We start from the raw sequence: 144,179 nt of genomic DNA, 5'->3' as shown, positions 1-144,179 counted from the left end.
CATCGTTCACCAGGTCCACGGTGGAGTAGGCCGACAGCATGTCCTTCCCGCGCTTATCTTTGTCTTCTGCGAGGGAGGAGCATTATAGAGAGGAAACAACATGGAGGCTCAACGTGTCGGGTGGAGTGCGACATACCAAAGCTGGGGGACGACTCAGCCCCCACTTGTGGCCTGGGCCCCATGACTGGATCTAGTGAAAGAAATCACCGTTTAGTCCGTTGCGTGCAACAGAATTCCTGGAACAGCAGACCGTCTGTAAGCAATTTTTGTTACTGTATCCAAAAAACGACAGCTGTAATTATCTGGCTCCGAGGGGGAAGGGGGGGGGGGGGGGTCGGAGGTCGGGTGGGGGAGGGGTATTGTGGGGGTAATCCAAACCATAAAGGAGGCGGGACGCTGACTGTGTGCAAGGGAATGCAAGGGTGTCATTTTTCCTGCCATGTTGCCTTGTAAGCAATTCAAAGACGACATTTTTCCGCTTTTGGAGATTTGATCCGAACTGTAAAAGAGGCACATCGTTGCTTGTGTGAGGGAATTTCTGATAGACAAGATAAGTGTTACTATCCTACAAGCTAACCAGGCAATTTTATGCCTTTGGAGGTAGCATCAAAGAGGCAAACTACTACTGGTGTGTATGAGAATGTCAGAAGTTTCTGAAACTTAGTTCCTTTGAAGGTTTTTTTTTTTTTTTTTTTTTAACCTCACATGAGCTTAAATAATCATGACAAATGCGTATTTTCTCCATTTTCTGATTACTTACGTCCAAAAATAAATTCATCATTTACGATTTTGTTTTGGATGAAAAGAAGTGATTCACAGATAGAAGTCGCACATGCCTCGGAGGGAATTGGACTGTTGACAAAAAAAGTTTCTCTATGAAGTGTTTGGCCACAATTCAAAAGTGCAGAGAATTGCAAACACAATTTCAAAAAGATCCTATTGCCTCCAATTAGGCCTTTTTTCCGGCCCTTACAAATCAAGCACAATCTGACAACATTTCCCCGCCGGTTCCGGTGAGACTCACCTGAGTGCGATAGCTTTATGAATGAATGTTGAAGTGAGTTATTTCCTGGGCTGCCGTGCCGTTCCCTGTTTTCTTATTACCAGCAGACCCGAGGGAGGTCACGCCACTTGCTGCCGGGTTCCGAAAGCCGAAAAGGGACGGGACGCTGCACCTGGGGCACCTGTTGCTACGGGTCGGCCGGCCCGGCATGCTGCTCTTATAGGTCTGCCACATGGTACACACACACACACACACACACACGCACACACACACAGACTGGGTGCAAAGGTCGGCTACACACGTATGCTCATCTCTCTCTCAGGCCCTCCCTCTCTTTCTATTACTCCCTCTCCGTCTTTTTCTGCTTCTCCCCCTCGCTCTCTCTCTCTCCCTCTCTCTCTCTTTCTGTTACTCCCGCCCACTCTTTCTCTCACTGTTCCCCCCTCTCTCTCACTCAGTCTCTTTTTCTTTTTTTCTCTCTCCCTCTTTCCGTTTCTCCCTCTCAGTCTTTCTCTCACTCTGTTACTCCCTCTCTTTTTTTCTCTCTCCCTCTTTCTTTCTGTTTCTCCCTTACTTTTTTCTCTCTCCCTCTTTCTTTCTGTTTCTCTCTCGCTTTTTTTCTCTCTCCCTCTTTCTTTCTGTTTCTCCCTCTCTTTTTTCTCTCTCCCTCTTTCTTTCTGTTGCTCCCTCTCAGTCTCGCTCACTCTGTTTCTCTCTCTTTCTGTTACTCCGTCTCTGCACCCCCACCCCCCCTTCTCTCCGTTTCTCCCCTTGGGTCTCTCTCTCTCTTTTTTTGTTTCTCTCTTTTTTTCTCTCTCCCTCTTTCTTTCTGTTTCTCCCTCTTTTTCTCTCTCTCCCTCTTTCTTTCTGTTTCTCCCTCTTTTTTTCTCTCTCCCTTTCTTTCTGTTGCTCCCTCTCAGTCTCGCTCCCCCTCGCTCACTCTCTCACTGTCTCTTTTTCTGTTTCTCTCTCTTTCTGTTACTCCGTCTCTGCACCCCCCCCCTTCTCTCCGTTTCTCCCCTTGGGCCTCTCTCTCTCTCTTTTTTTTTCTGTTACTCCCTCTCTGTTTCTGCCCCACCCCCATCTCTCCCACACTGCCTGCAGACAAGTCAGGCAAGTGAGCCACTACGTCATCAGCAACTTTGGTTAATTCAGCAACATTTATTAAATAAATTATAAAAAAAAATGCATTGAAAAATAAATAATAATGAGTAATAATGAATGAATAATAATAAATAAATAATGAGGTTTTTTTTCATCATCTACCTGGCCCATCTGTCAATTTAAAAAATCAAATGTGACCCCCTGAGCACAAATGTTTGAGATATGAGTGTTTTGAGTCACAAGCATAAATCATGACAATAATTAAACCGCTGTATTTCATATCCAAAATGATTACATTTCAGATGTTCACTTTCACACACACACAGCCATGGCCTTGCACATGCATTACTCATTAGAAGTGCATTTACGGGCCCTTGATAGGCACAGCAACAACATTGTCCGTTGCGACTGCCATAAATGGTGTGAAAAAGAGTTAATGTTTCACAGGGAGGTTAGCTTAGGTACTCTGTTAGGTTTAAAAAAAAAGAAAAGAAAAGAAGATGGCTCTAATCCTTCACTTATAAAAAATAAATTAATAAAAAAAAGCAGGGTTCAACGGGTTGATAATGTTATGACGTGTTTTACAACGTAGTGGTGGCAGTTTGGCTATGGAAAATGTGACAATTAATGTTCTTACTAGAACAACCTTTAGACCTGTAAAGTCCCGCTGCAACATGAGAAGAGAGGCAATACGTTGCATCATCCAAGAATTTGCATGTACCCGACCATTGGGCAGTGTCAACTCGGATCAACGCAAACCGGGACAATTGGGATCAATAAGAACAACAATTTCATATATATATTTGGGGTGAGAAAATTAGTACGTTAATTTTAAATTAATTTAAAGCTCCTTTAACACCACAATTTTTTTTAAACGCACGTTTAATGGCCGCGCTTACTTGGAAAGCATGTACTGGGGGAATTCCAGTCGCAAGGCAGCAGACACGTCCACGTCAAAATTTAGCAGTAATAAATGTAGAAATAATGCATATATTTGTGGAGACTGGGGTCAAGTTGTATATTACAATTTTAAAAATGTGCAGAATTTCACAAGTTATATGTTATAAAGATTAGACAGCTCTTTATACGAAAAAAAAAATGCTGTCAATGGCTTACAAATGCAATTATGCCATCTAGTGGCAGAAAAATGACCTCAACACAAATCACACTTGTTTTTTACAGTACAGTGCATCTTTTTAATTTTACTCAATGTTATGAATTATTATATCAATGACTAAAGATTTTTCCACTTTCATGATAAGACTATGAAAACTTTAAATATATATACACATACACTATATATATATATATATATATATATATATGTATATATATTAAGAGCGAGAGAAAATTAACCAAATAAATCAAATGCAGCTCATTGACTGAAATGTAATCGACTCGTGTTTCCAGATATGCCGCCTGTTCTTCTAGTGCCTTCGCCCGGCTGCGTTTGAGCGACTTTATTAACGGCATCATCATTTATCTGGCGGCGACACAGCCAATAAAATTGTGGTGGCCGTGTGGATTTTAATATCTATTTATCACCGCAGATGCTGATAGCCTGTGTGGAAAGAACAGCAGTGCTTTTTATTTTGTATATTTAATGAAACCTTGACCTTAGCCTGCAAAGTGTACCAGTAGGATGGCTGGGGGTGGGAGGGGGATGTGTGTGTTTTCCCTATCGTAGCCTCAGAGGAGGCTAACCTTTGACTTTTGGAACGCTGTCTCCATAAAGGGCTTGTAATTACACACACACAAGCGCACAATACTGCCATCACTCCCTATGCAAGAATCCACACTTATCACTCATCCCATCCTTTTTAATGAGCGATGTTGATTGGGTGAGGTTTGCCTTGTTGGCACAGTCCATTTGGGGGTCAAAACGGCGACGGCGGCCCCCATAAAATGCATACAAGTCAAATGGTAGAAGTGTGTTAGCATGGTGACATCCGCCTTAAGACCCTTGATAATTTGGTGAGAGGTCACTGACTCTCAAAGACGGATGTTTAGTGAGTGTGTGTGACACTGACGATTTAAAAATATAATAAAATAGGACATTAGGATAAATGAAGCGTCCTCCAATAGTTGGAGAACAGTCTGCTGCCATCTATTGGTTGAAATGTCATAACACACCTTTTTTTGTGTGTGTCCCTGTTAGTTATATATACATATTAATATACTAGTTTATTTCATTACATAAAACATGGAACATAATGTACCGTAATAATAAACAATAATAAATCACAATTCAATTAAAAATAAGTATAAAAAAAAGATTTCACACTAATTATAAATACAATGATAAAAGCTTTAGTTTTAGTCATTACTGTCAAGAAAGAAATGCAGCATTTTTTTTTTTAAATAAATGTGTGTATTTTCAAAAATAAATATTTATATAATATGTTTTTTATTTGCTTCAAACATTTTTGGGGAAGAAATTACATTTTCCCCCCAGAAATAAATGCATAAGCAGAAAGAAGAGGTTGTATTTTTTTCCAGAAAAAAATGTATAGTCATTCCAGAGTTTGTTTTTTATATAATGTATATTTAAAAAAAAAAAAAAAAAATTTGTATATTATCAAGGGAAAAAATGCGTATATTTTCCAGAGAGTAAAAAAAAAGATGTATTCCAAAAAATTATGTTACATATATTTTGGATTTAATAATAATAGTTCTTGCATGAAAATTCTAGTAAATGTGTATCCTATATCTTCAATTTGTCTGATATTTTTAATAAAAAAAATCATATTTTTTTTTGTTTGTTTTTGTTTTATTAGCATCAGCAAAACTGAGCTTCCGTTATCACGTTTCACATTACTAATGACAACAAAAGTCACATTTGTTGCTCGTCATGCTGTTAAATAAATAACAAATAATATATTATTAAATAAAAGCTATTCAATATTTGTCTTGTACCCGGTAGTACCTTCATTTACCCCAAAGGGAAAACAACCTTATATTTTTGTAATGAATGATGTTCTGTATTCAATGAAATACAAAAAAAATTGGGGGGGGGGGTGTTTTTGTCCTGGAAAAAAAAATTCTAGAAAAAAAGGTTTCCTAATTTCCATTTATGCATCTTCAGTAGCGCCGCATCACCTGAGGAGACATGATTCTTACTCAATTTCAACTTTTTTATTTATTTATTTAATTTACTTTCGGTCTTGGAATCACAGATGGTAGACTCACGAATCATCATCAGCAAACTTTGTGAGACTTCAGCTCAGTGGGCATCGAATGGATTAACTTAGTTTAAAAAAAAAAGTGTGACGATGAGAAAAATATTAAAATATATTTGAAATAATAACGTAATAATAAAAATGATTACATTAAATAACTAAAATTAGGAAATAAATACATGATAAACATAAATAATACATGGAAATAATGAATTAAATGCATAAAAAAAGATATATGAAGTGATCAAAAATAAAATTGGACTATTATTATTAATATAATTACTATTATTATGTGGATTAAATATTCCTACACGGGCCATAATTGTAACTGATGTAGTTCAAAGTTTAACCAGTAGGTGGTAGCAGACTCTTATTTGTGGTTTATCCTGTCCCCTCTCAATGGTGTCTGCAAAAGGGTGAGTCCTACTTTTTCTTAGTACTTTTCTTTTACAAGTAGTTTACATATTTTGGCACTTGTATGACAGTTACTAATTTTTAAATGTGTTTGTCTTCGTATTTCCTGACTCAGAAACTCATGTCTATGCTCACTGAGCTGATGTCTCATGAGCTTTGCTGACATTATATGATTGATTTTTGTTGTTGTTGTTGAAACTCCAAATTGTATCAGTGCTATATTTGTTCATAAGAAAAATGTTACAATTTGCAAATATGTCCTGGAGGTTGTGAATGCGTGTGCCGACTTACGTCGTTGAGCCATTGGGCAAAGGCGGAGGTTCGAGTGAAGACGGTTGGCTTCTTAGACTCGTTGCACACTCGTGATGACACAAAGCTGGTGACGCCTTGCACGTACCAGCGGCTGTCCTCGCCCTGACAGTTGAGAGGACCGCCGGAGTCGCCCTAACAAAAAATAAAAAATAAAATAAAAGACCGGAAGTGCTTACAGGTGGAAGGAAGTCACAATTCAGTCTCTCAAGTCTTCACCTTCAAGTTAAAAAAATAAAAAATAAAAAATAAAAATAAAAAATCAAACAAGTCGAGTCAAAGTTACTGTACATTAAATGATGTTAAAAATGATTTAGGTTCCAATGGTTTGCAAGATCTTGAACGTGTATAGACTGAGTCCTAATCAGTGATTGGATGGCAGAGCACTAGTCAGCCTGCTTGCAAGTCAGCGTTCTCAAGTCAAATTTAAATCATGATTTCCAAATCCAAGCCAAGTCGAGTCTTTCATCAGTTTTAGCCAAGCAAGTCCAAACCCTAAAATTGGCAGCTCAAGTCAGTCGTTGGCTTCCCCCCCGATTGTAACCGACGGCGTCCTTAACGTACATTACACCCCGACACAGCGTCTCCGCCGGCGCAGATCATGGTGGTCTTGACGTTGATGCCCCACCAGTCGCTCCGACTGCACACGCTGTACTGCACCACGGGCAGCAAAGCCTGTTGCAGTTTGGCCGGCATCGGACCGTGGCCTGAAAACAACAATTTAGTCTCATCAAAATGGCGAATTATCAAACTTCAAGCAATGACAAAAACTCAAATGACTAATTTTTGCGTCGCCCCTCTTTCGAAACAAAATGGCCGACTTCCTGAGTCTTTTTTGACATGGCTTTTTGAGACTTTTTGGGTGGATCATGATGGACATGCCCCTCAAATATCAGTTGCTCAACAAGCGTTGGTGACTGAAATGTAAAAATTGTGCAAAACCGAATTTCATGTTGTTAAGTCAAACTGCCTTTGCGGGCTGAATTTTCAAAACATTCTTACAAGTTTGTCTTTGAAAGACCCTTGGAAATTGCCAACATGAACATAAAATGGCAGCTTCAAAACAAAATGGCCGACTTCCTAAGTTTTTTTTGACATGGCTTCTTGAGACTTTTTGGTGGATCTCCTCATGATGATGGACATGTCTACTAAATTTCACGTATCTAAGTGAACGTGACGTCAGGAGCGGAATTATTCCAAAATGAGTCTTACTGTAAAGGTTGCCCCAGCCAGTGATGTAGCACGCAGCCCCGTGGGCGGGGATCTCGCCGGCCGGCGGGAGACAAGCCGGGCTTATGCTGTCAGTCATGATGGGACTCTTATCCAGCTTCAGCAGGGCCAGGTCATTGCTAATAAAATAAGACAGGTAAGCTTTTAACATTACTGTACCGAAAGGTCAAATTTGACCCATTTTGACAGCAATTAAAAAAAAAATTTTTTTTTAAATGTTAGGGCAAACTCACCCGTCGCCTACATGGTCGATGTCCCATTTCGGGTGGACGACGATACGCAGGATGTCGCGGATCTGCTCCGTACCTTCCTGTTGGCTCATGTCGTGTTCGCCGAGCACCACGCGGTAAATGTCCCCCGGCCTGAAAACACCAACTCAACTTAAGAGCACTTAAACATATAAAAATAAAGACAGTTAAACACTAAAACAATGCGGAGTCTCATGCTGAGTCGAAAGCCAAAGAAGGGAAAGTCATCTCCCCCATTTTTTTTTTTTACAATAATATGTTCTATCCAGCTCCACCAGTTTAAATACAGTGTTCTGGTTAATATTGCATTAGTGGAATATGAGTTAAGCAGTTTTTATCAATATCAGAAGGCAACCATTTTTGCCACTTTTGCTGTCTAGTGAAAATGACATCACAGTTGCTTAGGTCTCAGTGTTCTGTCCCCACTAGATGTGTGTCATTGTTCTATCCAGCTAAACAGGCCGTTAACAGACGAGATGTTATTTGTATTAACCAGAATACCATATTTAGACTAGTGAGCTCACATACAATATATTCTTGTCAAGAAATGTTTGAGGTTGACTTCCTTGTTAAGACGAGTTTTGTTTTTGGGCAGTGAAGGGGTCTTGCCTAACGTTTAATGAAAGGTCATTTCAAAGGGAAGGACTGTCATCTGCAAAGCAGTGAAAGGTGCTTTCTAAAGCTGAAACCCAGGGCTGGCAAATGCAATGAAAAGAACAGGGGCCCCAAGCCTGAGCTCTGAGGAACACCATACGACAGTGGGGCAAAGTCGGACTCAGAGCTGACAAAGAACGGACCGTCGGACACGACTAAAATTTTCAGCTACTGGAGGTACAATCAGAGCCGTAATGCAAGTAGGATGGTCAAACATTATATAATTTCAGCGATTTTTTTTTTTTTCAAAGAACACAGAGACCCCTGAATTTCTTTTTTCTTTTTTTAAATATGCTGCAAGTGGTCTGATGTCATACTTGACACGTCAAATGACGGGGTCGCTCACCAGATGCAGTGCCCGGCCGTCAGCACCCAGCGAGGCGCTATCAGAGTTCCTCCGCACGTGTGGTGGTAGCGGCTGCCGTGCTTCACCTGCAGGGAGATCTGAGAACAAAAAATTGCTTGCAGTGATTTATATCACTTCCGTTAGGTTTGAAAGACATTGCTTTTTTTTTTTTTTTTTTTTACCTGCCAGGGCCAGCTGTGAGGGCGAGCATCCTCTCCGTTTACCACCCGATCGGTGTTCGGCTGCACTCCTGGTGTACCACACCCAAGCGCTGACAGAATGAAGACAAGAGGACATCTTAGAACTTTGGTAAAACACACCAAAAAAAACAACAACACTTTTTAGTTGCTAATAAGTAGGCATGTACAGATTGAACAATAAGGGGTTTAAAGATTGACCCCTGGGGAACTCCACAGGTCATAGCCATTTAATCTGAGACATACAGAAATGACCAAATTGTAGTATGCCGTGTTGTGCTTCAGTGACTATGACTCACCCAAAGCTACTTGCAGGACGAGGAGACCCAGTATCGGCAGCATGATGATTTCTGTCTGTCGATCTCTTCTCAACTCGCGCTGCAGTCTTATTATACCTTTATCCACCACCCACCCCCACAAAACATGTGGCTATCAGGATCTGTCCACATGGGAAGAACTTCCTGTTTCACAGATGGTTGGATTAATTTTGGGGATTTGGATACAGCTGCTCCTATCGTATACAAACAACGTGCCATGTGAAGCCACACCATTAGGTACACCTGCGCAATTGAATGCAGCAGAAGAGCTGTGTCTGCAATTTCCTTTAAAAGCGTATTCTATTGCATTTATTGCATTTCTAAATTATGATGACTAAATTATGATGACTATGATTATATTATTGACAGTAAACATTGAGTTGAAGAAATTGTGGGGGGGTTTTGTTAACTGATCTCAAAGTATCCAAGAGCAATAACAACAACAAAAAAGCCAAACATGAATAAAGCATAAAAAGGAATCATAAATATTTTCCGCATCAGATAGGGGACATCTCCTTGCTCAGGTTTCGCTACTTTCCCCACTCACCACCATCTTGCCGCCTTGAAAGTGCAGGTCAAAGGTGGGCTCCACAAGTCCATGACAAGTGGGAAAAGTCCATCTGCTGCTGCAGGAAGCCGGTGAGGCTCTTCATGCATTTTCAATGTGAGCTCGTAAAATCTTCTTTTGCACTTTGCATGGTGGGGAAGCGCCAGCAAGACCTATCGGTGGGAGGTAAACACTCAAAATCATCATTTCATATCACTTTGTGACACTAAACTATCTCATTTATTTGATATTTTATAATCAATTCATTACCTGCAGCATTTTTTAAATCGTTATTTTACTTCTGTATTTATTGTTTCAATTATGTATTACGACGGCGTATTAGGGCCACGTATACAATTTGCGACTTTATGAAGTGGCAAATTTGCAAGAAAAGTACTCAGAAACTTACGAGAAATACACGTAGCGTAGCTAGAGTCCAATGTGAGGATTCGTTGGTGGTTAATGGCACACTGTTCATAAAATAAAAAGGCAGGATGGAGACTGATTCATTCTTAACTTTAACTTTACTCCTCACACACGGCAGCGTGAGCGACAACACTTCCTGATCCTCTATCAGCTGACTAACACTAACCAATCAGAAGCTAGCGAACGGAGAGCAGCAGATTCGACATTAATTTAACTACTTCTATAAATAAATAAAAATACCAGAATGTATGAATGTGTAAATAATAATTCTGGAAACATAAATGTACATTAAATATACATTTTAACAAATTAATTTAAATTCTTGATCGTCCGAGTGTGGACCTTCTCAAAGGGAGGCGTCTTTGTCGCTGGCAGTACCCAACGCTTCAAAGTGTGAATGCTTAACATGATATGGTTAATCTCTGCTAAAGCAATTACTATCTTCTTATTCATAAACTCGCAAATTTGCCACTTTAGAAAGTATATTACCCCACCTCTAAAAAAAAAAAAAAATACACACACCCACACACAGAGCATCCTTCTGCTGTGACCACCAAACTTAAAACCTGATGTATTTTTTTATTTTTTTATTTTAACGACTTTCCCTCCTTCAGTTACATTTGGAAGATCCAAGAAGAGGCCTGCTGTATGCACAATCTGGAGGCAATTGTTCACGCCTGGCCGAGATGTGCGTTTCTTCTTTCTTTCTTTTCTTTTTTTTTTTTTAATATGGCTCTCCGGGGAGGACGGTGAATGTGGATAAATTTCCTGGTTTTATGAGGCAAATCAAAGCAACGTTGCCTCCACCGACGACTTCTTGCCGGTGACCGCGTGTCTGCTTGAGGGACATTTAAGAAGCAGTCGTTTTTGCAACACTTCCACGGCTCAGCACTCAAGGATTCGAAGCTGCTTTTTGGCGTAAACAAAAAAGCTTGGTCATTTAGCGTTCAACATCTGTCTTGAATATCTACTTCCGATTTGGGAGAGTTCCATTTGAAGGGTTTCCCCCAAAATGGCCAACTTCCTGTTCCTGTTCAATTTTGGACATGACTTTTTTGTCCCTCCTGTTATGAGATACGTGTATACAAACTTAAATACTGTATGCTAAAACTGGTGTTTTTGTTTTCTTTTCCCCTTCTAACTTTCCATGGGGTTCTGCCAAGTACGAATTGGTTGAGCCACTCTAAAAAACAATTGGGTCAAAAATAATCCAATTTGCGTCCAAAATGGACCCATCATTGGGTCAATTTGATTTGCTTGCTTTGGACAAAACAACTGTTTTTGGAGTGTTAAAACCAATTTGGCTGACTTCTTGTTAAATTGGGTCCTAGAGACTTTAAAAAAATATATATATATTTTTTAAAATCTGTCCTGTGTGTACCAAATTTCATCCCGCGTGCTGAAACTCATGTTGGGGGATATGTTTTTTCTGATAATTTTTCATGGGGTTCGACCAAGTAAGAAACGGCAGAGTTACTCTAAAATCAGTTGGGTCAACAATACCACAATTTGGGTCAAAAACGGTTCAATCCAGTAGTAAGGTCAATTTGGCCCAACGTGCTAGGTCAAATTGGGTCATTTGGTGTATAACAACCCCCCAAAAAATTGGGTTTTTAGGTTGTTTTGTTAGGTCATGTAATGTCATGGTCCACTTTAAAACAAATTATTTTATGTTATTTTTTTCCTGTTTTTAGAGTCTTCAAACTAATATGGCTGACTTCCTGTTAAATATTTTCCATGGGTCCATGGGACTTTTTTTTGTGGGTCCTGTTATGAAACACGTCCACCAAATTTCATGGTGACTGATAAAACTGGTGATGGGGGCAGATTTTTTTATTTTATTATTATTTTCTTGTTGGTGGTCCAGAGTGAATTTTGACTTTGGACAAAAATACCAAGGAAAAAAAAAAAGATTGCATAATGAAGATGTTTAAATGTTGGCTGAAAGCAGACAGCTCGTACATCAATGCAGGACTTAAAAAGGTATCCTATTCCAAGACGTAACATTTTACGACTTTTATACATTTCAAACAGCTGGAAAAATGTGTAAAATCAAGTGAAGCCCTCATAAGCTCCCTGCACTCGATTGTACTTTATTCGCTGTAAAATAAAAAAATAAAAAAATAAAGAGTTTCCCATGGAGACGTTGCGGTGGTGGACAGTGTTAAATCATTCCTTCCGAAGAGGAATAGTGAAGCGGGATAAAAGATGGATGACGTGCCAGCAGCCTGTGCGGCGTTTAGGGCCAACGTTCTCCGCCGGTCGCTCGCAACGCTGCCAATTAGACCTTGGCAACATAAATCACACTTTAGGGCTGCGTGTCATCAAGCCGACCAAACGCAGACTTGCACTGCCACAAAAACACGCCGCATACGGTTAACCGGCACTATTTCGCAGTTCACCTTCAGCGTCCCGCTATATCGCCGATTTTTAACTGATCCTTTTTTTTTTGGTGTGGTTTTACAGCACTGTAATCAGTGAACCTCCATTTTATGGGGGTTCCATGAGTGCCAAAAATATGTCGTTGCGCCTATTTCTTATGTCTATGGGCGTATGGCGTGACATATGTCTGTGTTTATCGAACGCTGAACTGTCCTCGTGCCCACGCTAGGTGTATATGTACGTGCCTATGATGGTTGTATATGCTACGTGTATATGCTACGTGTCTATGCTAGGTGTATATGCTACATGCATATGCTACGTGTCTATGTGCGCGTTTATGCTAGGTGTATATGCTACATGCATATGCTACGTGTCTTTGTACATGTCTAAGCTAGGTGTATATGCTACATACATATGCTACGTGTCTATGTGCGTGTTTATGCTAGGTGTATATGCTACATGCATATGTTACGCGTAAATGCTACGTGCCTATGTACATGTCTACGCTCGTTGTACATGCTACGTGTAAAGGAGTCGAAGACGGCATGCTACGCCAGCTCCAATCGACAAAGTACGTTACGTCCCATTAACGTACTTTAACGTAACATACTTTGTCGATTGGAGCTGATGTAGCATGCCGTCCGCATATACACTTAGCATAGACACGTAGCATATACACGTAGCATATACACCCATCATAGGCACGTACATGTACACGGACACAAGGACAGTTCAAAGGTCGATAAACACTAGGGTGACCATATACCCATTTAAAAAATTGCAAAAAGAGGACACTTGCTAAGAAAAAAATGGTCTGTCCTTCCAAAAAGAGGACGTTTGGTAATAAACACAGACATATTTCACGTCACACGCCGATAGACATAAGACATAGGCACATTGGCGCATCGACATATTTTTGGCACTTATGGAATCAGATACCATTTTTCACTGGGGATGCATTTCCTTGTAAATGCCGTAATAACCATCCTGCTATTTTGTTTAATATCTGCATTTTTGAATTGGTTTTTGTGCTCATTTCTGCAAAAAAAAAAATCCGGTCTTGGGTCGTGCTACAAAAATAAAAAATAAAATTTACAAAAGCTTTCCCACAAAGCAATACAGTCTTAATCGTGTCCGATTTCAAATTGATTCCACGCAAGAATGTGGAGCAATTTTCTGTTGAGTTCAACATTAAGATGTCAATCGACTATTGGGTTGAGCTCATTTCACCCCGGGAGGGGGGAGACGGGACTGGGGCATGCCCCAAATGAAATGCAATATTTTAGCTTGTTAAGTTTTGGTTCAAGTCGAGTTGTTTCAATCCTCCAGAGTCTTGTTCTGGAGCAGGAATAATGGCGGGCTTCTTTTCAGCAGGCAGATCAAACGTGAATAAAAAAAAATTAAACGCCTTTTGAGGTTCCGAAAAGACGACACAGGCGTCCAAGCTGGTAATTGTCGCTGATAGATGAAGGAAACCCAATTCCAAAATAAGCGCGGCCCCCCACTGGGGCCGAGCAGGGGTACGCCGCCCCCGCCAACCTCATCTTTTATTACAGCTTCTCTGTTTAATGATAAAACGTCAACACCTCGGCCACCTGCTGGACACTTTACGTTTTACTGGTAATCCACTCCACTTCAGGCCGCTTGCCAGCCAGCCACCCTCCCCCGCCCGGCATACCGAGTCTGCCCTTCCTAATAGAAACCTCATTGTGGGAATTAAAAACAGTTTAAGGTTGCATCAGGAGCCCGTGATCAATAAAATATTCACGTGTAGACTGTTTCACCGCCACGTCACACGGACTTCCGGCTGGCAAAAGCTCAAGAATTCAAATAGTAAACAAACCCTTTTTTTGTCATTTGGGAAAAAAGGAGAAATAGCTTAAATAATGTTTTTGACCTTCTTTTCTACTGCCATAGTTGGAATGTGTCATTGGACAAGAAGATGTTACGTGAGGGGGGATTGCTTGCAAGTGAGACCCAAAGTTTGAAATGTGTATTTCAACAGAAGTTGGATAAAAAATACAGGCATACAGCACGCTTTTGCGATTAATCAGATCCAAAAAGGTCGAACAAAAGTAACTTGAACCAAAATCAAAGCGATATCTCCCATAGGAAATAATGGAAATCCAATTAATCGGTTCTAGACAGCCAAAAATATGAACAAAAGAAGCACTTTATAGAAAACAACTATAGTTCAAGATATAGAAAACAACCTGAAATATAAATGACAAGTGAAACGAATAAATTAGCATTAAACAACACGTTAAGCTTTTATTAAATGCAAAATTTATGAAAACATTTCAATGGAAAAGTCTTCCCAAACTAATAATAATGACACAAATATCCACTGAATGGGCTTCACTCAAATACCAAAGCCAGCGCCCAGGCGAGTAGTAAAGAAAAGATGATACAATTCGGCAAGTTCACAACACTTACAAGAAAACACACAAAGTTGCCAAGTCTGGAGTGGACCATTTCCGATGAATGAAAACAGAATTGGGACAAAATTCTCGAGCCAAGATTCCACTGCACATGATTATTTAGCGAAAAGCTAATTTACCGACGTTCCTGTTGCCCGGATTAATGGCACACTACTGACACTGAAATGGATCCACTGATCTGTATATATTACTGGATAGCTGATAGCCCGTACATGCCCGTGCAAGCTGTTGAAGCCACAGGGCGGCCATCTTACCACTCCCATCTCACGAGCATACCGTATTATCAACTATATGTTTTACGTGCAGATTAGACATAGGCTCTTAGAATAGGGCCGGGGGCGGGGGTGGGAGGATTTGTGGGCGGGGTGGTCACTATTTTTTAACAAGTCGACGGTATGTGCTGCTTTGAAGAGCCCCTTTTGCTATTATCGCTCAGTTCCATAGACCCCAGTATTAGATTTGGCAAAGGCATCTTCTGTTGAATTACAGTTATAATTCTTTAATAGAAAATACACAAGTTTCCTCCTGTAAACATCATTAAGCATATCATTTATACATGTATTTAAGGCAATGTCCGGTCCGCTTGTTTATGTTTAACAAATTCAAAACAAAATAAACCACGCTGTCTACTGTCTCAAGTGTTCTCCAATTCCGATCGGCCGTATGCCGAGAAACGTTTCTTGGCAGGAGCAATATGGCGGTCTCGCGGCTTCAAAAGGCCTATCAGCTATCCAGTTAAATACAGATCAGTGAATGGATCGCACGCTGTAGAGCGGACGTTAGCGAGCAGGCTAGCAAGCATGCTTACTGAATGCCAAGCCAACTCAACATTTTATGCATATCTGTGGCAAAATGTTTTCCACCAACCCAATGATGGCGGTTCAGTTTCCAGTGTGTTCTTTTAGAAGTGGCTACTACGCCCCATCAGGCAGTCTTATGATCTTCTCTGTACAACTATTCATGAAATCCACTCAATTTAACCTCCTCAGCCACAGGTTCCGCTGGATTAATTCCGCTTTTCCGAAGAAATCGGAGAAAAATACCTCAACATTTTGGCGGCGCAACAAGTTTTTTGTCATTGCTTTCAGTTGATGTTGAATTCTGCCACCTGCAATACGCCTGTTTTACGCCCCATGTTTACGTGACTGAAATGAACCAAGATTTGTGCTACCTTTACGCTCTGCATCCAATTGGCCGCCATATTTAAGACGTTGCGGCCGGGGGGACATCTGGCTAGCGTGAGATCAAATTGGAACGAACAGATCTACAATTTGGCGGCGTGCAACATCAAAAGCAAATGGACGTAATTTGGCCTAAACGGCGACTTTGTGATGGCTAATGGCCCCCAAAATGGCCTGTCGGCTCCCATTAGACGGCTCGCCGCCTAACACGAACCGAGCGGAGCGGAGCCGGGCTGAAACGTTTCCCGCCTTTCGGACGGCGAGCGAAACGGCAAAGAGACGAGCCGCCTTGTTAGACGGAACCCCACGTCGGCTAATGTTACGTCGCAGTGAGTGACGGCTAAAGATGAACCCCCCCCCCCCTTCCTTTCCGACCCCTCCCGATTGAATCCCTTCCATGTGTTGTCACTGAGCGTTTTGCAGAGATGAACTGGAAAGACCGCATGTCAACAAAGCAAACATCTAAGCTCCGTTTGCACTCCAACATATTGGTTCTGCTTTCGTTACACTTAAATCAGTTCCAGAACAGCGGAACAGCGGTTAGCATTGCTATGCGCCAACGAGAAGGTCCGGGATTTGAATAGCGTGTTTGCTCAGTAAACTTCCGTTCATTGAAGACTCAAAGGCTTGGCTTTACGAGGAGCCAAAATGGCAACTCCCAGTTGACGTTTACTCTAAAACTAAACATAAACGTGGAGATTTACACGTTGTGTGTTGAAAACAAACACATGACTAAGTATTTAGTCTGCTAGCTTAATGCTAACACATAATGGAAAACATAAAGCAACTGATATTAGAACACTTTCAATAAGAATAATATTATATAGACGAGCTGTTTATACCGTACAGACGTCCACGTGCACTATATCCGTCTGTCTTTCTTTTATTATGAATATTTAAATACACCATTACTGTGTGTTTTTACGAAGTACAACATGATAGAGTGCGTCTTTTTACAATTAACAAAACATACCAGCATTTTGTTTTAACAACACTGACATCCATTTCAATAGGGAAAGATGATTTGAGATACACGCGATTTGACTTGCGAGCATGCTCACGGAACAAATTGAACTCCTATCCCAAGGCACTACTGTATTTTAAAGAGACTTTGGCACTTAAGGTTGGGCTGACGGTTGCCATCATAGAAAATTTGGGAGAGCAGCGCAACAGCAAAATGAAGTTCAAGTGATGGAATTGGAAGTGTTAGTGGAAGAGGCAAACACACATTACAGTCAACCACTGCATACAATTGTGTAAATGTCAAAAAGTGACTTGCTAACAGTTGTGTAAAGTGCATGTGTGAGTTGTCACGTCAGTTTGCGCTAGCATGTTATTTAGGCTAGCACGCTAGCTAGTACGATTGATGAGCCCCGTATGAAGTTGGTTTTATTTATGTTTTATTTATGAATAATTAAACTACTGAATACAGTTTCCTATGTAACATGGGTTCCTGGTCCCTAGATGCATGGCGTTGATGCTTTATGATCCTCTCATTTTTAAGTGATTTGCCGCCATCTTGTAGTATCTCGTTTTGAGTGTGGTACTTGTGTGTTTTTGCCAACATTAAAATCAATTAGTGTGAAAATGAAGTTTGCTGTGTAAATTTTGAGCACCAACACGCGTGTATGCTTGTACGTGCGTGCGTGTGTGCATGTGTGTGTGTGTGTGTGTGTGTGAAGACAGAGGCCTCATTGTGTGGCTGCTTGACCTTGGGCAGCGGGCCCGCAGGCTCCAATTCGGTGTCGCAGACTTTGCCAACATATTTGTCGAAGGTTTGCATAAAATGATAAATAAACAGGTGTGTTTGCCTGTCAGGAGGGGGTCTGCAGGGGTTGGACGGGCGGCGTCCTGTGAGAGCGCCCACTGTGGCGTCGTCGTGATTTGTACGTGTTTGCCTAAAGCGTTAAGTTACGGGTCAAGTCGTCACGTTCATGAACCCATGGGGGGAGATGGGGGGGGGGGGGGGGGGGTTATGAGGGGGACTGCAAGATACTATGAAAATAGCTGTTTTTTTCCTCTGATTTTTAAATTACCCACAATAATAATAATAATAATAATAATACTTACAATAATAATTAGATCTATTTTTTAAATTAATCTTAGGAGACTAGTGTCACAAAAAAAAAAAGTTGTATAGTTATGAGAAGTAGTGTCAGAAGAAAAGTTGTTTTTCAAGAATAAAGTCGAATATTTTCACAAAAAAAAGGTTGAACATTTGACATTTTAAAGTTGTATTACAACAAGACATTTATTTTTGAGCAAAAAAAAGTCCAATATTTTCAGGTGTAATCTTACAATGTCGTTCATGGAATTTTGAATTGATTTTTTTTTCAAGAAAAAGTTTTCGGTTTCAAGAAAACAGTTTTGGAGAAAAATACATTTTCAATTTAAGAAAAGGTTCTAATCTCACACGAATACTCTGATTTTTCATCAAATTTAGATTAGATTTTCTAGCAACACAATTCATTTAAAAGTCTGTTGTGGCTCAGTGGGTATTGCAGCGGAGCTTTCACCATTAAACAGGAGGTGAGGGTTCGAAACAAGAACACATATATTGAGAAGAGGTTGTGAAAGTTGTTTTGTGAGTGTACCGGTGATTTATGACCTCCTGGGCGCTCAGCATATTAAAGGCCAGAGTGGCCGGTCAATTTGCAGGTGTCAAACGCGAGTGCGACTTGAAGTCACGCTGCTCAATGGCCCCATTATGAACCCAACGCCTCCAGACGAGGGCGGGGGGGAAAATATCGTGTGCATAAGTGGAAGTGACACCCTTTAAATGCTTAACTTGTGACTTGGATGTAATGTATGCCCGCCATACGCCACATTGTCATCTGTCTGTTGGACGTGAGGAGGTCATTTTAAAGGGATCATTATGTTTGAGAAAGAAGTGCTTTGCAAAAAAAGTCTTTTTTGTTGTTGATTTTTTTTTAAATATTATTACGCTTTTCCTCCCCCCCAACTTTTTCATGTCTCCGCTGACAAGTTGATGCAACAATTTTCCAATTTTCTCTTTCTTCTTGTAATTTAAAAATTTCTCATATATATATATATATATATATATATATATATATATATATATATATATATATATATTATGTTGGAAAATGGACTCCCCCCAACTTAATACAAAAAAAAGAATGCTAAAAAAAGATTTTTTTATGTTGCACGCACGCCGGCAATTTTTTTTTAACCATCAAAAAAAAAATCTCATATATACAAATTGAAAAATTTCCATCATAATATAGAACCTTTTATTTTTCAAGCATTTGAATCCCCCCCCCCAAAAAAATATATTTTGAAATGTAGTAAAAAAAATATATACTTTTTTGCTAAAAAAAAAAATCTTAAAAAATTACTGTATAACAATGAACCCCCCAAAAAGTGACTTTTTACATCCAAAATCAAAAAAAAATTCCCCCACAAAAATAATTTTTCTTTTCGTTTTTTTATTATATGCATTTTTTATTATATGCATTTATGGGGGGGGATATTTTACTTTCCCCCCCCTAAAAAATATCAGCTTGATTTGCACCAACACAGGATGGTGGTTGTTGAGGGCGTCCCAACATTTTTCCACATAGGCGTAAAATATAATTGATGCCTTTCCTCGCTGATGTCATCATCACCCGTAGCCAAATCATTGCGGTAGGGGGTTGATGACGACACACATTTTTTCAATTAAATCCAGCGTGTAACAAAGCCATTGCGAACACGCATCCCTTAAACATTGGTTGGGCTTCACATGTCCTCGATACGTGTGTGTGTGCGCGCGCGCGTGTGATTGTTTCCAGGAGAGGGGAATAAGAGACAGATGACGTCACGCTAATAAAGGCGGACAGACAAACGAGGGCTCGCTTGGTGACAAGTGACGGGCGCCCGTCGCATTAGCCGCCTATCAGACAATTAGCATCCGAGGCTAAAAGTCACATGTCAACAATGGGGGGTGGGGGGCGGCACAGTGCTTCATGGAAGCCATTAAAGGGGGGGGGGGCAGGGGGCTCTGACCCTGACCCTTATGGACACGGAAGATCAGGGTTCACGCAGGACCATTAGTGACCATGCAACAGAAGAAGAACGAGACGCCGTGCTTATGTGTGTGTGTGCCTGTTGGGGCAGGTAGAACAGTGCCCCACCGCCTCCAACAGAGGGCGCTAGCGGTTCACTGTTGGAACCGAAGCGCTGTAGTACGCTAGAGTCTCCCGTTACATATTATTCAATCTTTTTTTTTTTTTTTACTGAAGCATTCATACACTGAAATGTTCTCACAAATACTACTGAAACGCTCTCATGTGTTCATACTACTAAAACGGTCTCAAACACACTACAGAAAAAACTCTTATAGAACTCTCTCACGCACACACACTATTTAAACACCCTTCTAAAATGTTCTTTCACTTCATTGAAATGCTCTCATGCAACTACTAATGAAACGCAATCACAGACCCTACTGAAATACTCTCATACATACTACTAAAATACTCATCTACTAAAATGCTCTCTCACCACTATTTAAACACTCTTCACACCACCCAAAATGCTCTTTCTGCAACTGCAACTTTCACAGTAACTACTGAAATGCTCTTTCACACCACAAAAATACTCCTAGACACACTACTGAAATGCTCTCACACACTACTGTAACAGTCATCTACTAAAATGCTCTTTCACACCACTGAAGTGCTCTCATGCATACTACTGAAACAGTCATCCACTAAAATGCTCTTTCACTCCACTGAAATGCTCTCATGCACATTACTGAAACACTCTCATAGGAACTACTGAAATGCTCTCACATTCACTAATGAAATATTCATTTACCAAAATGCTCTTTCACACCACTGAAATGCTCTCATACACACTACAGAAACACTCACAGGAACTACTGCAATGTTCTCACATAAATTATGAAACCATTATCTACTTAAATGGTCTTTCACACGACAAAAATACTCTTAGACACAGTACCGGAATGCTCTCATACACTACTGAAACACTCATTTACTAAAATGCACTCACACATACTACTGAAATGATCTCGTTCACCCTGAAGCACTCACATACACAATACTGAAACACTCTCAATCAACACTACTGAAACACAAACACACTAACAACTCATTTATTCTACTCTCATATACTGTAACAATTTATTTGAGTATATTATATGAACAGATTTCAGTAGATTTTGAGCATTGTTCTCTCACGTTGTTACACTTACTACTGAATGTTTTTGCCCTCATAAGCATCTGAAATGGTCTTAGATGTACCACTAAAATATATTTTCCAGTATATTCACACACACACACAAGCAAAATACTGTTATACAAAAAAATGTAAAGCTCTCACTCATACTCTCACATACTGAGTGCATTCCTATGGTGTGCGTGAGAGGTAATCCTAAATGGTGTGCTAATCCATGCATAAGTGGTGTCTGTTCATCTGTTTGCTCAATCTGATAAAACTTCATTTATTGAGCATGTTTAAAACAACACAACACTCTTTCGAGACTACAAGCTTGGGTTACTTTTATTAGCCGCAGTCGTGAGATTTCAACGCATGCACACACACACACACACATACGTTGAAGCACACAAAAGCGGTTGACTGGTTGGTGTGTGTGTGTGTGTGTGTGTGTGCGTGTGTGTGTGTGTGTGCAATGAGGCGACCTCTGGGGCCACGTTTAATTGTTTAGTCATCATCTCCGTGCTCAGTTTGTCACAGTCAATAAAGCCACATTAGAACAGGCCATTTTGGGAGGTGGGGGGCTATAAGGGGGCGGGAAGTTTCCTCGCGCTTCGCATGGGGACCAATATAAAGCGTCCCGACTGAGACTTTTGTGGCTAATTTTAAGGACCGGCATAGGGACGGAAGATACCACATTTTTTTAAGCTCAGTTCATCTTGCGAAATGTCACATGACTTCAAACTCAGAAAACAAACGAGCCGTGATTGGTTGTTAACTGAGCAACTGTGAGGTCATTTCCAGTCGACAGCAAGTATCAGGACAAGGTAAAATGGCCGCCCACTGAGATGGATTTCTGCTTAATTCATATTCCACAAACATAAATATGAATCAAAATATCTTTACTTGTACTTTAGTACTACAGCCCTTCTAAATAACTTGACGTAACTCATCAATCAAAAACCAAAAAGTGTTGCTAGCTTATCTTTTAAGCTCAAATGCTAACGCAAACAAACAGCAAAAAATGTCATTAGACTCACATAAATCATCAAAGCGCTTTTTACACGCACGAGCGCAGCAGCTTATTGGCTGTAACGTTTTGTCCGAAGCGCCTGTCACTGATAACCGTGACTGACCGCCGCGGCTGGCGTGAGCGTAGCCATAACATGTCACCGAGCGCACGATGGCCGCGTAGATAAGATGCGCGCGCCCCCTTCCTCTTCCTCCTCCGGGCCTCGACCCCGAGCCGCGCGCCCTCACTCGGCATCTGCAGACCACCGAGCAAGAGTCCGTTTGACCTCACGCTGACCTGCCCCACCTCACTGTCATGAACTCTGACACGCACACACACACAGATAGTGGAATAGGGTCATCTTTTTAAATGACCGGTAATTGAAAAAAAATAGGAGTAAATCTAAATAGCAGTAACATCAATAATATACATAAAAAGACAAAGTGCAATTTTTGCTGAAATTGGGTGGGAATGCTCAAAAGTGCTAAGATTTGAATGCATGCGCTCAATTTAAATAGTTCATTAAAAGCGGACACTTTATTAGGTACATGCATGAAAACAATGACCACATTTAAGTGTAACAAAATTTGGGCACAAGTGAAAGATGGCTAAAAAATCCAACCTTGGTTTTCTCTACTGTAAAAAAGTTGACGCCTGGCTGGTCAAACCTGTTTAATAGCGACACTTTCTGAAAATATGGCGTGAAATGAGGGTAAGTGTGGTAATATAACACGCGTTGTTTTACGGCACCGTCGGGGTGGGGGGGGGGGGGGGCGCTCGGAGACCTTCGGTGTCCAAGACAACACGCGGTGGAACGCTGACCTTGTTCCGTGCGTGATGGGGAGGGGACATTTGCGGTCCACTCGAGGATCGTAAATTGGCTCCGATTTATAACAACGGTCAGTCAGTGAGTCGTGCGAGAAATGTTTTCTGGACGCTTGAAGCAGAGTCGAGACAAACAAAAAGGAGAGAATGCAATTTCCAGAGAAATGCTGTGTGAATGTTGAAAAGCTGAAACGGAAATGAACTTTGTTCTTTAATTACTGTGCTTGTGAACTTTTTAGTTAGCTAATTAACTTAGTAATTTGTTATTTTGGTAACTTTGTTGGTTTTGTTATTTCATTTACTTCCCTTATTGGTTAGTTACTTTCTTCATGTGCTCCTTTTTCATTTGAACTATGAACCATTTGTTAGTTACTTCAGTTTGTTGGTTACTTTGCCCGTAACCAATTAGTTACTTTGTTCATGTGTTAGTTAGTTAGTTAGTTAGTTACAGCACTAGCTTGTCACTCGGTTTACTTAGTAAGCTACTTAGTTGAATTGTTTGCATGATCATTCTTCTTTTGAACTGTAAGCCATTTGTGAGTTACTGCAGTTAGTTGGTTACTTCAATTAGTTGATTCTCTTTAGTAATTTTTTTTTGTTAGTTCCTTGGTTCATGAGTTACTTTTTTTAAATACTTTATTTGAACTGTAAACAGTTTTTTTTTTAATCTCTTACCTATGTCAATGAGGTATGAAGTTACTTAGTCATTTCATTTAGTAATTTTGTTATCTCGGTTATTAGTTAGTTCGAGGTGTTTCGGCACTTAACTCGTACATTCGTTACTTTGTTCTGTACTTTGCAAACTGGACAGCGGTGCATTCAAGGACCTTTCCATCATTCTCTAAAAACTGAACATAAAGCATCCGCAGCGACACATGACGACATAAAAAAAAGAGAGACTACATAAAAAAGAAAAACTTGATGAATCGCTCGTGACCTGCAGACCACCTCAGTAGTGATTTGAATAAACCCTTAATATCGAGGAAATTAACGCGCACGAGTTTAAAACCTCTTTTGTACAGATGAAATATTCTAATCTCTCCCAAGTATGGAGAAGACGGACGCGTTAAGCTCAATATTAGCTCAAATAATGACAATGGCTCTTTGGTGAGATTTGATCTGGAAGCAGGTCTGGAGAACCTGCTCACTTTCGGCGAGGTTTATTGCTGCAGAGAACTTCCCGACTTTTCAAAAATATAAAAATCATTTCTTTGTTGTACTTTGTTCGCTAGTTACTTCGTTCACAACTTACTCTGTGTCTTTGCGTCAACTTGATAATCTAGCCACTTTACTTAGTAAGTTACATCAGGTAGTTCTTTCATAGTATTTCAGTTAGCTAGTAAGATACTTCAGTTTTCCTTGTTAAGCCATTAGTTAACTACATTAGTTAGTAAGTAGTTACTTAAGTTAGTGAGTTATGTTGTTACTTTAATGACATTGTAAATTACATCAATTAGGTAGTTAAATTGTTTGTGCATTTGTTAATTACGTTGTTGGAGCCAAAGGTAGTTAGTTACTTCGGTTAATTTGTCAATAAGTTCCTTCACTTAAAGTTTTCTACATTCCTTACTTTGTTGGTAGCTTACTGCTGGTTAGCTAGTATGTTACTTTAGTTAGCTAATTTGTTACTTCAGTTAGTTGATTCTTTCCCATTACGTCGTTGGTTAGTTAATTCGTTCATGGATTACTTAGTTAGCTAAATTCATCTTTAAATTAGCTAGTAAGTCACATCAGAAAAATACTTTAGTTAGTTAGTTAGTTGCTTCAGTCAGTTGTTAGGTAATTCATTTATGGATTACGTTTTTCTTACTGCATTCATACCGTGAAAAGTTTGTTTGCTAATCTGTTAGCCACCTCAGTTAAACTAGCAAGCTACTTGAGATAATGAGTTACTTTGTGCATGCGCTACTGTGTACCGGGTCAAGTTTGCGTCTAGTTTGCGTTCTGACCGAGCATAAGATACACAGCCACTCGAGCGAAGTCAAAACAAAATACCGTAGTACCACTGCAAAAAGAACATCTAAAAAAATATTTGAAAAAATTCTAGAAAATATACAGCATTTCTCTCACTCGCAAGTAGCTGCTGAAGGCCACAACTCACACCCAGAATCTCACACGCAGACGAGCACAAATCCATCTCCTGACATCACTGGCTGGGCCGAACGTTCCCAAGAGAAGCTACCTCACTTGAACGGGAAATTTGTCAATTTGGGAAATGTAACATTGAGTTCCCGGGAGGTGGGAGGGCGTCACCGAAAGGGGTCAAAGGTTTTTTTGTGCGCGGCAGTGAATGGAGGCGCAATGAAGACAGAGCTGCATTTAAGGGGCCCACAAAGCCCGACGCCTGGAAATAAACAGCCTCGCGTCCCGTCTCCTTTCGGGGGCCGATGGAGTCCATCAAAGAAGATGGTAATGTCGCCACTCAATGCGAGCAGACTGAAAGAATGTCACATAATAAACACGGACCAGGAAAAAAACACATAAATTGAGCTTTAAATATTTCCCTCCCCGGTTACAGCCTTCAATCATGAGTGGCGTTGCCATGCGGGGCCCTCCCGCTTTGTGTCATTATTTGCGGGGTGGGGGGGGGGGGGGGCGTGTGGGTTAATAAGCAGTGTAGTAAAAGCATGAATCAATAACGGCGTCTGCGGCGCAGTGGGAAGCGCGCCGGAGCGTGAAGTCGTGGCTGCCTCTACTTCCTGGATTATCAGCTGCCAGAGCCACGCCCTGAACCCGCACTTAAATATGCACAGGAGAAACAGCACATTTATAAAGAGTTTTTTTTTTCCCTCAGAATATTGCCCTCAACCTTTTAAATAATATATATTTGTAAGTGGGCCTTATACGCCGTCGCATTTATCGCACTCATTGGACTTTTGTTTTGTGTTGTCGATGACTGACCGGAACCTTTGAAGGTCAGATGTCGCAAGATCCAGTGCGGGTATTTTTAGGTTTTGTTGGTTAAATAGGTTGTTTCGTAAAGTAATCAGTCAGCCAGACAGTTAGCTAGTCAGTTAATAAGTCAGTTGTTGTTGTTTTTTTTACTCCGCGACTTAGTTTTCGAGTGAGTGAATCAATCCGTCGGTCAATCAGTGCCTTTGAGCAGTTATTCAGTTAACTAACCAGTTCATCTTCAAGAAAAATGTGAATAATAAATTTAATTCATTTATTTATTCATTTACACATCAATGGGGCACCGCAAGACATACGTCACCACCACACTTAACTCATTCACTGCCATTGACGGCTATAGACTATTTCTATTCGTTTCACATTTTTTCCCACTTTTGTTAAAAAGAGTATGAAAACCTATATACTTTTAGAACAGATATAAAATTTGAACAATTGAAGTCATGCGATTAATTACAATTAAAAATTGTAATCGTCCGACGCCCCAAATTTTTAATAATCTTTTCTTTTTTTTAATTAGGGGCATCAGGCAATTACATTTTTCTAATTGTTATTAATTACATGACTTCAATAGTTAACTCACGATTAATCACAAATTTTACATCTGTTCTAAATGTACAATAAAAAAAAATACTCTTGTTAACAAAAGTGGAAAAAAAAGCGAAACTAATAGAAATTGTTCAAATTAATTTTTGACGTCTAAAGCCATCAATGGCCGTCAGGCGTCAAAGAACATACAAATGTTCAATTAAGGAGATGGCCTGAGTGTTCGAACTAACAAAACTCGCTAAACCTCAATTCTTTCAATTATAATATCCTTCCCGCTTATAAACCCGTTTCCTCAATTCAGAAAAGACACTACAGATAAACGTTCATACATGTCACAGCTGCACGAAAGGCAAACAAATAAAAAATCAGGCGGTAAGCAAGACAGGTCCGAACAACAGTGGCAACGCCATTTTAACATTTTTCCTCGGCATTCATTATTGTCGTCCGGCAGTTGGGCTAGTGCCAAACGGCAAACAATCAAATAAAGACAATTGTTTACCTGTTGGGGACGACGGTGACGGGCAAGAGCAGGATTGTCATCGCAGGAGCACCTCGCTGGCGTTAAACTGCCCTTTTGGACGTCCGCACAAGTTGATCCCCGTTCACATTCTTAAGTTTTGGAATACATCTTTCATATGAGGACGGTCATAATGTCTGGAGTCGTTTTTTTTGCAAGTTCCATAACAGCAGTGTTGACTAGCCGGCTTCATTTTTGACCTCAAGCTACTGAAGTCACGTGACCTTGACTTGAACAGCATGTGTATATCCATCCAGTTTGGTATTGATCTCATTTGGCCTTGGTGGAGGTCTTTGCTCCATTGTTGTCCCTGCGGGGACAAACACGGACACGTCATACATGTCCGTGTCGACAGTAAATGAGCACAATGCACAACAACTTGTATCCTGTTTCTGAGCAGCTGTCCAACATGAGACAAATATTGACTCTGTTTTCAGTCTCCTGGGGAAATAAACAAACGTGCCCCCCCCCCCACACACACACACACACATGGAAAATGTTGTTTACGACACTGTGCGATGTTGGGAAGACAGGTGTTCCCTGCCTGCCTCCCCTTTTTTTTCTTTTTCTTTTTTTCTGTACAAGTGGGCAACTGGATCTGTTTGTGTTTTTGGATTCTCTTCGTAGACCCAAGCCACTGCTGAAAAATGATGATGATGATGATGATGATGATGATGATGATGATGATGATGATAATGACGCATGCCGTGTTTGGTTTCTCCAAATTGCTTTCCTTCTCACTTGATTTTGTCTATCCAATGACAGATTAGCATTGTATAAATCAAAGTTTAGTCCCCCCCCCCCCCAATGTATTGTATTTTTTTTTTTCCACCAGTACAATCTATAATGAGGATGTGTATCTCTTTTCGGGGGGGGGGGGGGGGGCAGCAGCCCAAACCCACCATGGAATCCACACCGAGTTCCACAGTTGTGGAACGTCTCATTGGGCGCCCCTCGAGCCTTCCCGACAGGTCGCAATTCTGTGTTGTTAGTGGTTTACCGCATCCAAATGTGACACATGTGCAGCAAAGTAGACGGCAAAAACCGGAGAGATCTTATCTGGAATGCGGCACTGGGGATTTTTTGTTGATTTTATTTCTCATAAAAAGCAATTAGCAAGTGAGGAGGAGGTAAAGAGTTTTCATTAGAAAACGGCGATACCGAAATGACAGTCGGGGGGGGGGGGGGGTGGGGGGGGGGAAAGAAAGCAATGAATGTGAATTATTATCTACTAATGGATCGCCCTCATTGCAAATAATACAAGTCGACATAATCTATCGCCATCGGAGACTCTCTGTTAACTGCACAGGCTGCATCTTGTTATTCGTATTTTTGGCGTACCTTCATTACCGTTGTGTTTGGTGAGTATGCGATTTCGTAGGATGTTCTTCGGGAAAAAACATTGAAAAATAATAAAAATAAAGTGAAAAAATAATTATATATATATATATATATATATATATATATATATAATAAAAATAAACAAAAAATAGAATTTAAATGTCGGCTTGAGAATAGATGATAACGTGGAAATTGAAAGGAAATGGAGGAAAAGAAAAGGGAATCTGTTGAAAAGATAGTTTACGTTCACAAGTGAAACCATTTTGCGAGCTCGCCGTTGGAGGTCGTTGACCTTTGTGCTCCCTTCCAGACGTTTTGGGCTCATGTCAACTTGTTCCTTCCACAGGTCTCTCCGCTGCACTGCACTCATCCATCACTAACCCAAAGCAGCGGTGCCCCGCTCAACACGATTACGTGTGTGTGGTGCGGGCGGGGGAGTCGTTTGATGTGGAAGGGTCAAAGGGGCACCTTTTTTGCTTTGTTTGTAAGGGTACGAACAATGAAGAATGGAGGTTTTCCTAATATTTTGGTTAGGTTTTTTTTGGGGGGGGGTAACATGAAAGAGTTAATATATTAACTCTCACACAGTGTCAATCAATCAATGCAGTTATTGTAGTCCACATGTTTTCATTTTTTTTATTTTTTTATTTGTTAACATTCATTTTTATGCAAACAGTTTCTCTATTAATTTCGTTTTTAATACTGTAATTCATGGAAAAAAATATTGGAGCATTTCATTTCATTTATAAAGAATCGCATACATTTCTTTAATTTTTTTTTTCTAATTTAAGACGTTTTAAAGAATTTTGTCTCAATAATTCAGTTGTTTTCAATTATTTATAAACATTGATATTAATGAACTTGACATTAGTAAGATTATATATACTAACAAAAATAATAATAATAATAATACAATTTAAATAAACAATATTTCAATATCTACTAAGCCATCCAGTGATGTTTGTGAGCTGGACGGCGCGGCGTGTAATCGGCACCATCAGGCGGCGCGGCGCGCCCGTCACCTCCGCCTCAACATCAATTCGCGGGCCAATTCGCTGCTGGATATTTTTGGCCTCACCTCTTCACCCTGCGCTTCATTTGTCTACGCCCCCTGTGGGACGGGAGGCGGAATCATTCATCCTACCAGCGAGGGGAAAAAAAAAAAACCTTAACTGGATTTAGTTGTCCTGCGTGACTTCCCGACATGTTTGAGGGCCGCGGTCGGGGAGGTACGGGATGGCGTTGTCAGCCCGGGCGGCCGCCTTTTTGTCTCCCTCGTGTTTTCTTTGCTGTCAGGAGGGAAGTGTGATAAAGTTGCCGATTGTTTTACTCCCGGGGGTTGCGGGAAGGTCAGATCCGAAATCAATGAGGAAACAGCTCGGCTCTCCACTCTCTCTCTCTCTCTGCCTATGAGGGCGAGCCGGCCTGCGATATCGGGAACGGGGCGTGATCATTAATGGGACAGACGGAGGAAGGATGAGAGGCGTGTGAAATGTGAAACACAAAAAGCTTGGAATAGAAACACTGTGGCAGTGATAAGCACAATTCTATCCGCCATTGGAAGCGATATGGAATGAAACACTGGCAATGGGCATATAGTCTTGATCCTCTGCGAAGAAAGACTCATGTTACTGCTTACTGAGTCAATTTTTACACACCAAAAAAAAAAGGAGATGCATTTGAATTCAGAGGTCAACGCTAATGTGCGGCTAAGAAATGTGTCTTAATAAATATCTCATCTGAATCCTACTTAAGATAGTAACTGAAATATTCACTTGTTCAGAAAATGTTGCTCAAATATGTACAGTACTTTAAGTCCTGGTTACACAGCTTACTAATAAACAAATGAGGTCACCTAGAGAGCGGCGCTATATTTTCTCGCCCGCTGCCACTAAACACTTTCTCTCTACGTGTCCCAGAAGTGTAAATGTATTTATTGCCATGTCCCAGGGTGACGTTTGAACCTCCCCATGCTGTTGCTTTCGGAGGCGTTTAATGATCTCCTGGAGGGCCATGAAGTTGGACCTGACCCGGCTCAACTGTGCTCGTAAATGCCACTCTGCGTCTACGTCGACCTGCGCTCGCCCCGAAGGGAAAAAAAAAAGGGGGGGTGGGGTGGTGGGCTGATCACAAAGTCATCATGAGGTTAGTACATTGCGTTCAGTAAGTAGTGGCCCGGGAAACTTTGCTTTATGTACTCCACTGCTTAGACGATGTTTATTGAGGGAGGGACTCAAAGTTACTACTCTGTTTTTTTTCATGAAGAAAAAGGTTGGCTTCTAATTGAGGGAGGTGTTTATTTTTATTAAATAGACAGACTCACCTGTTGACCAATTAGGTTATTTATTTGAGTGAAGAACCAACAATCCAGCAGTTTTTTTTTTCATGATATTTGAGCGAGGCGTTTATGTCTCCAGTAAGTCCCGTAGCCGTCGACTAATTAGGCCATGGTGTCTAATGAAGGGCCAGCGTCTTATTTGAAGGATGTGTTTATCGACAGAGGGACTCAAAAATAACAAATTTTTTTCATGAGGAAAAAGGCAGGCGTCAAATTAAGGGAGGTGTTTATTTTTAATTAAGTAGACAGACTCACCTGTTGACTAATTAGGCCATCTATTTATGATGTTTATTTGAGTGAAGAACAAACAGTCAAGCTGTTTTTTTTTTATGATATTTGAGGGAGGCATTTATTATTTTTGGAGTAAATGGACAGATCTGGTGAAAAATTGTGTCGCGGCATCTTTTAGGGGGGGGGCAGTGTCTATTTGAGGGAAGGAATTACAGTTACTCGTAATTTGTTTCCTGATGGGCACAAGGCAAGCCGTCTATTTGAGTCAGGCTTTTATTCATCTTTAATTGATGATGGACCCAGCGACTAAGAGAGGCAAAGCGTAGAATCTATTTAAAAAAAAGGCATTCAATTGACTGAGGAACTTAACTGAGAGTTTCTACCCATTTTATTCATGATGGAAAAGTCAGGTATGTATTTGAGCGAGGCATTTATTTAAGGGAGAGGACACCTGGTCATCATTTGGGGCATGGTGTCTAGTTGAGGGAGGGAATCATCTTCCAGATTGTTGACGACCGCATTTAGATAGACAAATGTCCGTTTGTGGGAAGTGTTTATTTAGGGTAGGGCGGTTAGCGTTCGGAATGAGGTATTTCCAAATTCTAGAGGGAGGCATTTATTTGACTCGAGTAGATGATGCACTGGGAGTCTGTATTCGTGGTAAGCTCCAAATTGCGAGACAACGTACTGCATTCAATTGTTGGGGTTTATTTGAGGGAGGGGTTTAACAGAAGGGATTTTTTTTTTGTCTGTTTGGGGATTTGTTTATTGCTTTTAAGTACATGATTGTAGATTTTTTTTTTTTTTTTTTTTTTGCACTCTGCAAATTAACTTTTGGGCATCCAAGTGTTTGAAGTCGCAACTGGCTTGCGGCGAGAGCTGGCAAGCGATTGGCAAAACATCAATTACGGCAGATTGTTGTCGGGGGGCCTCCTTTGGTTTTTTGGCTGTCGGAGGAGCGAGTGAGCGAGTCCAGCCTGATGTGTTTAGTGCGCTCTGACACGGTCCAGATCTCCGCAGATCCCTCTATTTCGATCTTTAGGGAGTCGGGAGATTGACGCCGCTCTCAATGAACTCGGGGATATCCGTGTCCTTGGCGGGGCATCCTTTTTGGGGGGTGGTGGTGGTGGGGGGGGGGGTAATCGCTTCCCTCCTCGGCTTGTTAAACAAAAGCATTAAATGACATGATGTGCTGGCCTGCGGGACGCCGTTTTGCGTGTCATTGCTTGCATCTGTTGCAGGGCGTGTCTTGTTCTCGTTCTCGTTGATTCCCAACGAGCGGGCGAAGCCTGTGAACGCGAGCGAAGAGGATGTTTTTGTGGTGTGAAACATGTTCAAAGCAGCTTGTCCACACTGAGACGCGACGGGGACCACACAGGTCTCGATGCAACAAAGAAGCGCATTTCATTTTCGGTGATATAGTAGCTGGAGTCCAAAAGTCAAAATCGGCACATGTTCCATATGTCAAGCGAGCTCTCAGCTCGGTTCGAATGTTTATCTGCCGCAAGGTAAACTCGTGCCAGCCTGAAAACCAAAAAATATGTTTTGCACATTCTTACATGGTGTCAAAGCTTTCTTCTTGAAAAAGTTATACAGCAAAGGCTTTTTTTTGCTTACAAATCTAATTGTGTCTTATTTGAGAGAGGCGTTTATTTGTGGCAGTTACAGTGGATGAGGCAATAATTAGGACATGGCTTCTATTTGACGCTGGCATTTATTCGTCGGAAGTGGATCCGGCAACTAATTGGGGCATCTCTATTTAAGCGAGGTGTTTATTCATCTCAAATAATTAGAGCATGGCATCTATTTGAGGGAGGAATGATTTTTTTCTTGAAAGGATAATTCAGCCCACTAAATATTTGCAGCATGGCATTTATTTGTGCGAGGTCTGTATTCCTCTTAAGTGGATGATTTACTAGGCAAGTAATTGGGGGCATGGTATTTCTTTGAAGGAGGCATTTATTTGTCTTGATTAAAGGTGCGTGGCATCTGTTAGAATGACGCTTTTGAGGGAGTTGCTTATCCTAAGGAATGACATAATTGGAAAATAATTAGGACATCTGGTAGACTGGCATCATGTATTTGAGGGAGGCTTGTATTTTTTTTTTAACTGGGGTATGGTGTATATTTTCCGGTCATGATGGCCTTTTCAATGGATCCTTCATAGACAAACTTGCCCCCCCCCCCCTCTCCCAATCATTACCAAATTTAAATCGCATACTGTAGACAGATACACAAATTAAAAAAAAATCATACATGTTTGTTAAGCGTGTGGACGAAGCAAGGCATGAAAGTTTGATGACTCGCCATAATAGACGCAACAGAACTTGATGAGGACAACGTCGTGAATTCCGTCGATGATAAAGTATCTCCCTCAAAATGGCTGAAGTCTCAACCCAAATCCGTGAAAACATTCCATCCAGATTAGCATACATTTCAGGGATTATTTCCATTTTTGTCTTCACTTGTCTAGAATTTCGAGTAATATCTGTTAAAAGTTCAAAGTTGTTTTAATACGTTTTTTCTAAGCTATCAACGGGTCAAAAGTTGGTTTCTCGAAGGCAAACCATCCCCAAAACAACAGGATGGGACCTCTTTGAAAGTGTACAGTGGTTTTAATTTTTACATCAACTCGGGTACGGAGCCCGAGTACCACCGACTGCACTTGTACACACTCCAGCGCTCCTGAGGAATCCGTGAGCGTCCGTGCTGTTTGGGATGTTCTTCGGAGTTACCGGCCGGCGGGCCTCGTTCCCAGAAGTAACAACCTTCCTGGAAGATGGCAAGAACGGCACCAGATGCGAGAGGCAGCGAGACCGTTGCCAGATCACACTCTCCTCGTGGATTTTCAGACTGTATCACTCCCGTGGCAGCGGATGGACTCTTATTAGGTCAGCTGGAAATGAGCACAATCCCCCCCCCCCCCCCCCCCCCCCGGGCTGGGATTTATCCCACATCTCTTCCAATTAGCTTCTGCTAGAGCTCCGGGAGATAATTGCGGCAGCGGCGGTGCCGAGACAACCCCGGCAACCGCTACATTCCCATCTCATTCCGCACTCCACGACGGGATCAACATCCCCATCGCTCCCGCTTAATCCAGCTCGGAGCCCCCCCCCCCCACCCCCTCCCACAAAAAAAAAACCCCCATCACATCTCGTGAGCCCGCTTCCGCTAAGTACTTACATACGCTAAGCAAGTTTGGAGAAGTTTTGCATGTGTTGTCATTTCATCATCTTTAATGACGGGGCGGGGAGGGATTAGCGACGTTGCCTTTTTGATCCGATAATCCTCCGCTCCACTTGAAATCCCAAACTTTTTTTTTAGCGCCTTTCTCCGCCGGACTGCTCAGCCACAGACGGAAAATTGACCCTCGGAAACGAGGCGGGGTTCAGGCAGTGGCGGGGACGAGCGTTTTGGTACCTTGGTCTTAATCGCGGCGCTGTCCCGTCACAGTTATACAAACCGTCAACGCTACACAAAAAATGCAAGAAAACAGCTCACAACGAATGAAATGCCTTTTTAAAGGGGCGGTGTTTAAAAGTTCACCACTAGATGTCGCTATATAATAGAATGCAGCCAAAGCAGTGGCTCCGAGAGACCACACTTGGCAAGCCTAGCAGCAATTCTTATTTCAGCTGGTGAGAACCGCCGAAAGTTAGCCAGAGCAGCTAACAAAGAGCGGCTAGCGGGAGAAGCTAGTAATAATTTTTTTTTTTTAAAGATAGTAAAAGCTTGCGAGAGCAAAAGACGACAAGTGGCGGGACAAAGCGACAACGACCTGCAGCTGTGGAAGGTAAGCGCCGGTCAACCAGTTGGGCCCAACACGAGCTACAAGCACCACCAGGGGCTAACTGGCTAATAAGTAGCAGAAAGATGGCCTCCTGTAAGGACCTCCTCCACCTATGCAATATAATTAGTGTTTACTAGACCTACGATTACATACAAAAAAAAAAAAAAAAAAAATGTATGATGATGTGATAGAACACATTTTATTTGCATATTATTGAAATTAATAGTGAGTCACCAGTGAGGTCACCACTAGATGGTGCTAAGTATTACACACTGTCGCTTTCATCAATTCCTTGCGGATTCATTCTATCTCAGATTTTTATTTGGGTCCATTTATGCTGCAATTGTTGTCCCTTTTTTGTAATATTTGAGTAAATAAATATAGCTTTTGTTTTCATAAATTTCCAAATTTGGAAAAGTATGAAAAATTATTCATGTTTCCAAGACTGTTCCAACAGCAATTTGACTGATTTGTTTTTATTTAGTTTTTTTTTAAACGTGCTCGCAAGAAGAACGACCTAAAGATACCAATCTGCATCATACTCACCAGAGATGCTTATTTTTAAATGTATTCACGGGTGCCCGTCACGACAAACCAGTTTTGCTTGTACAATTGTTTTTTTTTTTATCTGACCAAGAAACGAGAGTTCGAAAAAAATGCTAACATTATTGTGGGCCCTGTGAGGCAAATTTAAAAATCCGAATGGTTCAAGAAACAGCCTCATAAGTCAAAGTGGCACGGACCGACATTACTAATTGTGAAGACCCTGGGTGGATTACAATGACATGGCAACACAGCATCTTAAATCTGATTGGATAAAAAAATAAATAAGTAATAATAATAATCGAATGATAAGACAATACAGCCAAGAAAAAATAAAAGTTGAATGACGTGAACTGAACCTTACCGCGAGTAATTTAATCATTTAGATGGTAGCAAATCACTACTTACGTCTAAATGAAACTCCCCAACTCAGTTCAACACAAAACCGCGAATATGCGCGACGTCACCGTCTACTGTTAAGAATCAATTTCATGGAACGAACGTGTGAATGTAGGTCAGCGCTTCTGAAAAGTGTTTAAGGTGCCGCCACTCCAATCAGGTGACGGGTGAGGGCGGTAATTCACCGGCCCGACGAGAGAGATGAGCCCCGACCGGCCCGTCGCCGAGGAGATTAAACGACTTCTATTTTGCCTGGAGATAGATCACGGGGCGGCATTAATCAGCAGACGGGTCGTCCCCAGGTGCCGTAATTGCATCCGTTGATGAAACCGAGACGACTTTATCTGTCCAACACGCACGCGCACGCGCGCGCACGCACACACACTGTAGCATACATCATGTCTGGGAAATTCGGCGTGTGATCGATGAGCGCATCCTTCACCCGACTTCACAGCATGCAGAGAAAAAAATATTTACTGTGTCACTGTCGATGAAACATTTCCTACAGGAAGTCTCCAAAATTTGCCCTTGAACAAGAATTGGATTGGGGTAGATGATATTTTGTTCTTAATAGTGTGGACCTCCACCAGGGCTGGACTGGCCATCTGACATACAAGGCAGATGCCCGGCGGGCCGGCGTCTTTCAGGCCCATGCAGTGCTTTTTATTATTATTATATACATTTTACCCCGAGAGACTGGCCCACAATTTAAAGGGACCATTCGGTTAATCCATTTTGGAAATAGATAGCAAACTGAAACATCGTCAATAAACATGAGTGGCAGAACTACATCCTAAGTAAAAAAAAAAAAAAAAAAGTAAGTAAGTCCAGTCCTGGCCTCCACACTAATAAACGCCATACCTCAATTAGATGATCACACTCTCTCACAGCTGTAGCATCGTAATTTGGTAATTTACAATTGCATTCTTTTACCCATTGAAGTGGGAAAAAAAATGGTGTTGCATTATCAAATAAATGATCCGGTTTTCAAAAATGCTCTCCAATTCTGTATTGACTTGGCAATCTTTGCAAAGCCAGACAATTTGGATCAGTTCTCATTCTCATTGTGTACCTAATGAAGTGGCTGTGGAGTGGAGGCTTCATTGTCCGGCTGTCCCACTTTTTCCCGTGTGCGACCCCCCCCTCCCTCCCTCGTCCGTCCGTCCATCCCACCAGCAGCGCTCGCGCGGGGCTCGTGGTCGCACACTGGAACTAATTAACTAAACCCGGGCCCGCGTTTTATGTCGACAACGTCTGAGAGTGGCGAGCGACAGGAACTTAATTACATGCTGCCGGAGCCCGGAATAGCCACTGAAGGTTTCGACTGTAAAGCGTGTGTGCGTGCGTGTGTGTGTGTGTGTGTGCGTGTGCCGTTTGGAAGCCGCGAGGGGGGATATTAGAGTCAAGTGTTGCATTGTGGGGCTTTGCAAAGACTTGAGTGTCATGAGGCGCATACACGAGATTTATGTCCTCCTTTTTTTTTTTTTGCATCTACAAGGACTTTTCTTGCTTTACAAGGCCGAGGCTGAAGTTTTGCTTCGAGGACCTTTCGGCAGTGTCAGAACACAATCGGAAGTTATTTGTCCCTAACTTGGATTCCTAATTTGAGACCCTTACACCAATCTGATCGGCTGTATCGGGATCAGACGACATTTTGCATTTTATACATAATCGGCGTTTTACATTTTAATGTCTTTTATTTGCCCAATCGATCAATGACGTCGTTAATCGGCTCCGCTAAATAAGCAAGCTTGGGGCGTAACGGAATACATGTACCGCCGTTACGTAATCAGATTACAAAAAAAAAAAAAAAGTAACTGGAGTCCGTTACAGTTACAGGAAAAAACATGTAATCAGATTACAGGTACATTTATTAAAAATGGGAGATACTTCGAGGATTACAATTTCTACGATGAGAGAGGGCGAGAGAGAGCGCGCGTGTACGTTCGAGCGAGTGGGACTGTTGCTACATGTGGAGGTGGAGACGAACGAACCGTGTCCTCCACACGCGGGCAGTTTGAAAAATCTTCACGGACGGGAGGAGGAAATGGCGACCGGTGTTCACCGGAACGTACTCGAAGCGAAAGTTTGAGCTGAGAGTCCAGCGGCATGCTACGCGCTGTAGCTTCTTGCTAGCTAGCCCGCTAGCCTACAAGCATAATGTGAGTTCCACCTGCCACCAATTCACCATTTAAACATCATACACAACATATACGCGGCTAAACTTGTGACTTGTGGGATAAAATGATTCCTAAACTTGAACATTTGAAACCCCAATTTCAAATCCCAACTTGACAATGAGACTAATCATGCCGAGTTCATCCATCAAAGTGGGCCTCGCTGATGTGAGCCGCCGCCACCATCCAGCGAGCGGCAAAACAGCGGAATTCCCCCGAGCGCGGCTAAACGGCGGCCGGGCACTCACCGGCTCCCGTTTGTCGTTTCCCCGCTAAATGACAACATGCATATTTTTGTCAAGCGGCAAGTCTGCTAATTACACATGAATCAATCAAGTGGGTGTGGCCCAGCCCCGCCCCCACAATCCACAGCGCGGGTTTGTCGGGCGATCCCGCAAACCTCACTTATCCACTGTCGCGCACCGCTACTCTTCCGAACGTCCCCCGCTTCCCCCGCCCCCATGCTGTGTTCTGGCGGTGGAGCAAATTGAAGGTTTAGGATTCGCCTTTTGATGGACGGGAACAAAAAACAGGACGACGCAGCTGCGTAATCTGCACTTTGACAGATGTGTTTACGCACTACAAAGCCCCGCCGATGCACGGCGTCCCTTCCCACGGTATGTTTCCCAAAAAAAAAAAAGGCCCTCACTTTTACACAAGTGGTAGGTCCGGTACGGTTCTATTTGGTTTGTACAGGACAGCATAAAAAGCCTTGTTTGTTGTTGCGGTCTTACAAGAACCAAGACAAGGGGAAGCAAAAACCTCTTGGACCCTCCACACCCGGGTCACCACCTCTTCCCACACTCTGTCCTACTATTATTGTAGCAACCCTTTTCAAGACGTATCTGGGGTCGGTGTTTTGTTCAAATCCATCAGCTGCAACAACACTGTGTAAACAGCAAGAGAGAGTTTTGCGCTATTAAAAGCTGCGTCTGTGTCATCCTTGTCTCAAACCCGCTATTAAAAAAAAAGAAAAAAAAAAGGGAGAGAAACAGGAGTTGTGGTCAAATTGAGAGCCAAATTTGTACAGGAACTGATGGTGGAGGAGCCATTAGCAAGCAGAAGAGTCAGCTAAATCCACCTCGTCGGGAGTAGATGCGTCTGCTGCAGCACAACGGGGCGCTCAGACAAAAAGGAACCACAGTCACTTCCGGGTTCACGAGCACCTTAACCAGCAGCGAGATCAAAATAATAGACGCTCCCATTAATGGGACTCATTCTGGCCTGGTACATGTATAGGGATTTTTTTTTAATCTTGAGATTTTTTTATTTTATTTTATGTTACAGACCTCTAAGAGAGAAATAATTTCCAAAATATGAAAAAGAACGTGAACGAGTTGAAGAGGAGACACGAGAGGAGGGAATGATGGTGGTTTTGGGATTCTGGAGGTTTTACCTAAAAGTCCCAAACTAAAACGAAAGAAAAAACTACGGGAAAAATCCCGGAGACAGCGTGAAAAGAATGTCGGTCCCGACCTGTTTTAGAATTTAGAAAATAATCACATAGAACAGAATAATATGGAATTTGTTGTCCGTGGTAGCAACAGGGCAAAACTGGAACAAAAACAGGCCTGTCAAGATTTCCTGTTTGAAGACCCTGTAAAGTCAATCTAGATATTCGTTTCTTAAAGGGACATTCGGTGATCCCCAGCGCCATCTAGTGGTCAAAGAATAGCATTAGAAGCACGCAGGAGAGCGACGGCGACTTGGCAGCTGTTGTGAAGCCCGCCGAGCGACGCCAGAATTAGCCGGAGCGGCTAGCGGGATTAGTCGCAGCCCTATGCTTAAGTGGCTAGCACGAGCGGCTAGCAGGAGGAGCTAGTAAAAAAAATAAATAAAAAATTGATAAAAACTTGAGAGAGCAAAGCAGAAGGACACAAGCGACGGAAGCTTCGAGCTGCGGAAGGTAAGCTGCGGAAGGTAAGCTGCGGTCGACCCGTTGGGTCCGACACTCGATGCAATACCACCCGGGCTAGTTTTCCTTTGGGCACCCATAGCAGGAAGATGGCGGCGAAACATGGCAGCGAAACATGGCAGCTCTAGTAAGGTGAGACTACAGCCATGTAATATAATTACTGATTACTAGAGTTCCGATAATGTAAATTAAAAAATATGTATTTATGCGATACATGTTTTTTGCATACTATTTACATAAAGTCTTCTTTTTTTTTTAAATAAATGATTTGCTAGTTTCACCACTAGATAGCACTAGGGGTCCATTTAATACATTCTACATCTTTAATTGTTGAAATGTTCAAAGACAGAGTACTATGTAGTATATAGTGTTAAACAGTTTTTCACCATTTTCCCAGATTTTTTTTTTTTTTAAAGGGACCAGCATTAGTCCACTGGTGGGGTTACTTTTGAGCACCTTGTCCACTGCGTGCACACACGAGCAGGAGAAAATGAGAAAAAAAAAGTTGTTTTTTTTAAGTCCGATGTGACAGCCGTGCTGGCTTGGCCGCTTTAGAGCGCCTCGTCGTCACAGCGTGGTAAAAGGCACGCGACGACCCAGTGGGGAAATATTCCGCTCAGTGGAGGCTTGAAGTACGTTTGTAGTTCAAAGATGTGCAGGCATAAGGAAGATGTTAGAAGAGGTAGCATCCATTTTTCCAGGTCACAGACGTGGTGTTTGATTGACAGTTTACAGATGAGCCGAGTGTGGTTTCACCACATTCGGCGGACACGTCCACAGCGTATGAGACCAAAGAGAATGGTTTAATTTTTCACAATTTCAAAGCCTCATTTTAGATACTTGCTGATATTTTTTTTTATATTTCTTTATTTAGCAGAGTGGTTGACCAAATGTGTGCTTGTGGTGTGTCAAATTTGGAAAACATTTGCGTTTTACTCCGACTTCAAAATCCCGCTTGTGTAAAAACATGGCAGGATGTTTTTGCGCGGATTTCCTTGCGGCTTCCCCATCCAGCCTTTTTATTTTTTCTTTCTTTTCAACTTGACTTCACCAAAGACATTGCGCTAATTAAAACCAACCGGCACATCCCTCCATTAGCCTCACAGCTGCTTACGTTTAATCCCGCGCAATAAAAGCGTCCCCCCCGTTCTTTGGCTACCAAAGTTATTTGTCACCACAAAAGCAACATTGAATTAGCAGATTAGCAATTATCAGACATCTTTAAAAAAAAAAAAAAAAAAAAAGTAGAAGCCTGACTTGTAAATGAACGTCTGGAGTGTGACGCGGGCGGGACCGCATCAAGAAAGCGCCACAAGCATCCCTTTTAGGAACTTCGGAACCGAAAACAACTCACATTTCTGAAGTTGACACTTACGGAAAACATACAAGTCAAGTGTTACCCGATATTCGGCACCCCCGTGTCATAGGTTCCTCCAGATGGGATTTTTTTTTTTTTTTTTACTGAAACCTCCGCGACCTTTCGAAGTGATCCCGCAAACGCCCGCCGACCACAAAAGTTGTTTTTGTTGCCGGACGGCTTTTCCTGCTGTTTTGACTGGAACTGTGAGATCATTCCTGGACATAAATGAAGTCCATCAGTAAAGCATATTAAGCCACACGCACACAAGTGTGTTATTCAAGAGGGACCTCGCGTCGTGATTGGTGTAAGCAACACGTGATGGATGGCAGCTGCTCGGTGAAACAACACCTTTTTTGTCCAGTCGTGAAGATTGCTGCTCTATTTTTGTCCCGTTCAACATGTCATGCGCTGTACGCGTTGAGGCGCGCGTTTAAGACTTAAAACAATCAATAACATGAAATGTTCCGGCATCTGAACACGTCGGGAATTCGGGGTTCTATTTCACAAGATGAGAATAATTTGATTCAGGTTGGAGGACTTTACGGTTAGCCTTGGCTACAGAAGAAGAGCCGCCTGAAAGATGCTAGCATGGAAAATGTTCTTTATCATCAAAAGGGAGTGTAGAGTGGTGCGATATTGAACAAGTTTCCAAAAAAAAGAGGCTTCAAGTTGTGGTATACTTTCAAACTAAACATAAACAATTGCCCAATGTGTCTTTAACTCATTCACTGCCATTGACGGCTATAGACGTCAAAAATTCATGAGAACTATTTCTATTAGTTTTTTTTCTCCACTTTTGTTAACAAGAGTATTAAAACTTAGGGAAAAAATGTATTGTACATTTAGAACAGATATAAAATTTGTGATTAATCTTGAGTTTAAATAATTAAGTAATTAAACAAAAAAGAAAATATTATTAAAAAATTTGAGGCGTCAGATGATTTTTTTTTAAATTGTAATTAATTCATGACTAATCACAATATATATAAATATGTTCTGTTTTTTATTCTAGGTTTTCGTACTCTTAATAAAAGTGGGAACAAATGTGAAACTAATAGAAATAATTCAAATTAATTTTGACGTCTATATAGTTAAAAACTAGCACATTTAGCTTGAAGCTAAAAAGAAAAAAGAAAAAAAACATTCCATTTTGTGTCATCACTTTATGTTTTCATAAATTACAATACTATTCAATTAGATTCTATTCAGTTTATTCCAGACTCAGGGTCCACTCTTAAAAACAAACAAAAAAACAAAACAAAAAAAAACAAAAAAAACATACAAAGATTAAAAAATAAATAAATAAATAGAGTTACACATTAAGAAGAAAGGCATACCAGTGTCTCCATATGTTTGACTGGTGGCAAATTGCACTCCATCCAATATTTGTGAGTGACACCAAAATTTCATTTGGAGACTTTTCCAGTCTACCAATAAAACTACACATGAAAGTTCTTAGTATAGCTTGCAAACAAACAAATGATTACACAGGGTCTCTACTAACAAAAAATACAATCATAAGGATACGTTTCACCCGAACAACCCACAAACTCTATCAAAATGACAGACAAATGAAATGGACCTTAAAATAGAAACACTTTCAACTGATTGTGTTGAAGAAAACCAAAACAGTCTTGACCCTCTTCCTCTCGTTATATACCTTCAGTCTGATTGGCAGCAGGTGTAGGAGATGAAGCCAGGTGCACCCAACACCTCGTCATGAGGTGTGTGTGAAGCTAGCAAAAGTCTTTTTGACCGCACAAAAAAAAAAAAAAAACGTATACTTAGCTTGTCTCACATTCAAAATGGATGAAATTAAACCATAATGTTTTCATAGAAAATGTATATGTTATTTCTTTTTCGATAAAACATATCTAATACTCTTATGTTTAGTACGCATGATCGTTTACTCTTTTACTATTTTGAGATACCGTCATGAACCTCCGAAAACCAACAGATTAGCATTTCTGCGTTGACCTTGTGCAAACGTGGCGGGAACATAGACAGTTCTCGAGGCGGTTTCAAGCTCTCTCTTGAACATTCAACCGCTGTCCCATAAAAATACACATTTATGGCATATATATATCGTTTACAAGGTTATTATAGCTCACAAGAGTAAATGAAATAATAAGAATCATAATAAATGAAATAACTCAAATAACATTTTGCATTGACAAAAGTAACTGACACAATTGTAGCTAAATTGTCTTTTGTTTTGGTCTTGGTTAATTAATGAGCTTTCAGGGTTGACTTTTTATTTCGGCTCGGCTCGGCTCTGTCTGACTGTATCCATATTTCTATGCATCGACCTGTCTATCATTTCATCCACCTATTTATGCCTTCCACACAAAGAAATACCACATATTTGAAAAAGTAAAACGAATACCAAAACTAATCAAAATAAAAACTACCATCATCCCAAACATCCCATTTGACGGTTTTAGTTTAGATTTGACTTGATCTAACGCAAAATCCACCCGGGTGAATTTGACTCGGGATTGCCTCGTTATACACGGACTTGTACAAAAGAATTAAGATGACGATTTTTAATGATGTATTTAGGATAACTGAACCAAAATGTATCCAAATTGTCACAACGAAAGAGTGCAGTTTCAATCGAACAAAACCAAATCATTGTTGCTATCGTTTACACTGACTTGAGTGTTACTCTTGTTACATCAGCCGGCAGCGCTGGAACTCGGACCGCCGGCCTGACCCGTGTCCCGGATACAAGAGGGGCCGAGCGTATCAACTTCAATCGGGTGCAGCGGTTAAACTATTCCCAAGTAATAATGAGCCATTAGAGGACGAGACGGATGACTGCCACCAAGTCATTCCGCTTGAAATCAGGACACCAACGCACACACACTCGCTGATGAGTGGCCGATGACATGAATGTGCACCAGGGCCGCTTTAGTGCTCAACCAGCGGATCACGTGCACGCTCGGCGACGCCATCCTAACACGCAGCGAAGACGCCGTCTTAGACTTGGATTTGGATCACTGTCGCATTATGTCAACGCGCTCATCCCTCACTCGCAATGAGGCCATTAGGCTCCAGACCAAACACACCAAGCGCAAGGCTATTTTCCATCGTTCCAGAGTGAGGGAAAAAAAAAAAAAAAGAGTATTTATACAACATGGCATTTTTATGGTAGGTTAGGAAAGTCTGTTAGTCAATTCTTTGTAAGTTAGTTAGTTCACTTGTTTATTCAATAATTTGTTCATCAGTTTACCAGTCAGCCATTCGGTAAGTTATTTTGGTACAGGCAGAAAAAAGTGCGTACAGCGCCTACTCAAGCTTTGCTATTCTGGAGTTTGCATAATCAACTGTTCGTGGAAGAATCATCGTTGACACTGTAGCATGACATCCGACTGGGACATCGTATTTAACGTTGCAGTATGAAACAGTGGCGAGACATCGTAGCCGGACGGCGTAAAGTGGCTTCATAGCTCTAGGAATGTCATAGCGCGACATTTTGTTGTAGCGTTATCGTAGCACAATATTGTAGCATAGCCTCATAAAATAACAAAGTAGCGTCAACTAGTGTAACATCGTAACATAACGTCCTAGCATTTCATCGTAAAATAACAAAGTAGCGTAACATCACAGTGTAACATCGTAGCATAAAACCATAACATAACAACCGTAGCATATCTCCATAGCATAGCATTGTAACATAACGTAAAATAAAATCATAGTGTCACGTTGTAGCAAAACATCATAGCATAACATTTAAAATTAACTAAGTAGCGTTAACATCATAGCATAAAACCTTACCAAAACACCGTAGCATAACATTGTAGCATAACAACACAGAGTAACATCATAGTGTAATGTCATAGCGTAACACTGTAGCATAACATTGTAGATTAGCATTTTAGCATATACCATTAGCATAAAACCGTAGCACAGCCGTTACATGTCAAAATTTTTAATGAACTGTTGAATTCTGCATCTTTAGCTGCGCGACCACCTGTAAAAAAGTTTTACACAACATTAACGCTGGTATGATTCACCTCTCAAAAGTTACTCTTAAAAAAAAAAAACTTGACAAAAAACAAAGCAGTAAGCTGCCAAACACGTGCAAAGGCCCATAAAGCTGAGTCGGGACCCCAGTCAGGTGGTTTTGTCACTACAGGCGAGAAGTTCGAAGAAGAAGTCATTTGATCCGTGGCTAATATAAAACATACTGACATTAGCAGCTTTAAACTGGATCCTCTTAAGAAGCACGCTGTGGTCGTACCGTCACGCTGGCTGCCGCTCACGCCTAAAAGCACCTTAACACACTTTCCCCTCTCGCGTGTGCGCGCGCGCACGCGTGTTAAACGAGCGAGCGCTACCTTCGGAATGTGAGCGTGCGGTGAGTCGGGTCGATCCGCCCTGGCGGCTCTTTCCGTGTCGCGGCGTGTTTTAGAGATTATGGTGACTTTTGCTCTTAATGACATAATTTGAATCACATTTCTTCCACTGAAATTCATTTGCGACACACATTTTCCCTCTCAGAACTCGTCAGTGCCCAAAACGCGTCTTGAAGGGATACGCCCAAATGTATCTGCGACCCGACCGGCCATTTTATTGATTCTCAGTAGAGCAAGGACCTCGTACCATGGCCAAACAATCTTACAGACTTTTAGGGGGGCGTACTAAAATAGTCTGCCGAGACTTTTCATTGGAGCTGGTTGGTTGGTTGGCTGGTTAGTACCTTAACTAAAACTTACCCGAATCCTCAGGGAACTAGAAGTCATTTGTTCTACGTCTCCATTGACCAGCAGGAAAACCCTACAGACTCGGATGATTTTCTCATCTGACTCGAGTTAGGGGACTCACCAGAAACACTGTGCCTGTCTTAGCTAGGACCTTTACTGAAAACGAGGATTCAGGTGGTTTTGGGTTGGTCTTGGATCACTGACTACAGTAAGATGACTCAAGGGTTAGGGTTAGTCGAACCCACAGAAACAAAACGGATTCAAAGGATTTAGATAAATACGTTTTATATCAGTTCCAGAGGTGAGCACTTCCGTCAGTCGAAGCCTCACAAAAATACACGGGATGAGAAGGACCGTCTGTGATCACCTTAATGTGCTATTTATTTGCTAGTATTGCATCAAAGACTCGCCAAAAAAACACAGCAGACTTGTCGATCCTGATATTTGAAGACTCAAATTAACGGATGAACCAGAAACGCCGCAGAGTCAGGTGATCGGTTTGTATAAATTTGCCGACCAGTTCACTAGAAACGACGAGGGTTCAAGTGGTTTTGTTGGTATTGGATCCCTGAATCGAGTAAGCAGACTCAACGGAACAACAGCATATTCGCAGGTTCGTTCATTTTCGAGTTGGCGGAGTGATCAGAAACACAAGAGAATCCCGATAATCTGGATTGCATCAATTCACTGACTTAAGTTTGTGGATTCACCAAAAACACTGTGGACACAGACTGTTTGGTTCCTTTTTGGTTCCCTGACTTGAGTTAAGGGAGTCGCCAGAAACATTGTGGACACAGACGATTAGACTTGTAATCAGTTGACTGACTTGGGCGAGCGAAATCACCAGAAACTCAGGAGATTCAGATCGTTTCAATTTCATCATTTCATCTGTAGACTCAGACAACTCGGTTTGGAGTCAGGACTCCGACTCAAGTTGACGGATTTAGTGGAACCGCAGCGGACTCAAGATGTCTGCTTGTATCAGTTGACTGATTCGGTTTCGTGGTGGTACCTACGAACTCCACTGAATCTATTCATGTGACGTGATGTCAATCAAACCAGGATGAGGTCGCTGATAATGAAATGTTTTGTTTGATTGTTAACATTATTTAACCTCAACTCTGCGTGATCCTTCGCTCCTTGCTGTCCCCCCCCCCCCCCCCCCCTTTTGAACGCACACAAAAGGTGAGCTTACATGTAAGGGCCGACCCCTAAAAGTTCTCTAAAGAGCCAGCGGGTGGCCTGGGAGGAGGAGTGGGGGTTCCCTACTTCTGGTCACTCATGAATACGGTCCTAATTGAATTCACGGGAGACAAACGAGTGTTAATTGGCAGGATAACGATGACGGCATCCTACTATTCACAGGCCAGTCTTAAGAAAGAGGGGGGGGGCCTCTTGCCCACCGCAGGGCTGTTCTTCACAGCAGGGGAGCCAGAGGGCGGGGGGATCCCCCTGGGGGGGGCTTTTCTACAGTTCTTTGTGCTCTTTCACTTTGGCAGGAAGCAATAAAGCAATAAAAAAAAAAAAAAAAAAGTCCTAGTAGATGAGTGTTGCTCCAGTCCGACACTACCGGTTTTGGCCTCGTTGCGAAGGAGGGCGCTATGGGACTGACTGTGGTTGTCCCTCAGCTCACTGCACAGGCCAGACGGCTGCTTCCGTTTTCTTTTCATTTTTGCAGATTGCTATTATCAGACGACCACACTATGTACAAAATGAACAAATAAACTTAACGGACTCTAACGTAACCATTAAACTTAACCCTGAACACTTAGTTGTTGTTTTTTTCGTGGCCTTGATTATTTCTTGTTGACTCATTAGATTTTAGTCTCCAGCTGTTTCTTACCGCGTCGGTCCACACGACGGCGCGGTTTCGGAGCTTGAAACCGATCACTTTTGAAACCGGGCTCCCGAGTGGAAAGATTTCAATACGCGGCCCGTACGCCTCCAGCGATGACGTAATGGTCGCAGCTCAATGACGACAGATTGTGTGCTCCAATCCTTGCGTGACCGCCAGTCTTGTCAACAACAATGGCGGATAACCGCGTCGCAGTCGTTTTGCTTGCTTATGCTTTTTGCAGCAAAAATGTTTTGCTTCTTCATCGCCCACGTTCAACAAGCGTTGTTGTACTTGAATCGCCCGCCATTGTCACTTCTCCAGTGTTTGTCTTCTTCGCTGATTCTTCTTCTACGTTTTACGCTAACTCCCCTGTGGTTGCGCTACAGCGCCCGCTCCAGACTTGGCGTATACATTACAGCCGTTAAACGTCGTCAGCGTCTTCTTTTGGACACACCGAAGTCTTGTAACAATTCTGCGTGTACGAGGTTTGTTTGAGGAACGAAGACGGCTTTTGTTTCCGTCTGTAAGGGGCCTCAATCAGTCAGCTCGGCTCTTGTCTTCTCCAGGTGTGTCTCGTTGTCTCATCAATTTGTTTGTATTTAGTTGCCAGGTTTGTTCCATCCTGTTTGGTTCATTGTTATCAATTGTCTTTGTCATGTTGCTTGTTTCCTGTCAGGTTTCTTAGTATTTGTATGTTCTTATACTTGTATTTCCCTATTTTGGGGCTAACAAATGTTAGCTAATTTGGTCTTACTTTTTGTCTTGCTTTGACTCAACCCAATATCGACATTTGCTTTATATACTGACATTAGCCACTGAATGACGGCATAAACTTGACTGGGTTACTCAATGCAGTTTTGCTAAAAAAACACATCATAGTCCAAACAAATGGAAAATCCAATTTAATCAAAATGGTAACTAGAGTGCACTAACTGTAAAGTTTTTAATCCTGATCATATGTTTACAAAGCTATGTTGTTCAAACGCATCAGAGTTTAGCCAACGCAGCTTATCAACTCACTCAAAGGTTAACCTTTTTTAATTTAATGGCAGAACAAAGGATGTATTTTATCATGGGTCCCATTTTAAAATCCATCTATGTTGCTACTAGCCTCATCCTATAGCTACCGCTAAGCTAGTTCGCCTCTCAGGTCCGGCGTCCAAAGTTTGCAAACTCCCTTTTGTTTGTTGCTAGCACGACGTTAGCCAAGCCAACAGCAAGGGTGTTAGCAATGACGTGTTCTGACTTGAATGAGAAAATTCTGATTCGGCATTTGTTTTCAACAACCAATTTGCTGCTCAATTCGAGTCACCAGCGATACGTGCACAATCCTAGTTACAAGTAACTTTGAATAATCGTGCATACTAAACGTATGAACATAAAATATGGTCCGTGTGGACAGAAAATGAGCAATTTTGAGGCTTCAAGGATGCTGACGCGACCGCTAAAGTTGGCCTTGAAGGGCGCTGGCCAGTTGATATCGCCGCCGCTCTTTTTCTTTTATTACCTTCCCTCCGCCGACCCTGTCGCTCCTGCCGCAGCCGCTTCATATAGCGTTATAAATTCTTTATGAGGTAATATGATAGCAAATGCTAAAACGCTGAAAAGGGACACGCGGGGGAAAACAACTGCTGAGGTTGCGAATGCTGATAAAGGGAATGAGAGGAGGAGTAACTTGAACTTTAGCCGCTAGCAGGGTGGTGGTTAAGGGGGGGGGGGGGGGGGCGGCAAATCGCTACATGTGCATTCATGCCAGATCATTGTGCTCATATGCAATAAAAAAAATGTTTTTAATAGAAATATAGCAAGTGATTTTATACTCTGTTGCTAAATGAAACGGACATTCCTGTTGTGCTAGCTAGACAATTTTGGCTAGTGCTAAATACTTTCAGTACGGGAATCCCTAGGAATGTATTTGGCTTTCCGAAGAGACGACGCATGAAAAGTTGAGCTGTCGGGCTTTGGCTGTCCTTTAGGAAAGCAGCGGCACTTTATCAGCCACAGCATGACCCTGCATCACCCAAACAAATGCGTCCGCTCACCTCCGCCTCCCGCCGCCTTCCTCGCTGGCATTCTTTCCCAACTTATATATCACAGGTGAGCGCTAACCATAAAGAGGATTTAACCTTGCGCCGAGCCTTTTTTGCAGTTGACTAATGGACACCCCCGGTGCCCTTTCTAATCGCTTGGATTCTGGAACTTTTACTGCTTTTTACACTCTTAACCCTTACATGCAGCTCAGGTCAAATTTGACCTGTTTTCACATTTTACATCAATAAAATGGCCCTTTTACTCTGAAATTGGATGACTTTTCCTCAAGTGACCCAAAATACACCCAAAATATTTATGAACGTCATTTTTTTTATACAGGTGCGAGAATGTTTGTGCACACTGAGGTTGAAGAAAACAGATTTGTGGTGGAAATCTGGCCACAAAGTCCAAGACATCAGTTTTGAGTCACTCCCAGTTGATGTCAAAATCCAACAATGTGTTGTATGTTTAAAACAATCATATAGCTTTGTCTTTATAAATTCAGTTTCGCTAAATGCTAACGAACAATGCAAAAATACTATAAACAGGCTAACAAACAGCTTTGGAGTTGGAGCATATTATTTGGACACAAACTATGAAGCCACACATATTGACAGATAATATAACAATACTCACAGGCACGTTTTCTTTATCCTCTGCAAGGAATGGCTAATATTACTGCAGTTTACTGAGGAGTTTTGATTAGCACCATGTCAATCCGTATGCATGTCGTCAACGTACTCACATGATATAGAGCAAAAATGGATTGAAGCAAAAAAAAAATAAAATTACATTTTATTTTAGTATGACCTTATGATAAGTTTTAATAGAGTACAATATTACAGTGTTATTAATTTAGTTTTTGTTATTTTTAATTAGAAAATATGACACTTTTTTTTTTTTTTTACAGGGAACAGGAACAGATTACTGTAATAACATTTCACAATAATAATAATGTATTTGTTGGGTGCTACACCTGTCATACAAAGCCAGGTTAAGTATTAATGATCAATATTGAATATTAAGTAGGGTATACATTTTGAAATCGGATATAGAAAATTCTAATGATGATATTCTTCGAAATGATTTGTTTGGGCCAAGCAGGAGAGTTTTCCAGTGCCCGTGTGCGGAGGTTAACTTTAAGACCAGCTAACGCTTGACTGGGTTTGCGGTGCTAAAAGCACATTTCACTGGACCTCCCCCAAAAACACGGGAATGATTTTCGCGGCTGACTTACGCACAATCATTGCATAAAGGGGGACTAAAATGGTTCTTCAGTCTTCTCAATGCGCTGTAAAACTGTCCTCGATTGGGATTTGGTTGTTCACTTGCTGAATGAGTCATCACTGTCTTTTTATTTATGGAGCCAGGGCACTTTTTCTTTATTTCTATTTGTCTTTTTTTCATTCAATTGAATGAGAACATAAATTGTGAAAGTTGAAAAAACAGCAACACTGGGAAAAAAAAAATCTAATCTGGGAAAAAGATGAGCATCCAAAGACAAAAAAAAAAATCTCAATGTTTTTTCCAGTTAACTGATTAACTGCTGTGGGCGTGTAAATCCATCAACTGGAATCCAACCGATTATTGGGTTAAGTTTTTACAAATTTTCTCAGTTTCTCTGCTTTTTGGTCAGAAATGGATGTTTTTGGTAGTCCACATCTACTACTGATTACGACCAATCGGAACAACCTGGAATTAGGTAGAAGGCTACTGGGAACTTTACTTTGGCGTTTGAACCCGTAACCCCCCGAAAAGCAGCTCAAAAAAACAGCGCCAAAGCCACGTTGACGCTGACGTTTGAGGTTTTCCACTTTTTCCCTCCGACTGATTTGCTACGATTCAAACAAGCCCGTCTGACGACTCCCCCGAGTCAAATTTGTGTAAACATGTCAGAAAGTATTGGGCAGAGCCGGCGGCCAATCAGTGGCTGGCGCGGGGTCAGGTGACGTGCGAGGCGGCGTCGTCACGGAGTTTCACGCGTCTGTGTGCGCCGTTGCGGGCATGGAAAAAGCAAACCAGTAACCTCACAAAAAGCATACTGGGTACTTTGTGTGATTTGTGGTGCCCGGGGGGGTTGGGGGGGGGGGGGGGGGGCTCAAGTGAATTTTGCGTAGCCGTCAATGTGGAGAGGCGGAAATTGTGAAAGTGAAACGCTCCCCTCAAGGAGCTCTTGATTATGTGTTGGAAGTTGGAAAGTTCCAGAAAAACGTTCTACCCAATCATCACGTCTTTGGTCAAGCTTGATATGGACGCTTAAGTTTCTTGTTGCTCTCTGATGAAGCGGCCTTGTGGCATGTCCGCATTCTAGAAAACTGGCAAGCAGCAAATGATGTTGCACTGAAAGAGAACCCCCAAATTATTGATGCTGCATTTTCTTCAAAAGATGAAAACCTACAGTACTAATGTTGGACTTTCCCGGAAAGACACCAGCTATTGAGGTTGCACTTTCCAAAAAAGAAAACAAACTATTGTTGTTGCACTGTCCTAAAAAAGAGCACAAATGAGTCATACTGGACTTTCTTACAACGAAAACAAAATATCCATGTTGAACGTTCCCAGAAAAAGAGGCAAACTGTTGAGGTTGCACTTTCCTAATAAGAAGAAATGATTGATGTTGGACTGTTGTAAAAAAAAAACGTTCATTTCACAAAAAAATTGCACTTTCTCAGAAAAAGAGACAAACAACTCATCTAAAAAAAAAAATACAAACTTCTAATGTTGCAATTCCTCTGGAAAAGAGACACCAACTATTAAGGTTGCCCTTTCCTAAAAAGAAAAACGACTGATGTTGCACTTTCCCAAAAAGAAGACAATCAATTGATGTTGCACTTTCCTAAAAAGAAAAGATAAATATTACACAAAAGAAAAAGCAGTTTCATGTTTTACTCAACCCAAGTGTGAGCAGAATCACACAAAACCAATATATGTGCCCTTTTTTTTTTTTTTGGATGCCTCAAACATCCCTCTAATTGTCTGACCTTGAGGGGGTGGGGGTAAACATTTCCCAATTGCTTCTAGAACCCTCCGTGGCCTTGCTAAGACACTTAACGTTGGTTTGCGTCTTCCTGCGCCGCAAATCACCGGCAAATATCTCCAACAGAAGCCCTCATTAAAAACTCTGCAACTTCTGGAAAAATGCTTCTGGAACGTTCCACCTTCAAATGCCTACGAGCTGGTGGGGGTAGAGGGAGGGGGGGGTGGTGGTGGGGGAATTCCCATCTTGCCAGAAAAGTGCGGCGATGTATCCCGGGAGCTGCGTCGCCTACTGTGTAATTACCAGACGGGTGAAGCGCTTTTAGACCTCACACACGCACACATGCACAAACACACACACACACACGCACACACACACGCTCACAGTATCAATGTCAATAGACGGACGCGAACACGAGCTCCTCTCGGCCGATGACAAATGGCGTGAAGAAAACAGATGCTTCCCCCGCAGGCCGATGAATCACATTGCATGTTAGATTCATTAATGTGTCAATCTTACCATGAATTTTCATTCCGGGCTCGTAAATATCATCAGGCAATAAATTATGCTTGAAATGAACTGGTGTAAGACAAATACAGGCGAGACACCGTCCACCCCCCCCCCCCCCCCCCGCCCGCCTCCCAAAAAATGAAACATGTTGTCAAACATATCCGCCGTTAAATGTCCTTGGGGATTTTGGGAGCGATTAATGTGTGTGCATGTTTTTTTCCCGCTGCAAAGACCATCCCATTTGGAAATATTAAGAAAGTAGCACTTGGCCGTTTGGTTTTGATTTGATTGTGATTTATGTAAGATAAGACTGTTTTGTTGTTCCAGTACCACAAGTGGCCACTGTTCTTTTTTTTTCCCTTTTTTTTTTGATGGGAGTCCAGAACCCTTATCTGCGCTCTGATTAAATACAGTGTGAATACGTGTGCCACCTCTTCACACATTTTCAAATGCAGGGAGTAAAAGTTTTTAAAAAATCTACTCGAGTCCAGTAACTGAGTATTTGTACTCGGTTACTGGCATTTCTTCAGCGCTGGCATTCGCCAGCGTCCAGATGTTGCGCGCCTGGGATATACAATCCCGCCGCTTATTAAAGTGAGCTTATGTGTAATTAAGCCTCCCGATGGCTTTTCGCCGGCGGCTCATTTTTAAGCCCTCTCGCTCCGGCTGTCGCCCTCCTGGTGACGAGTGAGGCGTAAAAGCTTTTATCGGGTGGCGGCGGAAAAAAATGACAGGCTGTTGAAAAGCGAGCGACGGCGGCGGCGGCGGCCATGTGGAGGACGTGCCCCCCGACACGACCTGCTTATTCCCCAATTGTCCTCAATTTACCCTGGAAGAAGTGGAAAATGAATAGAGCAATGAAGGTACTGTCATGCCCTCGCATGTGGGCAAGGAGAGCCCCAGTCGTGGATGCACTTTCATCCAGAAATCTGCTGTAGGCCACAACTCACGCCCAGATGTTTACATGCAGACAAGATGGCCAAGCGGATTCCAGATTCTGATGTCACTCACTGGGCCACGCCCCTTAAAGGCACACATCCAACACACAAATACTACTGTATTAACAGTAATTGCATTTCATATTTGTCCCTCGCCATATTGCGGTTCAATTTCACTGTATCGCCGATCTTTAAATCGTACATACACCATTTTATTTTGCTGATTTTATTCTCACCACTTTTTTGGCATGATACTACTTCCATATTTTTCTACCAATCCTCACCATTCCACTTTCTACATATTCCAAAAATTCACATCAGGTGTGCTATTTTTTTTCTCATTGCAAAAATTCAGTTTCCTAAATTGCCACATTTTTCACCCCCAAAAAATGGCCATGAATTCTCACAATCAGTGATGCAGATTCACATCATTCCAAATGTTCAATTTTAAAATTTTCAATTCATTTTGGGAACGATTTTCAACATGGCCCAAATTTGCCACATCCCACAAAAAAAAAAAAATCCCATTCATTTCAACAACACTTTCAGCTAAACAGATTTACGTTTTTCTCGTTCCAATGATATATATATATATATATATATATATATATATATATATATTTATTATTTTATTTTTTTTAATGATTCAAATCATTCCAATTGGAAATTCTACATATATATCATTCAATTCACATCAGAGACAAAATTATTCAACATTCATACATTTTCTACTCAAATATTTCACCAAAAATATCCCCATTCGTTCCCAATGTCTCGTCAATATAATTCAGTACCTTTCAACATCATTCAATGTCATTCAATTTTATTTTCATTCAGCATTTCAACCTTCACGCACTTTCTGTAGAAAATGCATTCTCTAGCGTTACTGAGAATTCACTTGGGTGCTGTTTTAAACTGTGTAGTAAATTGCATAATGTGTCTCCCTGAACGTCCTTTACGTCATAAAACCAACTTGCAGTAATTTTGGTTCCCATGAACTCAACAAGCTGCTCTGCACCTGCCACAACTAACTTTTTTTCTTGGTCTTTTTTTTTTTCTTCCGCCCTTTCATCAGCGCAACGCCACGATTGGCCTGATAAGTGCGGCTTTTTTCTGACTTTCTGTTTACAATCAAGCACCGCCGCTCCAGGGAGATGAGAGCAACTGTGAACAATTTGATGACTGTATATACACGCAAAAGCATTTTTTTTCCCAGTAGCTTCCGTGAGAGCATTTCCTATTTCAGCAGTGTGTGAGAGCATTTCAGAAGTGTATGAGTGTTTGAGTAGTATTTTTGACACTGTTTCAGTAGTGTGTGAGTGTGTTTCTAAAGTGTGTTGGAGATTTTTAGAAGTGTATGAGAGCATTTCACTGTGTGAGAGCATTTCAATATTGTGTGAGTGTTGTAGTAGCGTTGATCAGAGTATTTTTTCAGTAATGTATATTAGAGTTTTTATACAAACAATGCATCACAAGAAAGCATTTGCTCTCACATAATAACTCAGTAGTGTGTGAGAGCATTACGATATGTGTGAGATTGTTTCACAAGTGCGCATGGAAACATTTTAGTAGAGTATATGAGTTCACTTGAGAATGATAAGCGGGCAAAAAAAATCAGCAGTTTGTGTGAGAAGCAATATTTACTAATGTTCCTGATGTCCTCTCATGGACAGGCCACCTGACCATGTACCTGCGCCTCTCTCGCAGCCCACATCCACCATGTGGCCTCCACTTTGGTCCCAAAGTTGCCCTGTGCTACGTTCCCGTGCCACGCTCCAAACACACGCTCCAAACACACACAAAACAAAAACATGAAACGCAAGAAACTGAGCAGGCTCTAATCCAGCCACTTTTTTTTTTTTTCCACCATGCCGTTTATTTTTACAATCTCCAGCTGGACTTGGGTTGCAAGTGTGTGGAAGCAATCAGCAAACACACAAAAGGGGTGCTGTGGGGGGGGGGGGGGGGGGGTTAGCGGGTGGGGGTTCAGGGAGGGTGCGAGAGCTAATGTTCACAGATTCGTATGTCACTATAAGCCTGCGGGATAAAGTGCAGAAATACATCACGACTCAATTTGATAGCAGCTCGCGTGTGACAACCGCATCCGCAAGGGAAGTCACATTTTGTCCTTGGCTTCGGCCACTCAGCTTTTGAAAAGATTCCCTCTTGAAGATAGGAACTTTTCCCATGACGATTTTCAGGAAGAAAAAAACACACTTCATTAACAAAAAGACATCGCTGTAACGTTACCGTGGCAACCAAACTTGCCAAACGAGGTGTCGTTCAGCATTTGTTGTTGTTGTTGTTGTGTTTGTATTGCTTTGACTAGCAAGAGAAAAAAATGGCATGCGTTGCTACAGTAAAAATGTGCAGCTGTTTGGCCGATCATGCAACATGCTACATATGCACAGTATACGTATCATGCCCACATGAGACACTTCAAGTCTAAGTTGGGTGTTCCACAGGGTTCCCATACAAGTACACTGAAGAAAGAGGACAAAAAGATACTTTGGACCAACTTAAAAACGAATTACTCTACAAAGGTGCCTTAAGATGCAAGTGACTTTGCCAACAATTTCTGAAGATATGAGCTGTTATTTGGCTTATTTTTTTTAATATTTTGAGATATGAGAACTTTTTGGTGGCAATTCTTCCAAATAGAAGTTTCAAGCAATGCCATTCACAGTTGAAGTTTATTGTCAAAGTAAATATTAGACAAGGAGAATTACAAGTTTATGTTTTAGATTAATGCTAACACATAAACAACATGTTAGCTTAATGCTAACACATAATCAGAATTGCTATAGACATGCTAACAAATGGAATAATGGACATTTGAACACAAATGGTTATCCTCTACAAAAAAAAAAACTTGTATAACTGCAGCTTAACTGAATCACTTGCAGTAGTTGTGAAACTCTTGATTTGTTTCTGCCATGAATGTATTATACTGCCCCCGGTGGCAAAAAGGAGCAACAATGAATTGGTTTAAACTGTTTAATTTGTCGGGGTTGATTATGTTATGGAAATACATTTTTATAAAGTACAATAGTATCAAGCGTTATTTTCCTTAAAAAAAAAAAATCAAATGAATTAAATTGTTTGAAGACAAGTAACGCAACATTGATGCTAATTCTGTGTTTATGTCTAAAATGTTGACTTCCTTTTTGTCGGGTGTGCTTCCCAGTGAAGTTGCGTAGCTTGTGCGAGAGCGCTTCAGACGTCTTCATTTGAGCTGAGATGAGGATGAAGCTTGCCGGGAGCTACGAGAGCTCTTTTGAAAAATGCCAAAGTATGTCACAGAGAGCTGTTTTAGCCACGCCCCCCTCCCCCAAAATATCAGGAGAACTGAAACGGTAAAGAGATGTTTTACACTAAACCCCAACTTGCTAGTACATAATTCCCAGTCGGTTCGATTGACTTTACAGGGTCTTTGAAGGACATCGAATAAACGCAATTCACCGCACCACCATGACTCCGCCCATGTCTCCGCCTCCTCCTGATCTGATGGATGTGCGCCGTCTGCCACCAGTGGCCTCGCGCTTTCATCATCGGCCGAGACGGAACATGGCGGGGCCTCCGAGTGCCATCGGAGATAGAGAGAGAGAGAGAGAAAAAATTGCGTTCGCGCTTCTTCACAGCTCGTACATCAGCATTAGCGCGTCTGACGGCAGGAAGCAGCAAAGCATGCTGGGAAGATGACACCATTTTGACGGATGGGGTGCACGCGTTATCCCGGGGATAATACTTCATGCGATGTCTCACGCTGATGAAGTCGTGATAGAAATGTAATGTGCAGCCGGTGGTGGGCCTTCATGTATGACAGAATTGCGGTGCAACGGATCATCATTGATCCGCGGTCGGTTCGAATCAGGCCCGATCCGCGGATTGGTTGGTGGGGGGGGGGGAACAAGAAAAACAAAACCAATGTGCGCATTCACAGTCGACTCGATACCATTCAAGGAAGCTGAAACATACTCAACGTAACACGCTAAGGCTAACTTCAAAATAAAGCTCACCAAATACAGTTAATACCATTGACGGCAATGCAAATAGCATTAGGCCACTTTTACTTTGAAGTTCGCCCACGTGGTGGCGTGACGGCTCGCTTGACTTCCCTTTTCGACGTTTCTTTGACTTACATTGTAGTTGCGACCAACATCAACACAACGCTATCCCGAATTCGTGGCCGTCGAGGTCGGGTGGCGTCGTTTATATACACAAAGCTCCCGCCCGAGTGCCGGGCCAGCTCTAACGAGCGGCGTTTGAAATGAGGCTATTAAAACCAATGGCCTTCATTAAAGCGGTATTAAGGGACAGATGCCTTCACCGGTGGGGGTCAGCCATCATGGGCAAGTGCGGAGGGGGCGAAGGGAGTGTTCTCTTGTATAAACAGCTTTCTATCTGAGAGTGAAGCCGGGATTACAAACACCTGGACGGCGCAAACATTCTTAATCATGGATGAAATTCATTTATATGTTGCGATAATTGGCCTTAATTGTCACTTTGAAGGGCCTTATGCATCTGGCTGGCATGTGCTCCAAGTCCATGTTTGGGGGATTCCGCAGGGTTCCTATGCGAGTACACTGAAAATAAAACATCATTTGGATCAGCTTCTTCTTTTTTTTTATCACTGTACAGCGGTGCCTTGAGATACAAGTAACCAGACTTACGAGTTTTTGAGATAGCGTTATATAAATAAAGATGACGACTTGATTTTCCTTCATCTCTTTCTCCCTTTCTCACCAACCATCTTGTCCTCAAATTATTCGATTCTTTTTTTTGCCGATAATTCCAAATATCAGATTTTTTACCAAGAAATACAGTGTCTGTAAAAAGTATGTTGTGGATTTGTGAGCTTTCAAATGTGTAGGCACCCTGCAGCTTTCCTGCACGTGTCCCCCAGCCTGCCTGCTCTGAGGTGTTCCGAGCCGGATGTGCGATTCTTTTTAGGAATTCAAGCCGGCTACGTTTAATCCAGCTGGGCTTCCACTTTTTTTTTTTTTTGGGCGGGGGCCGGCGGCCAGTTCGGTTCCATATGGCCCGCAGACGCACCACAAAAAAAAACACACTTGAGCACGCACTTTGGCCAGACGCGCACCATCACACGCTCGGAATCCTGGGAATTAGATTCATTACGCACAATTTAGTCGCTGTGCGCTGCCAGTGCAGGAAATGTGTGTACGTGCGTGTGTGTGTGCGTAACGACTATTTCAATGTGGTGCACAGGTGTATCCTAATTTTACTTATCACACTGGTACCTTAATATTAATGCCTCCAACTTTCACATTTTTCAAGTCCTAAGCGGTCATTGTTGTTTTTCGGGGAGGGGGGGCTTTTTTTCAGATCCACCATTGCTCAGTGAACCCTTTTTTGGATAAATTAAATGGCTATTTTATTGATGTCAGATGAATGTACATATATATATAAAGCCCCATCAAATGCTGATCAATTTCCAATATACAATTTCCAGGAAGAACAGGGGTTTGCTCACCCCTCCCCCAAAAGCCCTCAGAACAAAACAAGACAAAAATTACAATTACTGTAAAAAAAAATATTGAAAAATTAATTCTGTGATTTGAGTATGCAAGGAGTCCATTTTAGTAGAGAAAACATGTCTCCAATCCTCCCTCAAAAAACTTGAACCCAATTCCAAATTTTTATTATTATTATTATTTTTAAATGAATCAAGGGCCAACTCTAAACGTTGTACACTCGCTAAAAGCAAAATTGGATTCGATTTTTGTGGATATTTTTTTTCTCCAAATTTCCGCTACGTCCAAACGTCTCAACCGTCCACAACGTCTCTTTTGTCGCAACGATCTTCATCTGCAGCCTCAAAGACAAGTTCCCATTGAAGTGATGATTATTTTCCCCGTCACTCCCTGAGTGATGTACTCATTTACACGGAGAGCCCGTCACTCAGCAAGTGACCCCGAACCCGCCCCTTTCCCATCTCATCCACAGTGAGTGTCAGCGACGCTGACAACGTCCCATCTGGAAGCTCTTCCCTGAGATGTTTCGGCGCTCTGGCGCTCCCGGGAGGCCTCCTAAGCCCAACGCTCACCTCTAATGATGGGGGGGGGGGGGGGGGGATATTTGCAGACATGAGCAAATCCCTCTCCCGGATCACTTTCCCCTCACATCAAAACGGGAGCAATTTGCCGAGGGATCCGGCATTTTGGCGCGGCGCCGTTCTTTCACACCTCCTTGGCCCGCCGTGCGAAAAAAAGGTCAGAGGAGCGAAAGCCACGGCAAACGGCGCCATTCGAGTGCTTCCTCTATGGAAAATGTCTGCGGATTGTAAGATGGAGGAAGAGCGACGTCGCTTCACAAAAGCGCCTGTTGCAACCGGAATGGTAAACCTGGGAGTATAAAAAGTCATAACCAAAGACCATCATCGAACCTGTTGGGCGGTTTTGCGGTAATCAACAGAGCACAAAACACTTTCGATGAAGATCTCAGGCCGATCTGCTTCCATTTACCTTGCACCAGAATTCCCGTCGGCCGGCTACAAAGACACGGATCGGATTTCCGGAGGTGCTTTTAATACAACTCAAACCGAAACATGCTTTTCGATTGGAGAACAAAGGTGCGGGACGCGGAGTCGTTGCCAAAGGTGACCGGCGCTTCAGAAGGTCCGCCTTTCCAAAAACAAGGCCCCGTGCAAAGTCTCCAGTTTCCAGCCTGACAAATTTGGCTCAGCGGTCTGGTTTTTGTGCCGTCTAGAGTTTCATCTTGTTTGGAAACATTTGGGATAAACAAGAACTTGGGTTTCCTCAGAACTGCGGAGATGAAGAGGAAGTGGAACGGAAGGTACTTGGGCCAAACGGTCAGTCCGGACACCATTTTAGGAGTGTTGAAGAAATATAGCTAGGAACGTGGATTTCATTATTCGGATGGTTCCCCATTCAGAACTAAATAGGTACCGGGTATGGAGGACCAAAACTGGCAAAAAAAAATTAATTAGGACCGCTGCCTCATTTGAATAACATTTTGTCCTGACAGTCTGCAGCATAAAATAAATGAATGTTGATTGATATTTTATTTTTATATTTATTATTTATTTATTTAATTTTTTAATTATTTTTTATTATTATTTATTTTAATCTTGTTTTTTAGTTTTGTATTTATTTTTTCTTATTTATTTTTTCTTATTTATTTTATTCATTTATTTATTTATAATTTGGGCAGTTGTGGTCCTCCATAACTGGGTAGTTTGGTACACATTAGTTGCCGCTGCCAGACACGAACGTCCCGTGGAGCAGCGAAATGTCCGACCAACGAGGCCACACAAACTTAGTTTTGTTTGAGAATACGCAAACAAGCTGGTTGTAGATGAGAAAAGCAGTTAGCCTGGCTAGCTGTGGCTATTCCAATCGCCGCTAATCCTAAAACACTTTAACGCTTAGCGGCGCTAGGAATAGCATGCTACATTCGTACCTCCTTTTTCCAATGTTTACAGTTATGTTCACTACTCTTAAGGAACACACATTTATAAAACATATCCTGCATTAAATATCAGTTGATTACTGTGTCATTTGCTCACTCCCACGACGCTAACTGCTAGTTAGCCTCGAGGCTAATGTCGAGGCTTTTTTTTTCTAATTCCGACTCCTTGAGTTGAAAGTCTCGGTTTCATTTCAGCATATAAGTTAAGCGGTGAAAGATCGCATCCAAAGTTTTATGATACTCTGTTAACGTTTTAGCTATCGTCTTAGCACATCTAAAGAAATTGGAAAATGTATAAATATAAACTTAATAGAGTGATACAGACAAACAAAAATGAACATGACCGTTTCAAGCGTATCTTGTCCTCCTGATCCCGACCTCCATCATGGCGGACAAACAAATGCCGATCCTGTGATGGACAACTACCTATAGCGGGGGGGGTCACCGTATTACTACCTTTAATCTGTTGGGAATGTCAACTTCATGAACAAGGACTCCAGTGCAGGTAGGAGTTACAGTGTCTGGAGTCCGGAGCCAGAAAAATAACTCCTGAGATATTCTGGCCTCAGCAGCTTTCCGGCTTTATTTCTAACAAGCGTGTAATTTACGAGCACGTGAAGGTCCCGACTGGTGCGGGATGCTCATCCTTCAGTCTGACTTATGGGATCAAGGCCGGCGCGCGGCACAGTATCTTCTAACTTCCTGATTTGATCAGCCCCGCGGAGGACCGCTGAACGGGCGCAATAAATCTGTCGCCGGAGCGCTCGGCATTCCTCATCCGTGTGAAGCACCTGGACGCCATTTGCCTTCTTTTTGCTACCATTTCTGTCAATACTTCCTGTTGCGTAATGAGGCCGTTTCAAATGTTTGTAAACAATAGTTGTCGGGAGATTTCTGGGTGGTTGGCTACACTGTAGGTTTATTTTTTGGGGGGGGGGGGGGGGGGGGGGGACTTTTCCTTCCAAAAATTCCTAATGAATCCAGTCGAATTTGTGACAGAAGGATAAATCAAAAGGATGTTAGCATGAAGCTAGCATATTTACGTCAATTCTGTCCGTTTCCTGAAATATCGCCTTAAGTACAGTATCCAAGTACTTTGTTACTTATCGCCGCAGCGACCGACGACCTTGACTTTGCCGCTCTTCTGCTTCTGTGTGAGCGGGCACACAGGATGCGCGTTTGTCAGTGCGTTCGTGCGCGTGCGTGCGGTCAGACGGAGTCACGGTCAACAAGACGAGAACAACAGTCGTTTCGTTTGTTTGACTTCCTGAGTACGTTTATTTGTTTGGCCTCAGCAGCTGCTCGCCATCGCAACGCAGCGCACTTACGTACACACGCTCCTTTTCAAAGTAGGGTTTCAAGCATGGGTTTGGAAGACCGATTTAGACTTTCAAATTAGGGTTACGGGCTCAGGTGAATGTTTTAAACAATGGTAAGAGTTTTGAACAACAAATTAGGGGTTTCAATCTGGGTTAGGGTTTTAAAGTAGGGTTGCATTTTTAGATGAGGTTTTTGTGGCTCAGGTTAGGGTTTTGAACAACGGTTAGGGATTCATACAGGGCTTTTAGGCCTGAGTTAGGGTTTTAAAGTAGGGTTTTAGGGTTTTTGTTTTTGTTTAAATGACCAGGTAAGGGTTTTAAACAATGGTAATGGTGATTTCTGTCCATGGTCACTTGGTCAGGGTTTCAGATTGGGGTTTTAAATGTGGGTTTGGGTTACAAAACAGGGGTAAATTTCAAATGAGGGTTCAGTTTAGGGTTTAGGGGAACAGTAACGGTTCAAGATTAGGGTATTGAGTCTCGGTTTTTAACTCGGGTTTCATGAAAGGATTAAGGTTTTAAATGTGGGTTTAAATCCAGTTTAGGGTTTTGAAAAATGTTCAAGACAGGGTTATAGAGAACGCAGGTTAGGGTTTCAAAGTAGGGTTTTAAGCCCAGGTTAGGGTTTTAAACAAAGTTTTGGGTTTTAAACAAAGTTTTGGGTTTAAATGTAGGATTTTGTAGCTCGAAGTCTGTGTTAGGGTCTTAAGCATTTGTGTGTGTGTGGCCTGGGTTCAGTGGTTAATTCACAAACCCCAGATGCAAAACCTCGTCCAAGGGACAAAGTGAGTGGGGGAGTTGGCGAGTAGGGGGGGAGGGGGGGTGGGGGGGGGCTCTCGCCGCAAAAGTTAGCACCCCACGAGAGTGCACGCACGTGTGTGTGTATGTGCGTGTGTGTGTCACGGTTCAGTTGAGCGTAACACGAATCAGCACATGAAAAAAGTGGGTGGGTGCGTACTGCGTGCCCCCCTGACAGGAAACAGGCCCGGTTGGCGGCGACGACCGTGTTGTGTTGCGACCGCAAACGGGCAAATTCAAAACATGAGCGAGGACAAAATTATGTCAGACGGCGATCACGCCACAACACACGAAGACGCAGACATCCACCGTCAAACCTGCTTCTTCTTCTTGAGCTTTTCACAAAATTCATTGTTTGGGTTTCAAGGGTTAGAGGTTCAAAGTGTTTCAAGAGAGGGTTTGAGTTTTGAATTAAAGATGAGTTGTTTTAAGGTATGTACGATTTCAAGCCAGGATTGTCGTTTCAAAAAGGGGTCGGGTTTCAAAATCGGTTGTGTTGTAAAAAGGGTTATGGTTTAAAAGTTAGCTGGTGTTAGGGTTTTAAAAATAGGTTAAGGATTGAAAGGTAGGGTTTTAAGACAGGGTTGCAGTCGGGATTAAAACCAGGTTTTCAAATTAGGATTTTAAACGGGGTTAGCAAATTTGAGCACAAACCTTGCAGCGTCGTCGTCGAACCTTGAGCCCAAACTGACGCGTTTGCTGTCTGTTGCTATGACGACATGCTTTTCACGCACAAACTGCATATTAACCTATCCACGAAGCTCACATAATATTTGACCTCTGCACATAATAAATGACCTTTGAACCCCCTTGGCCTCGGGTGCATTTACCCGTTGCCACAGCACCACCTGCTGCTGCTGTTTGTGTGGCGTCTGTTGTGCGTGCCGGCGCTTGGCTGTAAATTGGCGTAATGACAATCTGTGGAAAGTGGATGGGGCGCACGCGAGGGCTGGGGGGCGGGAAAAGTGAGCTTTCCCCTCAAAACGTGCAATTAAAGGCACGCACACGCACGCATGCACGATGCAAAAGGTTTGAGTGAAGCGGAGGACGAGACGAGCGAGGCAAGCGGACGACGTCGCCACCGGCTGGGAAAGTCCCAAGAGAAAATCACACGTTGCCAAAGACAGACGCAAAAGTGGGAACGGTAACAGTGGGCATAACAATAACTTACACTCGTATGCTTACTGTACTACTTTACACCAAAAAATGCTATTTCTCTCGAAATTGTGTGTGAAAGCAAAATTCCAGAAGCATGTCGAACGATGTGGAATGCTTTGGAATATAATGGAATGATATTGATATGAAATGATACTGAACAATGTGGAATAGTGTGGAGAGATATTAAAGGACATGGAATTATATGGAACAGGATTAAACTATATGTAAAATCATATGGAATGATGTGGAATCCTCTGTAATTATCAGAGGTGGGTAATTTACAAAATGTTGCTGGTACATCATTTTCTCAAGCCAAACCAAACTGTAATCATCAGTCCGTCATTTTATATTAACCACAACTGATGGACCGTCCGTCATTCATCAACAAAACGGGCGTCCGTTAGTGACAGATTGAGAGGTCCGTCGGTACTTGACCTGGTTCGTGGCAATTACACTGACAGACAAAAACCAAAATGTTGGCTTTCATTTTGAATGGTGACAATTGTTAAAAAAAAAATATTACAAAAGTTTTGGAAATTTAAGGTAACAACAAAAATGTATTTCAAAATTTTGAAAAAGAAAATTGTAGTAATGAACTGAACAGTTGGAATGGTTTGAATCGGTCAAAACGTGTGGCAATAGAAGAAGAAAGCAAATATAAATAAATGTTAGCTTTTATTTTGAAAATTTTGAAAAGCAAAATTATGGTAGGGATGAGTTGAACAGTTTAAAATTGGAACTGTGAGAATCGGCCAAAAAAAAAAAAGGGAAATTATAGCTAATACAAAAGAAACTTACATTTTGGCTTTTATTTTGAAATTTTGAAAAAAAATGTAAGGGTGGGCTTTACAGTTTAAAGTTGGAACTGTGAGAATAGTTTAAAAAATGGGGAAATTATAATTAATACCAAAAAAACTAAATTTTGGCTTTTATTCAGAAATTTTGGGGGGACATTTTTTTCAAACTTGAGCTGAAAAGTTTGAAGTTGGAATGTTTGAATCGGTCCAAAACTGTAAATTAAGCCTGTATCCCAGTGAGCGGCAAAATTTTTTCGTCAGGGTTGGTTCAAGGTCACAAATTCGCCAACAGTTTCAATGCTCACTAACAGTTTTTCTTGTCGCAAGGAAATGGTGACGTTCGAAACTACTATTTATTTACTGCACTACACTGTACTCTACTATACAAAAGTATACTTTGGTACACTTTACTGCACTACTTTTTTTCTTCCTGCTCTGTATTATATAGTCATGCTATTACACTGTCCAACTTGAACGCCAGCATATTCAAACTCCACCACATTGCACTCCACTCTATTGACCTTGTCCCCCCCCATCCGAACACTTTTTTGTGGGAAGACTTTTTACAACTTGTTGGCGTGCGTGGGAATGTTTTTTCTTTCCACTGGAGTCCCAAACAAGCAAACACATACGACATTGTGCTCGCAGCAGCTGGGGCTCAGAACAAGACGGCGGGATGAAGGTCGGACCCGGCCGCATCTTCCATCATCCCCCGGTGACGCAGACGCGGCCGTGTGCCGTAAGCAGAACACGGCGCGCGACAAATCCTCCCGCCGCAATTTATTGACAAAGAGGGCATCTTCTCACACAGCTAAATGCGGCGCGAGTGCGCACGGGCTGCTGGGAAGCGCAGATGACAGAGGCACCTTAGCGTGACGCCGCTCGGCCCCAATGAAAGGCCTCAATTAGCCCGGCCCGGAATAGAAGGCAGATTAACGACAAGACGCAAACACTTTTAATCAGCGTCTCGCTAACATGCCATTACATGAACTCATCAGAATGGCGGGAGGAGAAACATCAAACGGGACTTCAAGTGGAAAATGCATCCAAGTTTACCCGAGCAAACGGCTGCCACACAAACACAAAGGAGGCTCAGTGTCACGTAATTACCTGGAAGCTTTGTTGTTATAATGATAAATATTTCTTGTTTATAATGCGAATTTAACACGGCATGTCATGATATGTTTTCACGTTGTAATTAGAATTTTTTGACATTAATATGTTATATGTAACCTCATTAATCATTTGTGGAATATGAGTTATTAAAACAAAATGCAGCCAATTTTATCCATCTGAGGGGCGGCCATTTTGACCAATTGCTTTTACGTGAAAATGACATAAATGTTGCGCAGGTCGCAGGTAAACAACCAATCACAGCTCAGCTTCAGAAAACAGGTGAGCTGTGATTAGTCGTTGCCTGAGCCATGAGCAACTGTGATGTCATCTTCAGTCGGCAGCAAAGGGGCAAAATGGCCGCCCCCTGAGATGGATGAAAACGGCTGGATTTTGCTTCATAACTCATATTCCACAAATGTAATATTCATCAGAATGTCATGTTTACACTAGTGAGGTCACATATAACATGTTATTGTCAAGAAATGTTTAGGGTTTAATCAAGATACAATGTTTTCACTCCATAGCGTGAAATATTTTCAAGATATGTTTTGTGAAGTTCTTCACGTTATTTGAATATATATATATAAAATTAGCACATTATTTCAAATTAAGTAATGAGAATATAGCACAATATTTCAAGTTATATTTTAATGTTTTGTGAATTTTTTTGTTGTGATTGGCTGGCAACCATTTCAGGGTGTACCCGGCCTACTTGCCCGAAAGAGCTGGGATAGGCTCCAGCACGCCCGGGGACCCCCTCGCGAGGGTAAGCGGTTCAGATAATGGATGGATGGACGTTTTAATGCTATAATGTGACATCATCACGTTATATCACCGTCAAATTCAGCGCATGAGAGGCGCACGTCTACACGGCGGTATCAGAAACGGATCCGCTCAAGTCCACGCAGGAAACATCAAACATGAAAACATCACATGAAATACAAGTTCGCATTGCAACATGAAAGATATCTTGAAAATGATGAACTTTTCACGTACCGTTAATTACATGATACTAAGTCTCTTTTTTTTTTTTTTCGTTTAGCAGCGATTCGCTTGTGTGCACATTTGAACAAATATAAATAAAATATGACTAATACATACGGACAACAAAAACAAGGCACCGAGGTCCACTTTGGAAAAGTTGTGCGGTACCATTTTGCACGTAGCTGCACTTTACAGAGAAAACAATCGACCATTCCATAATGTTTGTAAACAATCGGCGTCAGGATATTTCTGGGTGGCAGAAAAGTGAATGACTTCAGTTGACCTGAACTCGCATGGGCTAACTCCATTTTTGTCATTTTAAGTTAAGTGCAGAAATAAATACTGAAAAGGAAAATCATTCAGATGAATCCATGTCGGTGGCAATCTTTTGTTGCACTTTTCCTGATTCCTCAGTGCAACATTGAGCCAACTCATCCCATCGAAGCAGATTCAGAGAACGTGCATCTGCATGTTACAGTATTTCTCATCTTTTATGAACTATTAACTCATTCACTGCCATTGACGGCTATAGACGTAAAAAATTCATTTGAACTACTTCTGGTTTTTGTCAACAAAAGTATAAAAACCTAGAATTTTGTTTTGTATTAAAACAGATATAAAATTTGTGATTAATCGTGAGTTAACTAGTGAAGTCATGCGATTAATTACGTTTAAAAATTGTAATCGCCCTAATTTGTAATATTTTTTTCTTAAAAAAAAAACATGATTAAAAATATATATTTTTGAAGAAAAGGTTATTAAAAATTAGGGGCATCAGGCGATTAAAATTTGTAATTAATCGCATGACTTCACTAGTTAAATCACGATTAATCACAGATTTTACATTAAAAAAATCTAGGTTTTCATACTCTTGTTAACAAAAATGGAAAAAAAATGTTACACTAAAAAAAAAATAGTTAAAATGAATTTTTGACGTCCATATTCATCAGTCCCTCGATGAGAATGTTAACTATGTCTGAATTTCCCCCACGTGTATTTTTGAACTTACAGCCGGCGTTCCCGCCCAATTTAGCTCACTTGGCATCATCTTTTCAACTAACACTTCACACGCTCTCTTCATTCAATTTGCTATTTTGCCGAAAGGTCCGACAGTAGAAGCGTGTGAAAGGTTTGTCTCCTGCCACCCGGAAGTATGTGTGACATGATGGTGCAAAAGGTCTACACACGAGACCCTGATGCTAAGGAAGTTAGCATTGTCGGCCATTTTGTTGATACATTACAAGCTACAGATGTCGCTCCACGATCCAGTCGATTTAGATCACTGTCATTCCACGGAGCAATAAGCGCCACTGCAGATACAGTAAACAGAATAATGATAAATAACAAAAACAAACGTCATCTATTTGCATGGTGTACCAAAAACAAGCAAAAAAGCAAACACTGTACTTTAAACGGGTGCTCGGTTTTTCACTGAGAAAAACGTATTGAAAACATCTTTAGTATACAATTTTGGATCTGTATAAAAGGTGCCTATTCAGCAATTCATGTTCAAAACATTACGTCCGTCTATCCGTCCGTCTCTCCGTGGACGTTCTCCATGTGCACTTTGAGGTAGTCGTTGCGCGTGAACTTCTTGTGGCACAGCTGGCACTCGGCCATGGGCCGGTTGGGGTTGTGCGTCAACTTGTGGCGACTCAGCATCTTTTTCAGGCTGAAGGACAGGTCGCACACCTGCGGGGACAAAATGGAAATCGTAAAGATGCTAACAGATAGCGTGCTAACAACCTGTGTGGATCCTTCCATGGTAATCTGTGAACATCGCAATGGACAGGTGCTAAAGTGTTATTCAGATTGCAAGGATAGATGCTAATATGATTGAAAAAAATATATATATGCTTTTATTTTGGAAGATCTCAAATACTACGTTATCCACCATATGCTTGTCACTTGTGTTCCATGTGCTCTGTTTTAAGAAAAGTGTGTGTTCGGGCGATTTGGCGGGGGGGTTGTAATTCCTCCCTGTGATCATGTCAGTGTGTTTACTGGAGATCAGGCCCTGGCGAGATCGCTATCACTTGTGGCTCCGCCCCACATCTGGACTCGCTCCAGAACATCTCTCTTACACACACAAACACATGAACACGCACACTCGCAGATGACCCATCCATGCTAACAATCTAAAGTACTCTCCATAAGTAGAATTACTAACATTTGCCATGCTAACAATTAGCATGCTAACAACCCGCGTGAGCCTAACGACTACATTTACTAAAAGTCTCAACCCTACCAAAATAGATGTGCTCAGAGTTCCTATCTAACAGTTAGCATGCTAACAAGTGAATGCTAACATGCTAACACTTAGCCTGCTAACAAGCTGCATAGACCATCCACTCTTTTGGTCAACATAGGACTTTGGTTTGGTTCCTAGGAGACTTCTTTGATACAGTTAAGACTACTTTTGCTGGTTTTATTTTGGTAGGTTTCTACTTCCTGTTATTGTCAAACAAGCATCGTTTAACAACGTGTAGCGTGGAGGTGAGGGATACTCACGTCACACTGGAAAGGCTTTTCTCCCGTGTGCGTCCTCATGTGTTCATCCAGGCCTCTTTTCTGACTGAAGGCCTTGTTGCACTCGCTGCATTTGTATGGTTTCTCCTGCAACGCACATACACACACACAACATTACATCATGCTAACATGGCACCGGTACTACTAGTAAGTTCTACTAGTGTGCTGAATTGTCTTACTAGCGAGGACAAAAAACATACTATTACAGGGATATAAAAAATATGGAGAAAAAAAATACTCAACCTGAACCACAACGCAATCACAGTAAGAGATTTGAACGCGTATCAGCTCGCCTGTACTAAGATGGCTTCTTCACCTTTGTCAAGGCGTGGCTCAAATCTGAAGGCCCACCCAAGCCCTGATTGGACGCCGCTGTTTGTCGTCCCGGGCGCCCTCAGTCGCTGTGGGTGCGATAGCAAGAGCTTTGGGCATGTTTAGAGCCCAGTTGTCAAGGCAACGGGGGTGAATGCAGGAAGTTGAGGTCCTGGGAAAAAGCGCTATCAGGTGGGCGGGGCACGGCTGACACAGGATACAAAAGGCAGTGTGTGTGTGTGTGTGTGTGTGTCCGTGTGCATCTAATTCAAGGGTGCCCAAACTTTTTCATCCAAAGGAAAAAAGTTGAAGGACTTTTATTTATTTCACAAAAACAACTCTATTACTGTACGTAAAGATATGATATCATTATAATATTATTACTATCATTCTATATTATACAGAGTCTTGACTTTTGAATTTTTTTATTCACAAGCCGTCAATTGGTCGTTTTTTTCTCTCTCCTCATTTTGGCAAAAGTTTGGAATTTCTAACGAAATTAAGTTAATGGAAGATGAATAAACAACAAAAATCGATGTTCAGAATTTTCCCGCCATTTTTAACCGTGTGCCACCATTTTGAAATTTTTGAAAATTTTGAAATTTCTATAAAATGTATTTCACTTGTACTATTTGCATGTTAGTTGTTTCTAGATAGTTCTTTGGACCAAATGGATGTTTAGGGGCTGTTATTCTTATTAAAAAAAATCTCTGAATTTGCCCACAAGGAAAATTGGCAGTAAATGCAAAAATATTTTGAGAGAGTACAGCAGGAGTGCTCAAGTTGGGTGCTCGAGAGCCCCTATTCAGCCTGTTTTCTATGTTTCCCTCCTGCAGCACAGCTGAATCTAATAATCGGCTAATCAGCAAGCTTTGCAGAAGCCTGATAACAATCCTGATCATGAATCAGGTGTGTTAGTGGAGATAAACATGGAAAACAGGCTGGATAGAGGCTCTCGAGGACCCAACTTGAGCACCCCTGGTGTACAGGAAAGCGAAATACAACAGGCAAGGCTTCATTAGAGCCGGGAAACGTAAATAAAAGAAATGTTTTATGTGGTGGTATCTTTCGAAAAAATTTCGCAATTTTCAAGAAATTCAAAATGGTGGCACAGTGAAAAATGGCGGGAAAATTCTTTAAATTGATGTATGTTATTTTCATTTACAATATTCGATTAAAATGACAAATGGGCTCATAAGAAAAGAGAAAAAGTTATACATTCTCCATCACCATCCCTGCCTCCCAACTGAATTATCTTTATTCATCAGGGTGTTATGAATAGAAATGTTGATGATATTTTAGTTGCAAATATTTCCTTTGCGATTTTGCAAATCTACAATCAATGCATTAATATTACCAAAAGACGTGTGATTGTCTTCTCCTCAGACAGCATGCCGCAAAAGGTCGCTTTGAAACACGCATTTGAACGCATTGATCACATGGAATTTATTTTAGCCAAGAAAAGAAGAAGGTTAAAGTTCAAGGGTCAGGAAGCACATGGACGTGGGGCTTTTAGAGTACCCACAATGCATCGTGACCCCGCTAACACGCAACATTTGTACCTGTTGACCTTCACTCTGAGCCAGCTGTTCATCCAGGTGACCTTTGACCCAATGGAAAAGGCAAAGCTTTTTAGGGTCTTTGTTTGTTTACAGGGACAAAAAGCTCACTTCCTCGCGTGGCGTCCTCGTTTGTAAAGCCACGTGCGAACAGGAAGTGGCCAATCGATAATTGAAGAGGCACATAAAGATTTTTTATTTTTATTTTTTTTTACTACACGTAGCTCCTTTTAAGTGGTTTATTGGGCACACATTTGAATGGATCATCTTGAAACTTTTCAATTTTGTTTGGGCTGGTGGCTTGTTGTTATTGCGCACAAGCTTGCGGCCGCGCAGCTTCTCATTACATACGGAAGTTTCCTTTCATGGCCGTTTTAAACACACATGGCAGCATGTGCTTGTCTTTAATTGAGGTTGACGCAGGTCACTGTTGAAATCAAACAAAAACATTTTCGCTGGATGATTCCCCCGTTGACCCGCCGAGGCACCTTTTAATATAAACGTCTACTGGCTGCGCCGCCGAGCTGCCAAAGCCACGCGACCGGTTTAAAAAAAAAAAACGACTTTATTAAAAAGCTCCTCGTAATCATGGTTGTCCAAATGTGTTTCATTCTGACTCGCCGCTGATGTGGTTTTGTGTCCAAATACACAGGACAAAGCGTAACCCTGAGCCATGCGTGCTCATGTTGATAGCTGAAGGAGCTTGCCAAATATAGTTGAACCTCCGTTTATCGCAGGGATGCGTGAAAATCCTGTTTACATGAGAAGATGGAGAAGCTGCTAAAGATGTTGAAAACGTGGCCCAAATGAAGTAAAAAAAAAAAGAAAAGAAGCAGTTAGGAAGTGTATTTTTTCACATTCTGTTTTTATATGTTTTCATGCAGTACAATACTGTACAGTGTTAAATTTGCTTCACTATTAACTCATTCACTGCTAGCCATTTTCACTGAAGCCACCCTCTTCACTCCCGGCTGTTTTACTAGATTTTGACAGATTTTGGAAAGGCCCACAGTTCTATTGCTATAAAAACATGGAGCCTACCAATAAAAGGATTAGAGTCTCTTCTTTCCTCAGGAAAAAAAGTATATTTGTATCTGTTTCCATTTTGCAACATTAGAATATAGCTAAGTTTCATCATTATTCACAGACCTGTTTAAAACACTGGAGAAAAAAGTTTTTTGCAACATGGCCCTAGCTGATCTCTTATACTCTGCTGCCACCTGTTGGACATTTTTTGTAATAACTACCATTGCTTTAAGCCACCCCTTCATGTCATAAGCTGCATCAAAGCCTTCTGTATGGTCTTGCATTAAAAAACGTTTTGGGGAGTGAAGGGCATAGCATTAAAACATATTTACACGTTTTTGGGTTTGAATGAATTAAAAAACGCATTCAACAGCAAAATAATCTTGTTTTTTGGGGTTGTATTTATTAAAATGATTACTGAAATAACATTATTTTTTACGAGGTTTACATTTCAGTGTTCAGAAATGCATCATCAAATAACAGGCAGCGTGCTCGTAGGTGTGGCTCCATTTTTGGCTAAATAGCGCTTGTCAGCTTTTGCGCTTGAAGTCGTCATTAGATTTGCTCAAACCAATCATCGGTCTGCGCTGTTGAACCGCTCCGGAGAATATTTCAGCGTGAGCAAAGACAGAGCGGGCGGCCGGGAGTAGGGGAACGTTTACAAGCTAATCAGCGGTGCGCTCGATAATGACACCTGTGTGATCTGGACAGCGTTAAAAAGCAAACAAATGTGCCGAGTGAACGGTCATTAATGGATAACTATGACGTGACACCAAAGAACACCATTGTTGGTTTTTTTATATGGGGAAAAAAAGCAGTGTTGAGTATTTTAATGTTAAAAAAAAGAAAGTAATCACAGAATTAAATGGAGTGTAAAGAATTAAACAGTTTTACCTTCACATTCACTAAATGTAATTTTCATGACCGTATTACACAAACCTGAAAGTCTAAGAGAGATACCCAGAAATGGCTAAAATGACCCTAAAATGGCTGCTTCGAACCAAAATGGCAGATTTCTTGTGTGTTTTCAAGCACTGGTCTTTGATAGAGGTGGCAAATCCAGGTCCAGAAAGTAAAAACCCTGCCACAGTTTGGCTTTAGCCCCAGGTGCTATCTAGCTAGCGCCCTAGCAAGTAAATGCGCACCCCAAGACCTAGCTAGGGAGGTCGCTAGCTATCACCTGGGGCTAAAAGCCAAACTGTGGCAGGGTTTTTACTTTCTGGACTTGCATTTGCCACCTCTGGCCTTTGAAATGTTTTTGAGAGCCTGCTCAACTACTTTGTAAAATGCAAATACTGTAACTTTAACTTAGTCAAAACAGCTTTGGGGGTTGAATTTTTAAAGAATTCCAGGGGAAACTAAATATACTTTGTACGGGAAAGCCTCCAAAATGCATTGAAAAATAGTGCACATGCCAAACGCCGGAACAAAATGACGGCGGAATTTTCCTTCCTGCTCCTCAGCGACTTGACTTTACATTCACACGCTTGTATGAAAAGTTCACAGTCGCCTTGTTGAGTCGACTGTTTACAAAAAGAGTAAACACTGGCTACTTTTGAGCACGTCAACGTACCGCTCAATGCAGAGACGGCGAGTCTGGCTACTTTCCCAAGTTTGTATATCCTGCCGGTGTGTATATATATATAATGGTGAGGTTTTTGTCACCGAGGACGTGCCTCAATATGGATAAAAGCTAAACACGTACAGTATAAGCGACTTCCCACATGTATTTATCCACATGCTACTTTTTGCGGTTCAGAGGAAGCTTTATTGGGGTAAATGTGTGGTGAGTCAGTTAGCGTGAATCACGACGAGTGGCGGGACGGCGGGTCACGGAGAGGCCACAGGACAACCATAGTTGGGAGAAACAGACTTCCTGGAAAACTCTTCATTCATGATTAGGATCAGCCAAAAAAAACAAAAACAATAGGCCTACACAAACATTTTAAAAGTTTCAATAGGTTTAAAGTTGTTGAAGGATAAACGGAGGAAACATTTTAGATGGTGTCATACGTGTACATGTTTTACTTTTCAAAGAGCTCAGTACATTTCTAAACAGTTCAGTTGGATTTATCTTGCAAGTAAAATTCATTTGCTAAAATAGTCATTTCCTAAAGTTGTGTACATGACCAGGTTTATACATTTTTCTTTTATTGAAATATATTAACCTATTATTGTATCAATAATGAAATAAGGGGTAGGACTAGATACGTTTTCAACTTCTTCCTACTCCCTTTTTGAACATGTAAACCGTGAATAATGATGAGAGTATAAGGGGGTTTTTTTTCTTCTTTTAAATCTTTATTTTTCTGCTACTTGTATTTATATTTATATGTTGTTTAATAAACAAATCACAAAATCACAAATAAATAGTCGACATAAATGAAAGTCAACAATATTTCCAAGACATCAACTGTAGAAGTGTGATATAAATGTTTTGGGGCAAGCCTCCCAATAATAATAAAATAATAATAATAATAATAATAATAATAATAATAATAATAATAATAATAATAATAATAATAATAATAATAATAATAATAATAATATTTTTTTAATTAAAAAATCAAACCTTGCACTGTTCCAAATTGAGAATCACTGATTTCGTAAATTTCGTTGAACTTGTATTGTCGATTTTCCAGCTCCATGGATTTCTGCCATCCAAACTAAATTGCTCACATAGTTAAAGTCAAAAGTTTGGGCATATGTTCCGCGCTTAATCCTACCAACACGTCGGTAATGAGTATGCCGGTGAGACGATCCAGATGTTCGACGTTGCATTGAAGTTGCGCATCTGGGAAGACAATAGCGGCAGCTGGCCAAAGGAGAAGAAGAAGGGCTGCAAGACTTACTCGAGTGTGCGTACGGATGTGCATCTTCAGGCCGTCGTTCTTGCTGAAGGCTTTGTCGCAGTAGGGGCACTGGTAGGGACGTTCACCTGCGGGATCAGATTGATATGTTGAAAGCAACATTTGCTCACTAGAATCCTCAGCAATGGACCAAAATGTTGTGTACCCGTGTCTTTTTTGTTCAGTCTGTGTCTTTGGTCCGTCTGTGTCTTGCATTTGTGTCTACCACAGCGCTCCAGACTCTTAAAAACGGGGTCCACACTTTGGATTTTAGCTTTCACACTTGAACAAATTACAGAAATTAAATCCGAGTTGATTTGAACCAAACCAGTGTGAGAACAGAGCCTTGCCGTAGGTCTTTGGTCCATGTCTTTGGTATCGGCCCAAGGCCAAATTGAGTTTGGGGGCCGATTGATCATAGACAAATGCGCATGTTGAGGGGGCCATCAAATTGAAGAAAGCACACCTGTTGACCGATTAATTTTCGGCGCCATCGTTGCACACTACTGCTGTCATGATATGTTTTTGTTGACGTTGTTTTGATGAGGTTTACTTTTTTATTTTTGTTTGTTTTTGTCTTCCCCTGTTCTCATCAGTCTTGTTTCCTTGCGTCTACCGATTATCTCCCTCCAGTTACTTTTGTCATGCCCAGCTGTGCCTCGTTGTCTCATCAGTTGGATTCTATTTAGTTCCCTGGTTTCTTTCAGTCGGTGTCAGCTTTTTGTTGTAGTGAGACACATCGTCTTTGTCATGCCATGTTGCTCATAGTTTGCAGTGGTGAGAGTTTTGTTTCCTTGTGTTTTTTTTTTTTTTTGTTACTTTGATTCTGTTCTTGTTAATTTAGTGTTTAAATCCTGATTTGTTCCTTGTTTGTCTTTCGTATGTAAATACATTTTTTTAGACTACTCTTGTACCGCTTGGTGGAAAACAAGCTAAAACAAACAAGTTGCATAACCGCCACAGCGGCAGGTAGAGGACCACGCGTCTTCAATCAGGTCATCCTGAAACAGCTGCTTGGACTGTGCGTCTGCTTTATCTCTGTGTGATCTCCAAAGCCGACTTGACCCGGCTACCGGCGGACGCGCAAGCGTTTGCAAACTCTCCGCTTTTGTCTTGGCCAGCAAAAAAAACGTCCTGGCTCGCCGTCCTTACGCTTCAGGGAGCACTTCAGAGGCGGTCGGAGTGAAAAGCGACTCCGGCAAAAAAAAAAAATATATATTTTAATACCCCCCTCCCCCCCCCCCCCCCCGAATGATCCCCATCTGAGCGCACCCCTGAAAGATGACAAAGGAGAAGTGACAGGCTGTCAGTCAAAAGCCGCACAGACACATGGATCTATTTTAGCGTGTGCTTGATCCGCTTGCACCGCACTTGATTGCTGATCTTTTAAAAAAAAAAAAAAAGAAGAAGCATGAGGTCACGATTTATGAGCCATGAAAACTTTTTGACAGGATCCACGCACAACGATCCTGGATTCACATTTTATAGCATTGGGAAGATTGTACGTAGTGAAGCGAGTCAACCATATGTGACATTAATGTATCAGATATACCTTATAAATTCAATACATGTCAGCACTGTGTACTTTAAGGCAGTCTTTAAAATCAGATAAAGCTCATTTGCGAATTGAGGTTACTGGCGGTCGAGTTGAGATCAGCGCAGCTTTTGCGTAGAAGATAAACATTAGAATCATCTCACATTGATGATGGGGTTGAGAAATGCCAACACGGAAGCCATACAACGAGTTTAGGCACCTGACACGCCAGCAGAAGAATGTACAGTATATGTATGTAAAGGAATAATAATAATAATAAATTGTATTTGTAATTGCAATGTCACAAATTTCCACCTATAGCAAATGAGTGTGGAACGTAACATCTCCCGTCGCCAGCTAATTTTTGCAAAGGCAAGCAAGTGCTTTATTTGAGGTTAATTAGCTGCATTAGCTCGGGGATGTGCCATGCGAACGCGCCCAATAAATCCAAAGGTGTCCTGGGGAAAACAATATATAATGGGTTCTTCGCTTTCTCACAGCTAAGCAGACAAGACGCCATGAACATGATGACAATGTCGTTAAATAACGTTTTTATTGTTTCATTAAAATCCAATTATGAAGTTGTTCTCGTGGCACAAGTGTGTTGACTTGGAATTGCTGCATTTATTTTCAACAGAAACACTAAACAAAACAATTTTACGCAATTCCGTTTTATTCAGATTGTGGCTACCGGGCATGCAATTAATCAGCCATTTTCCAAAATATATAACATGGACTCGAGTCGCACAATTAATCGAATTGTCATTTTACACTGAAAACTGGAGTGCAACGAGCTAATGAAATAGTGAATAATTGTGAGTAATACTAAAAAGCCGTTTCAAGTTTAGCATTTAGTTAGCTAGCAAGTAGAAGCTCGCTGGCATAGGTTTGGCGGGTGCGCGGCTGCGCGGCAGTCGGGCGTGGCCGTCTGCACCCCACATTAGCGGACAATAGCCAGCTCCTGCGAGGGCCGCCTTCCAAAGCCACAGCATACACTAGCACACTCTGCTGCGCCGCTATTAGCACGCTAATGCCTTCCCCAGGACTCAACCCGATACCACACACGCTACACAAGGCATCGGGTTTACTCGCTTTCAAAACACATCTGGCCTTCACATTTTGCTGTTTGTCAACAACAAAAAAAGACAGACGGGCTGAAAATGCAGCAGGCGGAAAGGGGATTTCGGGACATGTTGCGGTGTGTCATCGGGCAGCGTAAGTTGACGTTTGCACGCCAACCTGAGGTTACGCGTTTTTACGTCATCGTGTCACTGCGCGCCTCTTCTGAAGACCTCTCGCGGGGAATTTTCGGACCTGCGAGCTTTTGTGGCGTTTGAGTGCAAAGACAGGCCTCGTGGGATGTTTGAAAATAGACCACAGTGAAAATCTGATATACACTGCGGTGTTTAATCTATTTATAATATAAAGTATTTACACAATAGCTGGGTGGGCCATTCACTTAGGACTTCCTGCCCCCTCAAACAACAACAATTTTGTATTTATGTATTTTGATTTTAAAAAATTGTAGTTATTTTTTTATAACTTTTTAATCCAGCAACGCTGTATGTGAAGTTTGCCCGGAACTCCAAATTTGGCTCACAGCAGTGAGTAAAATCGAAAATTGTGCCACTTGTAATCAATAACTGTCTACCATGGTAATCAATTGCCTCAGTTCATAGATGCTACTGTTCACGCAATGACATTACACACAAGAGATCCATGTTGCTAACCAGAACAGCAGCACCTATTTCAGTCATTCAGATATACAGCGACTTAATGCTTTTTATAAACAAGTTCTGCACACAGTACTATGTTATTAGGATTTAGGAAACAGGAAATTACGTGGACAAACAAAAAAACTTCCCCCAAATGTACCAATTATCTTAGTTTTGACACGTTGCTGTTCAAACATGGACATGAAAAAAAAAATTGTTGCGAGGGGGAGAAAATGTTACAAAAAGACAATATTGAGCCCTGATTTTGCTCATTATTGTTATGCTGAGTAAACTGCACATTTTAGAAACTACTGAACATAATGCACAAATTACAAATACATATGTTGTTATTTATGCATTCATTTGCATGGTCCAGTGTTTTTTGGTCTCTTAATTTTCTTCGGGCGAGTAATTGAATTCATCATTATAATTTCCATAAATGTATTTTAAAATGTATTTATGTTATTTCATTCATTAAAAAAACACACACACAAACAACAGGATAGATATCCCACCCAAAAAATAAATATGCAAATGTGCAAATGCCAAACCACAAACTTCAATGTACTGGAAATTGTCATCTATCAAAACCGGCTTCTTCCTTTGGCTCAGTTTCTTGAACTTTTTGCGGAGGGAAGGCATTGGATATTTCCAAGCGGAAGTAACAACTGCACCACGGAGCTGCGGCCACTCTCTGTAACCGTGTTGCTTTTCACCAGCGAGGTTGAGTGACCGTAACGGGAAACCTGCACTTATTCTCCAGATTGAACCAGATTGCTCGGGGATTACGAGGAGGCGGTGGAGGCTTTACGAGTGCCGTGACGCTAACTGATTTAGCATGTGCTGAAACGGAACACCGTCTCTTTGACCCCCCGGGCATCTAGACGCAACAAACCTTGCGCCTTCTTCTGATAATCGATCCGTTTTGTGTCCCACCCTTGATGGGAAAAGTACTTGTACTCTCTAATTTACTGTAAGTAGAAGTACAGACTACTTGTGTAAAAATAATGTTTTTATGCTAATACAAGTGCGCTAGCACGTTCATACTTGCTTACAAATTCTATTTTGACAAAGAAGTAGAAAGTACATGTGTATTTCAGGGTTATTATAGTTTGGGAATTTAAATTTTTAATTGTTAGTTTTTATTTGTTTTGAGTTTAGTTTTTTACATTTAGTTAGTTTTAATTAGTTTTCAAAGTGGTTCTGTTAGTTGTGGGAATGCTTTATTTTGCCATGCGGTAACTCCCACATCAAATTTCTGATTTACACCGTACAAATTTCCACTTGCTTCAAAAATTCACGCCTCCAGCAATGTGCTTTTGTCAAAACACCCCAAAGATTAAAACGTATTCCTCACTTTTCACCCTCTTCAGTAACGAAGTATTTGTAATTTGTTACTTCCCACCGCTGTCGGCGGGTCTGTTTAGCAGATGGCCAGGCCTTGCCGTGGTCTGCTGTTACGGAGAACGCTTTTGGAACTCCGGAGCCTGAAAGACATTAGCGCTGTCTGTCACGATTAATCCCCCGGCTTCCTCCACTTGAGCCACAGTCCACTCAGTGCACTGTCCTTCTCGCATGCCAACAGGGGGCTGCGGAGTAATACGATATCGTGGATAAGAGATTGCCTTTGATCCGCCCCAAGGAATGCCTGACAACTTTTTCAACTTGACCTTAGTGCTACAACAAGCACCTCCACTTCCGCAAACCCTTTTTGCACCCCGGCACGTGTGACATATCCATATCAGACATTTGAGATATCCGTGCATATGTTTTCAAATGCTTATTCATGGCGGAGCTGGACTTCATCCCAGATGATTTTTGGCTAGAGAAGCCTGGATAGTAAGCCAACGCTTCGCAATCACCAGGTTAGCAGTGAATGGACAATTCGCCTTCAGTGAAAAGTTTTCCAGTTATTTCGGACAGAAAACTGTAAGTGTCGACTGCTGGGGAAAAAAAATGCATGGTGAGCAGGGAGAGTTTTACGCATTAACATGAACCAGTGAATTTGTCTGCCACCCGCACTCCTCGAGCAGATAATATCCAAACTGGACGCGAGAAGGAACCGAAGAGCCTGAGAATGGAACCCAGATCTTTGGACTGCGAGGCAAAATACGCTATTCGCATTTCACAGACTAATAACACATTCCGAGCTGTCACCATGACAACAGCGGCGACCAAACAAACCGTGTTCCCGATTAAATCGTCTTTCCGTACTTTTCAAGTCTGGCCTGCGCACAATTAGCGTAACAAATGACAGCGAGATGGAGTCCATTATATGAACAAGTGACTTCAGAAATCAGGACCAAGAAACAAAGTGAACTGCATATCAGCTTGTTTATTGGAAGTTGTCTCCCCTGTGAAGGGAACGTTTTTGCACTGGCCCACTCTCTGATGCCTTGCCAGCGCCAGCTCAGCACACACAGCAGACATTTGTAGGACATTAGACTCAATGACAAGCTTGTTTGTGTAATTACAGCAATGCTTCATAATTTTAAGTGGCAGCGCTTTCCTTTTTGGGGAAGGGGGGGGGGGGGGGGAGTGGGTAGTCTGGAACGGCCTGTTGAGCTTGATTTGGAAACTGGCTATTATGCTGTGATTACACTCCAGTTGACAATGGTGCAACGGTTTGAATAGTGATGGCCCAGTTGATAATTTGGGGTTGTTGATGTCATTAGGATTAGGATGTCAATTGCTGTTAGTATCAAAACTTGAGTGGGGAATGACTAATTACTGGGTCAGATAAACCACTGTGTTGCATTGCATCCAAGGAAGAAATATGCTTCCTGTCCCACCACGGACCGCTTCCAAGTTTTTGATTGGCTCTTTTACGTACTCAGGTTTCGTTGTACCCCGGTTTTATTATGGCCAACTCGGTTTCTCATTTGCACTGGGATTGTCGTGGCAAAATATTTTACAATTGAAAAATCTGGCCCGGCATCCACGGCAATCACATCCTGTCACATTTACGTATCCCTATCCGTGATTGCCATATACACCGGGAACATAATATAAATGCAGCATTAAATTGGAGTTTACACTGTAGTTCGCAAGTTTAAGTCTGGCGCTTTTTCAGCAATCATCTTTACAAATATATAATCTGTTTCGAAACTAATCTGAATTCACTTTGCAGCCATAGGTTTTTTTTATGCAATAATCCCTCGGGAAAAAAACACTGGACAGCCCCGGTGTCGATTGTAGCTCCTCCAAAGATGACTTGAGCCTCCGGCTTTTTTTCATGAATATGTACAGCCACTTTTTTTAAGGTTGGGAAGAATGAAAGCCTGATTTGTTCAAACGCGGTTCCCCGGGTTAAACTCCAAACTGCACCTGACTTTTCCAATGATGTCAGAGTGACACTTGAGTTACGGCCTCATTCTCCACCGTCCCACTTTTGGTTGTTGGCCATGTTCTCCGTGTACACACACACGCACGCATGCTGGGAAAATCCACCCTCACCGCGTTTTGATGTAGCGACGGAGCCATTTTTGCGCCAGTCTGAGGGCCAAGAGAATAAATTAGCAAAAGAAGAGAAAGATCCATCATGACTACCGAGTTCCACAAGGTCGCGGCCGCGCTCCGTCCAGCGTTTTTTTGACAGCTGGCATTTTATGGCTTGTTGGTGATCTCATAGCGGGGCAGCTCAGCCAGGCCGCGCCAGCCGCTGCGGGACGACGACTAATTTGTTTGACTTCAGCGTGATCAAACACCATTAAAGGGAAACTAAATCCAAACTAAATATACAGCCACGACGACGAGATTTACGGCTCCGCGTTTTTCCTGTTATCCGTTTCTCGGCTTGACCCTCTTCTCTCATCAGTGGTGGGACTTTGCAAAGTACAAATACTTAGTTACTAAACTAAACTATTCACTGCAAAAAGGACAGTAGAAACTATATAGTAAAATAAGAAAACTACTTCAAATAAGCAAAATTATCTGCCAACAGAACAAGAAAATTTTACTTAAATTTAGCTGTAAGATTTTTAAAAATAAGAAAATAATACTAGGCCCATATCAACCACAGCAGTCTTGAAAATAGTATTTTTAGATTAAAAATAAGTAATATTGACTTTTTTCAAGCTGTGATATATTTTATTAAAATACATTCAAATTTGATCTGTTTGGACCTTTTGACCACAATAAAAACACCTAGAATTGTGTTTTTGCACCCTGAAATTTGATGACTTTTTATGAAATGACCCAAATACACATTTCAACATTCCAAATATTTCAAAATGTTCTTTTGTAGAGTCTACAAAGTGTATGTACACTGAGACCATTCCAAGTCAGATGTGACCCGTGTCTACCAAAATGGATTTTAGATTCACCACTGTGTAAAACCATCCACGCCACAAATGTTGTCATTAAAGTGTTTTCCTGCAGAATCTTGATTTTGAAGGCTTGTGGGGGAATTTCAAAACATCATGAGAATGATCCTACATTGGCAATATCAGTGGTTGCGACATTGTTTGGTGCAAATTGTGATTAAGGATAAAGTTGTTGCTTTAACACTTGTTGGCCACGCCTTTTTGGACATCATAATGGAGTCCTTCTGAAACCAGCCCCAGAACAGTTGGACCACAGGGAAAAACCGAAAGGAAAAGAAGAAGTACTATTTACTGTATATAGATAAGAAAAAAGGGGATTTTTTTTTTTTTTTACTTTTACTAAATTTCAGAGAGTACTTTTACTTGAGTACAGAGTGTGAGTACTTTTGCCAACTCTGTCTCTCATCGCACCATCCACTGTTCAGTGGTATTGAGATGAGGGAGAGGAAAGCTCCTGGGAATCCCTTACAAAGTCGTCTGTGTGTAGCGGATAAATAATCAACGGCGAAAGGTTCCTGTGCAGCAGGAAGACAAACAAGATGAGCCCAGCGTTGTCCGTTGATGAGGTTTTTAGCTCGGCTGGAGGCCGTCTTTCGCACATTGCTGACAGCCAGGGCCGCAGCGGCCGGTTGCCGGAGTCCCGGAGTGAGTCAAAAAATGTGCAGATATGATCAAAAATATGTTTTCATTGTAAATGTTTCCAAAAGACATTGGAATGGTAAAAAAATGGAAATAAAACAATCACCACAGGTTTAGTTGATGTGATCAGTGATGCTCCAGTAATTCTGATTATTTTTGCTCCATTTTGTATTTGAACTGTATATTTTCATATGGACAGCATGGTGGGGTAATAGTTAGCGTGTCTGCCTGACAGTCGAGAGGTTACGGGTTTGAATCTTGCTTTTATGAAAAACATGTCCATAAGTGAGAATGCCTGTTTGTCTACAAGTGTCTTGCGATTGTCTGGCAACTAGTCCAGGGTTGTACCCCATCTCTTGCCCAAAAGTCAGCCGAAAAGGGCTCCAGTTCACATGCCCTGGGTCAATTTGACCCAGGAACATTTCTTAAATAAGGAAGTGAGTTTAAGTTCCTTCTTACTATATGAACGGTGAATGTTCTAAATATGCTTGGGTCAATTTTAAACGGGACGGGTGAACTACAGGCTACATTAACTATGCATGATGTAAATATGCGGGTCAATTTGACCCAGAATCCTTTCATATAAACAAAATTGGAGGGTTTAAGTTTGTTCTTACTACACGAACTGTCTTGAGGTAACACACTCCACAGTTTCGAGAAAACACATACAAAGTCCTTCTCGTTTCTGAGAATGTCCGGGTCAAATTGACCCAGTGGTTTTTTTGCTGTTCCTGACATGAGGGATAAAGTTGTTTCTTACTACATTAACGCTGTTGATTTCACACTTATCACAGCTCCGATACAACATTTATACAAGTCCGGAGTCTTTCTTCTTCTGTCTGAGAACAACGTGACCTTGTCGGGATCGCCGCTCCGGGAACGACTCACGCCTTTCACCGAAGCTTCGCACACGAACACACACACACACACACACACACAACAAACACACGCACACAAAAATCTCCACCTATAGAAGGAGGGGACAGATTTACAGCCAGTCAGGGTCACGGGTCGTCCGGCTGGATGCTTTCTTGGAGTGCTCTTTTCTCCCTTTACTTCATTCTTTCTTTGAGGTGTCCCTTCGGCTCCCACCCCTCCCCCAGCATTCCTCGCTTTTGTTTATTCTACATAAATACAATCAGACCGGGCCACGGCTTTACATTCTCTCCTGCCTTACACACATGCACACAAACACACACATATACAAAGGAAGCTGTTGACAAAGATGGAGACCACACTGAGCGCAGCAACACCTGAAGGCAACCAATGAAACGGAAGATCCGGCAATGACATTTCTACGCAGCTATTGCCACAACAGCATCCCACAGATCAGAACATTTTCACCTGGTCTAAAAGTTCCGAGTTCCGCAGTGAAGCTCTTGGTGTAAAGTGAGTATCGAGTGTTGAACTTCACACACCTGTCCTTGCGCTCGTCTGTTTTACGCAGAGATCCTGAGATATTGCCGTGACTGTGTGCGCTTTTCTACAGCAACGCAGCATCCAGATGAAGGCATGGATTACCGTTTTGAAGTTCTGCTGTGTAAGAAAAGGCTTTGGAAAAAGCTATTCAAATGACTAGGGCTGGGTTTAAAAAAAATAAAAATTAAAATAAAATAATAATCAAATAATCGATATCGAATTGATTTTCCTTTTCGAGTATGATATGGATTCATAAAACCATGAATCTCTTTTTCCCATCAATTAACAAGAAAATTGAAATTAAAAAAATGCCTTTTTTAATTTACTGTTCACATGAATTTAAAAAGATTTTCTTACATTTATGAAAGACCTGACTTTTCAATTCAGAATCTTTTTTTATTTATATTTAAAATGATTGAATTAGAATTATGAAAACATTTTCACCTCATCCATGCTGATGTCAATGTTTGTTGTTTGTGTAACACTTAAGTGATTATAACGTGTTATTTTCATTAAGAAATAAACAATTTAACCAGTTACTGCCTCTGCAAAAAAAAAGGTGAATTTAATGTTTGTGGAGTTTTTTTATCATGTCCTTGTTATTTAAAAATACTTGATGTTCCATAATTAATCAATATCGGATTGAAATGAACTGCATCGAATTGGGGGAAAAAAATTGAAATCGAATCGAACTGAACCCTTGTGAATCGAAATCGAATTGATTGAGGAAATTTGAATTGATACCCAGCCCTACCAATAACACGTGTTGTAGACCACGTCCCCCAAAAGGTCCCTGGACCTATCAAAAGTACTACCCCACAAGCAGCCTTCTTTTTGATCCACACAAATTACCCTGGAACCATAGTAAATTTTCTCCAACTATTTTTTAGGGTCCAGAAATACAAAGGTCCTCCAAAGGTTCCTGGTGCAAAATGAGTGCCACACCACTGTAATGGCTCGAAGCCTCTTTCACACAGATAAAGTATTCCACAAAACTAGCATGTCGAAGCCGCAAAAGAAGATCCAGAATTCCTAAAACTTCCTGCAACCCTGTACATTGGCGACGGCTTTAGATGTTCTTGAACATAAGCTCCAGCATTTTCACACCGAAACCACCAACATTTTGCAAAAAAAAATTACGAAATTTAAGGATAAACCTAGAACTCTATAGCTTTTACAGGTGAACTTTATTTGACTTTATTGAATGCACATGTCCAACTGTTGTCCAAATGTTTCTGTACTTTTTGCACAACGTGTTTTCTAACAAGGTGCTGAACAGCAAAATTTACAACAGGTGTTTGAGCTGTATCCAAGGACGTCAACTCCTTTGCCTTTTATGTCAGTTCAAGTCTTGATGTCTGATGACAATTTGGACATTCTTAGGTCAGTGGCCGCTTCCTGTTTGAAACGTCGTACTGCGTTGATCAATGCTTTGCTGTCGTCTTGGCCTCATGATGTCAAAATATGAACATCACGATGAAGAAGACAGTTTAAATACCAATTTGAATTGAACCAGGAAATTGGTTGATAAAATTTAGAATTTCACCCGAAAGCCGAATATCCGTAACTTTTTGTGAGTACTGTATAGAACATACATACATATGCATATTTCTGGCGTCTTTCTATTTTTGTTATGTCTGATACTACCTCAAAAGCAATTCTTTTTTTTATTGGTTAGTTTTCTTTTTGTTTTACAAGCAGCGAAGAAGGGGCTTTTCTCTCCTCAAGTCATAAAGTTAATTGGAGGGGCTAGGTAAAGTCAATAGTGGAAAGTTTGTAATGAATGTTTGCGTTTCCCTTTCCTAAAAGGGTAACTGTGCGATAAAGCAAAAGGAGGCGTGAAATCTCCCCAGAAGGCAGACTTATACGGAAAAACCATATCACAATACACTTTTGCATAACGTTTGCAAACAGAAGGTTCCAAGGGTACTGCTGACTGGAAAAAAAAATTGATAAAGGGACAGACTGGGAACTAAACTAAATTTTCTCACACATTTGTATAAAATGTTTGATCGGGTTGTATGTTGTTTTCACCGTATGTAATTTGCATAACTCCGTCTGCTGACAGGAACAAACTGACATCATTTGTCCCATCATGGCAGGAGAGAACACCGCGGAGAATAAAGATGGGGGGAGAGAGTAGGGAAGCCAAGTGTGTGTGTGTGTGTGTGTGCGTGTGTGCGTGCGTGTGTGTATGTGTGTGGTCATGCCAGGTCTCGGCAGCAGTCAGTTGGTAAGGAGATGCGCAGGAATGCGTAGCTTTCCAGTTTAAGGCCCTTTAATGAACATCCAAGCGCTCCATTCTGTCTGGTAGCCGTGTGTGCAGCGCATTTCCAGATCATGTTTGGGGGGGGAAATCAACATAAAAATGTACCAATAGCAAATGTATCGAATGACTGGATGACTTTTTGGTTGTGGTTGCCTTTAATACATTTTCTTCTCTAAAAAAGGGGCTAATTTAATTAAGCAAGAAATGCAGTGAAAAGGTGTTCTATAGTTGTTGATTTTGGGGCTATGTCAATGAAAATGTGTCAGATATGTTATTAATAAGACAGCTGGGAAATGTTTCTGAAATGCACTGAGTATCTTTTTCAATTTTGTTCTAGTTTGGCCTTTCAAGTTTACTAAGCCACACCCCCACCTAAAATACAGACCAGCCAATCACAGCATGGCACATAAAAGTACTCCACGGCTTGAGTGTAAGTGTTGTTGTAAGCTCATTTATCAAAGGGCTAACATTATGCTACTAGCGTGACATTTTAGCCAGCTAAGCTAACGAGGCTAGCATGAGATGACTGACCTGTGTGACTGCGGATGTGGACCCTCAGTGTGCCGTTGCTGGCGAACTTTTGTCCGCAGTATGGGCAGATCTTCTCCTTCTCGCCCGTGTGCGTCTGAAACAAAGTCATTTTTGCGTAAATACAGTTTTTGTCACATTTGTTTGTTCAAGCAGGTGACAGTTTTGCTCTGTAAACACCTACCTGCTCCCCTCTGGTATTAAAACATATTTGAAGGTAAAATAAGATGTCACTTGATCAACTTTTTCGCATCGTTTCGCCAGCCAAAAAAACTCAAGTATTTTCTAATCGAACATTATTAGTTTTTGGGTTTATTGGTATGTTTGGATCCCTATTAGCCCTTGCAAAATGCAGAAGCTAATCTTTTTTACTTTGGCGCTATCTTATGGTATCTTGGTACCAAGAAACTATGTTGAAGTGAACTGAGGAGCTTAAGGTAGTGCTTTGTCAATATCTTGTGGCATTTTAGAGCCAAGAAACTATGTTAAAGTGGGTTGCTCTTATTATGTTTTTACAAATTAAAAGTGTTATTTTTTTCTTTATTAAAAAGACGTAATAAAAAAAAAATGTTATTTGGGGGTCTTAAACAAATTGAATGGCATTTCAATTCATTGCAATTGGGAAAATTATTTGTTATACAATTAAATTGTGTTACAAACTTGTGAAGGAACTACATGTAATTGAATTGAAGGTATCACTGTATAGCAAATATTGCCCTGACACAAGGTTGTAACGTTTAGGCGCTGAAGGTCATGGTGCACATGTGCCCTCATATCCTTTTTCCTTTTTCTTCATCTCCCGTCACCTCCCAACACCCCCTCTCGACCCCCATCGCACACACACCAAACCTTCCCGCAAAAACCTCCACCGATTTGAACGTGCGCAATTCCCCACATGCTTCTATCGAGCAAATATTGTCGGTGTTGCCGCTTCGTAAACGCACAGCCGTGGGGGAAATGCTCGACTGGGGAATGTGGGGAATTTACTGCAAACATATTTTATAGCCCGGGATGAATGTGACTGCTTACCCAGCGAGCCTGTCATTTGCACTTTTGACAGAGATGAGATAATCCGCTGCAAAACGTACAACGCTTGCATGTGCTTGTTTGCACCCAGATGGGAAAGTACCAGCTGTAATGCCAGATATATAAAAAACATAAAACAAAAATGTGTTGTTTTGATGAAAAAAAAAACACTATAAAATTTTTATTTATTCAAATATATCATAATGACAGAATTTAATTCAATTTAAAGAATTAAACAGTTTTGCCACATTTTTATGTCAGAGATAGAACTGCTATTGGTTTGGAAGGAATCCCGAGCCCTTGGCAGTGTCAACACAACGTCCTCTGACACTCGGCTTATTGATTACAATTGTTTCTGCTGAGAATATCCACCACTAGCCCCGTTCCAGCGTTTTTAAACCAGCTCCAGATCGACAGCGGCCGAGTGAACTTTTGAAGACATTTTTCATTTGTACAAAGTCATTTGTCAGTTGAAACAATGATTGAAAGCTCAGGAAGGCCTCGCATTCCAAGGCGAGCATTTTTGAAGAGTAATGGCCGTGAGATCAAACCAGGAACGTGCTTCGAGCTGTTTGGCTTCACTCTTCGCTGCTATTACTTGTGATTTGCGTTGCGTCAGGCCGAGCAAAATATGACGCGCCGTAGTGAGCCTGAGCGAACATGGCATTGAGAAATATCTGACATTGTTTTGTGACGAGCAAAGTCAGCGGCCAGCAGGTTGTCGTCTCCGGCGCCAGCAAAATTTTGATCGCCACTTTGTGGGGCCGAGGACCAGCTGGTTGGCATCGCTATTTATTGGCATTCTTTTCATCTTTTTCCAGCATAGGCGTCTGCATTTTTTTCTATTTTTGTCGAGTATTTGTTTGGCTAATATTTTATGTATAATTCATCAAATATGTCTTTAGTTTTGGTCTAACAGACAAAGAAAAATGCACATAAAGTACCTATATATATATATATATATATATATATATATAAATAATATTAATAATAGTAAATAGTAGTATAAAAAAAAATTCAATCTACTATTTCAATGTATTTTTCCGGCATTTTTGTGGGTGGGGTTATTCCTTATGCTTTCCATTTCTTTGTAACATTAGTACAAAATGAGAGCAGGCATAGTGAGCCTAAGCCAACATGGCATTGATAAGGATTTGCCATTATTTTCCACGGGGCAAAGTTTGCCGCCAGCAGGTTGTCGTCTCCTTCGCGAGGACCACTTTGATCATGATCCGCGATCACGCAGCAGCCTCCGCGGTCCCCACTGTTCAGAGACGACCCCCGAGCGGCACCCATTGGCCACGTTGCAAGAAGCCACTGACGATTTCAATATGAACGCACGTTGTCAGATCGGGGGGCTGCTAATCAGCGGCTGGATCAGTTTGAGGCTCTGAAACCCCGTAGAGCTAATGGACAAGCTGCCATTTTAAATCAAGGAAGAGATAAATTCCCAAATTTTATAAGGGCCTCCCTACCTGGGTCGATATGGACGTTTTTTGACAGCCATCAACACTGTTACATTTATATTTAAGGCACCTACGTGGCCAAGGCAAGCGATGAAACCTACTTGAGAGGCAATATGGAAGGCAGGAAGACGTTAAAATCATTCCAAAGTCAGGCGATGCACTTATACAGTAAGCCTATTATTTTGGTATTGTTTTCTGATATTGTTGTTCAATGTATTGTTTCTAATATTTTGGTATTTTTTGTCTAATATTTACTATTTTTGTCATGACATTTTGGAATTTATCTATATTTGTGTATATTTTGATAATATTTTTAAATTTCTTCTAATATTTGTGATGTTTTTACGTAAAGTATTGTACTCCCTAATTTCTCTATTTTTCCGAGCATTTGTGGGATATTGAGTATTATTTGTTTTTGTTACTATTTTTCTCAATTCATCAATAAAAAAAATCACAACTGGTAGTCTTTTGGTCTAATAATGGATGGATGGATTTTTTTTTCAAAATAGTTCCATATTTAAAAAAAAACATTTTCTTGCATTTGGTTACTTTTTTGGTTACTTTTTTTCCCACTTAATATTACCGTACACTTTTCCTCAAGTAATTGTGTATTTTTGTCAGACATTCTAGTATCTGCGTATGTTCACGCTCATATTTTTGTATAGATTTTTACATTGATGTATTGCTTTAGCTCTCATTAGATTCAGAAGTGTACCTAATGTTTTGATGTGAGCATTTCACCCGTAGTCGAACAAAGAGAAGACACCATTTTTCACCTTCTTGTGGCTCTTGAGGACAGAAGGCGTGACGAAGGCCTTCTCGCACAGGTCACACTTGTACTTCTTGTGTCCATCGTGCACCACCTGGATGTGCACGTTGAGCGTGTCCTTGCGCTTGAAGGTAGCGTTGCACTGGTCGCACTTGAACGTCCGCTCACCTGCGGCGAGAATGTATATTTGTCAACAAAAGCTTCTCCAGGGCTAGATTATCTTTTTGTCGCGCCGGAGCAATTTGTCTGAGGCCATTACGAGGACTACAAAGGGCGACCCTTTGCCAACAATGTTGTCCTGTATTGTATGTGATGTAAGTTTAAAGTGAACATTAAATGGCTGTTTGACAGAATAGAACCACAAAAAAAAAGACAACTCCAGACAGTGAATTGGGCCGCAAGTGACAGATTTTGTCCTTATTTGACCCTCTCTTTACATTCAGGAACAGTAATAATATCTCTTGGGTCAAATTGGCCCGAGCAGGGTAGTCTAAAACCAAAACAGTTAAAGTAACAAGAAAGAATCAAATTTTTCATTATTTTTTCAACAATTGGCGACAGATTTAATCAGTATCTTATTGAGCCACCCGCAGTGACATCATCCAATGATACGTTGTAGGAACACTGCTATCATATGGCCTGCTTCTATACAACCGTGGTGAGAAATGCCTTGAGCTTTATCGCGTCTTTGTCGTTTGTGGACAATGAGGACCACACAAACCAATTCAGTCACTCAGCCTACAGCGAACACAATATCTTGATGCTAAGCTTACAGATACGCGTGAGACTCTTTTTTGCTACCTTATGACCTGAAATAAACGGGTACAGCGCGAAGCCATTGGGAAAAACAATCCTTATCAATCTGCCTCAGTGCTTTGTCCATGCAGGTTACTGTTAGTATGTCAGCATTGTATCGGGCAAAATCGTCCTCGTGTGTATTTTTCCGAGGTTTTGCGTTATAAAGCACTCGCCAAAAATACGGACGCACTCGCCGAAAGGTGGACATCCGTCAATGATGGGCTTTATGTAATGACGGTTTTGCCCAGCTCTGGTATCAAGTCTCACTAGACATAGTATACATCAAAAGGGATCAACTCTGACCTATTCACCTTAGAAAAGGAAGTCCCGCAGGGTTCAATTTTAATAATAATAATAATAATAATAATGGATTTTATTTATAATGCCCTTTACATAGCAAGATCTCAAAGGGCTACAAGTAGAAAAGAAAAACAACGTGCATTTTTTAGTTTTAAAAACATCTAAGAGGGGAACCACTTCTCTTTCTTTTATATTATGGTGGTATTATAAATCATACCACCCAAACAAAGAAAGAAAATCTTCTTTTTTTATATTTCTCATCCACAGTTCAGTAAAAACTGTAAATGCCACCCTTTTACTACTTGCAGAAATATGTTATTAAAACATAGCGTTATTTCATCTGATTATTTTTAACACAAAACCATCAAAACTGGAGATGATGAGATTGTCCTTACTGTTGTGGATAAGTAGGTGGCGCTGTAGAGAGAAGGGGGTACGGAAGAGGGCCTTGCACTCATCACACTGGAACGGTCTTTCCTCTGAGTGGGTCTACAAGCAGAAAGAGAGAAAGAGAAAGAGAGAGAGAGAGAGAGAGAGACAGAGAGACAGAGAAAGAGAGAGAACAACAGAGCGGCGTCAGCGTATTTATCCAAGTCGACATGACGGGATCATCCGCGAGGCTCGCTACTCGCGCCGCTCAGCTCTGTTGACTTGATGAAGACAAGCTGCTCAAAGGGGATTAAAGTTCAAAGTGCTTCTGTTTTTGCTCCTCCGCCACGCTGCCCTCTATTTATCTGTCTGAGTGACACCTCGATCCCCAAAGTAAACATGGAGGGGACCGAGGGGTCGCGGTGGGGAGCGCAGATTATACTTGTAGCCACCAGTGAGACCCTGATGGGCAGCTCGGACGGCAGGCTTTGAGTGACATGAGAACAAGGGAGTCTTCTCAGTTACTCAAAGTGACGTTAGTCTCTCAGTTCTTGGCAACAAGAGAGTAAGAACAGGTGCAAAGAAGCACTTTAAAAAGTGTCTTTTAATCAGTTGAGGTGTGTGTATGTTTTTTAATACGGTGTCAATTTCTAACCTTCTTGTGGTTCTTGTAGACGTTCCGGTGGGCAAACTCTTTGCCGCAGAGTTTGCACTTGTAGGGCTTGTCCTCGCTGTGGATGATCTTGTGCGCTGTCACCTGGTCGAGGCGCTTGAATGATCGGCTGCAGATCTCACACGTGTACGGACGCTTCTCTGTCAAACCCAAAAAAAAAACCTAATAGTACACATTTTAAGAAAAGTGATGTTCATGAGGCTGCTTTATCTCACCTGAGTGTGTGATCATGTGTCGTTTGAGCTGATTCGTAGAGATGAACTTCTTGTCACATGCGTGGCAGTCGAATATTTCGTGGATCTGGGAGATAGTAAAAACAATGCTCATATTATTTATTTATTTATTTTTTGTATTTTTGTATTACACTCATAAAAAAGCTTCCTTAGCTAACTAGCACATTATCTTAGGAGCTATTACAGTACAACCCAGTTAGTCCTCGGAAAATGTGCCAGTTTTTTTTTATAGATTTAGCTTGGAGCGCTAAATTAACCTTAAAAACATCACAATGAGGAATAATGTCCCCAAATGCAATCTTGCTAAGCTGATGTTAGCCTGGGAACTAGCAACAGTACTATAGCATAGCTCAAATTTGGGAAAAATATTTTTATAAACCCAATACCTATTAAATATATTTAATATCTAATATTCCGTACCTTTCTGTGCTCTTGCAGATTTAGAGATGACGAGCACTTCCTGTTGCATATGGTGCAAGTGAGTTTCCTTCGTGCACTTCCTTTAAAAAAAAAAAGCAATAAAAAAAATAGAGATATTTTTTTTAAATATGCTATAAGTATGCGTTGCTGGTCCGTATATGTTAAAGTAGCAGTTGTGAAGTTTTATCATAACTGTAAAACTGATGCTAATTTCCATTATTCCATCTATGGGGTTTCACATTATATGTTAGCATTTCGCAAATGGACTTCGTTAGACGAAATCATATGGTTTGGGTGAACATTTTTGTGTTTACATATTTTCTGTTTTATGGGTCAGTTTTACAGTTTTACGACCTCAATTAGTGTGACAAATAAAAAATAAGAAAAGGACTAAAAAACAGGCTTATTTAAAAAAAAAAAAAAAGTACTGTAATGGCGATTAGATCTTATTTGGTGATCACATGACCCCAATCCGTCCTGTCTGATCCACTTCCCCCACCCACCGTCCAGACCACACTTGGGACCCTAAATCTCAGCTCAATCACCCGGTGATATCAAAGTCTCCATCGCGGCTCACCCGTGGCCTATATCCTGCCCTAAATAGCCAAATTATCCGGAGCCCAGAAGGTGCCGCTGTGCAATTACGTGGTAATTAGAGGCGAACATGGCAGAGCTACTGGAGGAGCCGTAAAAGCGCCGCTGACCTGTATGAACGTTCCCTTTATGTTTCTTCAGTGCGTCCTTGCTCTTGAACCGTTTGCCGCAGCTCTCTTCCTTGCAGATGAAGCGGGCGTCGCCTTTACACGCCTCCTTGTGCTGCTCAAAACTGCACACATGAAGACAAAGACAATAGAGAGGAGGATTCGATATGTAAAAGATAGGAAGATACTGTAAATATGTGCAAGTTAGAAGAAGCCTGAAACTTCAAGTCCCAAGTTACTATGGCGAAAATTACCAGAGATGAACCCTCCCAAGTTAGTTTAGCACGAGCTAGCTGTTAAAACTTAAACCAAAAGCCAAAAAAACACCCTGGGCTCTGCCATTGGCCAGTGTAAGGCGAGGGATCCAGGAGGTTAAAGTGAGTTACACTCTAAAAACATTTGGGTCAAAAGTAACACAATTATGGATAAAAAAAATGGATCGATCCACTTAATGGGTCAATTTGACCCAACTTTCTGGGTTGTTTCATACCAAATTACCCAATTGTTTGTTTGACCCAAGTAAATGATATGACCGATATTTATGAGTTGTTTTACACTAAAAGTTGGGTCAAATTGACCCAAGTAGAGGATCGGTCCATTTTTGACCCATAGTTGGGTTATTTTTGACCCAACTGTTTTTAGAGTGTATCTTAAACTAAAAAGTAAAACCTTTCTGCAGGGCAAGGTGCGTAAGTCCGGTCTTGGATTTGGACTCCCCTGCTGTAGGGTAATACGGCTATATGTAAAAAAAATAATAAAAAAAATGAATATGAGGCTTCGTAAAGCATTTTGGACAACATATAAAGTAGGTAAAGCGCTATATAAGTGCACTCCATTTGCCATTATGATGAAATTAGATTTTTCTTTTTCTTGACTACTATGTGTTTTTCGGTAAGTGTACAATCAGTAACCCATTTGAGTTGATTCGGGATTTGTTGCTTAAATATTAAACAAATAGTAAGTGCAGATTTTGGATGCAAGCCCGAACCCTAGTCACCACTACATTTCAAAGGAAGTCAAGTCAAGTCAAGTCATTACTTTACTTGGGTTAAGCAAGGTGTCTTACTCAGTCACGACATGAAGCGTTAGCTTCACATCAAACTCGTAAAAAATAATAATAATAATTTAAGCAAAAATATAAAACTACAATATTATACTAGGAGGAAAAGTCAAGGAAGAGTCCAATCATGTGACTTGAGTCAACCTTCATCCCGAACCAGCTGCAAAATAATGTGAAAGACTACCTGGATTCTGAAGTGAAGGAGCTGTGGCACAGGGAACACTGGTGATGACCTTTGGAGTCTCCCGAAGGGCTCACCAACTCTGAACAGTGCAAAACACTGGAGGAAAAGTTCAAATCAAATCACAGTACTTAGAAAAAGTGTAGTAACACTCGAGGCTGGCCTTGAGAACACGGTTTGAAGGATTTAGTCCCGTCTCGTCTCAGACTAGCACTTAAAACAGCAAATATCTTCAATTCAGTTACTAAAACCCCCACAATCCCCGTAAATGACTGCAGCCTTTGCACATGCTGTGCACATTTTTGTGAATAGGCGACGGGCTCTTTCCTTAGTGACTAACTGAACTCAAACAAAGGTAGTTGGTGTGACATCATGATGAACCAGTCTATTTCTTCTATGACTCTGGTGCAACAAACGTGATTTTTTTTTTTTGGGGGGGGGGGGGTCTCATTGTATGAAGAGTGAACTCACTGGCGCTGCAGCGCTTGCTTGACGGGGAACTTCTTGCCACAGTTCCTGCACTTGAACTCCTTCTCGTCCGTGCTGGGCCTCTGGTGCAGACTTTGCAGGTGGGCGGCCAGGATCTCCTCGCTGGGGAAGCTGCTCTCGCACAATAGACACGGGTGGTCCTCCTTCTTGATCACCAGTTCTGCGGTCGCACAAGTCAGGTGCAGTGATAAGATAAATGAATATTTGCTGATGTGGTGGCAGTAGGGCTGATGAGATTTTCTCCAATTCACACTTTTTGGTTGATGATAAATATTGATATTCAATTTTTTTTGCATTAAACAGATGCCATTTTCGCTTTCTAAAAGAGAATTGGAAAAAATCATTAAAATGGAAAAACTTATTTTTTGTAGGAAAAAAAAAAGTCTGGGATTTAATTTCAAAGCCTTATCGCCTGTTTCTAATTGATGGTGATGGAAAGTTTGCGTTACCCATTTCAACCAGGTGCTTTGCCTCTTTGCTGCTCTCGTCCTCGTCTTTGGTAACCTCCTCCTCTTCCTCCTCCTCCTCTTCCTCCATGTCGCTGTCCAGGAAGCCGATCAGGAGCTCTGTGTCCGTCTCGATGTCGTCCACGGCCAAGTAGAAGATGTTCTCGCCGTCCTGAAGAGCACAGGACGATTTGAGGATGAAAGTGTAAAGCTCTACGGAACATCAAAAAGGATGCTCAACAACATTGCAGAGCGATCACGACGATGATTCAAATGCTAAACTCTTAAGAAGTCCCTGTTATTTTGCTTAATCATGACAATGTGACTGCTCACAACACTCTGAACATCCCACAGTTCCTGGCTCAGAAGAAAAAGCAATTAACTCACATGGAGGCTTAAATTTGTCCAACTGTCCATACTGTATTCCTCAAATAAGTTTTTTAACAGGTCGGCATGGAAGAGGTCCTTGCCCAACTCGGCTTTTCAAAAAACTTTACTTACCCTATTTTCTGGTTACAAACAGGTGTTTCTGGTGAAACCAAAACATTAAAGAATGGAAAAAGCTAGAAACCAACGTTCTTTTCTAATGAAAGAAGAGAACCTTTGGTAGGTTTTGAAGGATCAGTCAAAATGCTCTGAAATGGCTGCCAATATGGGAACTCTGCTTTGCAAACGGCTTCCAGTCAATGAGTTCATTCACTTTAAACTCGCGTGTCTGTGACAAGGAGATGATCCTTCAGCAAAATGAAAAAACAACAGGTCAAAGAGGTGCACCTCACTGCATTAATACCCTGAGCGGCCCACGTGATTGGCTGCCCAAAGGTCACCCGCATGTGTCCTAAAGCTCTGCCTTTCGTCAGCGCTGACATTTATTGTGCCGCTTTCCTCCTCTTAATCGTTATTTATGCGTTTTTGGAATAACCCCTGTTCTGGCAAAATAGAAGTTTGACGTCATTAGCCGGATGTCTCGGGACAACAAAGTTAATGAAGAAATGTTTTAAGGGTTTGATCTGGTGAACTTTGAACCAGGCTCACTTGTCACTCAACAAAGTCGTAAGGCTCAAATATATCACCTTTGATTTGCTTATGTCACGCGGGACTTTTGAATATGATGCCACAAGCTTGGCTCACTTATCGTTGGGCGGATTGGTGTACAGCCATTATAGTGATCTCCCCAGAGATGTTGAATGTGATTCGAGTCTGGGCTCTGTCTGGGCCACTCAAGGACATTGACAGAGTCGTCCCGAAGCCCCTCCTTTGATATCTTGGCTCTGTGTGCTTAGGGTTGAAAGATGAACCGTCGCCCCAGTCTGAGCTCAAAAGTGCTGTGGACAAGCTTTTCATCAGGTATACTTGTTCCCCCCCCCCAAAAAAAGATGTCTGTAGAATTTTGAGTAAAAATGTAATTAAAATGTACTTACAAGTATTCCATATTTTCGTTTTTTTTTATTCATGTAGCTCATAACTTATTGCAATTAATAAATAAATAAAATGGGGGGGGGGGGCTTTACAAAGAGAATGGTCGGTTTGATTGACAAGGATAATCACAATAATCAAAAATAATAACAACATGCGGTACACACCACAAACATTTTGAAGTCGAGAGGCACGCTATTGTCTGGCGTGACTTATTAAAAGTCATTTTAAAAGGCTCCATTGTGTCTGCCATAGAGAGGAAATGTACCTGAATGGCTGCCAGGTTCTTCTGCTCCTGCGAGGGCGCCTGGTGGACAAAACGCAGCCAGTTGGCGTAGCGCGGATTGCTGGCATCCAGGATGTACAGGACGTCACCCTTACTGCCACGGACCTGCAATGAGAAAAATTGCACACTATACTACAACACTTTATAAAAACATACAGCGGTGCAATTATTTCACAGGTTTTTCCATTATGATTTCATAAGACACCACCACAATATCAATGCTAGTTCCGTTAGCCAGTCTATGGTAATCTAGCATACATGCGCTCACCTCCCACATAAGCCTTGTGTCGGAGCTTTCGTCCAGCTCGCACGGCAGCTTCTTCTCACCTGCGAAGGGGCCAAACTTTTCTCCCTTTGAGGACGAAATAACAGAACATGTTGTCAAACAGTAATAAACATTGATTAAAGTTGATAACTTATCACGTTAGCATGTGAAACTTGTCACATTAAAACATGATATAGATTTTTTTTTTTTGTGTGTGATTGGGGTATGGCAGCAAACGTATCTGTACATTGTACCTTTAAAGGGAAAGTCAGCTTGTGAACGTCACATGACCAAATTCAGAAAACAGGCAATATGAATGGAATGTCCATATGCTCCTCATAACTGAAGCCAGAGGGCAGCCATCTTACGTTGCCATCGGCTGTTATCGGGGCATCAGTGGTTCGGATCGGTGGAAATCAACAGGCTCGATACAAGATATATTCTCCGGAAATTGTGAATTCACAAATACCGCAAGAATTCATCAGTCAATTCGTTAGTCATTACCTGTCCTAAGCCGTAGGTAGGCCTACTGTGATATCATTTTTAGTTGACAACAAGTGGCAAAATGGCTGCCCCTTTAGATGGATTTAAAAAAAAAAAAAAAAGAGTGGATTTTACTGCTGAATTCAAATTCCACAAACGCAATATTAATCAGAATGTCGTGTTTTGACTGTTGGAGCGCCATAGAAAATCACTTTATCTCTGCAATATTACATAATTATTACAGTTGGGTTTTTTTGTTGTTGCAATGGATGACGTAGAAATAAATTGTCCCACACTTGCGTGTAACACGTGAACGCACCTTCAACTTCCTAAACTCCAGGCAAGGGGGGCGTGTTGACCGCACACGTCATCTTCCCCCCCTTTTTTTAAAGAACTACTTCATATAAACACACCGAGGAGATGCTCCGTAAGTGCCTTTCTGGATTATTCACACGTCATTTGCAGTAAAGTTAACTTATTTTGTCGAGTTGCTGTCGTGAATGTGAACTCGGCGAACGTGAAGAGGGGAAAAAAATGGTGGTGGTGGTGTGGAGGGGGGAAAAAAGTTGTGTTGCTACGTGGCACTTCACGTCACAACTCTCTCGCGTTTGACAGCCACTTTGAAAAGAGGGGCCACCTCGAAACAAAACACGCGGATTTCAAATAAGCTTTGTCGAGGTGGGGAAAGAAGGACAAACCTTTTTGACCCGTCGCGCCGTGAACAGACCGATTCCATCCTGGATTTTGGACGATTGGAGGGAGAATCTGTCCGGCACGTACATCCCCAACATGGTGTGCTGTCATGAGCGGGCAAACAAAACAAAAAATTCGACAAAATGGACGTTTTGGAGGCACGACGTCAGAGGCGAGGGAGCATTCTCACTTTTGTATTTCTTCACGTCCTCCACGGCGGGGATAGTCAAGGTCTAGGTGCGGATCCAGGTCCAGGTCGGACTTGTTGCTACTCTGCTCAGGGCAGGAAAGGCAAACGGCGCCTTCTGATTGGTCCAAAAAGTTTGTAACTGGAAGCTGTACCTTTTGCTGCATCCAATCAATGCGGACTCAGCAAAATCAGGATTTGGTTGATTCCAACGTGATTTTTGTTGTATTATATATATTGGGTTATTATTATATTTTCAAATAAATAATTTAGGATTTTTCTATTTTAATATTGTTAAAATTTTTGGTAAGTTTCCTTTTTTTTTTGTATTGTTATAGCACAGTTATACATATTTTATTATTACACTTAAGATACATGTTTATTTTACTATCCTTTAGTTATTGATATTATAATTATTTAATTAGATACATTTATATTGTATTACATTGTTGCTTTAATGTTCAGATTTTATTGTATGATTTCATTGTTGTCAGTTGTACTTTACTAAATTACATCTTGAATTTTCTAACATTCACATTATTGTATTTTTATATGTGTTTATGTGTGTATTATATTGTTTTATTGTATTTTTATGTATCTTGAAATAAAAACGACTGCATACCTTGCATCCTTGCGTGCGTTCTACTGTTCATATTATTATCAAAATCATTATATATAGTTTAAATTAATAGACCTCCACCAACACCCAAATGATACCAAAAGTTTTGTTGTCCGTTAGCAGGCTACTCCCTGGTTTACTCGAAAACGTTATTGTCGTACGATTTACTGACAAAAAACATTGTCATTAAAAAAATAATAAGTCTAAAAGAGTTTTTGAAATTCCAAAACGTTTTTTTCTGTAAAAAAAAAAAAAGGGGGGATTAGGATCCTCGTGAATTCAGATCACCAGATTGAGGTAGTTGGCTAATGTTTTGCACGACATCAAATTTCATTGAATTTCCGAATTGTTTGAACGTCTTTCTTTACCTTTGACGTATGACTGTAGGCTATATGATGCTATTTATATTTGATATTAGACAGACGGGCGTCACATTCTTTGGCACGAGCAAAGTGAATGGCTTTAAAATGACAAGACTTTTTCCCCAGTTATTATAAATTTCCAGCGGGATCTGGCCTAGACATCGCCAACCGCTTCAGCCTGATGGACGACGGCAGCGCTATACGTTGGACAAATTGACAAAGCAGACGACAGAGACGCATTTGTCTCTTAATTAAAGACGTTCCCGACCAACACTCAGACTCTATGGGACCGCCGCCAGCCGTCCGGGCGCTGTCTTTTTCTCGGACCACCGACTGATGTCAGCCCGCGCCAAAAACGACACAAATCACATTTAGGACACGGCCGAGTGGAGATTCTTTCAGACTGGAGCAAATATTTTCTCTGGAGGGAAAACCTCCCATTTGGCCAGCGCACAAATGCTTCCATACACCATTTTCCAAAATTGATGTGTGCATCCCCCAACCCCCCTCAAATGGCCCAAACCTGATACTGCTACATTGGGAGGGGGAGCCCGCCTGCTTCGCCGCAACTCCCTATTTCAAGGCCGAATAAACCATTTCCTGACGCGGTGAGGTCACGGGATGAACCGTGTTTTCATTTGGACGATCCTGAGTCGTCTTTTGGGGGAATTACAGTGCTGATGAAGCAGGAAAAAATTACAAGGTAGACTCCCCTTGTTGTTTTGCAGCTCCATTTTCACAGCCCGTACACAAGCCTTTACGCAAACTAGAACAACTTCCTATTTCTAAAATTCAACAAAAAGTAAATAATAAAAAATTTTGGGGAAAAGTACATATTTTTCTTAAAAATCAGTTTAAAAAATAAATATGGCTTGATTGTCATAGAGCCATAACCTTTTTGTGTAAATATCAGTTGAATCATTTTAATCATAATGTGGTACTACTCAATGATAGAGTTAGAACAATGTGCGAGTCCTTTTAACTCATTCACTCCCCGCCATTTTCACTGAAGCAATCCCCTTGGCTCCCGGCTGTCTTACTGGATTTTGCAAAACATGGAACCTACCAAAATAAAGATTAGAGTCTCTTCTTTCATCCGGAAAAAAAAGTATATTTCTATCTGTGTTTTCTGCTTTGCAGCAATTAGCATTAGAATATATCTAAGTTTCATCATTACTCACGTATCGGTTTTGAACTGTGGGGAAAACAGCTTGTTTGCAACATGGCCGTGGTTGGTCTCTTATACTCAGCTGCCACATGCTGGCCGTGTTTGTAATAACTACCATTGCTTCAACCGTTTTCTGCAGTGCAGAGGCTGCATCAAAGCCGTCTGTATGCACTAGCATAAATAAATAAAAACGTCTTATTTTTGTAAACGTATATATACGTCTTTGGGAGCATGGTAATATTTCAAATATAACGTATTTATGCGTTTTTGGGAGCAAATGAGTTGATAAGACGAAATGCCACAGGATGACGCCTTCAGGGAAGGGGTTCCTCCTCAGGACCCGGACTGGTCGGTCAATGCAGAATTCGCCGTACCTACGTCAACTCGCCCTCTCTCTATGCAAGAGAGGAGGGAGCAAGAAAGAGGAGAAGCGGTAATAAAACAGGCCTACATTTGGTTCAAATAAATTTACGAGTACAAAAATAAATCTTAAGTAGATATCTAAATATTTCTACTGAGGTAGCAATACTAGTTTAAGCAGAAAGGCCCTCCTTTTTGGCCGTTGGAATCAGCAAACGAACCAGTGTGTTTGGACGAAGATTTCGGGACGGACCACATGGTACCACAAGCTAATGGGCTCTAATGGGCACAGCTCGACTACTTCCTGAGCTTAATAATACCACTCCTTTGTTTCCTGTCTCTCATGATTGGACAAACTGATTAATCCAGGTGTGTCTGGCCATTGTCGCCATGGTTACTGAGGTCAGGCACACCTGAATGAATCAGATTGTCCACTCATGAAAGACAGGAAATGAAGCTATTGAGTTCAGGAAGTAGTGGAGCCCATTTTGAGATCATGACATGATTCTAAACCAGTCAGAATTGAGCTATGTTTTTTAGTGACAATTCTCACGGCGGTGAGTCAATCAGTTTGGTTTGAAGAAGGAAACTTTTAACCACTTCCCATACCCTTTAAAGGCTACTTTTTCATTGTATACAATTACCATAATTTTCTATGAGGAAATTAATGTCAAGCAATGTTGTGGAATATGAATCGTTTTTGCTTTGATTTTACTTGATGTGTGTGTTGAAGCTTAAAACAACTAACCACACACAATAGATGGCATTCACATATGCAGTGAGTACATGCATCCGCTTTTATCAGGCTATCCATGACACTCTGGCAGCTCCTTGGAAGCTCCTCCGCATTATTGCGGGGCAACAGGAGGTTGATGGAATTCAGGTGGCAGGAGCCTCCCTGCACTTCCTCCAAGTGGGGAAGCGCCCAATTGTCGCTGAGCGTACTTGACAACATTCACCAGTGCCCTGAAAAGAACTTTTCGCCACGACGTCGCACGCACTTCCGGGTGGCAAAAGCAAGGTTGTCAGGGGTGACCACATTTTTTCTTTTGAGGGCCCCATACAGACAAATGAAATGATATGAGGGCCACTTTGAACATTTTTGACTTTAATTTATCCCACCAAATCCACGTTCAGATCCAAAATAAGAGCAAACTGGTGTAAGCTGATCGTTTATAAAACAGTTACTTGAGGATCGTTAATGTTCATACATCTGCCCCATGACACAGAGCAGAAAGTGGTAGAAAACATTTTTGCTTGTAAAATTGAATTATCTTCATTCACCCCAGTGTTTTGAAGAGAAATTCTATTATTATTTTCATTATAAATACTTTATTAGTATTTTTGCATACAAAGTAGCTATCTAGCAAAGCTCTACAGTATATAATCCAATTTATTAGCACTATAGTGGCAACTATTTTTTTGGCACACTCCCTCCTCACACTGCCCACCTCCACATTAAAAAATAACAAAAAATTAACTAGCCTTGCGGCCATGTCATATGTCATTTTTATGCCGCAGGCCCCCGGGCCATAGTTTGGACACCCCTGGCCTACACCGACCAATAGGAGCAGCCCATGACTTCAAAGTTTGATAGCATTTTCAACCACAAAAACCTAGAGAGAGAAATGCCACCAACACAAGTTCCACCTACCAACATCAACTCATGTTGTAAGATGCATAAAAAAGTTTCAAGGACCCATGCTAGAAATTGAACAGGAAGTCGGATAGTGTGGTTTGAAGCAGCCATTTTGGGGCAGTTAAATTATAGCGCTCATACTTTGACAAACTCCTACTAGGGAGTTCAACCAAACAAACCCCAATTGGAAGTCAGTATCCAAGAAAGATGGGCAACACTAAATTGCCGAGCTTGCTTTCCTATACCCTCTAATGTGGTCGACTAACTTTCTAGGGAACATTACAGAGTCAGAAATGGCTGCTTCAAACCAAAATGGCTGACTCACTGTTAAATTTCCAAAATGGGTCCTTGAAAATTTTTTGTTTGTCATGTTATAGCACAAAAGTCCACCCAATTTAACGTTAACTGGTGAAAATGGTGCTGGCGGGAAAAAACTGTTCATGTTACAGAGGGAAAAATTGCCGTTTCAAACCAAAATGGCTGACTTCCTGTTCGTTTTGCGGCATGGTTTCTCAACATTTTTATGTATATCTTGTCATAATACCAACCAAATTTAATTTTGATAGGTAAAATTGTTTGCGGGCTGTCTTATTTTCTAACTTCTCAAGGGGTGCTACTGAGTGAGTGGCTTGGTCCACTATATTACTCCATATGGATAATTACAAAAATATACACGATTACAAAAAAACTGTTGTTCAACTTGTAGACGGTCAAGTTTACTAGTCTGTCAGCATAATTGTGATTGTTTCAAATGTCTCTATGGTCCATCACGTTAAAACATGAGGCGCTTTTATCTCGATTGTGCTCGGACGAAAAGAACACGACACCCGGGGTGACACAGAGATTACGTTTTCTATATTTAGTGTTTATGTACATGAATATTGGCAGGACAACTCTGTACTCATGACACACACTCGCGCACACATTCAGGCCATCGCGCACACACAAACACGCACGCACGTTGATACAGTGATACTAACACAACATCGCCAAGCACAGGACACAGTTACAAGAGAGCGATTACACGAGGGAATGTCATGGTAACATTTCATCAAGTGAAACACACAGAGAAAAAGTATAAAATAATTTAAAAGTCTTGGTGGACAATAGGCAGCGAGAGGTCTGTACAAGATAGCGTCCTCAATCCGTGGATCATTCTTTCTTTCTATTTTCATTTGGCCAGCGAAAATCATCAAATTAAAAAGTGACTGATTATTTTCTTAATTGTTTGTTTTCAAATGAAAATATGTTTTTTTTTTGTGTGGACACGTTCACAACAGGTCAATATCTGCAATATAGAGAAAGCATATAAAAGATATCTTTGTTATAGTTTTACCCTTAACACACTTTGAACACATGAACTTATTAAAAACACTTTTTAAACACATTGTACAAATTTAAAGACAAAAAAATAAAATGTACACAAAATACCGTACATATTGAAACGTATTGCCGAGTCTCCATCTGAGTGTCTTTGTGTGAGCTGTGGCCGACAGCAGCAGCGTTTAGGTTTTGCTTTTCTCCCAGCTTTGAATTGATGGCTGAAAAGTGCATCGGCAACTGTGGCTGTCCTTTCCCACATGCAAGGGCATCACAAGAAGTAATTATACAGTACAAGAAAAATGATTGCTTAAAAATCTGCGACATAGTAAGGGAACACTGTACAATAACACTTAAAACACATTTGTCTTTGATATAATACAGACGGATGGATCATTTGACGAATCGCGATCGTGGTCCAGGTTGATTGTGACGTGCGCTGATGGCAAACGTAGTCACACTCTGTAAGTCGAAGTACAGATTCTTGTGTAAAAAAAAAAAACTGTTTAAAATGCAATTTTTAAAAAAAGGTACAGATTCTTATTCCACACAGGAATGCCCATATTCGAACCCCCACCGTCAGAACTCGTAGATGTGACTTTACTTTTGTTTGTATATGTTCCATAAATAAAACAGTTAACAAAATAATCAGTCACTTTTTTGTGTTTTTTGATTTCCGACAGTCAAGAGTCATGCAGCGACGATGAAAAGACAAGCCTGCTCACGAGGCGGAGGGGAAATGTAAACATAAATATACAGGTGGATGTCTCCAGCAACAGTTCCGTCTTCCGCCGCAAGTGAGTAGTCAGTCTGTATATCTTTCAAAGAGTTAAATAAACGTATTCCATATATATATTTATAATAGATTTCTTCCTCTGTGCGTAGTCATTTTTAGCAGTACTTCCTCGTTTTCACCAGTTTGCTCTGGTACTTGACTGAGTGGCCGCTGTGCGCCACCACGTAGACGTCCAGCAGGTAGCTCTTCCCGGGCTCCAGCCCCACGACCGTCTCCGTGGTCACCGCCTTCTGCAGGTTGGGGCTGTAGAAGTACTTGCACAGGACCTTCTCCGACTTGCGCCGCGCCTCGGGCCCGGCGCAGCGGTTCTGCTCACGCCGCCTCTGCTCCTCGCCGTAGTCGTCGGCCACTTCCTTGCGGTAGACGCAGTATTTGTTTCGCTCTTGCGTTCCCAACCAGGCCACGGTGACGGAGGAGCAGGTTCGAAGCTTGTCGAAGGCTTTGATGCGGGTGTCCTCGGGCAGGGACGGGAAAGGCTGCTTGCTGCCGGCTCGGGTGGTGGCCAGCACCTTCAGGGTGGAGGCGCCCTTGCGGCTTCCCCGCAGGCGGATCAGGTACTTGGCCTTGGGCTTGCCGCGCAGTTGGAACTGCCGCACGCCCTCCACGTTTTGCGAGAGCAGCAGCTTGCCGTCGCGCCTCACCTGCACCTGTACAGAGTCCAAGCAGGCGTGCACGAAAAGCGTCACCCGCTGGTGCGAGGACACGGGGGCGAAACGAAGGAACTTGCTGCCTTTTCTCTTGATGAACACATCTGACACTTTGCCATCCTTGAGCTCAATCGTCTTCTGCTGGGCTTCCTCCTTGGTGCGGGCAAATGTGCCCACGTAGGCCGTGCTGGTGTTGGTAGCCGAGTTGACGGCGAACACGTCAAAGTAGTACTGAGTATCAGGCTTTAGGTCGGAGACGGTGAAGATGTTTTTGTTTCCGATGCACAACTTGTGAATGTCCGACATTTTAGGCTTGGGCGGGTACGCCCGCGAGATCTTGTTGCTCATCAGGCCTCGATCTTTGCCGGGCGGGACGAAGCCGAAGTGGGCAAAGTCAAACGGACTGAAGTCCCTGCCCGGCTTGGGCGCAAGCATGAAGGCGTCGTCGGCGCCGATCTTGGCCTCGGCGGCGCACATGCTCTTGAAGTTGTGCTCCTTGTTGATGACCACGCAGTACTGCACCGGCTGGCCCATCAGGAAGCCGGTGGGCGTGGGCTTCCAGGCCAGGGTGACCGTGGTGCGACCCAGCGAGGTCACGTCCACGCGGGGGTCGTAGGGCAGCTCCGGGTAGGGCTGGTCGGACTCTGGTGTGGTGGAGGCGTACACCTTGAAGTTGCTATCCTTTTCGGTGGACAGCAGCTCCAACTGGTAGAGGCCGGATGGCGTGCTGGTGGCTACGTAGGACTCCACATCGTTGCCCTTGTAGGTGAACAGCTCCGTGCCCTCGTCCACCGTCACCTGCTGCTTCTGTTGGTCCAATGGCTCAGGCTCCCCTGAAAACAACACAGGCACAACAAAGTTTAGTGACGTGGTCCGTATTATTGGCAAAGTTGATTCACACCATCGGTATTGTTGGCAGTTTAACATCAAACCGTATACATGCTATCTACATAATCTTGATATCATTGACAAAATATTGTTGGCAAAGTCTCGTGATACCATCAGTGTTGTTGGCAAACTATCTTGATACTTTTGGTATCGCTGACGTGAGGATTTTGAAGGTTGGGTGCAGTGAGATGGCGAGGAAAGCTTCACGCGTACAATTATCCACAAACACGCCCGTCGTGTTTTCACTGCAAACATCCCAAAAAGATCACAGCGCCGGCCGGCCGTTGACTTGGCCTTGGCTACAAAGGAGCGCCTTGTGGCTTCGGAAACAGTTCAAGCTCTTGCAAGAGAAACCATAATATTATGTTTGACAACCAGAGAGTGTTCTCGGCGGTGTACTAAAAATTAACGCTCCAGTGATCTGCTCCCAGCACAGCCATGAGAACAAACTCCCCAGTCCAATTTTGAAATGGTCGCTCCACTTACGGAAGCAACTCGGCTCCTTTTGATGCCAGGAACAAGTCCTTGACAGTGAATGCAAGCAATAAATCATCTGGCTGAGGTTTGACGTGACATCCGTCCAGGTGTATATTACCATTTAGATGCTTATGTCACACAGAGAGTCCACACTAACCCCACAATACTATCCCGCACTTCTTTCTTTTTAAAGTAACATGGAGGGCCATGTCAAAGTTGTTTTTCAGTATACAGTATGTGGCGGTTGGCAAATTCACAAACTGGACTTTGGACACCCCTAGCTTAGAAAGTCTTTTATTTTCAGATGCTCAGTCTGCAAAGTACTGGTACTAATATCTGTAACTTGGCCAAGTATCGTGATACTATCCGCACTGCTCGTATTAAAAGTACTATACTATACTAGATGTATGGTTTGCAAAATATGGTGGTAATATCTACAATCTTGTCAAACTATAGTGAAAATATTGGTGTCATTGGCAATGGCATGGGCGTCAATTATACGTGGATTTTCGCTATTGTTCTTTAAATAGATTTATTTCTACATCTTTTGATTGAATTGGAGATTGACTATCATTTTTATACAACTCGCTGATTGGCCGCAAAAAAACTTGATCTTGTAAAGCCTCTTTTTTTTTTCTTTTTTTTTTTATACAGTAAATAAATAAGTTACCGGTATTTAAATAGAGGTATTGCTCCGTCTTATGATCGGATCGGTGACCGGAAATCTTTTTTTTTCAACTCGCTGATCTGTGATCGTGTTCGGCCCCAAATATCCTGATCATGTAAAGCCTACATGATAGTATTTGTATCAATGGTAAAGTATCATGATACTACCAGTTTCGTTGTCGAAATATCGGTGTAGTATCCATAAAGATGACAAAGAAAAGTTATTGGTAGAAAAGATTTGCGATATAGAAAAGTATCCTATTACTTACTGTCTGTGTCGCTGACATTACAGTAACGCTACAGTCAGTTATCAATGGCAAAGGATTGTGCCAGTATCACCGGTGATAGTATTGGTATCGTTGGTAAAGCTTTTTTGATGCCTCAGCATCGAACAAAAAGAACTGGAGGATACTTTAGGTTTCTAGTCAGATTCTTAAGAGGAGGGAAGCAAGACACAGACAGACAGACAGACAGACAGACAGACAAAGTGGGACCCAACATGAAACGATGAGGGCGGCCTAAGTAAAGGGACGTAATGGCTTTAATTCACGCGCACCGAGTCTCAAATTAAAGGCATGCCGGCCCACAAGCGGTCAGACGGAGCGACTTAATGAAAACCCGGCCGACACACACACTTTTTGCACATCAAACTACTCATTAAGGCCCGTTCGTGGTCCTCCCGGTCCATTACCTGACGCCTCGCCGCTAGCCTCCTCGGGCAGCTCCTGCAGCGTCAGTGTCCACTCCAGCGGCGCGTCGCAAGGGGTCACCGTCACCGACAGTGGCGTGTTGTCTTCTTCCACCACAAAGTAGTACCTGGGGGAACCATTACAAGTACCGGCGTCAGATTTTGGCATCAAATCAAGTACTGAACCACAGCACCAAGCCAGACATGTCAACATGTCTCTCAGATAAATTATTGATCGTGTTGTAAAACCGCACAGCGTTAAAGTTGATTTACATAACAGGAATGTGCTTGCTCCACAATGTTGGGTGCATCAAAACAATGTTGCCGAGGTTATTTTGTGATTTTTACCTTTTGGGCGTGTCCCTGAAGAGGTAGCCACTGATCTCTGCTCCGTCGGGAATAACGGATGAGTCGTGGAAGATAGATTTGTCTCGGATTTGCATCTGGAAAAGTCCCTCATCTCGTGTGGGTAGCTTCTGCGCCAAAGTACCCAGAACCCCGAGTAGAACCAGCAGCAGCAGCCTACTACTCCATCCTTTACACTGCCTCATCCTGGAACACAAACAAATGATATTTGTCAATTTACATGACCTTGATTCACTCATTTCATGTTAGCTTCAGCAATTTTAGCTTCACTCTCGATAAAGCAATGCTAACAACAGCTAGCATGTCTCATAATAAACTATGATAACTAACTGTGTATTTAATTAGGCTTTAACGTTTTTGTACAAAAAAAAGATTTCAAGATAACAATTCAAGCACTTTTTCCTTTTACTTAATTTTTCGATCCTTTAGTTCAACGCGAGCTAAGCTAACGCTACTTCAGGAACATGCTAAGATGGCTATAGCTTCAGTTGTTTGTTTGTTTGTTTTATAATACAAAAATATATTTTTTTAAAAAGCAGTAATGAAGCATTTACAACACATAGTTACGTTGGATAAATGACTTATGTTATGTACCAAGTTAAGACAAGTAGCTGTAGCATGTTTTTTTCTGTTTTTATTACTTATACAAAAGCATAACAAGCATAAATGTGCAACTTGAAAAAAAAAAATTGAACGAAAGTGACAATTCTGGCTACTCCGTCTTTCTTTTGTTGTTGTTTTAATCAAGGTCACTCGTACGTCAAATTTTTGCTTGCAACACAAAGCAGAAAGTTGACTGAGCGATAACTTGAATATGTAAATTGGGGCGCTCGTACGTCAAGGTATCACTGTATATACAGCTCTGCAAGAAATTTAAGAGACCAAAGAAATACTCGACCTTTTTGTTATTTTGGCAATTTTTCATTTTGTGAAAAAAATTCTCCAAGTGACTGGTAACAATATTTGTTATCAATCGTACATAGAATGACAAAAATGTTGGTTTTACTCTAACATATGTCTATAAAGAGGAAAATCGGAGCAACTGTAATTTTGCAATGGTCTCTTAATTTTATGATTTGTATTTTTATTTTATTTTTGCCTTGCGGATGCGAGACCTTACTTAACGCTAAACGCGAGTGACAGATTAGCTATCGCGTGACAGATAAAAAGTGAAAGGATGGCGAGCGACCAAGCGGACGGAGGGATTAAATTTTAAAACACGGATGCGTGAAGAAGGGAAACCACAGCAGGTTCATAAACCGCTTAATAATAAATGTTTAAAAATCCCCCAAATCCGTGTCGTTTAACATTTATTGACGTTTTTGTTGGCGCACAGATGGGCGTGCTGCTGAGAGGATCTCGCATGTCCTATTGATTTTGGAGCCATTGATTGCAGATGATGGGAACGCTCAAATCCCTGGCGATTTAATCAGCGTAATGGCTGCAGATTAGCCAGATACTTTACCGCCATCTACGCCGTGTCCTTTAAATGACCCATGCAACCAACCAAAAACCCAACCAAAAAAAAAAAAAAAAAACACCAACCAAGCAGCCTCTCTCTTGCTGACCACACACATACAGCAAAACATCACTTTTTGTACCAACATGTATATTAAGAGCAGTTTAAAAATGAGCAATTAACTAGCTAACTCAAAGGAACACCTCCTGATCCAAAGCATACCACAGCAACTACACCGCTCCTACTCATGTTGGAAGTCAAATTAATGTAAAGCTAGAAAAAAAAAAAGATGTAAAGACATTCAGGAGGGCTTTGCTATTTTCATATTTGTATGTCAAAGACAGGAAGGAAGAAAGAAGAAATAAGGCTTCATAATACTGTAGTCAAATGTTTTCACTTTTAGCGCCTATGTCACATCCTGTCACATTAAGATTTATGCCTTCAGTGTCATGATGTCATCATCATTAGGAAACACACACACACGAGCACACGTGCGGAGCAGCCGTGCTGAGATACATTATTATGTCAACATGGTCACACACACGCACACATACACACACTGTCATTGCGTGACATAACAACAACAAAAAATGCATCTGGAACGTGTGATCTACGTTTGAGCAATGACTGCATGATAATAGTTTGGTGGGGGGGGGGCGGGGAAAGGGCATTGAAAAAGGCAAAAGCGTCTTTAGTTGACTAAAAGGAAGAACTCGTGATCAGAAGCATACCACACAGTAGTCGACTTTACTAGTTACGCAATTATTTTAATAAAATGAGGATCTCATCCGCCCCCCACCCCCGCCCCCCCTCTGGCTGGCGCACCACAATAAAGTGTCAGCTGTAACAGATCATCCTGTGATGTTCTTGATTTGTGAAAAAAAATCAATTATGTCATCGGGGTCCAATCGACGTCAACCTGACTTCCATCACATTAGTATCGGCTTTATCGAAATATGAGGTCATGCAACCGCTACCACACAGGCTACTTCTGTTTTACACAATTTTTATCAGGTTTGAGTATTTATTTATTTATTTATTTATAAATTGCTTTCAGTTTGTCAAATTTCAGGGCTGGGTGTTGTATTATTGATTGATTTGTCAATTTTTATTTTATTTATAGTTGTATCTGTTTTTCCTAATGTTTGTCTAAGTTTTGTCATATTTTTGCCTGTTTTTTCTTCTTTTTTTTTGAGAACTTTTTAGTTTTTTACTTTTTCTATATGTTTTTGTCACATTTACTGTATATTTGGTTTTGTCGTGTCATTTTGTAAAATTTGCCATTTCTTCCCCATTTTTGATCCAAATTTTGCCTCCTTTTTGTGTGTCTTTTTTAGTTTTTTTGTCACATCAATGTAAATTTTTGTTACTTTAAAAAAAAACACGTTTTTTCAGTTGTACCAGGTTTGTGTCAGTTTCTTTTTCTCAATTTTTATCAAATCTTTTTTAGTTAGTTTTGGCTCGATTTTTTGTAAAAAAAAAAAAGTTTTGACAAAAATGCATACAAATTTGAAAAATAATTTGTATGCATTTTTGTCATGTTTTTTTACTTGCTCTTCATATTATTTTTTTGTTTATTTATTTATTTGTTTTGTTTATTTGCCCAAGTTTTGCCCTTTTTTTTTAATATATAATTATTATTTTGAGATTTTTGGTAGCTTTTTGTCCGTTTTACCATACTAACAAAGTGGCTCTGCCCCCACCTCTGTCACTTCATCTCTCCCTCCGGCTCCTCATCAGGATGAAAACGCGAGCTGCTCTCTGCCACATGGAATTCATTAACGAAATAAAAATACAGTTTGATTTCAAGTCAAATAAAGACATTTTACGGTGGCTCTGCGGGAGCCTTTGTACTCTTTGGAGGAAGACGAGGGGCTTCCAAAGCAAGTCCGCTACTCTTGAATACTTCTTAACCCACTTTTTGAAAAAAGAAGACTAAGTAAGGCTTCAAGAACCAATGCAGCGTACGACTTGGCGGTTGCATTTCTTGGCATCATGGCTGTCTCCCTGCCATCCAAAACAATCATCCATGGCAGCTCCGCAGTTTTCCAGGCGGTCACGAGCGGGATAGCGCGAGCCCATTTTCCTTCCCCTGCTCTGCACTTAGCGCCGCATCCTGGAATGTTGAGCCAGTGGGGTCAGCTGCCGACAAAATGTCATTCAGGGATGGGAGAAAGGGAAAAGGGTTGTCACATATTTGGGGGGGGGGCTGATTTTTAACAGTTTGTTTTGTATGTATTTTTGTCCTTTTTTTTCTCTCTTTTTTTTAAACATTTTTGTAATTTTAATGAGCATTGGACACATTTTAGTTATTTGTTAAGCCATTTTGTGGCAGATTTTTGTTGTTGACATTTTTTACTGCTTGTAACATATTTTTGACACATTTTTCTGTTCGGCTTTTTTTTTTCTGAAAAATTCATGCAAGCAAGGGAGGCATGAGGGAGGGACATCCGAGTGATGTGGTGGCTTTGTGGCCCCGGCCAAGGGAAGATGGCCCATGGGAAAGAAAGTCTTCCCCAAAGGGCCATGCAAGGGGAAGCCTCGTGGGAAAAAAAATACACTTTGACTTCTAAACTCTGCTCAATGACTGGCGGGAATGAGGCTTGGGAAGGAGATGGATAATTCATCCATCTATCCATCTGTCCTTCCATCGTATATGGCATAATCCAAAGGATACCGCATTGTATGTCCTACATTTATCTGCCTGTCTAATTGGGAAAAGCACATGATCCAAAGCATAACACATCATACCCAATGGTTTTATGAATCTAGCTATACAACTGTATTTAAAATCTATGTATGTGACATATATGTAAAGTGTAAAATTGTACCCAAATAAGAAAAACAGTTATTCAAAACACGTGTTGTACTATAAAGTTAAATTCATTTGAACCGCATCCTGGATTAAAACACTAACGTTATGCATAGTTGTGACATTTAATCCAGTGATTCTTCGCACTTTGAGAATGACTGATTTCGGCAATAGCGCTTAGGCCCGATCGACAATAACGGCAGCAACACTGTCGGAATTTCTTTCAGCCGCAAGTTTTCATATGCAAATGTGGCTTTAGTTACGCTATGCCGTGCGGACCTTTCCATTTCGACACTTTCTCTTTTTTTTTTGTTGTTGTTCATCATTCATTGTGGCCTCACCCCCGCTACTAAACTCACTTATTCACAGTTTAACCCCAACACCCCCCACCAACACCCACGCTACTGCTTCCTCTCCCACCCGCCCATGCAACCTACCGCATATCAGTTACTCATTTCCTACTCCCTAATCACTGGGAATTTTATATAGTGGACTTCATAGTGTCATAAAATGTGCAGTAGAAATCTATTTGTGGTGTTTAGGGTGTAGGGAATGAGTCCTGACGCTGTACTTCAGAACCACTTTGGTGGGATGTTGGTGTAGTGGACTATACAGCTCACTTATCAGTTGCCTTCATGCCTTGTCTGTGGAATTCAGATTCACAAATTACTGTCATGACTAAAAGATCCCTGTAGATGGCGACATTGCTTTGAGCGAGGGCTAGGGTGCACCCAGAACTGGTCAGTCACAAGGCACATTTAAACAAACAAGCATCCCCACTCACATTCTTACCCACGGACAATTTAGAGTCTTCAATTAAACAATGTGGGAGGAATCCGGAAAACCCGGAGAAAAACCGTGAGACGGATGTACTAAACCCTACCAGTGTAAAATAATAACAAAAGCCATTTCCACGAATCAGTAACTCATGGTGCATTTAGGGTCCCCCATTCAAAGTTTGAATTTATTGTATAAAATGATGAGTGTTGCATTCAGGGTCCGGAATTCTGAATTTTTAATGCCGATTTCATCAATTAGAGCACTAATGTTGCATTCAGGGTTCAAAGATCAACAAAGGTACCTTTTGGATTTAATTTAAAACATTAGATGGATGAATGGTGTGTTCAGGGTCTGCAATGTACTAATGTCACTTCTTTAGTTAAAACCGAAAAACACTAGTGTTGCGTTCAGTGTCCACAAACTCAAAACAGGATTTCTTTGCTTAAAACACTAGCGGTGCATTCAGGGTCGACAAGTCGACTTTTATGTGCAAATTGAAATCAAAATGATTTAATAATAAATTAAAATACTAGTGGTGCGTTCATGCTCATCAATTCAACTAAGTCATTTCTTGAATGTGTTTAATTCAGGGTCTGCATTTCAAACTTTGCAAGAACATTAAACAATAAAAAAAAATTATATATAATGAACAATGAGTCAAAACACTGGTGTTGCGTTCATTGTCCGCAAATAAACAGCAAGTTTTATTTGATTTGATTTTAAATTTAAGCACTTTTGATGCATTCAGGATGCTCAATTGAACTGTCATTTTTTTTCTTGAATGAAAAACACTTAGTGCTGTGTTCAGGCTCCGCAATTCAAACAGCGAGCAGTTCAAGCCAACAATTGGGATTCAAAACACTCGCGTTGCGTTTAGACTTCCCGATTGAATGAAAACACTCAATGTTGCTTTTAGAGTCAAACTCCGCTGCAAAGTTTGCGTGCGAGCCGCGTCTTGATTCTTTAGAACTTTTTTTTTAACTGATCCCGGAGATGCAAACCGCACAAAATAATACAAACCAAAAGAAGCCACTTCCTCTCTTCTCTCCTCTCTTTGAACGAGCACAAGGGAAAAGCAGGGGAGGGGGGGAACGTCCCACGAGAAGAAGTCGTTTGAACGCATCATAGATGCAAAAGAAGACGAAAGTTACCTTTTGAAATAAACAGCAGCTTGCCGTGTTCCGATGGATGTTGTGCTGCAGCTCCACTGAAGAAAAAGTTCTGTTCGCGGGCAAGTAGTCCTCTCTCTTTCTCTCTCGCTCTCACTTTGACTCTCTCGCTCTCTCTCTCTCTCTCTCTCTCTCTCTCTCTCTCAGGGTCGCTGTGTCCTGCTCTCTCGTGTGGTGTGGTGTGTGTGCCTGCGTGGAAGCCAGCGCCAAAATGAGCTCCAGGAGCGAGTGAGAGGGTGAGAGGGTATCCCGCATGCATGCGCGCGTCCCTCCCCCGCCGCTCCGGAGACCTCCAGCGGATTGGACGCGCCAGCCCACTCGTGGAAAAGAGAGAAAGTGGTGACATGAGGAAGTATCCTAACCCTGCACCACTGATGGCGGCTACTCAAGTAAGAATACTCCATTACTAGATTTAAGTAGATTTTTCTGACTGTGAATAGCAGAGGGTTTGTTTCCCTTAATAAAACGGTCAAATGAACATTCTTTAAAAAATTAAAAATAAACCCCCCATGTGGTTCTCTATTATGAAAAAAGAGCCCATTTGTCTCATCTAGCATAAAATATTGCATTGGCGCCGTCTGGTGGCATATCAGTATACTAATCTTTCATACTGATCAAATGAAGCCCCTCCCCTTATTTCAACTTGAAATAAGGGGAGGAGCTTCATTTCATCAGGCCATAGCCTTGTCTAATCAGAAAGAAAGTGCATCGGCGTTATCTTGTGGCATCTGTAGGCAATTGGAGATCTTTTTTGACTTTTTACTCTTAAAAAACAGATGCCTGTACTTTCTACACCTTGCTTTGCCCAACTAGGCTAATTACTTTTTTCGTTAAACGTTAAAAAGGCAGGAAAAATAGGAACGTATATTTGTAAATTTATAAAAAATGCATTTGTCGTTTTCAAGGACTAATTTACAAATAATGTGTCATTTTAGAAGAATAAGTGTTTAATGAAGAAAAATGTTTTACAATAATAAACTAAATTAAATTGCTATTGCTATTTAGTTTTGTTACAAAAGTTGCTATTTCACAACAACGACAAAATATTAGTTATTTTATCATAAATTGAATCTTTTAATGATAATAAATATTTGTAATTTGTACAAGAATTAACTTTCAATTTTACAAGATTAACTCACAAGGGATTCTTCTAATTTTACCCAAATACATTGCTGAAATTATGTGTAATAAGTGGACTGATTTCCTCAGCGCAAATGATTGGGCTCCCTAAATTCGAGCTTCTTCAGCTGGCAGAAGAATCCTAGCAATTCAGTTTGATTGTTTTTTGGTTTGCGCCACTTCCCACTGTGTCCTCCTTGTTGATCATTCCCTGGGAAGACAAAAAGCAACACGGGTAAGTCAATATTTGTGCTCAGATAAGAGTGAATGGTGCTTTCAATGCTGGAGTGGGGGGTGCACACAATGTGGAATTATGGGATGCTGCTGTTTCCTGTTCTCTGTGTACACTCCACTATATGCACATGCATTCCTCTATTTACATTTTAACACTTTGGAAAAGAAATGTGTCAATAATAAGTTAGTCATGTATTCATGGAGAAGTTGATGAAGCAGACGGAAGACAACTAAAATTGGCGAAATAGTGACATCTAGCGGATGTAGGAGGACTGTCAGTGTAATGCGTGGAGTAGTTTGTGTCAGGAGGGATCTTAAATGGGTCATTTTCTGGTTTTGTTTTACCGTCATCGACAAATTTAAATAATAGTCAAAGACAGCACAAGTAAACGCGGAATGCAGTTGTTAAATCTAATTCGGCAACACGAGTTTTATTTTTATTTTATTTTTTATTTTTTACATCAATGGCCTTTTGAAGGTTTTGCCACAGCGTTTCAGTTAGATTCAGTTTTGGACTTCTCCGCCGACATTCTGCACTCAAAAATGTTATTTATTTATTCATTTTAGAAGTTGACTTGCTGATGTAATTTTGATTGTTGTCCAGAAGATTTCCTTCAGCTTTGGGTCACAAACTGATGGCCAAAAAATCTCCTTCAGGATTTTCTAGTAAAGAAATTCATAGTTAATCAATAACAACAAGTCATCCAGATTCTGAAGTAACAAAGCATCCCCAGAAAATGCTGGTGTTACATTTATGCCAGATGTAACGAGACACATACTGTTCCCCAAAAAATCTATAAAACATTCTCAGAATGACTTTTGGAACCCCCAGATTGACATGTCTATCAAATTTTACGTTGCATAAATGAAGCTGTGTCATCGGGAGCTGAAATTTCCAAACATTTTGAGTATGGAGAAGCCGTGAAAAGGAAGCAATTCCGAGAGGGCCTTGTCCCCAAAATGGCCCCCAGTAGGACAAAGACAGCTTTTCCCGTTTGTGTTTGTGTGCTGTCGTGTCATTGGCGTGCGCTGACAGACGAGCTGTTTGCTGACTGCCAGGTGGGCACACGGAACAGGAAACACGGCAGCCAAAGCCAGGACGTCCTCATCCGACATTTGCCATCAGCATTCCTCATTCTTTGCCTTCAACAGTGCTCCACACAGCATCACATCTGCTAAACCCCCCCCCCTTTTTTTTTATCATATCATTGAGAGTTTTTGTCAAATATTGTCAGATATTTTTTTCCAATTTTGTTGTGCTTTTGTCCTATTTTGTGTGTGTGTGTGGGGGGGGGGGTGATGTTTTTGTTATTTAATTATATAATTGTTATTTTTGAGGGGGGCTATTTCTGTCAGTCCTTTTTTTTGTCTGTTTTTGTGACAAATTTTTAGTGGTCACATTGTCACTGCTGCTAATAGTTTCTGATCTTTGGTCATTCTCACTTGATTAATCCTCCTTGGTTTAGCCTGCCACAAAAAAATAAAGTATTCCGTACTTCTTAAATAATCCTGCATGTGTTTCTAAACATTTTGAGAATGACCCCTCCCCCAGATAAAAAACTTTTAGTGTTATGCATAGCACAATAAAACTCTACATAATCTTAGCAAGTGACAAAACATTCTCACAACCACTACAACACATCTTACAATGTTTTTCAAAAGAAATGATACACGGATGATTTGATTTAGAAATAAGTTTTTGGCTATTTTTTTCCTAGGTTTTGTCATATATTGTCTTTTGTTGGCAGTTTTTAGCGTATCTGTTATCAATTTTGCATATTTTTTTCTCTCTCATTTTTACCATTTACCAGCTTTTTTTCATTCTCCCAGATTTTACTGATATATTTTTTGGAGGGGGGGTGATAAGCTTTTTAAATATTTCATTTGTATGTCTTTGTTGTTTTTATCATGTTTTCACTTTTCCATGTTCCTGTACTATCCTCGACTACAACTAGATTACACTGCTGTCAACTGGTTAGCCAAAAACGCTACCATGATGCTCCTAACGAACCCCACATGGCCCCGGGACCGCAGGTTTCCCATGCTGGCATGAAGTCAGGCCCTCGGAAAACATCAGAGCATCTTTTGGCTGCCGATGAGACAAAAACTCCCGAAAGGCTCAATTGAAAGCAGACGTGAAGTGGACACGAGCGAGCGCCTCATGTCGACATTATCCAATAAGAGGGCAGGAGATCGCGACATTAGCCTCAAAGGGAAGACTGGAGGGGGGGGGGGGGGAGTGGTGCCGCATGTAAACAAAAGGCCAAAGTTTACATTGACAATGGCACAAGCCTTGTTGAGTCCTTTTAGTGAAACGTTAGAGCTGAGCAGCTCCGGGCGAGGAATGTGTAGAGTAAACACAGACAACACGAGGAAGACGGTGAGGAAGAAGACGAAGACGAGGAGACGCTCTCAGGTTCGGTGGGAGATTAGAGAGGAGGAAAGCATGACGTCATCAAACATACGGCTACAAAGTTACACCTTACTTTGGACCGTGTGAAATAGAGAATTGAGATGTTCTTTTTATTTAAGTCAACCCCAGAAAACATGTATTTCCAGAAATATTTTCCATGTGCCCCCACTAGTTTATTCTGATTAATATTGCATTTGTGGGATTTGAATTAAGCGGTGAAATCTACCTGTTTTTATCCATCTCAGGGGGCAGCCATTTTGCTACTTGCTGTCGACTGAAAATGACATCACAGTTGCTGAGGGCTCAGGTAACAACCAATCACGGCTCAGCTTGCAAGTGTCACATGACCAAACTCAGAAAACAGGTGAAAATCGTATATCAATGCTTTTTTTGTGTGAGCGATAAAAAAATACATTGCAGTACAGTTTTAAATTCTGATGCTAACATGCGTGACAATATGATAACAATATCTGATAAAGCCGTATGGATGCTTTGCCTTCAGAGAGAACAATACAACACTTAAGTCAATACTGCACCATGAAAAATGACAATGTACCACATTCTGATATCAACACAATATTTGAAGCTGGTAGAGCGATACCAATATTTATCTCTCAATAGACTCCTTGGAAGTAAGGATTCTTCCGTCAGGTATTGTTTTCAGCCAGTCATTAAGCTGGTGAACACTGCCCTCAGCTGGCTCAACATGTAACTACAGAAAAACCCCTCCTAATAACCATCGTTTTTTGGGAGGAAAATTAGCGTTAGCAATACAAATTCAGAATCTGATGGCACAGATATACTTCTTTATTGTATTTCAAAGTTTCTTGTCCAATAACGGTACGATACATCACCTCATCTTTACAGTGAGCAATAACAATACATGGTGATATTGATGTTTGGTCCTGGTTTATTGATATTTTACCACAATATATATATATATATAATATATATAGCAATGCTGTACCGTGAAAAAAAAAAATGATGCCATGCATTTTATTATCTATATTTATTATTTACTGCTGGTATGACAGAAAGGCGGGTTGCGGCATCACTACCTTCAGTAACCACAATGGCCACTGGATGGCGGTAGTGTAACAGTTTTATAGTTATACTGAGGCCTTGAATTAAGAAAAATAAGAAGATATTAAAAATTTGTACAAGACGTGTTAACCGTTTTAGGGGTTAAAAATCTGTATGTATACCCCACGAAAAAACGGGGGCGAAAAAAACATGTAAGAAGTCCACCTGCTGGCTCTATTATCGACGTCTGAAGACACCCTCTGCTTTTTTAAGGGACACAGGCGACCCCCCCATTCCCCGCCAGGCCCCCCGACATTGTACACAAGGCAGATGTACGCACACATAACTACATTACCTGCACTAATGCAGACAGGTGCTTCCTCCTTGATTCAATCACAAGCCCCCCTGTCAGGAAGCATGTGCATGTTTTCCATATCAACGGCGTCCATTTTAAAGCCATACATTAGCAGGAGGAGGACACTCGACTCAACCCAAATCCTAGGTTGAAACCCTACCCATAGTTTGAAACCTGAGGTCACACATTTTGACCGTTTAATTTTTTAACCAGTCACTGTTACAAATTGTGACCCTACTTTGAAACCCTCCTTTGAAACCCTGTAGTATAAACCCCTACTAGGAAACCATAACCTTGATTTAAAAACACTACCTTGAAACCCTAACCTTAGTTTGAAAACCTAAGCATATCTTAAAACCCCAATTTGAAACATTAACCATAGTTTGAAACCCAAATTTGACAGTTGATTTATTAATTTTTTACCAGTAATTTTATAGCCACTGTCATAAATTGTGAAACACAACTTAAACCCTTGTTTAAAACCCTACTTTGAATCCCTAAGCCTAGTTAGTTAGCCTGTCTATGACATTTCACATATTTGTCCTTATATAGGTTTAACATATAAATATACATTTATAAACATTTATACATACATACACAATGTTAAAAATTTTATTATTTTTGTATCATGTTTCACTTTTATATTAAACTTCAAATAAGCAACTTGAAGCAAGCACAATTTAATTCTACTTTGGCGAACTATGCAAGCGAGGGTCTTCTTCTTTTCCTCAAAGTGATGTTATATGATCGTCAAAAGTGAGATAACCGATACTAAAGAATACTTTACAATATATTTTAATTCATTTATTTATGTTTTAAAGGGATACTTGACTTACTGAGCCATTTACAGCAGTAAAAAGTTATTTTGTCCAGAATTAATTTAATAACTTCATGTAGAATTAATACCTTTAAAAACTATTTTTTCCACTTGCTGTCGACTGAAGATGACATCACCTGTGCTGAAGAAGTAGGTAGCGACCAATCATGGCTCAGTTTGCTGACCAATCCCAGAAGACAGATGAGCCATGATTGGTCGTTACCTACTTCCTCTGCACAGGTGATGTCATCTTTAGTCGACAGCAAGTGGAAAACTTTTTTTTTAAGGTATTAGTTGTATACAAAAAATCTAATCTAGTTGTCAAAATCATTCTGGACAAAATATAAACTTTTTACTGCTGAAAATGGCTCAATGAGTCAAGTGTCCCTTTAATAAGTTTTTGAATACATTTAAATGTGTTTTGATCAAACTACTGAAACATTCTTTGATGTGCTCTTTCTATATCAGTGATTTTCACCTCTTACAGGTGTGCCAGGAACTCTGTTGACTGCACTCCATCCAAATGGAGTGACCGACCGCATGTAGGCAGTAGCCAGTTATGTGACCCTCGCGGATAGAAACAAATGATTGCGATCTGACGTGGTTGCGGTGAGTGTGCGGCGCAGCGACGCGACAACAAGAAAAGAAAAAAAGTGCCGGCGTCACAAAGAGCTATTCAGCTCCCAGGGAGAGGACACAAAGGGACAATTGAGAGCAACAAAGACACCTCAGTAAAACCACAACAATGACCCAATCAGATGGAGCCATGAAAGCCATGGCAGGGATGCCAAAACATACAAAATTAAAAAAAAAAACACACAAAAAACATTGACGCACACTAACATTAGCCTCAAGTATGGCTAGCTGCTAGCTGATATGGCCTTAAAAGAAAATAACTATATGAATGTATAAATCAGTACCCTGATGTCGTCTTCCACATCATCAGCACCCATGTTGAGTGGTCCACCCCACACCCAGATGGGATTACAGGTACAAGGGCCACTCCCATTAATGGAGTCATCACGGCCGATAGTCAAACAGGATGAACTGATCAATGTGTCGTAATCGCATACACACAATGAGCCCGGTCGAGTAATCAAGCACAGCCAAAGTAATGCAGATGACCTGTTGCTATGACGACGGGATGAGCGACGACATGCTTTGCAAACACGGCCGCATTTGATAAGCTTTAGCAAAGCCAGGTGCTTGTGAGTGGCTTGTGTGTATTTTAACGACAACAAGGACCAAAAAAACTGTTGGGTCCAAAATAAGCCAAACGGGGTAACAGAGACCCCAAATAATTCACAAAACAACATAAAAAATGGGTTGCTTTGTACAAAACACACACACAAGAAACGTGGGTGCTTGTGGGTTATTCATTTGGCCCAACTTTTTGCACCCATAAACCAGCTTTGGTCACACACAAAAACCCGGCCTGTTACTTGGGTACATTTGACCCAACAACACAATTTTGTACAAATAATAAATAAATAAAAATTTTGTCAAATTGACCCAATTAGTGGGTTGGTCCAATTTTCGACCAAAATTGGCTTATTTTTGATGCAGTAGTTTTAAGAGTGATATTTATTAACCCAAAAAGCTGGGTCGGTCCCTTTTTGATCCAATTTGGGTTATTTTTTACAGAAGCGTATTGGATTCACTTGAAAATAAAAATCCTGTTTTTCTTACTAATTTTTGTAGGGAGCTTTGTTTTTTGTGAGATGTTTTTATATTATTTTTTTGTTTTTCTTAATATGTTTTTCTGTCACAAAAAAATATTCCAAAAAACAGGAGGAAAAATTACTTAGAAAAACAGAACAAATATATAGAAAAACAGGGGGGAGGTGAATTATTATTAAAAAAAATAATAATAATATTCCAAAAAACAAAGCACCAGCTTCTGTTTTTTGGACTTTTTTTTTTTTTTTTACCTTTGAGCTCCAAGTGACTTGTTGCAGACTCGTGAAAAAAATTAACAAAAAGCAAAGATCCACCCCAAAAAAAATTTCAGAAAAACAGGAGGTTGTTTTTTTCAAGTGAATGCAATACACTTTTGAATTGGAGTCATACACAAAAATGTGTACTTGTACTTAAGTATAGAGTGTGACTACTTTTGCCACCATAATATTGCTTTTTTTCCTATCACTTTTGGATAGCTGTGTCACATTGTGTGTGTGGTGGAGGCAGCTGGGAATCTCTCCCACCCCTCCACACTCCACACACACACTCACTCTATCCCCCCACCCCCCAAAAATCACCCTGCAACTATCAGCAGCTGGCAGCCTGCCCCATTTCTCGGTCCCTCCTCCAACACTGGCTAATCACTGGCCCACCAAACGAGGCCACCGCACGGCTTGTCCCATCTGGGACCTTGCGGTGAGAATTTTCAGGGTGGGATAGTTTAAGGAGGGGAGGGGGGTTTCTCTTACATCCCAAAAAGGATTAAGGTGCAGTGAGAAGGACGGATAGGTTACACCAGGACGTAATCCCACCTAAATGTGATGCATTTGCCACTTTGACAGGAGTACGAATCCACCAAGGCCCACGTTACCCTGATGTGGGGTCAGTCGGTCTGTCTGTTTGTTTTGTCTATCCGGTGCCATTAGTCTAGGCAGAGAAAACCAGTGGCAAGAGGATGGAGCCTTGGGGCACCCCAGTGCTGAGAATTATTATTTTAATAAATTTTTTAACATGCAAGGGTTTCAAGTGAGGGTTAAGGCTTCAAAGTGGGGTTTCAACATACGGATTTGGGGCTTGGGTTTCAAAGTAGGGTTTTTAGCCTGTGTTGGGTTTTTCGACAAGGGTTTAAAAAAAAATGGCTTCAACCAAAGATTAGGGTTTTAAAGCAGGGTTTGCTTTAAAGTCAGATTTGCCAGGGTTACGATTTTTTTTTTTAAGTTCCAAGACAGGGTTAGGGTTTCAAAATAAGGTTTTATCCTGGGTTGGTGTCCCAAAGTAGGGTTTCTAATTGGGGTTTCAAACATGGAGTTGAAGGACAAAGTTGGGTTTCAAGACAAGATTAGGGTTTCAAGGTAGGGTTTCTACCAAGGATTTGAGATTTAAGTTCAAGGTTCTAGCCTGGGTTATGATTCCAATCATATATTTTTGGATAGGGTTTAAAATTAGGGTTACGATTTCAAGGCCAGTGCTTGCAACTTTCAAGCTAATATTAGGGTTTCAAAGTAGGGTTGGTGGTGACCCTTCCTCCTTTATTCCTTCCAATACGTTATTTTTAAAAGTACTGTATATAGCATTATTTATAACAGTATCGGTTCTACGTTTAGAATTGCAAAAAGGGCGTCCGCCCCACACTGCACTTTATGAATAATGAAGCACCAAAGAGAAAAAATGACGTAAACTCTGCGGCGCTCTTTGCAGGCGGGCGGGCAGCAAGCGAGGCGAGGCAGGCCGGCGTCGAGGCGCGCGCACCCGGGCGTGATGCGACCGTGACGTCGGTTCCGTCTGAGACCTTTAATCCCTCTGCCGCAGCAGCAGAGGAGCGAGGAGGGGGGCAGCCAGCAACCGACGTGGACCGCACGAGCTAACGGCGAGCAGGACCCCCATCACGTTACCCCCCCCCCCCCAAAAAAAGCATATTCGATGGGTCGTGGGTGAAAGCTCGCCATAGCGACCCAAACCAAAGAGGGAGCCGGTGTTGGTTTCCGTAGGCCGGACCCCCTCCCTCCCTCCCTCATCTGCCAGACATCCTCCCTCCACATTGTCATCATTTACAAGCGTAACGAGGCGGAACGGTGCCGCAAAACATGCAGGATGAGCCTGCGGGGGTGACACGCACTCAGACGCCGCCGTCCACCGACGAGGAGCCCGCCAGCTGCGGCCGACAGCCGGCGACAACCGACCGCCGCTGCCCGGTGCCGCCAGATTACGAGCAGCGAGGCTTCCGTCCTACGCGGCCCGCCCGTGACCTTCAGATCGGCCGGGAAAGACAGCGACGATCCGGCGAGCTCGCCCCCGAGTCGGCGGTCCCTTCCTCGCCCCTCGACCCGCGCGAGGACGCCGCAAATGCCGCGAGGCCACCGCCGCCGCCGACTTCCGTGATTCCGCCGCGCGCCGTCCTAATGGACTCCCCCGGGGCCCACCACGTCAGCAACGGCAATGACTGTAACATGTTGCCCGGAGGTCTGGGCGCCGCCTTCCCGGAGATGCAAAGCACCGGCGGCGGAGGCGGCGGCTCGTGCTCGCCCTCCCTCGCGGGCTTCGGCACGCCTTGGTCGGTGCAGACGTGCAGCTCGTCGCCCCCTCCTCTCCCGCTTCCTGCTCCCCCGCCTCCACCCGCTCCACCTGCGCCTTGCACCTCCGCGGACAGCAGCGGCTTCTACGCGGGGATGCCATCGTCGTCCGTCAACCCGGCCTTTTTCCAGGGCTTCTCGGCTAATCCGTGCTCCGGGATTAACGTGCAGGACTTCGGCGGGCCTTTCTCGCCGCAGATCCGCCGCTCTCCCATCAGCACGCAGATGCACAACCAGCAGGGCGCCTTCTTGCAGCATAGGAACAACTACAACCAACATCAGGTGGGCGCCAGACCTTATGTGCCAGGCAGGAAGTGGTCATTTTTTTCCTCCTGCATATTGCTATATCGCGGTTTATCGTTCGCTATAGTACTATATTTTAAGCAGTCATTTTTTTAATTTACAAAGCAAGTCCCCATTTATTGTTGCGCGTCCACTGCAATGCCACGTTGTACCGCAACATGACAGACAGCACTGATAATTCCTGGAAGAGATGACGCATAATAACAGCAAAAGGAAAAGGCAGAGAAGGTCCCCAACAGAGCTCAAACCAAAAAAGACAGCTTTTAGTTTGATTATGAATAATGATCCTAAAGGCTGTTCTAGATAGATAGATATGTCACCCAATTTGTGATTATTGGTGAAACTGATTTTGGGGGATATTTTTCTTTATTTGTTATGTTTTTAATAGGGGTATCAAAATTAGTGTGTTCATTTTGAGTTAATTTAAAGTTCCTTTAATGCCACTCTTCTTCTTTTTTAACGCAGGATTAATGGAAAACCTGTACTGGGGGAATTCCAGTTGCAACGCATCAGACACGTCCACGTCAAAATTTAGCAGTAATGCATTTAATAATAATAATACATATATTTGTGGAGACTGGGGTAAAGTTGTATTTTACAATTAAAAAATATGCAGAATTTCACAAGTTACTTCATGTTAAAGATTAGATAGCTCTTAATATGAAAAGAAAAATGCACTGAGCTGTCACCAACATCTTACAATTGCAATTATGCCATCTAGTGGCAGAAAATGACCAACACAAATCAATATCACACTTCACACTCGTTTTTTACAGTACAGTAAATCGTTTTAATTTTTACTTAATTTTATGAATTATTATGAAATTTCTGTATTAATGACTAAGAAATGCATATTTTTTTAGTTTAACATTTTTCCACTTTTATGTTAAGAGTATGAAAAAATTATTGTATATTTTATTGTACATTTAGAACAGATCTAAAATTGTGATTAATCGTGAGTTAACTATTGAAGTAATGCGATGAATTACTATTAAAACATGTAATTGCCTGACACCCCCAATTCTTAACTTTCCATGGGGCGCAACTGAGTAAATTTTGTGGGGATTAGAATTTTTTTTGTAAACCCCCCAAAATTCCTCAAAAAACGCAGATTAACCTTCAACAGGCATTTTCCACAAAAAACAGAAGTTGGCATATGTAATAATGTCACAAACATTTCTCTGGTTTTCCCATGATCCAAATCATACAACATCATTTACATCCGACCTTCACTTTTCCATCTCCTAATTGCTTCCGTTGACCCCTCCCAGCCTGTGATGAAGCAGTCTCCCTGGGGCGCTCACCAGGGCAACGGCTGGAGTTCGGGCGGCGTGTCCTGGGGGCGGGACCACCGCAAGGGGGCGGGCGCCCAGGGTATGCCGGGCCAGGGCGGCCACGCCTCGTCGCCCCATAAGAAATCCTACCAGAGCAACGTCATCGCCCCGCCCAAGTTCCCGCGCTCGGCCGCCTCGCTGGGGCACAAGTCGTGGCTGGACGATAACGTCTTTCGCACCGACGGCAACAGTAACACTTTGATGCCCCTCCAGGTATGTGACAGGTGGGATGGATTTGACCCCGCCCACTTTTTGTTTTTTTCTTGAGGGTAATCTGGTGTTAAAACACTATTATTCCTCACACGATGTAAGCTAACATGAATCTGATGAAACCCAATACGCGTGGCGTGTTCAATGTCTTTCCCGGAAAATGAAATTATGTCATTTCATACCGCCGGCTCACATGGGGACTGACGTGATTGGCCGCTAAGTGCTCCACATGGCGTGTGTGTCATCCTGGTTTGGTGATCATATCTCGCTGGAATTGGCCAAAATGAGATTACGGCCTTTTCTCGGGGAGGACAAAAGACGATTAATCACATTTCTGTCCATACTTGACGTGTTTTGAAACCTCCCCTTTTGTACGCTGAAGTGAAAATCGGTATCATTTTTGATATGTGAACATTACATATAACACAGAGCCACTTATTTTTGGAAATAGATTTTTTTAATAATATCAAATTCATTTTATTTTTTTTACAATTTACGTCAAGTCGACATGAATAGGATTCCACTGAAGAATAAAATATGATACAAAGTTCGGCATTGGTGAATTTGCCTATTTATGGATTTTTTTGAGGGGGAAACTATCCTTTGCTGAAAAAAAAATCACCTCTTAAACAGTTTTTATGCGCAGGCCAAAGCTATGTCTAATATTAAAATACAAATATTCTACTAATCTTCAAATAGTCTAATAGAAATAATTATTTACCGCCATCTTGTGGCATCTACAGGCAATTGCAACCGTTTCTAGGGGGTGTCAATTTGCGCAAAGTCCTTTTGACTGCAAAACTATAACAGTATTACACATTTATAAAATAATATTTTCTTATGTTTTGTCTATCGATACTGTAGTTTCGATCTATAAACTTGCATTTTCCTCTGTGGAAAGACATTCCGGAAGAATCCACAGTCACCACAGATTACCGAAAAACCAAATGACTTCAGATATGAATGCGATGAAGCACAATGCTTCCTGCTTCAGGAAGCGTGCGGCGACCGTGCGGATGGCGCTGATCTTCACTTCCATAAACACTGTCACAGCAGGAATTGTTCAGATTCCAAGACCTTCTCCTTCCTTCCTCTCTGCTTAATGTTTGGCAGTCGGTGACAAGCGCTGTTGAAATGGCTCCCCGCTTTGAGCTCAAACGTTATAAGAATACGTACACCGGAAGGTTGCTCGAGTAAAGAAAGAAAAAAAGAGCGGAAAAACATCAAAGATACGATAATCCACAGATCTCATTGTGTTCACTTTCCATTGGATGGTGCCAATAATGCAGTCCCATTGTTTTCAACCTGAGTGAGTGAGGACAAAAAACATCTTTCATATCAAGAATCGGTCTTTCCCAAATCCCACCTCTTCAAATGCAACACAACTGTCAGGTTTCCATCCAATTGTTTCGAAATGACTGAAAATGCTATTTATTGCCGTTTCCATCTGTTGAGAGGGGATTCCGCCGCCTTAGATGGCGGTATGCACCATAGAGATGTGATTCACCAGTAATTTAAAAGAAGAAGAAGAAGAAGACCAGGAAGCGACTGCGCCGTGCGTTGACGTCGTATGAGTTTTGTTTTGTAATTCTTTATAAATCGTAGCGTTTCTTTGCTGTTTCCATCTAAAATAGCATTAATATTCGCTTCTTTAATTCATTCCAAAAATATTTCTGTTTCGTTGTCCCCACAACCATACCTTACTTTATCGACTGACATTTCTTTGGGACTACAAACGGACGTGTGACGTAATATCCGGTCAAAACGTGCGACCTGTCTCCGGTCTTGCCAGCGGTTATTCGCAAAACTTGTTTCCGTAGCCAAAATTCGCATTTTCCTTTTTTTGATATGCTTCATAATCCACCCCATCTAAGCGTAAAAACTTTTCTTTTTTGTTGTTGCAAATTTTGGGCCCTTTTTCGAATTTCTAGCGTTTCTATTCAGTTTTATTTTCGCATTTCTTGAAAACTCGAACACAAATGGATGGATGGAAACACACTGACAGAACATAAATGAGATTTAAAAGAGGGATTGGCATTACAGTAATTGTGTAATTTATCAAAGAAAAATGTGATATCCCATAAAACAGGAAACATTAACATTAAAACAGAAAATAAATCATGTTAAAACATTAAACTTTTCACATTAAACGAAAAAATTATGCTGAAATGTAAAAATTATCATCTTAAACTGTGAAATTATTTTGTAAAAATGTGAAACACCACTTTTTAATGTGAAATGATCAAGTTAAAATGTGAAAATTATCACGTCATAATGTGACAATTCTCACATTTGAACGTGATAACTTCCATGTTATAATTTATCATACGTGCCGATACGTACTGAGTAGTGTTTACTGTATATCGAGATTTAATCTGCAAAACTCGGGTATTATTTGGAAAGTCAGAATATCAATCAATCAATATAATTAGCCGTCTGATTAATCGGTCTATTCCTATTAAAAATCAATGTGACAGACAATTATTTTGAGAATATTCTTGGCTTGGGTGAAAATTGACATACGTACGTATTGTACATGGAACATACAATGGACGGTATGTAAGTATGACGTCGTATGAGTTTTGTTTTGTAATTCTTTATAAATCGTAGCGTTTCTTTGCTGTTTCCATCTAAAATAGCATTAATATTCGCTTCTTTAATTCATTCCAAAAATATTTCTGTTTCGTTGTCCCCACAACCATACCTTACTTTATCGACTGACATTTCTTTGGGACTACAAACGGACGTGTGACGTAATATCCGGTCAAAACGTGCGACCTGTCTCCGGTCTTGCCAGCGGTTATTCGCAAAACTTGTTTCCGTAGCCAAAATTCGCATTTTCCTTTTTTTGATATGCTTCATAATCCACCCCATCTAAGCGTAAAAACTTTTCTTTTTTGTTGTTGCAAATTTTGGGCCCTTTTTCGAATTTCTAGCGTTTCTATTCAGTTTTATTTTCGCATTTCTTGAAAACTCGAACACAAATGGATGGATGGAAACACACTGACAGAACATAAATGAGATTTAAAAGAGGGATTGGCATTACAGTAATTGTGTAATTTATCAAAGAAAAATGTGATATCCCATAAAACAGGAAACATTAACATTAAAACAGAAAATAAATCATGTTAAAACATTAAACTTTTCACATTAAACGAAAAAATTATGCTGAAATGTAAAAATTATCATCTTAAACTGTGAAATTATTTTGTAAAAATGTGAAACACCACTTTTTAATGTGAAATGATCAAGTTAAAATGTGAAAATTATCACGTCATAATGTGACAATTCTCACATTTGAACGTGATAACTTCCATGTTATAATTTATCATACGTGCCGATACGTACTGAGTAGTGTTTACTGTATATCGAGATTTAATCTGCAAAACTCGGGTATTATTTGGAAAGTCAGAATATCAATCAATCAATATAATTAGCCGTCTGATTAATCGGTCTATTCCTATTAAAAATCAATGTGACAGACAATTATTTTGAGAATATTCTTGGCTTGGGTGAAAATTGACATACGTACGTATTGTACATGGAACATACAATGGACGGTATGTAAGTATGTAATCGGGTCATGCCATCTACTCGAGTGCCGATTCCATTTCAACATATAGCATGAGCTCATCATTTTAGTAGGAGACCAAAATAGCCGCCAATGAGTGCGTCATGTGTTTCATTACTGTGTTCTCAGTTCTGGTTTCCACTCCTGGACTCCCTTGGCCCGTAAATCCGTGGGCTTGCCCATATACAGCCCTGGCCAGCATACCTTGCGGAGCCCTAAACTGAATAAATACGGAAAGAATGTTAATCCCGGCCAGGCCAAACACTGGCCAGGCTTTTTTTAAATTATTATTATTATTATTAGAAGTATGATTCCCGAGACAAATTGTGATGACATAAAACCGTCTCACACCTTTTCTTTTGTGCTTCCAGGACCGCTCCAGGCTGTACGAGAGTCTCAACATGCATTCGCTGGAGAGCTCCCTGATTGACATCATGCGAGCCGAGCAGGATCCCATGAAAGGTGAGCGCCGCCTATCACTTTCCTGACGTTGTGTGTGTGTGTGTGTGTGTGTGTGTGTCGAATGGGAGGCCTCCTGAGAAGGTGTGTAGTATTACTGCACCAAAGCTTATTTTCTCCCCTACTGAGAGCCTAATACGTGTGGGCCTCCTGCTGGGTATTTACACCACCAAGCGACTCTGATCCGGTTAACCTGGAAAACGCCGTAGAGGCGAGTGTATTGTACAGTGAACCGCCATATATTCACAAATTTGCAGTTTCGCAAGATTGTTTTGAAAATTTTGAGCCTATTCTCTGTTTCTATTTTTGTGCTCAAGCCAAAGCAAGAAAGTATTATAGTGGTGCCTTGAGATACAAGTTTAATTTAATCCGTCGCCATGCTTGTAAGTAAGAACAGTTGTAAACCAAATCATCTTTTTCCCTTGACGTGAATGGGAATGCCATCAATCCGTCACAAAAGAATAACATCAATTAGTGGGGAATAGCAAAAATCTATGTATAATTGATGTCATTATAAATGCATTGAAATAAATAAAATGAAAATGTTTTTTTTGGGGGGGGGGGGGCGCTGATAAACATCTACTAAGGGCATGGTGTCGAACTGAACTGAACCGTAAACAGGGCTTATTACAATGATTTCTTCCACCAGCCTTTCCCAACCCTTGCAAAGTTTCATGGCAAACATTCTCTACAGTATGCATAATCCTTCTTATGAGCAAACGGGATGATGTATTATATGCAACCACCCTGGGGGAGGTCATAAACGCACCACCGGACCCCCCTTTCCACGGGCAGCTTTGTTATTCTTCCTGTAGCAGCAGATGGAGAGGACACGGGCAAGGCAGGGACTGCGGGATAACGAGTAGGGCTAATTTTAGACGCCATCGCCCTTTCACACGCTGCGTTTGACAGCCAGGAGTAGCCAGGCTAAGGCGAAGGAAGGCTGGCCATGGTGGGCTGCTGTTGCTATTTTTAGTAGCTTCCAAACGCAGGGGGCTTCATATGCAATTTTAGAAATGAAGGTGCTTTAGCTGGGTTGACCCTTACTACTTGGAGTAATATATATTTTTTAAACTTGTAAAGCTATTCATAAATGTTAAAGCTAAGATATCTGGCAGACCCATGGGGCTACCTTAGAAGATGTAAGCTAGAATAGCTAATTAGGCTAATAGCTAAAAAAAATACACAATACATTAATGAGTTACTAAGAGAAAAACACAAGAGCTGGAGGAAAAATTATGCCTTTACAAATACAATATTGCTAATTTTAGATCATTGATAATAGCTAGCTAGCAAACGAAGCTATGTGGCATAATAGCATCCTGTTATTTCACGGGGGAAAAAACGACGAGGCAAACAAGCTAGCGAGTCTAACAAACAGCGCTAGCCCAATGGCTACTTTAGCAAAATACTCAATGGTCAGCAAGCCGAAAACTGTTGTGAAAAGATTTTTTCAAGGCCTTCTAAAATGTCACTGTTTAGCGTTATTGGCAGCCATTAGAAACTGTCAAAGCTAAGCAATCCTCCTGCTAGCAGGAGCCACATGGAACTACAGTCAAAAGGCAAAATATTATAAATTTTTTAACCTCTCCAAAAAGTAGTGTTTTGACGCCATCTATAGTCACTTACAAACCTTTCGAGGGTGTGTCAGTTAGTTACTTGCTGATTTCCGCAGTTTGCGGCAGGGCTCGGTCCCTAAACATTGTGGCCGTTCACGGGACTAAGTTTCGATTGATCATAACGCGATGGGTAGCATTTTAAGCTAACATGCAATTTTCCAGCTATGTCTGACTGGGTGTGTGTTTCTTTGGCCAGGGCGTATTGGATGCCTGAACCAGACTGCCGACGGGCTCCTCATGCTCAATGGTAATTCTCTTTTCATGTCATTAGTTGTTCACTTCCAGCGACACTTTTACGACCTGAAAAATTCTCCTATATTTACACGCAGCTAGGAGCTATGGGAGACGTCGAGGTAAACATTCAATTAATTAAACACATCTGCTTATTATGTGTTTTTATTTTTATTTAATTTTTTTAGATGTGACTTATTTTTACCCTTACTGTGCTTTTGTTTTTGTCTGGATTCAGAAAAGCCAGCAGCCTGTAATTAACTGATTAATGTTCATTGATGATGACGTCATCGAAAAGGAGGCCATTTTGTTTCTCACCTTATTCCAAATTATTACACATATGCTGTTTTTGCGAGCCGGATGGATGGATGGATGGATAGATAGATAGATAGATAGATAGATAGATAGATAGATAGATAGATAGATAGATAGATAGATAGATAGATAGATAGATAGATGGAAAATGTTGAATGTGCAGTTAAAACAATGTCATCGGTTTTTTTTGTGTTGTGCATAAAGACGGGGCATGCTTGATGTTATTGGACTGAGCAGGGGAGGCTTTTTTTCTTTCCAGCTTTGTGTTTCAAATCAGTTGCGGATAATCCTCGCAGGTGCCGAAATACCACAATAACACATGAACGCCTTTGCCCTTGATGTCACCTGCTCTCAATCTCCCCCTCCAGGGCGCTCTTCTCTTTTCCCCATCGACGACAACCTCCTGGATGATGGCCACGGCAACCAGGGGATCCCGGGGGTTCTGGGCTCGGCCGGCTGTTTCCCGCATCAGAACGGCGAGCGCATCGAGCGCTTCTCGCGCAAGGTCTTCGTGGGCGGGTTGCCGCCTGACATAGATGAAGGTGAGAATGACCGGCCCCCTAATCGGGTCTGCAAGGACAGTGTGGTATGCAGGCTCCCTCGAGTGGTAATCCAAAAATACCGCAGTTGTTCACTTATATTTAATTTAGAAATTAAACACACAAAAAAGTGCTTATGTTAGTGCGTTAATATTTACAGTCAAGTCCTTTTTTGTTCTGTTTCCATTTCTCCCGCAGACGAAATAACGTCCAGTTTCCGCCGCTTCGGTCACCTGGTGGTTGACTGGCCGCACAAAGCTGAGAGCAAATCGTACTTTCCACCCAAAGGATACGCCTTCCTGCTGTTCCAGGAGGAGACGTCAGTGCAGGCCCTGATTGAAGCCTGCATGGAGGAGGACGGGAAGCTCTACCTGTGTGTCTCCAGCCCCACCATCAAGGATAAACCTGTGAGGACAACAGCATTGGACATATTAAAAATGAAAATGGTGAGAATCAAAGAGAATAAAGGAGTGTTTCATCTGCAGGTGCAAATCCGCCCGTGGAACCTGAGCGACAGCGACTTTGTGATGGATGGATCTCAGCCCTTGGACCCTCGCAAGACCATCTTTGTGGGAGGCGTCCCTCGTCCCCTGAGAGCAAGTAATGACCGCCATTTTGTCTTTTCTTCATCAGGATCTTTAAGATCACTAACTCGTGGTGGTCTCACTTCCCGCCTAGTCGAACTGGCCATGATCATGGACCGCCTCTACGGGGGCGTCTGCTACGCCGGGATCGATACCGACCCGGAGCTCAAGTACCCCAAAGGGGCGGGGCGTGTTGCCTTCTCCAACCAGCAGAGCTACATCGCCGCCATCAGCGCCCGATTTGTGCAGCTGCAGCACGGCGACATCGATAAACGGGTATGATGATTTTGTTGTCTTCAGCATTGCAGTGGAATTTCCATTCTTTTCAATTGGAAAAGTCGGTTTGCTGTACAAGTGATTTGAGTTGCAAGTGTGGTCGTGGTACGAATTAAACTCAGCAAAGTCAGCTCTGTAGTATTAACTCATTCAAACCCAAAAAACGTATGAATACATTTTTTCATCCTGAGTCCTTTACTCCCAAAAACGTATTTATAAATTTGTCATGTTTTTTTGATACAGCTTCTGACATGAAGAGGTCGTTTAAAGCAATGGTAGTTATTACAAAAAATGGCCAGCAGGTGGCAGCAGAGTATAAGAGATCAGACAGGGCCATGTTGCAACAGGCTCCTTTTTGCCAGTGTTTTCAACTGGTTTGCGAATAATGATGAAACTTAGCTATATTCTAATGCTAACTGCTGAAAAACGGAAATGGATACAAATATACTTTTGTTCCTGATGAAAGAAAATACTCTAATCTTTATTTTGGTAGGTTCCATGTTTTATAGCAATAGAACTGAATATTCTGTGGAACTTGCAAAATCAGTCAAACGCCAGGAGCGAGGGGGGTTGCTTCAGTGAAAATGTCTGGGAGTGAATGAGTTAACTGATGTCATTTTATCTGAATAACTAAACAGACGGTGACTCTTTTATGTGACTATTTGAGGAAATCGACTGGTAGACAGATTGACAGACGGACAGGAAGTCAGACCAATCTAATGGATTGAGATTGGTGGTTAGATTGGTTGAACGGCTGATCAACACACTGGCCGACCAACTGACGAACTGATTGTCATAATAAATTACCAGATTTTGTAGACAGACTGATGGCCATACTGACAGACAGGATTGAGATTGGCGCTTAGACTGGTAGATTGAGGGACCGGATGAAGATTGGTGGACAGAATGAACAAGCAAGTGAATTGAGATTGGTGGAAAAGACCAATTTACACAACGACCAATTGTAATGTAATGACTAGACTAGATTTAGTCTAGAGGACTTGCTGATTGACGGGATTGAGATTTGTAGATCATTTGGTGTAAAAAGCCGAATGACCGACCGATCAATTGACGGTCATAATGAGTGGTGGATGTAGATCGTTGGACAGCCTGATCAATGGACATATAATGCTGACAGACCGGATTGAGATTGAGATTGTCTGATTGACAGACCAGTTTGAGATTGGTCGAAAGATCGTCCGATCGACCAACAGACTGACTGACCAGATTTAGATCAATGACTGACGGACATACTGACAAACTGCACTGAGATTGCTGGACAGATTGGTGAAGAGACGGACAGAAAGATTGGTTAAATTGAGATTTTGTCTGGTGTGCTGGTGTCGCAGGTGGAAGTGAAACCGTACGTGCTGGACGACCAGTTGTGCGACGAGTGCCAGGGCGCTCGCTGCGGCGGCAAGTTTGCGCCCTTCTTCTGCGCCAACGTCACCTGCCTGCAGTACTATTGCGAGTTCTGCTGGGCCAACATCCACTCGCGTGCCGGCCGTGAGTTCCACAAGCCCCTGGTCAAGGAGGGCGCCGACCGTCCGCGCCAGATCCACTTCCGCTGGAACTAAAAGCTATCAGTATAACCCCCCCCCCCCCATAACGCTAAAAAGAAGGGGTGTCCAAACCTGGAGTACGTCACAAACGCAAACAGTAGTCTTCTTCCCAAACTCTTTTCCAAAGGTCTTGTAGCCGATCTTGAGACAGTCAGGTGGCGTTTTACAGTATTTCTCAAATCAGTTCAAGAGACTTAAAAGATTGGATCTCAAGCTATTTTCAACACTTTAAATTTGTTAATAATCAGTATAATAATACTAAGTAAAAATAGCAGATGATGTAAGGTCAGAACCACAGAATCGATTTGTGAAAAAAGTTGACCATATTTGGACATGAGGTTTCCACCCGACAGCAACGATATTTAACCATTTTGGCGTGGTTTTGACGTGATGAAGTTGAAGGATGTCAAAGTGGCCCTTGAATCCTTTCATGTGTCCATTTTTGGCCCTTGGAAGAAAAAATTTGGACAGCCCTGCACTAAACCGCATACGCGCCATTTTAGATAGCGGCCGAGCTTTTTTTAGCATCGCTTCTTTTCCATCCCACATCTCAGGCTCTTTTTTTGTGGTACCTTCATCTTCTAGAGATGAAACAAGAAATTGAGTTTTATACATTTTTTTATTTTTTTTAAGTGAGATGAAAAGATATGGGAATGTTTGCACATGGGGTGGTGGTCCGCTGCTAGCCACCCGCATGCGGTCGGTGCGCGTCCGGCACTCAAGCCTGCTGAGGACACTAACCAAAGGTAGCGAACCACGATAGGAAGCAGAAATGCCGACACGCTTTTAGGACGCGAGACTACTGACCTTTAACCTCTTTCAGGAAACAGATCCTGCAAATTTGCAGAATCTGAGTTGTCACAGAAGAACGTTTGCCTTTCACGCAGAACTGGGATGGGCGCTAAAATTTCCATGATAAAAAAATATTTTAGACAGAAGACTAATTGAGACTGAAGCAACAGTTAAGCGCTAACTGTTGGTTCGGTCCTGCAAAATTGCAAAATTCATCGCAGTTAAGCGGAACTTTTGTCTTTCTTAAATAACGGATGAGCACTAAACTTCTTTGCTGGATCTCATTTAGAGAGCAAACTAACTGCGATTGTAGCTTCGCTCCTGCTAAAGTGCTAGCGTACACCAGAGCCGTAACAGAATTTGTCCGCCTTTGCCTTTCACACAGAACGAGTGATGGGCACTAGATTGACTAAGTCCCTGTAAAGTGACAATAAATGTCTTGTATATTTGACACACTCCAGAGAAGTGTTATTTAAAAAAATAAAAATATCTAATTTGAATGATTAAAATAAGTGCCAAGTATATAAAATTTGTTTTCAAAATGATACGTCAGTTAAACACTACTTCTACAAGCTTGGAAAATGGACACTACTTGGTTCTGCATCTTTCTTCTGCCGAAATATAAGTACATCGCTCTCGACGGACTTTTTATTAAGCTCTGAAAACAGCAAGGCGCTCTAAAGCAGCCGCATCAGTGGACTATCTGAAGGGTAGAAGCATTTTGGGGGTGGAGACCAATAGCTAGCTTGCTTGCTAGCTAGCTAGCTAGCTAACAGCATGTCCCAATAGCAGCAGCTAACTGCTAATATGGACAAAGTTCTTATATAGCAAGGAGGAGCGACACATGCCGGATGCCGAAATGTGTCACTTGATGCCGTTTTAGCCGAACAGTCAGGAAATGCTGAAAGTTGAACGCTAAATCTCATACAATTCAGTACTACACAGTTTAGCAGTCATCTTCAAACATGAATTATGTAACAAACAAATCTCTGAATTCACTGACCAGGATCTTAAATTGATTTATTTGGAAAACTAATGATTGGATACACTGGTGTCATGTTTATTAGACAGCAAACTGCTTGAGAGCTAATCAAATTAGCCCCTTTCCGACATTTGGACGACACGACAATTGCTTTCAGCGCAAAGTTACGGCTCCAATACTACCTCCCGAGGAAGAGCATTTCTGGCTAGACTTTGCCCACCTCCCATTTTCGTGTTAATGCCGTTTATATAAATCAGTGACACGGGCGAAAGAGACGGGAGGGGAGGGGGGTGGGGGGAGTCGGGGGACGCCACGCATTGTGATTTCCATGGAATGATACCTCAGAATCTTTTCACTGCTTACTGTATTTCCAGTATACGCAACAAGCTATCGTAGGAAACCTCGCTGCTATTAAGAAAATAACGTATATACTGTATGAGTAGTTGTATAGGACAAATATTTGATGGCGTTTAACCCTCCTGTTACATTTGGGCTGAAGTTAACGCAAGAAAACTATTTTAAAAATGGATTGATGCAGTTTATGCGGCAAATTGTTAGTAATGGATTTAAGAATGATATAGACAGCTGTGGAAAAAATTGAGAGCCATTTTTAACTTCCTGCAAACAAATGCTCTAAATGACAATATTTTGAATTCAGGATTTATGTTGTCAAATATTTTATAGAATAAAACAAAAATGTTTATTTTACTCAAAACATATATTTTGGAACCGCAGTTTTTGTGATGATCCGTTCCAGAAAGTCTGGTTAAAACCAAATTGTACCAAATCTGTGAAACACTTTTTATTTATATATTTTCCTTTTTTTTTGTACGAAAACTGAGCAGACATACTAAAACCGTTGCAAAATTTAGCCGACAAAAATCCTTGAGAACTGAATCAAGGACAAACCAATCTACCACTGTACTCTAAATAACAAAACCAGATCAACTGATCATTTTGCAGCACTCTCTAATTTTTTCCCAAAGCTGTACATAATGTTTATTTCCATTTTTTTCCATTGTTGCCGTTCCTGAACATGCTTAACGTAACATGAGGGTTAAAAATAGATAAATAAATAATGCAGTGATGCATTTATGGCAGCGCATGTTTGAAATCAGCTAGCATGCTAGGATGGACGTACGCAAATGATCAAACCATAAAAAAAACAAGACAAATCAGTTCTAAGTAGCATGAAGCTAAAAGGAGTGTGTGTGTCGGGTTGAAACTCCCGAGTGGAATAATACTTAAAAAAAAAAAATCATATTTAATCTTGCATGCTTTAGTGTTTATCTGTCCGTTTAAGCCGAAAACGTGATTCTGCTGTAGACTTTTAGTGGACGAAAAAACAAAAAGTGTGCTCTTCGGTGGTTGTGTGTTTTGTTTTGTTGTCGTCCGTCTCTGTGTGTGTGTGTGTGCGCGCGCGCGCGCGCGCGTGTGCGTAGACCGAGGCTCTGGTTAACCAACATCGCCAAGAGGTGGGTAGAAGGCGGGGTTTACCATTTCTATGGTGACAGTGATGCAAAGGATTTGATTGGACGATGTTTCGGGCCAATCTTCCTCGGATGGTACTGTACAAGTGTGTATTTGCTGTGTTGTCATGGTTACGCTGTCGCTTGTGTTGACTACTTCCCCTCACTGGACCTTCCCTGATTGCATTTTTTTAATACAGTAATATATATATATTATTATGCACTACTTTTCTATATATTTCTTATTCACCCGATGTGGTTTAAGTGCAGATTCTTTTCAAAAGCCTCCTGTTATTTATTGTCCCACAGATGATTTATTGTGCAATTTTTTCATGTGTAGCGTGTGAAGTCTTAAGTTATCTGTTTGTGTGTTTGTGTGTGCGTGTGTGTGTGGATAGAGAAGGAATTGAATATTTTTTAATATATCCTTAATGTCGTCCCTGATGTTTGAATACGGTCACCTGTAACACTTGACTTGTGTCGTTTTTGTTTTGTTCTTTCTAAAAACTAAAATTATTTGTTGTCTGTTTTTGTAAAGGAAAAAAAATCACATTTATTTCACTATTTTTGTAGACAAAAAAATATTTCGTTTTGATTGTATTTTTCTATTTAAAAATGATTATATTGCCCTTCTATTAACCCTCCTGTTACAGTGATGAATTTCTTGAGTCACTTTGACCCTGGGATGTTTCATTATCCGAACGTGTCAGAAATAAATGCAACCTATTTTATTTTTTGGGGGTAACACTACGCAACAGGGCCTGGTTAGGAAAAACAATTGTAAAGTGGTGGTGGTGGATATAATGGTGCCTTGAGAGACTAGTGACCTGATTTTTTTTTTCTGAGAATTTTTTTCAACAAGGTTGCAGTTTGGCAGACATAATTAAAAAATAATCTTCAAAAATCTTAAATGTACTGTCAAACTTAACAACAAAACAAATAGTGTTTCAAATTATGTATTTAAAACACGCAGGTAGATTTGTCTTCCGCTTGCTAATGCTAACACATAATGTTATATAAATAACAAATGTAACAAAATTCACCGGCATATATTCTTTGTCCTCGGCGAAGAATGACTACACATTTTGAAAGTCTTCTTCGTTTGTATCTTATGACTGTATTATACTGCCCCCCGTTGGCCAATTTGTGCACACCGGAAGGAGTCACAATGAATAAATCATGATGCACAGACTAAAAAAAAATATTTTTTTTAAATCTGCCACAAGAATAATGAAACATGCCCCAGGTCAAATTGACCCAGTACAGCAACAGGAGGGTTGCTTATGTCCAAACCTTTAGTTCCAACACAACAGGTTATCGTACACTCACACACACTCTCACATACACAGTTTTTGATATGATTCTTATTTTCATACACACGCGTGACGAAGGCAGCATGAAGGTTTTGTTCTTCTTCTTTCCGGAAGACACTTGAGATTCTCCCGCTTTGAAACTTGAATTATTATTCTCTCTCTCTCTCTCTCGAATAACACATTTTGAAAGGCTGACTAACCTCGATTCTGTGTTGTGACGTGCAATACCGTTTCTAATGTTTGTACAAAAAGTAAGACTTGCCGTGTAAAACCTTTTTAAGATGCAGATTTTATTTTTTTCATTGCATATTTTGCAGAGTTTTCTGATCCACATGTCATTTTTTTACTGTCCAATGAGGAGAAACAAAACAAAAAAAAGACAAAGGAACCAGACCCCGTTTTTTCATTGCAACTATTTTTAAATCAATATCTTTGTACTGATGTAAATGATTGTAGTTATTTTGGATAGTGTTTTGCTAACAATAGGAGAGAACTTTTTCATGCATATTTTCACCTTGTGTTAACCTTCTTCTGTTTTTTTTTTCACCCAACAGTAGCAGAATTCTTGAGACTTTTTTTTTTTTATGTCACTGGTATTATTTTGTATACTGATGTGGAGCTACGGAAGATGTTTTAATTAAGCTACTATTTCTAATTTTATTGTTCAATTATTTCTAAAATCAGAGTTTACAATACAGACTCACAAAAGCTGATTGTTATGAGGTATTTTAATGGTAGTAATTATTCCTGAATGGTTTTTTGATATGAAAAATGAACATTGAGTTTTATTTTTTATTTGGCCTTGTTTTGTATTTAACTGGTGATTACAATTTTGTTTGTTTGTTTCAAGTCACTTGCTAAATAAAGACCCATTCTGTTTGGACACACTATGGCTGCTTTGATTTTGTCATCAGAAACTCCAATACGTTGTTGTGTATTTTACAAATCGTCTTTTTATTTATTGAAAATGATTGTAAAAACATTATATTGCAACTGAAAGTAAAATTGTGCTTCATTCTATTTTTTTTTTTTAGTATGGTATTTTATTTGTAGATTTTTATTTCTATAAATATATTTTATTATTTTTGGTATGATTAACATATGTTTGTTAATTTTGTAATTAGTATTCCATTATTAATATTTTTCTCCATTGATTTTTGTTTTACATGTGTTCTTTGCTTTATTGTCTTGTCTATTTTTCATCGTTATTTGATTTTTATTTTACTTTAATTTTTGCAGCAAAAGGAAATAGCATGTTCACAGCATTATTTTTTATGTTAAAATAACTTTAATTCTCAACTACTTTAAAGGGGAAGTGTGCGATTAAAAACAACAAAACAACCACCGCCCCCCAAGCAAAAACAACCAATCAGAGAGAGAAGATGCTGACCGAGTCCTGCTATCAGCGTATCATTTTACGGTGCTAATGCTAGCTTAGCATTGCTAGCACTGCTACTTTGTTGAAGCTGTCTATGCATTCTTCGTGAACTTGAGAACACGTAAGAGAGGGGCGTGGCTATGGTCAGACTCAGA

General features: G+C 41.3%; 5 protein-coding genes across 9 annotated transcripts in view; 1 reads left to right on the top strand and 4 right to left on the bottom strand.

Moving 5' to 3' along the window:
* The window catches only part of slc34a2b (solute carrier family 34 member 2b), an 11,889-nt gene extending 10,139 nt beyond the window's left edge, over positions 1–1,750 (bottom strand). The window contains exons 1-3 of one of the 2 annotated variants that reach the window (XM_086088358.1): positions 1,025–1,750; positions 137–190; positions 1–66 (exon numbers count right to left, since the gene is read on the bottom strand). The exon at positions 1–66 is cut by the window's left edge and continues 63 nt beyond it. In XM_086088358.1, the coding sequence (XP_085944484.1) occupies positions 1–66; positions 137–182 (112 nt within the window). In that variant the 5' untranslated portion in view covers positions 183–190; positions 1,025–1,750. Of the gene's footprint in view, positions 67–136; positions 191–1,024 lie in introns of those variants that run through there. The other variant, XM_086088359.1, reaches the window with a different exon arrangement.
* A 2,741-nt stretch (positions 1,751–4,491) lies between these two features.
* Positions 4,492–10,124, bottom strand: LOC147166391 (chymotrypsin-like elastase family member 3B). Its single transcript, XM_086088360.1, has 10 exons — positions 9,958–10,124; positions 9,549–9,721; positions 8,984–9,079; positions 8,670–8,758; positions 8,488–8,585; positions 7,473–7,601; positions 7,222–7,358; positions 6,574–6,716; positions 5,992–6,144; positions 4,492–5,206 (listed from the first exon to the last, which is right to left on the bottom strand). The coding sequence occupies exons 3-10, from the start codon at positions 9,024–9,026 to the stop codon at positions 5,189–5,191; spliced, it is 810 nt and encodes a 269-aa protein (XP_085944486.1). The 5' UTR covers positions 9,027–9,079; positions 9,549–9,721; positions 9,958–10,124; the 3' UTR covers positions 4,492–5,188.
* Positions 10,125–65,645: 55,521 nt separating this feature from the next.
* prdm5 (PR domain containing 5) lies at positions 65,646–100,760 on the bottom strand. 2 transcript variants are annotated; one of them, XM_086088491.1, is made up of 17 exons: positions 100,664–100,760; positions 100,479–100,577; positions 99,301–99,384; positions 99,015–99,137; positions 97,334–97,502; positions 96,867–97,044; positions 96,399–96,494; positions 95,158–95,279; positions 94,454–94,533; positions 94,016–94,100; positions 93,783–93,940; positions 93,154–93,247; positions 91,668–91,828; positions 88,403–88,496; positions 75,974–76,059; positions 70,207–70,311; positions 65,646–69,387 (listed from the first exon to the last, which is right to left on the bottom strand). In XM_086088491.1, the coding sequence occupies exons 2-17, from the start codon at positions 100,569–100,571 to the stop codon at positions 69,223–69,225; spliced, it is 1,893 nt and encodes a 630-aa protein (XP_085944617.1). In that variant the 5' UTR covers positions 100,572–100,577; positions 100,664–100,760; the 3' UTR covers positions 65,646–69,222. The 2 variants fall into 2 exon arrangements, with proteins under 2 accessions (XP_085944617.1, XP_085944618.1); XM_086088492.1 differs by having other exon boundaries at positions 100,479–100,747.
* Positions 100,761–105,641: 4,881 nt separating this feature from the next.
* ndnf (neuron-derived neurotrophic factor) lies at positions 105,642–117,196 on the bottom strand. The gene is made up of 4 exons (XM_086088493.1): positions 116,859–117,196; positions 110,639–110,842; positions 110,294–110,418; positions 105,642–108,404 (listed from the first exon to the last, which is right to left on the bottom strand). The coding sequence occupies exons 2-4, from the start codon at positions 110,839–110,841 to the stop codon at positions 107,020–107,022; spliced, it is 1,713 nt and encodes a 570-aa protein (XP_085944619.1). The 5' UTR covers position 110,842; positions 116,859–117,196; the 3' UTR covers positions 105,642–107,019.
* A 6,234-nt stretch (positions 117,197–123,430) lies between these two features.
* Positions 123,431–139,369, top strand: cpeb2 (cytoplasmic polyadenylation element binding protein 2). Of its 3 annotated transcripts, XM_086088488.1 has the most exons (11): positions 123,431–123,446; positions 126,216–127,369; positions 128,662–128,937; positions 132,877–132,967; positions 134,780–134,830; positions 134,913–134,936; positions 135,498–135,671; positions 135,867–136,075; positions 136,154–136,268; positions 136,347–136,528; positions 137,878–139,369. In XM_086088488.1, the coding sequence occupies exons 2-11, from the start codon at positions 126,602–126,604 to the stop codon at positions 138,103–138,105; spliced, it is 2,118 nt and encodes a 705-aa protein (XP_085944614.1). In that variant the 5' UTR covers positions 123,431–123,446; positions 126,216–126,601; the 3' UTR covers positions 138,106–139,369. The 3 variants fall into 3 exon arrangements, with proteins under 3 accessions (XP_085944614.1, XP_085944615.1, XP_085944616.1); XM_086088489.1 differs by lacking the exon at positions 123,431–123,446 and having other exon boundaries at positions 126,119–127,369; XM_086088490.1 differs by lacking the exons at positions 123,431–123,446; positions 134,913–134,936.
* Positions 139,370–144,179: the final 4,810 nt, after the last annotated feature.

This window comes from Leptonotus elevatus, chromosome 11 (genome assembly GCF_054856555.1).
Source record: "Leptonotus elevatus isolate MCC_2025b chromosome 11, RoL_Lele_1.0, whole genome shotgun sequence".
Taxonomy (NCBI): domain Eukaryota; kingdom Metazoa; phylum Chordata; class Actinopteri; order Syngnathiformes; family Syngnathidae; genus Leptonotus; species Leptonotus elevatus.
This window is presented reverse-complemented; position numbering and strand designations above follow the sequence as displayed.

What these genes read in the sequence shown, in the direction of transcription:
- prdm5 (XM_086088491.1), bottom strand. Translation starts at nt 100,571, where the DNA reads ATGTTGGGGATGTACGTGCCGGACAGATTCTCCCTCCAATCGTCCAAA. An exon ending in AGAACCTGGCAGCCATTCAG is followed by an intron (nt 97,503 to 99,014) that starts GTACATTTCCTC and finishes TGTGCTCTTCAG; the next exon opens with GACGGCGAGAACATCTTCTA. An exon ending in ACACATGATCACACACTCAG is followed by an intron (nt 93,941 to 94,015) that starts GTGAGATAAAGC and finishes TGGGTTTGACAG; the next exon opens with AGAAGCGTCCGTACACGTGT.
- cpeb2 (XM_086088488.1), top strand. Translation starts at nt 126,602, where the DNA reads ATGCAGGATGAGCCTGCGGGGGTGACACGCACTCAGACGCCGCCGTCC. An exon ending in CGAGCAGGATCCCATGAAAG is followed by an intron (nt 132,968 to 134,779) that starts GTGAGCGCCGCC and finishes TTCTTTGGCCAG; the next exon opens with GGCGTATTGGATGCCTGAAC. An exon ending in CCCTCGTCCCCTGAGAGCAA is followed by an intron (nt 136,269 to 136,346) that starts GTAATGACCGCC and finishes CTTCCCGCCTAG; the next exon opens with TCGAACTGGCCATGATCATG.
- LOC147166391 (XM_086088360.1), bottom strand. Translation starts at nt 9,026, where the DNA reads ATGCTGCCGATACTGGGTCTCCTCGTCCTGCAAGTAGCTTTGG. An exon ending in TGGCTGGGGCAACCTTTACA is followed by an intron (nt 6,717 to 7,221) that starts GTAAGACTCATT and finishes TGTTGTTTTCAG; the next exon opens with GCCACGGTCCGATGCCGGCC. An exon ending in ACGCTGTGTCGGGGTGTAAT is followed by an intron (nt 6,145 to 6,573) that starts GTACGTTAAGGA and finishes ATTTTTTGTTAG; the next exon opens with GGCGACTCCGGCGGTCCTCT.
- ndnf (XM_086088493.1), bottom strand. Translation starts at nt 110,841, where the DNA reads ATGAGGCAGTGTAAAGGATGGAGTAGTAGGCTGCTGCTGCTGGTTCTA. An exon ending in TTCAGGGACACGCCCAAAAG is followed by an intron (nt 110,419 to 110,638) that starts GTAAAAATCACA and finishes TGGTTCCCCCAG; the next exon opens with GTACTACTTTGTGGTGGAAG. An exon ending in GGCTAGCGGCGAGGCGTCAG is followed by an intron (nt 108,405 to 110,293) that starts GTAATGGACCGG and finishes TGTTGTTTTCAG; the next exon opens with GGGAGCCTGAGCCATTGGAC.